At 40.7% G+C, this 144,179-nt stretch overlaps 1 protein-coding gene across 1 annotated transcript; it reads right to left on the reverse strand.

Moving 5' to 3' along the window:
- Positions 1-17,770: 17,770 nt before the first annotated feature.
- Positions 17,771-104,519, reverse strand: SPSB4 (splA/ryanodine receptor domain and SOCS box containing 4). Its single transcript, XM_065640215.1, has 3 exons — positions 104,223-104,519; positions 80,969-81,824; positions 17,771-19,050 (listed from the first exon to the last, which is right to left on the reverse strand). The coding sequence occupies exons 2-3, from the start codon at positions 81,660-81,662 to the stop codon at positions 18,923-18,925; spliced, it is 822 nt and encodes a 273-aa protein (XP_065496287.1). The 5' UTR covers positions 81,663-81,824; positions 104,223-104,519; the 3' UTR covers positions 17,771-18,922.
- Between the last annotated feature and the right edge of the window lie 39,660 nt (positions 104,520-144,179).

Raw genomic sequence — 144,179 nt, forward strand, 5'->3', positions numbered from 1 at the left:
GGCAGTTCTCAGCAGCGCTCGCTCCAAGTGCTGCTGCCTCCTCCGCTCTGTGCTCTGCATCTCTGCCAGTACAATTCAATGGCCCGTCCTTTCTTCTTCCTTTCATCCCCCTGTCTACTGATGACCCTGTATATAAGGCTAACAACATCAATTTTTTCTGTATTCTCTTCCAGGTCAGAGTCAATGGTCATTGTTGTTCTTCATGTCTATTGCTTTTACTATGTTTTTCCAAACATATCTCTCCTTTCAGAAGGGGGAGAAATTTACCTTAGTTTTGTGCTGCTTTCCTTGCTTCAGATGCTTCTAGATATCAGGACACAGGCAGAAAGTTACCTTCTGATTTCACCCCGAATATCTGTTTATTGAGTCTTTGACATCCCTACCCTGCAAACTCCATGAGGAAAATGCAGCTGGCAAAAGACATGTAGTGAGAAGGAAGCATTCAAACCGTCCCTTGAGCTCTGGAGAGAGCAGTTTTGACATTCCTGCACCTTTTATCATAAAAAGATTAAACTTTCTCATCTCCAAGCATCTATAAACTTTCCTAATTGAAAAAAATGCTGGCAAAATGTTGGTCCTGGCACAAGTCACTGGTGACTATGCATGCTGGATGCCTGTGCCTGTCTGATGAGTCTCCTGCACTTACAAGTGCTTATTTTCACAAGTATCCTTAATTGCAGGAACATTTGTTAACAACATATCTTTGATCTCCAAGTTAGCTACCTAATAATTTATCAGCTGGAAGATGTGCCCCCTATTATGCAGAGATCAGAAAATTATTCATGAGATGTAGCTAACCAAAGAACAGGAATTCAAGTGACAAAATGCAGCTGTCTCAATAAGCTTAGAGCTTGAAAAATAATCATAGAAAAGTACAAGAGAACACACAGGTATGTTCAGCTCAAAAACTGAGCACAGGCAGGTCCTGCTAATCTCTTCACCCATCCCCAGAAAAGGATGAACAATGCCTCCTCTGTGATTTTTCCCTTAGAACTGAATTGCTGTCTGTTTTGCAGCATCCTGTGAAAAAGACCCCTACATACCAACTGCACACAAAAGATGAAATGGTTTGGAAAACAAAGAGAAGCAAAATTTTCCAGATGGTTACTTGATCAAAACCATTCACCATTTTGCAATGGAATTAATAAAAAAATTAAAACAATTAAAAAAGCATTACGATTGAAATAATTAGATTATCTGTAAAAAATACTTCGCATTTAAATGTATTCAATTCTATAAATGTAATTAAAATACCTTTAAATTTTACAATATCACAGTCCTGAATTACATAACTATATTTTTGTACATGAAAAATGTTTTATTGCCCCTCCCAAACACCTTCTTTTTCATTTGACTGGAATGACTTCAGGTTAGGATGAGTTGCCCTCTAGATGTTCCCGTTTCTTTACTGACCTTTGGAGTGATGAATCTTCTAAGTTAGACAAGATCTCAAGACGCATATACAACATCAACAGGAAGAGAATTACAAAAAAAAAAAAAAAAAAAAAAGAAGCAAAACTTTTCTCTTACATGATTCTCATTTCTCTAAATGGAAATGCAGCCTTTTTTCTCTATGGTCAAATAGCAAATTCTTGGCAAAGGATCCAATTGTATTGCTTGAAAACTTTGTGGTTAAACAACATTTCATCTGGTGCTGTAGCAAGGCTCACTCTGGACGCTGAGACTTAGCTCTCATGTGATCCCACCGTGAACTAACAACTCCAAAATCAAAGAGGTGAACATTTGGAATAGCAACTTTTCAGCTATCAGAAGCTAGAGTCTCCAGACAACATGACCGACCACTGAGTGGCAGTGTAAGGAAAACAAAGCCAAAAATAAACAGTGAAAATCCATGTCGTCTTTCACTGAAGCTGTATCATCACAGAAACTACCTGGACATTCAAACAAAATATCCCCATTAGGAGAGAGACATTTTGTCAGAGAACACTCACTAATGAGCAATACTGCATCCTGTCAGCTGTTTACAGTATTTAATGTATGAAGCATTTAGTAAGGATTCTGCATCTGTATCTCAAATACACATCAAGTTTAAGAGAGGATTAGAAAATCCTTAGTCGTCTCTACGAAAATTCAGAGAAAGGTTCTGGTTTTTTGTTAGATCATATAGGACTTTGCCATAAAAGCAGAAGGACTATAAATCAATGTCAGTAAGATAGATACTGTTAAAACAAAAAACCACACCAGTGCATTCAATATCAAGTGCATATTCACAAAATAATGAAAATAGTCTTTCCTGAGGAAGGGTCTGGAACTGAAGAAAATGGACAAAATGTATTGTGACCTACACAGCTCCAATAAGAATAATGCCTAACTGATAACCTTGAGTTGCTTTCCAATAACATCGTAAAACAAACAAGCAAAACCAAACCAAAACAAACAACCAACAACAAAACAAACCAAAACAAACAAATAAAGCTTTCTGAAATAGAAAACTCTAGAAATACCTGAAACAGAGCAAACTTCAAGGAGAAATAAAAGGTCAAAAGAAAACGCCAACCAAGCTAATAGCTAAGTAAGTACTTGCAGTAATATTGATTTATGAAAGCCCCAAAAGACATAATAGGCTACTATTCATAATCTTGTAACAGCTGTCTACCTACCTTCTAAGATCAACTGAAGTCAGAAAGAAAACAAAACCACAGTGAGATGAAAAACTAGGATTTCATATAGTCTCCTGATTCCTCAGCTAGTGCACTTCCCTCTGCTCAGTAAATACTCCGCTGTTTTTAGGAATATGAGATAAACAGCAAAAGAGGAAGCTTTAAAAATTGCACATGAAAACAGAGAAAGTGTTTCTTACTTGCAAATAACGAATTTGGAAAAAAAAGTAAAATGGAAAAGTGAGGAGGAGAACCTGCACTGCATTGCACTGCATGCAGAAAGGTGATAACGGATGGCTGGGTGCAACAGTCCATAGACTAGAAAGATGAAAGCAACACAGAAATCTCTTTCAAGACACAGCACATCTGCACGAAAGATAAACGCTTCCTCCCTTATGCTGCTTCTTAAGATGTGGTTTCATCTTCGACTTAAATCCATCTGAATCCACACTCACATCTGTATTCTCCTGCCCTTTTTCTTGTCACCACCAGCAATCACTGGTACATGGCAAGTCAGATCAACTTGCTGATACAGCTGAAAATTAATTTGTTTTCTTCCTTTTCTGCTGCCTGTGGGGCCACACAACCATGAGTGCCAACACTTGGAAGGCAGTGCACAATCATCTCTGAGAGAAAAAGATTGCATTGCCCTTGTCAGCAGCACCTACAGGCCCTCAGGGTGATTTATGCCAGTAAACCTGGGAAAGATCACAGAAAAACCACATTTTTCTAGTCTCTTCTATTATTCCAAATTATAAGAAACCTGAAACACCCAGCTACAAGAGCTGTAATGAAGTACACCACAAGCCGCCCAGCATCGGGAGGCAGTCTTCCAAGACGGGCAGCTCAGTGCATTCACAAACTTTCTGTGCAAAAATGCTGAATATATGCTGTATTTCACTCTTTTGAGTTAATTAAGCAACAGACAGAACAGGACATGGATCATGATGTAATAATTTATGAACAGGGTGTTGTAAAACATGAACCTAAATAGAGAATATCGATGCAATTAGGCCAAAGTTAGTAACGCACAATTACCACAGCATAACCTTTTCAGTGAAATTGGAAAGAGACACCATAAGTGAAAAAGGAAACGAAGAAAAACTCAAATATTTGTCAGTCTGCCTGAATGGGCTGTGCTAGGTTATTAGAATCGCTGGCAGCTGACGCTGTGCACCAACACCAGGTTACCCCTCTCTAGTAATTGATGAGCTCTTGGACTGTCAAACCTAAACAGTTATCCAGGGAGGCCAAACATCACCAAGCACATCAGAGGGGCATCTGCGCACCCCCAACTCAGCCTTTTGGGTTTGAGGAGTGGCCTCTCACCTCACTGGCACCACCACCCCGAGGAGAAGCCCAGAGAAGCCCGGCCAATTCCACCTCAGGAATAGCTGGTGTGTTACTCCTCACTGGGAAAGCATTCCTTTCTCTTCTTCACCTTAAAATCTGCATTTCCCTCCCTGGCATGTGTGTTACACTCGCACTGCCCATCTGGTGCCGTTTCTGGTGCATTTCAGGGGAATTCCCCAAAATTGGGGGTTTGTGTTTCGTTGTTTTTAAGCCACTATCTGGGCTGCCTCCCTCTGTCCCCACACACACCTGAATCAAATCCTGCTCTTCCTTCTGCCTTTGCCTTTCATATCCACCAGCTTTCCCTCCTCTGGAAAAACAAAAACAAAAAACCAAATACCCCACACCCTTCAAGCACAGACAAAACGCATTTGAGCCCGGCCCATGGCCCTGCGGCCCACGAACGCGCTTCCCCTCCCAACGTCGCTGCTGCCGCGCGGGCTGCGAGGGGAAATGGCGGGTGCTCCCACAGCAGCAGGTGCAGCGCCAGGCGGGCTGTGCCGGCGGGTGGGAGCTGCTGAGCTGACGATCCATTAACTCCCCTTCCTAAATGTGAGTATCTACGCATTGAATCTATACCGCCTTGCTTTCACCTTGCTGCAGCATTAAACTCTATTGCGACGTGGTCAGCACCACAGAGCCGCCCCACGCTAATATCTCTGAAGATGAGTTGTCGGGAAGCTTCCAGCACGGCTTTCTTCAGTCACGGCCACACCAGAGATGGCTCCAGCGGGCAGGAGACAACACCGCTGCGGGTTTGGCTTCTCCAGGCCATGTTGCTCCACAGCACCGTCGCGGCATCTTTGGCCCTCTGGCGCCTTCAGGGGCCCCGATCTCCTCATCATTTCAGACATTTTGAACCAAAAGACACACAAATACATGGCTGCTGTGCAGTTTGACCTTGGCCAGTCTATGTCGCTCCACCTTAGAGCTACAGACTAGTCCTTGACTCTGTATTTTGTAGCCTAGAAATGCACCCAAAGGGAAAAGGGCGCAAGGGACAGCTCACGTTTGTGATCGTGAGTTGCCAACACAACAGATCTGTGAATAAGGCAAGTACAATCTAAAACCAGACTTATATATGGGGTTGCATGGAGCCATCACAGGCCTTCACTCAGAGCCCTGACAACAGCTGTGAGGGGGAACAGACCCCTCATGCAGAGAGGACGCCTGGACGACATTGCCGGGGAGCAGAACCGCGGAGGGGCGAAAGGATGCTGGTGCTCTCTGTAACCACACCACGCGAAAACGACAGAGAACAGCAACCACACTTCAGCCTAGAGACAAAGGGAGCATAGACTGAATATGAATGCATTTTGTAAGCTTTAAAACAGGTACAGTTTTTAGTTTTTATAGATCAGCATTTTGCTCTGTGATATGGAGGCAGAAACCAAAAATTCACCTGAGATGGTAAATTTATGGGGTGGTGTCGAGATAGCTGTGGGCTTTACCTAGTGACTTGCCACACTTCAACGATTTTTTTGCTATCATCAAGTGAAAGGAACGATATATAAAATGCAGAACTAAGCAGAAAGTTAACGGCAGCAAAGACAGACTTACTTTTTAAGTTTATCCCCAAAGAGCTGAAGAACAGTCTCTTTAAGAGGAAGTAAGTATAAAGACGTCTTGTGTTTGGTTTTGCATTTCCTGATCTATTTTAGATAGTGGTTCTATCTGACTGGAAAAGAATTAAATCATACCATGAGAGTGCTAATAGAGACCGTCAGGGAGCAACCAGGATCTTTCAGAGGCAAGCTTTCCTTGTAGCTGCTGTGGAGAAGTGTTCGATCACCAGCACACCTCGATCCCCTGCCTCCCACCGCAGTACGCAGCGATACCCAGAGCACTGCTCCTGAGCCCTCCCTCTGTGCCTGTGCTGAGCCAACCTTCCTCTGGCCAAGCATATTTTCAATTTGTGCTGCTAACAAAGCATTGGGTGACCCTGCCAAGGTGCTAAAACATGTAACCTTCCCTCCTGAACAGATACATGAGGCTGCCAAGCTGTAAGAACCAGGCATCTCTTGAGAACCTGTGTGCACAGAAGTCAGCCACAGCATTCTACCATTAACTCATATAGTATCTTGATACAGTGTCATGACTATAAATCCAGTAGTGTGGATAAGCCTCTGTAGGAACAAGAAACTGATGGTTAATGGAAGCTACCCCAGCAGTGCTCTGTAATCTCAAGCACCTCATTATCATGTTCACCAGCCATCCTTGTATTTCAAAGTGGGGTTTTTTGTGGCACCAAAGGTTGGTACACCTTTAAGAAAAAGCACTTTCACCTATTAATTCCTTGGAAATAGCGACTGAGTATAAACACCTCCAAATGCAGGAGTGGCCAAGGTACAGGTTTGAGCAGGTACAAAGTCTGTGGCAAAACTAGAAAAAGAACTTGCCTCATTATATTTTTAGCAAGTGACTATGTTTTCTATATGAAATGCATTACAGCAACCATTTGTAAAGCGTTAACTCTTTACAATCATCCAACCTGCAACACCCTCTACAGACTTGAAAATATGAGATACAAGAAAGATGTGACACAAGTAGAGTACTAATGTTAGCTTTCTGGTGTAGTGTTTGTAAACATAGTCACAAAATACAATGAAATATAAGTGAATTGACAATGCCTCAACATTTTGGGCAGAAAACACACAAATAGAAATAAATCAATGCAGTTGACAACTGGAGAGTGCACAGTAACAGCAAGATCATAATTGAAATAAAAACAAACTTTGTAAAAACCGAACTGTTAGGAGACCACTGCTTCAAATTTGCCATTTAGCCTTAAATAATCTGCACACTATTTTTGAGAGATTATCATAACGACTGCACTGAATCATTGGGCTAGCAGGAGACTTTACTATATTTCTAGTTAGTAAAAAAGCTCTTTTCTCCCCCATTACCTTCTCTCTTTTGGTTCCCTTCCTCAACTATGTACTTTTGTTTCCTAGTCTTCTCCACCACTCCCTCATATACTTCTTTTGAACTTCATTTTATGCTGCAAAAGAGAAAGAACTATTTTTACTTTGGTGAATAATTTGACCTAGTACCCAACGCTTTACTTCAGAAAATGACGGCACCCTCAGCAAATTGCACGTTGAGTGGATAGCGCTGGCTGGATGAAAGCCCTCAAAGAGGTTATCCACAGGCCATCGTTACCGAAAACTATTTCCAGTTGAGTTCAGTGCTGTTTGAAGTTTACTTGGTGATTTGGTTGCAACTATCAAATCATGGTTTATCAAATTTACAGACTACAGAAGAGCTGATGGGGTGATAGATAACGAGGGAAAACAAGACAGTTGTACAGAAAAATCTGGATCACTTGAAGAATTAGACCCATTCAAACACAATGCTGATGGAAAGCCAAGCAAAGTTAGGTATCAAAGAACAAGGCACCAGGTTTTAATTATGAGAGAAGGGACTATTCCAGGAAGCAGTAGCTCAAAAACGTAAGGGTCACAATAGTCATGCAGCTAAAATATGAGTTTTCAAAGCAGTGCCATAGCAAATGAAACAAAGAAGGAATGAAAGCGAGAAGGATAATCTGTTCCTCCTCTCAGTAATTAAGTGGGGGCCAGAGTCAGAAATTTTTTACCTGGCTATAGACCATAGACTGACAAAACCAGTTTTAAGAGAAGGTAGAACCTGGCACATAGGAAGAAACACGCCCTTCATCAAAAGTTACAAATGTTTCCTTACAATTTAAGATTTAACTGTATGGTTAGATTGCCAAAAGAGGATCAAGTTGTGGCTCATTTACAATGCATATGTATCAGCCTGGGAAGACAATACTAAGTGCTACATCCTTCTTTAATTTCATACACAAAGAACCACAAGTGGCTAGCAGCTCAATGTAGATAATTTTAGGTCAAGGAAAAAGCCTTAATTCTCAGCAGTAATTGTTGTTGTTATACACAAATGGAACAAGCTATATTAAATGGTGAATGAGAAACATATTTATTGTTATCTAGCTAAGCATCATAGTCCAAAAGAAGGGGTTTGACTTGCTTAAGTGAGATGTTGTGACCTTCTTTATGAAACTATTAGATTAAATGAGGTAACAGTTTCTTCTGGACTTAAAAAGCTGTAAAAACATCTGATTTCTCTCCTTCTTCTATTCCCATGTGGGTGCTATGCAAAAAACCTGTTCTCCAGAAAACCTTCCTTCATCATTTTCCCTCCCGCAAGCAGCACGACTTTTAACAGCTTGCCAAGGAAACACATATTCTCCTCTGCATTGCTTAATATGTATAGCAGATAATGATGTTCTGGGACCTCCTCGCTCTGCTTGTGTAGCAGAGACAGACCAAACATCTGGCATAGGGACCTTGGGAGAGCCACAGGTGGCCAAAAGCAGTTTCACTTGCCCAGAATTCCTTGAATTAGGAACCACTGACAGCTGAAAATCTGCTTTGAGTTTGACAGAAGAACTCAGAGACGCGTGCTGGAGCTGTGTTTCCCATGCATTGCTGAGCAGTTCCTATTAAGAGTGAAATTGGACTTTTGATCCAACTTAGCCTGCCAAGACATGTAGGTTTTGTGATTTGAAGAGCCCATCTCTGCAATTTATAAATTCTGGATTATTCGCATTCTCCTTACCATTCCACATCTCTCCTACTAACAGGAGTAGCACTTCCAGGGAAACCCGGAGGCAACACTTTTATACTGATTTCTTGCAAAGAGGATTAGAGCAAAGGAGTTTCTCCAGAACAAAAGAAAACAAATCATCATGAAATAACTTACAAATATCAGGAACTGACAGCATTAGAGAAGAACAAAGAGGACATACTTCTGTGCTAGGAGACACAGATTTTAACTAAAAGCTAAGGTGTTGGATAAAGTGAAAAAAATTCTGCAATTTGAAATAAAAGCTGTGATATGCAAATGTCAGGGCATCCTAAACACTCCAGCCTAAACTAATTTAAAAAAACCCAAAACACCTATTCATAGTTGACGATGGGAAGGAAAGTAAGGCCTGGAAAAACACCTAAGTTTTCATTTGTTTTGTCTGTCTCTATATTATTTTTGTGCTACCTAAAGTGAGGAGTAACTTTTTAGAAACCCTAGCTTAACTCACGGAAAGGCTGCTTTCAGTATTGCATGGTCTAATGGACAACCATAAATCTTGAAGTACCTACCAGGTGAACTTCTAGAACAGGTTCTGGCGACTTCATGGGGTTAGGAAACACCTCTAGTCACAAGGACCTGTAGGTAGAGGGTTCCCATTCCCAGTGTAGACCAAGAGAAAGAGCTTGCAGACAAAAACCACAGTCACAGGTCGATGGCGTTGGCCTACACAGGCCAAAGGAAGGCAAGGCCTCAGGCTGTGACTGCTATGGAGAAAAGTGCCTTTAACTGACTGGGTTTGAATCTGTGCACACCCCGGGGAGCTGTGTGACACGTAAACTGAAGTCTTTGGATAGGATGGCTGGCAGAACAGAAAATAAAACTATTGCATTCAAATTGTAAATTCACAATTAGCCTTCTAACTGGTAAAAACAGAAGGGGAGCAATTCTGCTTTGTCTGCTTTTTCCTCATCTCTACTGTATTTAAAAGTGAGTTTTAGAAGTCTCTTTACTTTTTAGTCTACTTGTAGAAATTCATAACAAGCTCCTATCATGTTTTCCCATGAGAGCAGAGCAGGTGTAGGCCTAGGAAAACCTTCAAAAGGAAGCTCTGTGCAAACAGCAGAGAACTGAAATTCTCAGAACTCATTTATCCTTGCTTTTTTAAACAGGAAAATCACAAAAGGGAAAGATCTTGATTATATATACGACGCCTGGTCTTTTTAGTTGCCTTCTCTGTAGAAGCAATGGTGTGAATGTAAGCATGATTACTGTAGGATATAAACAGGAGTGAATTTACAAAGATAATATCTTTAATGAGAGTAATGCTATACTCTAAAAACCAGACCGGCTTTCAGGATATGCAAGCTGAAGCTTTGATCCTCAAAGCAAAATACATCTTGAACTAGTGATACAAGTTTAACCTACCCAAGTCAATCAATTACCTCAAAGAAGTTTGTACCTGCAACTATGAAGCGGGCAGAATATTAAAAAGAAGAAACTCGGTAAGTCATTAGCTCCTCTTCGAAAGCGGAAAGGCGGGCTCATCAGAAACAGAGGAATTGCTGGTGGTTCAGGAATACGAAAAATTATAACAGGAGACAGAACTTACACATTTACTGACTCTAAAATTCCTGTGTAGCAGAATCAAGTTTAAGTAGTTCTTAATCTGAATTTAACTTTGAAAATTGGCATTTGTATTTCAGCGGAGAAGAAGAATTTATGTGCCTGACAGTGTCTCTTCTTTTGCATTTCCATGAATTGGTCTCATAAAAGACGTCATTTCTCCATCTGGATTCCTTCATTATAGCAAGACCACAAAAGCATATAGGTTCAGTAAGGAAACTCACAAAAGAAATAAGAGTTATTTTTATATTTATAAAAGCAAACTGCAAAACCAGAAAGCAAACAAAACTTTAAAACCTTAATTAAAAATCAAAGAAATAAAAAGAGAGCATGACCTAATGTGTCCTTCCTTTTTCCAAGTCAAAAAGTTCCCTGATCCAAAAGGCTCGTATTTCAAAATGATGAGCAGCATCTCCTCATGCTCAATGAGGTGCACACGTTTAGAAGATAAACGTTCAGGAAATCTTTCTGGAGAGATAAAGTTTTTGAAAAAAAAAAAACAAAAACATTTTAGCTTCAATGCAGAAGACACAACATCCTAGGACAGCTTTCTATCACTGCTGTCCATTTATCACCCGTTATTTGACAGCTAAAAAAACATTTGTTCCCACTTCTGTGGGGGATGGGAACACCAAGTAATGCAAGAAAAGAGACAAAAGAGAGGAAGCTGGAGGCCATGGATCTCAGACAGGAGGAAGTTTCTGAATGACAACTACAGATTTATTTATTTTTATATCAGAGTGATCATCGATAGTAAAGTTCTGTATAACATTCCTTAGTGAAGGTGGGTTAAAGATGTGAGAGAAACTGAAGTGTGGTGTTTTAAACCTCCACGATAAGCTGCGCTATTATTGAAAATTATATTTATTCCAGTCCTTGGCAATACTTCTGTGACAGCTCGAAGAACTTAGATCTAAAACCAATTCTTACTTGCAATACTGTTGATCTTTCTGAGAAGACAAATTAAACTAAGGTCACTGAAAGTTAAAGCACCCACTATGGTTTTTCCATAGTGAGGTCCCAGCAGAAGGGCCAAGAGAAGTTGCATGTAACAGGCAAACTAGATGCACATGATGAAATGAATGTTAGTTGCAAACTGTAAACTAGCAGCGGTCTCTTGTGTATTTGGGTATATGCGCAGAACGAGGCCATTTGGGGGCACTGGACTTAGTAACTAGACAGTTACTAAATTAAAAACAAATGAGGTCGGTTCAACAGAAAGCCACTAACATGGCGTGTGTTTCAAAATGCTTTTGCTTAGGCTCTTGGGGTCATGAACAGTTACATTCAAAAGTAAAGATACTCTCCCCAATGTGAATGGTGAGGAATGAAATTACAAGGTAGAGAAATCGAAACAAACAAAAAAGAAACACTTTCCTTCAGACATGGCATGGCACACACTTCCACTGGATATCAAACATTTTACAAGAAATTGTATTTTCATGAAGCTTGGCTTGGGAAACAGTCTGATTCCCAAACACCAGTGAGGTAAAAAATGCAGTAACATTAAAAAGAGTGAATAAATGAACTAGATGTATTTATCTGCATCATGAAAATTTAGTGACAAAGAAAAACTGGAAGAACTACGAAGCCATGTTTCAGGGCTTAGATCAGTACTTATCACAGACTAGGAGGCGGCTAGTGGATTAAATTGCATCTATCTGCAAGAGATCCAGCTCTTCTCCCTAAAGGCCAACGTACTGGCTGTCATCAGAGCTCCTGCATTAGACCCACAGGAACTAAACTGGATCATGGGCAACATTGTTTCTTGCAGACAAAGCCACTGCAAGTTTTCTGAAAGAGCCAAGTACGATGTTGTCCATAGTTCAGTTCTGCTACCCACAAGTCAGCCAAGACTGGCAATGAGGCTGCTTCTACACAACAACTGCCATGGGAAGAGAGTCCTTGCTCTGCTGTGCCAGCCACAAATAAACCAACAAGTTCACAGCTGTTTGGTACCAGTGAATATGCAACAGGAGATATTCTCCACAACATGTTTCTGCAGAAATAGAGCAGCACTGCAGAAGACTGCAGAAGTAATTAGAGCCCTACTTATAAAACAATAGTCCTATGAAGGAATTGGAACCCAGAGAGACACTAGCTATAAAGATGGAAGAAAAATGACTGCTGTTTTGGATGTACACAAGGAAACGATTAAAAAAACCCCAAACAACAAACAGAGAACAAACAAACAAACAAAAACCCCACATACGCAAAAAAGCCAACAACACAAAAACCAAACCAAACCACAAACAAACAAAAAAACCCCCACGAGCAAACCTCAAACCAACTAAACAGCAAATCTTCAAGGTGATATAGTTTCTGGCTGAACCTGGATTTCAACTTAGATCTTCTGGAGGCCAATTGAATACTCAAAACATCCTTTCTTTTTTTAGAAGGCTCTTTCCAATGGAGGTTTATTTATACAATTAGATGGTCAAATTTGGGAAACATTTTAATAGAAGCAGCACCTGATGCCAGGCTATGTTTACCCAGGTAGCTTAATTTGTGAGAGAGTTTGGGTTTGCTTTGTACCATCTCTAAACAAGTCCCGATAGAATACTTTGCTCAGGAGGATCCATATCCTATTAATTGCCAAGAATGATATGCAGTTAAAATTTATCTACAAATAAGGTAAAACTCCGGTCCTCAAAATAATGCCACAGGCACCTTTACTATGCTTGAGAAGTCACTTCCAAATGTGTGTATTGAAATTCTGGCCTCATGCCTTAAAGCTGTTCACATTTTGCTACATGAGAAGCAAGGCACTTGCCAAACTGATTTTCTTTGTGAAGAGAGAGAAAAAAGCTGAAGTATTTTGCCATTAAAAACATGCATTAGTTTCCCAGTTAGGTGTGCCAAACTCAACTTTGTCTCTCTTAATAAAGTCTTAAGTGTAATATGAATATTTTATTTGTTAAAAGACTGCATTTTCAAGAGAAGCTTGCAATTTGAATAACCTTATTTAATACCACCTGCTTGTAAAAAATAAATAAATGCAGAGGAAACTGATCCAGGTACACTGAACAGATAGCGACCTCAACTACGTACCTCTATAGTGATGGCTTAGGACTGGTATTTGAAACTGTCAGTACAATTTGTTGTACAGAAAGACTGTCAGAAATATCAGCTCATTTCTGTGTTTTGTTTGCTTTTCCTTAGAAGGCCGAAGACAGCTGTCTTTTGTGCTGCAGCTTTCAAAAGCCAGAGAAATAATCTATTAAAATCCAAGAACATAGCTGTCTCAACTGTAAGTAACCCCTACCATGCTGAAGTTATTACAAACATGAGCTCTACTTTTACACCTACAGTCACCTGGAGAGATTAGAGGCTATATAACTTAAACATTTTCACAGCTACACAATTGAAACTAGAAATATCTGATCCTGACACCTCTTTTAAGCAGGATTTGCAAAGACACCTCCAATTGAACCCTTTTAAGCTCAACCATTTATTAATCGCCTCAGAGACGCTGACACTGCTGTCTCACTGCTACTTGGCACAGTAAACTACCCCATCCTGAGCTCTGTTCTGCCAGTTCCTGGGCTCCCATTTGGCCGGTATTTAAGCTAGTTTGGGTACCCCTATATTACTACAGTCACAGCTGTAATGATAGAGCAGCTGTGCTCTTTGCCTAGAAGTTAATTCATTAAGGTTCTAACAGAACAATATGTGGAATAGGGCGATACTTGATATGACAGCAGAGCCCAGAGGCTGTTGAAGCACATGCAGCCAGTGGCAGCGCTTTGGGATGTTAAGGCTGTGCAACAAGAAGTTTAGCAGGGAAAAAGATGCTGTTGCTTAAACTTTAAACATTAACACTACACACACGGTCGTGGTGGAAGCAAGAACAACTTTTCTTTTTAATTTCCCTCCTTACTTGTACTCTACGGTGGGGCTAAAAAACCCTTAGGGAAATGCTATTCTCGAGAACTCATGCGTCCTTTGTTCTCTGCCCCCACCACATACATTCAAATTTGCTTCAGTATACCTTCAGTAGGGTGTTCTGTTTCAAAACATTTTTATTTTAGACACTGCCTGTAGAACACACTGCAGTTCTTCTCTGAAGGAACAGCTGACGTCTCAAGAGGAAAAAAAAAAAAAAAAAAAAAAGGAGGGAGGGCAGGCATTCAGGCTGATGGGGGTTGTGTATTTCCCATGGCTCTGTGTCTAGAGAGAGCATTTCCCAAGGAGGAAGGAGATTTTTTGGTGTCTTTCTGAATCAAACAAACAAAGGATTTCCACTTCATGATCACCAGACATTCTTTTCTGAGATAAACAGGAATGAATAAAGATCCTACATTCCTTTAAGTATACAGAATAAAAACCACTGTGAGATTTTAAAGGTTTATAAACTAAAAAGCTTTTGAAAATCACCATCAAGGAGCCAAAAAGTCTAGCTTCCACTTTGAATATTGCTTTCAGCCTCAACTAGTGCATTTTTTCGTTCAACTTTCTCACATTTACCTAGCTGCACTTGCCAGCATGTTTTGCCAAATTAGAAAAACTCCTGCAGAAACCATCTGCTTGACATTGCTTACATATAATAAAGTATCGCTCAATACAATGTATTGGAAATGTTTGGAGATCTTTACATGGGAACCAAGAGCAGCAGTGCTGACTCAGTCAGATCTCCCGCTGGTGTCAGTGGGAATTGTACCTGAGTGAGCACTGCTGGATCCAATACAAAGCTTGCTGTGCAGTGATCGCTTCTGACTGACGTGAGAACATATGGTTATAGTTTAACAATACCAACTGTAATGGAGATGAGAAGGAAATTTTATAGCAGTTCTGGCTTGTTGCTCTTATAACCATCAGAAACACTCAAATGATTCGTACATATCTGCTGCTGTAACAGTTTTTCCCAGCTTCAAGTGAACACTGAGAAACTTGCAGTTAGATCCTGCCTCAACAGGAAGAGTTTGAGTCAATCTGTTGAGATAGAAACTTGAACACCAGAAGATTACATACAAAGTCTAAAATAGGACTTCACAATTTCTCTGCAGATAGTATTATGTTACCTCTGGAGAAGAATGCAGCCATTTCAACACATTTCTCTTGGTCCAATCTGAAGCAGAATTAAAGCCTTCATAGTGCTGACTTTGTCAGCCTAGTAGCAGGGACACATGTGTGACAGCTGCTATACCAGAGGACAAAGGCTTCCTGAATTTGACTCCAAATTTAGGTGTTATAATATTACAGCTTTAGTAAGCCTAAAAGCTAAGAGTGGCCCAAAACATCACTGAGGTTATAGCACCTGTGAATTGTGGTCACAAAAGCAGGACTTCTAGGTGGATGAATCAAGCCCCCTCCCTCTCAAGGGTTGCAGAAGAATGGCAATACTGAGCCAACGATGAAGACAAGGTATGCTGCGTGCTTCCACAAGTCTTAACCACAGTTTGAACAGAAGGGATTCTGCACCTTCAATACTTCCTAGGAAGGGGCCATATTAGAGATCCAAATCCCGAAGAGTAGGTGAAATACTTCCTATGGGAACCCAGTAATCAGCACACATCCATCACAAAGTTTGCAGTTTGGCTGCAGCTCCCATGTGCCCTTTTCCTTGAAATACAACAGAGACTCGTGTTTTGCTCTCAAGAGTTTCCACTTGCCTTAGTTTACCAGCCACGGGAACACGTCCAGATCACGTCAAGAAAAGCTATACTCCTTTTGCTCAGACACAGGGACACAAAAGCCAAAACCCATCACATTTATTGTCTATGTGTCTTTGTGTGATGAAAGCCAAAAGTGGCTGGAATATAAAAAGAGAGATGCAAGAGAGATCTTACTGCAAATCTCAACATAGAACAGCTTTGAAGTAAGCAATCATCCTCTCTGTTAGATATGCCCAAGAGTGGACACTTGGGTAGGTATCTTGCTGCATTTAGGCTTCCAGGATAGAGCGCCTGAGAAGTTTCAACTGGATTGGTTGAAGAATGATCGTAACTTAGTGTTTGACCTCTGTTTTGGGCAAAAGCCAATGCATTGCCACCCTATAAATTATTGCTCAAGTCACCCCTAAAGTAGACAGTAAACAATGCATTCCAGTAAAGTTAGCCTTGAGAATCAATGTGAGGAACATACCACCCAGGCTGGAGTTCAGCAACAGAGACTTTTTTTGGTACATTCTATAAGGAGGCACTCAGACTACTTGCTTAGCCTCAATGCTTCACTCATACCTAGCAATACAGATGGGCACTCTGCTTGCCCTATAAGCTCTCTTGGAAGGGAATCTCTTTGCAAAGGGATGGTTAACAGTATCGTTAATATTCTCCATGGTACATCCTCCTTACGAGACTTCCATAGACCAAGACAACTGTATCAAAAAACTTTGACCCCTAAAACAGGCCCCTAATCCCACATGAAGGGGTGCATCTACCATCCACAGCATCACAATACATAACTAGTGAACAGTAAAAAAATAAAACTATCCTTCCTGTAAAACAAGCACTCCTGGAAGACAGCTAAGTGTTAGAAAAAACGTCTGGAAGTTAAAATATTTGGTCTAGAGGAATCATCACAGAAGGGGCACTAACTGAAATTCCAGTCCAACTGTAAAATAAGATAAACATACAGAAGCATGATTAATTTGTCTCATGATATCGGTTCCCACTTTACTGTCACATTAAAAAGCTGTCAGCCTGGCTCAAGTGAAAGAACAGAGAAGACAACACTTCACAGTTGTGTCACTACGGTTATTCAAAGGAACACAAAGCCTAGTTAAACACAGTAAAACACTAATTTTAGGAAATGCTTCCCTAAAATGGACTTCGGTGGTGTAAAAGTAAGGTCTACCAGGATTACTGTACCATTCGTACAGCTGCTTACCTTGCTTATGAAAGATCACTTGACACAGCTATATTTCTCCTTTTGAATGAGTTATTATACCTTTATATTTCCTTCTTCCTATGTACCTATTGAGACAAAAGATCGAAATTAGACAAAGCAAGTGGGAAAAGTAAGAAACACAGATCACAGCTGTAACTTCTTCCCTTTTTCAAGACTAAGGTAAGGAATACAGTGTGTGGCTCTCGCCTTAAGTGAAATCAAGTCCAAAAGCAGGTTGATGCAGAAGCAAGCATCAACTTATGCAGTTAAACAAACACTTGTTATCTCATTTTTGACATCCCTGTGTCATGTTGCCCCTGTTGCTTCCACTATTACTTGTGTTGTTTTATCTTATGTTTCTCTTTTCCGACTGAAACTGTAATTCTGTTCCTTGGGGTGTCTGAGAGAAGCACAACCATCTGCGGTTCGACGGTTTTGCCTGAATCATCAGTGCACCGCGGTTAAATTTCAACTACCTCAAAAGCACGGAGTTTTAAAGTGCAACTTTGCATAAACTGTTCAGAGGAATCTGGCCAGAATTGTGTTAAAAGCAAGAGCACAGCTGTATTCAGAGTGAGTGGACTAAATCAGGAACAGGACACGACACTGTCTGCGATGTCAGTCGCATGTGAACACAAAGCAGCAATTTCAAAGGAGTGATGAACAGAAACATTTGCAAAGCTGCAAGAGGAACTGAACTTCAACTCTGTACACACTGCTATGTTATTTAACACTTCATTGAATGAGACAGGAGTTTTATTTTGGACAGTAGACTTTATTAGAAATTTTCTCCTCGTTCATCAGTAAATTCACATTAAAATATGCTGAAGGCAGCTCAGTCTAAACATTTGACATCCTGCCATAACAACAACTTCCAGTTTAAAAACTAGATAACTGATCAGGCAGATAACTTGAAACGTGTAAGAAATGCAAATAGAAAGCAGCATCTTAAAAAATGGGATGAGCCTGAAAAATTAATACATTTCAGGTGGAGTTGGGGGAAAAAAAAACCAAAATCAGTCACCCCAAGATGGGAAACAGATGAGAACTCCACAGACTCTAAACAGATAAATAAACATTATAACCACACATACATTAAAAAGAGAACCAAGTACTTAGAGTTCATACCACATAAAAATTATAAATTTGTTCAAATAAAAAAGTGACAAGCTTTCTAAAATATGAATATCCTAAATTCTTGGGAAAGAAACTTTGTTATAAACTGCAGAACTTGGGAGGGACTAGATTTGGTCTTGAAAACAATGGATTGCATCTCACTGTTACCATGTCCAAAAATGGATCTTTCTGACACATATACCAGTTTTTTAACTCTTGTGTTTTTAGATCGCATACTTTTCTTCTAGACAATAATCTGGTTTTTTTAAATATTAGAACTTTTAGATATCATAGGCCTGATTATGTTGAGTGCTGAACACCCAAAGCTCTCAACAACTCTGGACACCAAAGGCAAGATTTAAATATTTTTCAAAAGTTACTGTCAAGATTTTTCCTTTTCATCTATTGGGGTGAGGTGTAGCAGAGAAAAAGAAAAAAAAAATAATATCACATTATTGAAGAAAGCTCTGTCCTGCATGACAGTAGATCTTGCAGGTCAGATTTTCTATTGGTATTTACCAGAGGCAACAAAGATAAACCAATATGTGAGAGATGAGATGAGATTAACGGCCTTCAGAACTGTAAACACAACAGGCAACAGATAATACACGAATCTCGATCAAATCAATGTTTTCACATTCTTTAGTAGTCCCCCACAGTGATCTGCTTCCACTGGTTCAGAAAAAAATATATATTAAAAATTAAATAACACTTAAGCGTCCATCACGAAGATTTCTATTTTGCTGTAAACAATTTTCTGCCATTTGCATTGATCTAGTCCAATGTGAGGCCAGAGGGTTCTAGACGACTTATTGGTACTGTAAATAATTTTTCAGAGACAGAGGCAAAGGTAGAACTTCTATGTCATGCAGGCGGTCTCTGCCAAGAGCGAAACGAATTGATCTTCGGCACAAGTCCATTAAAGGCAGGGGTTCCGCTGAAAAAATAGAAGAAAATAAAGAGTTAATTTTTCAGCAGCTCCATTAACAGGCGATGTTTTATTTATTAACATAGATTCTGTCTTGTATTAAACAGGCATAAAGATAGGAATGGTATTGTGAAAAACTGACAGCCATGAGACAATTAAGATAATCAACAGAAGCAAGACAGAATTCTACGCATTTCACCCATAAGTGACTGCAAAGTTTCAGACTGAGCTTCCTTATCTGAAAGGCTTAAAATAATAAGCCAAACCCCCTTGTCAGGCCTACCAAGTTGCAGCATAAGAAGTTATTACATTTCCAGATTTCTAACAAGACAAAGAGCTTCTACTCTGTTTGTAACACAACGTTTGTCATGTCATGTTAACACGAACTACACTGGCAACTTCTGACCTTTACATACCGGTTCCTTCTGTGTCTTAGGAACTGGAAATGGTACTTAGGGTAACCAAACTTCTCACCAAATACTGCTTTTCCTGCAACACTCTCTTAGTCTCTCTTTCTAGGAAGTTCACAGGAAGCAAGAAACTAAACAAAACACCCTCAAAAATCTAGACGAAATTTAACCTTTTCCTTCATGAATAAATTGGGGGAGGAGGATTCCGCTGACTAGAAGGCAGGGTGTGTGTTCTCATACGTATATACACAAACGTCCCCAAAATATACAAACAACGTCTGTAGATGCTCTTAGTTTAAATTAATAGAGGGAAACTAAGCATCAGTCAGAAACACCTGGCTGATAGCACTTAAGACTGGAGACACAAACACAGTGATCTGCAGCATCTCAAACCATTGCAGCCCCGTATCCCATCCTGGCCGGCGAGACTCACAAAGAATTGCAGGAACATCAAAAAATTTCCATCTGATAGTAGCATGAACGACCTCTGTGACTGCAGAGTCTGCGATGGAAATCTTTTTGCGGCAGGAACTGGAATAAAGCTGTAAAGACTTTAACCAGTTACAGCTATCTTCAACCAGATGGATTTGGTTGCACATGTTGGTTTAAAAGGGTAAGAGCCTAAAAGACCACAGGAAACTTTTCCTCTCTCTGTGATAAAACAGTGGTAGCCTTTAAAACCTCACTAGTACTTCCAAATGGAGAAAAAAAAAAAAGTGATATGCCTCTGTCGTAGTGATAACGTTTTATAAACTTGACAGATTACTTACAAGCGCTGAACCTCGTACAGCATTCAGTGGTTTTATCAAGAGCTCTTTTATGTGCCACATGCAGCATTATACAAACTACGCTAATCTACCAATCCTTTAGCTGATAGTATTTTAAAACCTACCTGGAAAAGAAATCATTACAAAGCACAAAATATCTGATTTAAGGATTGGTTTTATAGGCTATAATTGTCTGCTCTGGTGACACACCACTTACTTAATGGATTTTCCACCATTTATCCCGGCATCACATTTGATTTGTATAGACCACAGTACACTATGGTGTTTCCCAAAAGTGCCTGGGGAAAAAGCTTAGAAAGCATTCTGCTGTATTCTGAAAGACTAAAAAGCTTATTTAACTTTATAACCACTTCAGTGACTTGGATATGGAGCCTACTTCTACTTAAAAATTCCACTTCATCTAAAATTTTGGCTATTAAAAGATTAAAAAATAAGAGCCCTCACATTCCAGTAATAAAGTAACATTTTCTATACATCAGTGATCTCAGTTTTTATTTTTACATACCAGAACTATGAACATTAAATCTTAAGGGATGAAGCTGTAAAATTCATTAACCAGAATTAATAAGTAGGAGCAAAAATAGCTGAGGAGTTCCAGGACACAGAATACAGCACATCTTACAAGTCCTACACCATAAACAACAACTTTCTAAGTATCTTCCCAGAATCTCTAAAGTCCCATTAAGGAGATGTAAAATAAAAACTAAGAGTGTTTAAAGCCATTAACTGACCATGTGGTCTCTTTTTTTTCCTAGACAAAGGAATATGCAAAATGTAGCCATCTGTGCAGCCAAGCACAGAGCTAATCCTAAACTTCAAAACACAATTTAAGGAAAGGTTAAAATATTTTTCAAGCTCGAAATGCTAAATTGATGTCTCCTGTCTCACTTCTACAGGGAATTTTCAAATGCTACAGAAAATGCCCCCAGGTGTTTGCAACAGCTGCTAAATAACACATACTGAAGTGTGGTTTTGCAACTTAAAAATATAACTATATTCTTTTTATTCTCCTTTCTATCCAACAGCAGTTCAAACCTACAACAAAATTGGAATAGGTTTGTCCTACAATACTAAATAAAAGTTATATTTTCTGGGGTGTTGGCTGTTAAGAACTTGAGGAAAAATTGTAGCAACAGCATTTTAAGTAAAAAATTTTTGCGGCTGTGAATAGTCCTAAATGATGTAAAATTAAATTCAGAAGAACAAATAATCTTAGTTTTCAAAATAGTTTATAGTATAAATGTAAAGCTGCTTAAAATTACAGACCAACAATTTCTGGGCAGTCTAACTCAACAGAACCATTATTAAACATTTGGTATGTATCATAGTGCAAGCACCCTCCCATCCATCACATCTCACATTTTTACTACATATTTTACAAAGGAGGACCACTTGGAAAAAAGTGGTTTAACAACCACGAGTAAGTTTCTGAAAACCGTGCGAGTTCCAGCGGCAGGGAAGAGGCAGCAGAAATCCTGTGCAAGGGCTGCGCGGGGCTTTGGTCCAGGGCGGCTGGAGGGCTCAGCTCTGCGCGGGCACATCCCCAGCACCCTGCCCTCCGGCTGAGAACACCGACTCTGCCGGGCGCCCTGGCCAGCTCAACAGGCAGATGCGACTGGTCATTTCAGAGATGCTTTAACATTCCCCAGATGCCAATATCTGGTGTCCAGCCTGGCTGCCAACACGGGTGCCCAGGCTGAGCGCCAAGCCCAGGCTCTGCCGTGCCCCCGTGGCAGCTCCGGTGATTCGCCAGCTGCGAGGCTTTCCATGTGCTGGGGGAGAGAGTTAGGTGATGGTAGCACAGCACAGCAGCGAGGAAACGGGCCGCTGCAAACCGGTCGCTCATCATCTGCTGTAACAGCTGAACTGTCTCTTTCACACACATGCAAACACCAAAGCTCCTTCAGGTTTTCAGGGAAATTCGGGGAGAAATAAAAGTAACACAAGTAACACGGTCCTTTCAGAGAAAAGTTCAACCATCCTGAGAATATATTGCTATTGCACCCTACATAAAACACACATGCAGACTTAATGTATCCAAAACACTCAGTATTTCCAAAATGATATTTCCATTTGAGATCATACAAATAGTGCTGAGAAGAGAATATTGTAATAATGCAAGAGGTGGAAAGATGACTATTCTGAAGCCACACGGTTAGATGTAAGTTTGGCTACTGGAAAACTTTTTCTTTCACAATGTTAAATGTTTGTCTTTGAAAAATATTTAAATTCATGGATATTAACTGATCGTCAGAACATCTCACTACTTAATGTACCTGATATGCATTACAAGCGTTGTCTTTTTAGAATAACCCACAACAGAATGGAACTGGAACATTCAAGCCCTCCAGAAGAATATGAGCCAGCCCCTTTGCTGAAGTTCTGTGAAATCCAGTAATGCTCTTGCCATTAGAAAAAGAAGGAATGAATTGCTGAGCTGGAATGCAAAATTCTAAAGAAAACATGACTCACAAGAATGGTTCTTTGTATTAAATTCCCAACCAGGCTGAGACATTCAAAGCGAGACGCTCCTGGGTGAGGGCACGAGCCCCGCACAGGAAACCAGCGCTTCCTCCCGGCTCCGGCAGAGCTCGGAACGTGCAGCCGCGGCTGGTTGGGTAACACACGTACTGAGCCACGACACCTTCCTCAACGGACTTTAAGGAATCGTCTTCTCCCTTAAACTTTAGTACGAAACCTTGTCACATTACAGAAGGCTATTTTTCAGGAGAAAAAAAAAAAAACACCAACCCACAGTTAAAAAATAATACTGCTTAATTTATGTGTCAGAGTTTAATTTCCACGTCTCCCGATTTTGTACGAGTAGTTTAGAAAGCGGCCCATTAAAAACAAACAAACAAGCCACCACCAGCTACGAAACAGACTGTTGCTTTTTTGCTTCCACTCCTTGTCAGAAAGGGTCCCACGGGTCCCAGTACAGGCGCTGTCGCAAACCCGCCTTTCCCAGCGCTCCAGTTCCACACACAACACCTGAGCAGCCGGGAGCTGGGGTGAGGCCACCAGCAGCCGCTCCTCTTGCACAGAGCTGCATGTCACCAAGCGGAGTACAAAATAGCTTAAATAGCTATTTAACATCAGAGCTAATAGCTTAAAACCAGCTTAAATAGCTATTAATTAAACAAAAATAGCTATTAGTAGCTATTAATAAACACAAAATAGCTGTGTTTATATATCTAGATATGTTCATTCTAACGGTATCACTGATGGATTAAGGACAAAGGCAAAGAAATGTTTATAACCAGAAACAACTATGTGCTTGTTAGCATTTGTCCAATAAATATGTATCTGTGATAGCAATTTGCACATCATTACCAGCTTAAAAGTTCATTTAGTTTTGGCAACCTGTAGTTATTTAACAGTCTGGCACTCCAACAAGACTGCCTCAGCTTTGTAAACAGGCTTTTATAGTTAAGATACTGAAGTCATTTAGCAGCCAATAACACTACATGTTATTAACTGCAATGTTACATAAGGCTCATACAAAAGAGCAGCTTTTAGCACACAACGGCTATTTGCCAAATGACAATACTCATTTATTAAAGAAATTTTTAAAGCTCTAACAGCACATAATGGTCATGGCTTTCACTAATCTACGAAGAACATATTTTTATCACGTTTTATAAAACCAGAGTTCCATCGGGAAAAAAAATCAAAGCAAAGATTAAAGCTGGTTGAAAAGCAAAGGAAGTTTCTGTAAGAATCATCATCACCAATTTTTTTTTTCTAATTATTTTATAGGCACCAAGTTATCTTATATTTTTGGCCTTCAACCTACTAAAAAGCGCTTATATTCAGTGGTTCATGTTACTGCTTCCAACTGCTGTAATGCAGCTTTAAGCTCAGATTTAAAGAAAAAATACAGTTACAAGACAGAGATGCAATTGCACATCATTAAATAAGCGGATGACATCTCCACAGTCAGAACTTTGCTGCGTTGACAACGGTGCCACCAGGAGGGATGAGCCAGCAGCAGCGGAACCTTCCTTGTGGCAGAGGAGCGAGGAGAAGCAGGATCGCTTCAGGAACAGCAGGGAAAGGAACCTCTTGCACGAGTAACACACGCCTGGCGCAGAGAGGGGTCTGGGCAGCCAGGGCAATGCACGATGTCCCTGTTCACGTCCCCGTTGGGCATATGGTTTTCTATACATGTGATGTACTTGGTGGCTATTGCCTGGTTCCCCTCTCTACCCTCCCCTCCTTGCCACCAGTTAGTCAGCATCACACAGGTTCCTGCCCTGCACTTCTTTTCACCACTCAATTTTCATCTCATACTTTGCCCAGACCAGTGATGATGATCACCTTTAGAGGGCTGATGGCCCAAAAGGCCATGGCAAGGGGATCCAATACTGACAGGAGATGATGTTCTTACACTGTTCCTGTTCTGGAGGGACATCCATGACCCAGGCAGGAAGGGAAAGCTCTCCCCAGAACTTGTCACCACTCTGCTACCCAACCCCTGCCTGTTCTGATGGACAATCCTCTGTCCCCCCGCTCAGTGGGGGACACCTGAGCGCCCACCACTCTCCAAACTGCAGCACTCTCTTTTTTAATCCTTTCTCTTGAAATTTCCCTCTTCCTTCAGGTATTAAAACACCTGCTAAGGGGTAACGTCGCCTAAGAGTTTCCATTAGGTTGATTTAAGGTATACAGAAATTGTAACTACCATTTAATTATCACATACAATAAACATACAAATATATGTAAGCCAGGAGTTTTCCTTTCAACCTTTCTGCCAAAGCTTAATTATTGTTTTAACTTTACACAGTACAGGCCAAAGTCTTTCTCCCACATAATAAGGTACATAAGTACACCCCCTGTGACATATTTATGGCTTCCCTGATGCAACTGATGGAAAATTTGAGTCCTGTTCCTTAAATGGCACAATCTAGAGAAAGGAAATTGCAAATAATATATTAAAGAACACAGGCTATGACCAGTCATAAAAAATGCTAATAAATCTCTTAACAGCAATGAAAATTCAGTCAAAGGATAACGAGACAAAAGAAACCACTTATCTATTTTTCCCACAGATGTCTTTAAGCTCAGCAGCCTAGCCCAGCAAACCATACACATGAAGCAATTTAGAACACCACGTTTTAATTAAGGCTCAGGCAATCCAGAGGAATCGCCACTCTCACAAATGCCGCAATTCAAAAGGGGAACACGGTGGTTTCTCAGAAGAGCGTTACCGTTTTTCCTCTGACTCCCACGTTTATCTACCCAAGAGTGCCAGGCTCTGGCAGACTAGTACGTAGCTTAGGCCGGGGCTTTGCCGAAGGCTCAGGCTACAAAGCCCCGACCTTTGCAGGGGATGCTGTTAGGCAGGCACAGCACCCGCCCGCCCTCCTGCAGCCCCTCCGCCATCCCCTCCCACCCAGGCGGCTTCTTCACATGCAGCTGGAAGCCATCACGCTCACTGCTTCAAAAGCAGAGCGGGTAGCAGATGGGGAGATTCTTCGTTATCAGTCAAGGCTGATAAACAGCCGCTGTCTCCAGCAGTTGTCTACTAGGACAAATAAAGCTTTATGCAGCATCACGTCAGCACCTTGGTTTTAGCAGACAGGTTGAGGAAGAAAAACACAAAACCAACAAAAACACCTCTCTGTATCTGAACTGACCCACATCCCACCAAAATTTGATACTTGAAATTAAGTATGTTAAAGGGAAAAAGGAAGGCAGGGAAACTTGGACAGAGGGAAGGACTCAGGGGTGAACCTCCCTCCTCTGATTGTCTTGTGCTGGGGTCGGGGTGGGGGGGATTGTTTTACCAGTACCTTTGTTTTTAACTGTTAAAGGCAGTTAAGCACAGTTTAAAACTTCGATCAGGTATCATTTAGCAGAATTCAGCTGAAAAAGCAGCAATGAACAAGCAGATACTCTGCAGCATCATTCGTTTCCTGTTAATGCTCTCCAGCTGTGCTTTCTTGAGAGGAAAAGAGTTGAAAAGCAGAACAGCATGAAAACAAACCAAAACCAATCCCAAAAGCCAGTGGCCTCCTGTTAGAGGTTTGATAAAGAATCTGTCATTTGAACACAAGTACATATCTCCTTGCAATTCCTTTTTTTGGCATTTCAGTGTTTGCAATCTCCTATGAAGACGACACAAGACTTAGACAACTGGTCCTGACTCATGAGCACCAGAGCACATGCCTAAATCCAAAGAATTCAAGGCAGGCTTAAAATTCATTCCTAAAGGTTTCAATTTAGTAGACTTAAGCATATGCCTAAATGCTTTTTTGAGTCATACTGGTTATAGAACTATTTTCCTTGAAAAGTAATTTGTCTTCTGTACATTTCCAGGCAGGCTGTATATATAGAGTCATATACGTATATATCTATAGAAACCCTCTTTTGAGGGGCTGAATGTGCTCGACAGTTCAGGGCTCTAGATCAAGCCCATTTAATACGTAGAACAGACGCAATAGAAAGTCCAGCCCAGGCCAAAACTTCAAGCACACTTCACTGTAGCAACTTTCCTGAAAACCACCATTTTTCTGAATTACAAGAGCTATTTTAAATGCATACATGCATTATAACAATTCAATTTCCAGTAACAACAAAATCCCCCATATTTGAAAGCATTTTAAAACACTATTTCTCCTATCTACAGGTTACTAAAATGTACTGCTCTAATGATTCAGAATTTGCAAAACAGAGACAGATAATTGTGAGTTTTACCAGCAAACATGTGGCTTTTTAAAAAAGGCTCAAAGCCCTGTAATAAGGCAGGTTTGTTACAGCTCGATAGATTTTCATGCTGCCAGAGAGTGTGAGGGGGAACGGCGGCCACTTCCCTGCTGAAAGAGGAAGCGCACGTACCATTTCATTCCCTGTGTGCATCAGGAAAATGCAAATAGGAAGGATGAGCTGGAAAGATTTGCTTTCTGGTCTTGATTTGTTTGTTCATCTCCTCCTCTCAAATACTTCCACAAAACACCTCTTATCTCTGGTCTTAAACACAGTGTGAAGGTAAATGGAGACATTTATTTCAGTGATGACCTAATCTTCTGTAGTAGAAAACACATAAATACATACTGATAAATACACACTGGTTTAAATTTTTTTTTAAGTGCTTTATGTTAGAAGATGAACCTAAGCTACAACTATTGGCTCCTTAGCCCCTCCCAGCTCAAACCTCTGCAAATTTAACATTTTGGGAACGAGGACTTGGCTTAGATTAATCTCTAATGTACACTTTATAGCTTTTACTCTTAGAAACACATTTATCACCATTAAATTCAGCTTGTCTGCCAGGCCATAAAGAGAGAAGTTAAAATATATCAAGGTGAGAGAAGATTAAAGTTTGGATGAGAATTTCACTGAGTAGATGCACTGGAGTTCAAAGACAATGTTGTTCTGGGGTTATGTACAGATTTATAGGCAAAGTAATAACTGAGGAAGTTGAAGGCAAGTTCAGGTTTCAAGGACAAACCACTGCAGACAATTATTGCAACAGAAGTTCACACACTGCATGCAATATGCAACATGATGACTGAAATATGGTGAAACAGTTTCTTGTGTTTTATCACTTCATGTAATATGCTTCAGAAATGGGCAAATAAACCATCCATGCACAGGTACACACCTAATAACAATCTTTATGGCTGTGAACAAGTCTTTCTTGTTCTAGGGTGAGGGGAATCAGAAAGAGATTTTAGGTTAATCTTTTCCTATCCCTCACTTCACTGGCACACTTCTGCCTTAGTAGTATTACAGCAGATGATGAGATTTCTTGGTGGGAAACCTAACTGTACTGATTAAAATATTCTAAAATTCAAAATCGTTAAGTTTTCACAGCTGTTCTTGCACATTTTTTATTTTGGGTTAAGTTAATCAACTACACTTTTTTTTAGACAGACACAGAGAGAGAGAATGGATGAATGAGAGATGCATGCAAAAAGAGAAAATGTTGGAACTACATGCTGAACCGGGTGGGTACCTGGTTGCCCGACTGCCCCATCTGCCCTTCCCCCACTGGCCTATTTTATCTACCTGTTGTATTTTGTATGACATACTCATTGTGTGGGATGATTAATGCCCTGGCATCTTTTCTTGTACTGTGCCCAGCGTGCTGGAGCCTCACAAGAATTTCTAAATGCTACCATAAGACAATAACACATGCTCATGCAAGATTTCCATTGCTTACAATGGATGTATTCTCAGCTGGAACCTATCACAGTAGTTTTCTGTATGAGTGTTTATTATTATACTAAAGTTATTTACTCTAGTTAGCAATTAAATTGATTCAAAGCATCTTCTGCATCACATTGTGCCACACTGCAGCTTTCTCCAAAGTTTCACCATATTGATAGGGCAACAAAACTGATGACTTTCCCACTGAAATTAATACAAATTGTGCTGAGCTGTTTAAGACAATAAATACTTGACTAGATTCCTCATATCATTGTTAGATGACATTTTCTCAACTGCTTCAATTTCAATTACCCGGAGGCTGCAACATATGCAGATTTCCTCAAACCAAGCAAAAAATGGCAGCAGCATGTCATTTAAATTTTAATGCAATTGTATACAAGCTAATGATCTCTAGGGGAGATCCACAAACAACAAACATGACTCATCACTTTGTAACTCTAGTTTTGATATTAATAGAATTACACTAGAATAAATCTGCAGCAATGCAGTTGCAAATAGGCTCAATATAATGCATTTAATCTCATTAGTTTAGTATCATTTATATTTTCAATTTCTTGAAGGTGGTTTTTTTCTTAAGTACTGTAATATTTATCAGCAGAAAATGGGTACTGGAGACAATCGGAATTATTTTCATACTGAATTTCAGTTTCGTCATCATTCCTGGTATGCAAACATAGCAGATGCTCTCTGAAGACATTTCTAAAGCATTAATTTCAACACGAATGCACCCTTATGCCACAGGCAGAACACACGAGGCTGCCTTTACTCACCATTGTTCGGCTCTTCTCTTCACAGGCTCTTGTTACCATCTTTCAACTCTGGCAAAGCTCTGTCTGAAATTCCACACTGCTATGCCAGTGCCTACAACTGGCACTCGTGGCACGTTATCTCACAAATGGTCTGGTCATTTTGTGAGACATAAAGTGTAGAAAGATGATTTCCATGTTATGCATTCCTAGAGCCATTGCGTGTGATGTGTGATCGTACCCCGAGCCTCTGAAGCACCAGCATAAAACCCACCGACGGGAAGGTGGGTGGGCCAGGGAGAGTGGTTTGCCACCAAAAGTGACTTCTCCTGTTCCTGAGCGTGTGAGTGGGAACCAGCATGACAACAAACATTAAAACTCTCAAATAAAGTTCTGGAATTTCACATGGGATTACTAGAATCTAGTGGCTAACTCGAGTTTTGCTTACATTGACGTTCTTCACCTGCAGCACAGCATCACTGGGCAAAACCTTTCCGTGCTTGGTCCTGCTGGATACCCGGACGGCAGGAGCCCTCCCTGAGCTGTCTTCTCTGGCCTGAATGGCTGAAGTGGGAGGTGGCAGTTGTGGTGGGACGTGGTGCCATGTGCCATCCATCATCCTACTCCTCACCACACCGCTTAAAACACTTGGAGAACTAGGTCTGCAGCAGCACACCACTCATGGCTTCTGCCCTTCCTCCTCAAGCTCACCAGACCCGGCTCACACATTTTCTCTGCACCTCCCAAACCACACATGATGACTCTTTCCCTCGATGGCACTCGCTGTTACGATGGATTCAGACACAAAGGGGAGGACAGCAAGAAGTGACCGGGGGGGTTTTACCCCAGCCCTCTCCTCCTTGCACACCTCCCAGCCTCACGCTTGGTCCTTCTGTCCTCATGCTTCACGTTGTCCACTCGCAGGTGTGCGACCACCATCTGCATGGGACATCAGTGATGTGAAACAAGATGAGGAGAACACCAAGGACAGCTGAACCACCAAGCAGCGTGGCTGTGCTCTGGGAGGAACTATAAAACACCACGAAGGGTCTGGGTTTATTGCTTCTTACTGATTCATTATCAAATATGTTTTGTCCATAAACAGCCTTTTCCTGCTCCCCACCCCCAGCTGCCAGCTGGCTCATGCAGTTGCACAGGTGTAAATGAAAGCATCATTTGGCCTGCAAAAAAGCTATTATGAACAAAGATTTATCTAGATTTTCAAATCCCAAAGTCAATCTGTAAGGCTGGCAATTAAAAAATTGCCTCTGGGAACAAAGCAAAGCTGAGCAATTCACCCACCCCTTTAACGTACTTACACGCCTTATTTCCGTAGGAAAGGGAATCCCATCAACCCACCAATACAGCTGACTTCAAATAAACTAGAATGAAACAAACTCAATATGCACTAAAACCCCTATAACAATTTCTATGTGTTTATGTTTTCAGATTCCTGAGGAGATTCAGGTAGTAGCTTGAGGCATTCAGCACACTATGTAAGTGTGTGTATATACACGTATATTTATAAAACACATACACACACAGGCACAAGAACATAAAAAGGTATGAATATGAGGGAAACATGTGAACCACCTTCTCCTTACACACATACTTTACCTATTTAGTTTAGTGGTAGTAACGCACCATGGAGTTTAGTGATACAAAACAGTTATTACTATTTGATTTTAGATTTCAACAAAGGGAAATAGACAAAAAAGATGAAGCTATGGGATGGAATTAATATTATTTTACTTATATTAAGAAAAATACTCTCTTTCATAGCACAGAAAAAATACTTCTAGAGTTCTACAATTTGGGCAGATGTACAGTCATTTCTTAGTACAAAATATAAACTAATTTCAAAATGGTTTTAGCTACAAGAGGATACATTTTCTTATGTGGGCATTGGTAAATATGCAGGTTAAGGTTTTCGAGAATAAGTGAGTTTATGCAAGCCCGTATTTAGATACCACAATAAATGACTTGATTCATTACAGTGTCAAGCAGGCAGCAGAGCTTAGTGAAGACAATAAGGTCATTTCTAGCCCAAAACATTTTTTGTCGACTTTTTCTTTGATATTTTATTTACAGTTTGGGATATGACAATTTCAAAATTACATACTTACTTCTTTAATGGGAAGAATTGTGGGCCTTTTAAAAAAAAATAGTGGAATATCAGTTTGATGCTAAATTTCCATTATGTTTTAATAGATTCTGGACAGACTACTATCAGCTTCCTATATGTAACCCCAACTTTTATCTTTTTCTTAATGTGATGACAAAAATAAAACCAAAAAATTGTGAAGAGAAATATCAATCGCACTTTATGCTTGTGTGGCATGTATAAAAATATATTTATTCTTACTTACGTATATGTATAAAACTCTACCGTGACTGTTTTCAACCAAATCTTCTGACTTATTAAACCATTTAAGTCTGTCTTGTTTTCTCCTCTTATCAGTCACCTCTTTCCCTTTCTTCTGTGCTCCTGCTCTCAAAGCCAACAGTGTCTCTCGGTGACCCGGCGTTTAAAAATCTAAAGCCCTTCTACCTGCGGGTCTGTAAACATCGGGCACAGTATATTTTGCCTTTTTTAAAATGTAAAATCTAGGTGACATTGGTGCACCAGACAAAATGCTAAAATTTCAAAACAAATTCTTTACCTCAGTACTTAATCCAAAGTACAAAGCCCCAAAATATTAAAAGCACATTCAGAATTACACACAGCACAAAGAATGCTTCCCACTGAATTCCTTCTGGTCCCTGTCGACTCAGCCTTTTGCACTCCACCAGCATTGTCAGCAAAGCCAAAGGGAATTTTGCCAGGGTAAATACTGCTAAATGGGGTCTCCCATCCACAGATATTTCGCTTTTCCCCTGTTGCAAAGTCATTTCTGATGTCAATCTGACCTGTAAGATGAAATTGATTACTTTTTTTTTTCCAAGCACTCACAGTTTCGAGATAAACGCTGACTCCTCGAGCATAAGGATATGCTCACGTCATTTTGATGTCTCGGATATTTCTTAACTAATTAAGTTAATCAGGTAAACAATGACTGAGTATAAAGCTACACACAGCTTTCCAAAACCATCCTTCGTAGGGGTGGGAAGAGCCACCCAGACCAGACTTCCCAGGGAATGTTCAATTTAACCCATCCTCTAAACCCACCACATGAGTCAGTTCTTTACTTTGGTTATGCTTTTACTCCCCTGTCCAAGAGGAAAGATCAAGACCTTGTGCTTGTTTTAAATCTTATTCAGCCATTCATAGAATCAAAACCACAACCCCAAAGAAGCACTAAGAAGCCAAAGTCAAGCACTTGGGGGAAGAAAACTTATGAGTTTAGGGTAACCTGATCCACTCATGTATTCCATTTCCCAAAGTGATGATACTCATTTTGCATCTCTTGTCCTTTCAAAAAAATCAGAAAAACTTCTTCAAAAAAGCAGAGTTAATAAATCAAGGAATATGCTTTCCTTCAGACTTGTGAGCCAGAAGCAGTCAAACAATACCAAAGCAGAGACACAAACACCCAGGACATGGCAGCGAGAAGCAAAGTGGCTTTATCCTTCCAAGCATCTCCCGGCTCAGGAGATAAGGAGGAGAGAGGGGCAGGGACCATCCGCAGTACTTCCCCGGGAGCTTGCAAGTGCAGCTCTCGGGTGTGCTGCTCACCCGTACATCCGCGCTGCTGGCCATGGAGTGGAGACCTGGAGCCCTCATCACCTGCACCTCCTGGTTTCCTTCACAGACGCTCCCAGGACATTCCCAGGACATCCCAGGCCACACTCCCTCCTGCCGACCATCCGCCTGGGAGCACTGGCAGAGGAGGAGATGGAGGAAAAGCAGCTTGGGAGCGGTAAACACTACACCAAGATCAGCAGAAAAATGTCAATGAACAAAGGAGAAAGAAAAAGAAAGGCTTCTTTCCTTTCTCTGTGTTATGGCTTAGTGCGGGGGTGTCAAACTCATTTTCACCAGGGGCCACATCTGTTTGACACCCCTGACTTAGTGCATTGTTTTCAATACAAACCTTATACTTTACATCATCTCTGCTAGTAATGACATATTTGTCTGTTGACACCATGCATTTCTTATTCTGAATGAAATCTTTTTGTAACAGATACTTTTATTTACTGATGCAAATCAGAATTCTGGGGTTTGTATATTCAGGATCTAAGTACCAACTGAAAAAGGCATTTCACTGCCTCTAAGCTAACTTTCCAGCTTAGTAAAAATCATCAATCTTTTCATATTATTTGCTTTATTGAGATACCTATCAAAGACAAAAGCAGGACTATATATTATTCATCACTGCCTTTCCCTTGGTAGGTAATATCAATTAAAACCGACCTTTTAGGACATGCTTCCCTTTAAAATATCAAAGCCAGATGACAATTGTTCAAAACTTCTGCACCTCTCCCCCATAAAGCTTTGAACAGGAACTTCTGTGCTTGAACAAAAGCAAACTTCATGGAAAGCAACTTGTGTCTTTGCTTGAAAATCTCACAAAAAAGCAAAAGTCAGCCTGCGGCAAAAGCAGAACACAGCCCTTGTGTTCGGATTTCCAGCACGGACTCGGATGCAGCACATTGCGTTTGTAACCTACCAGAACAACGTGACGACATTCCCACTGAAAACGTTTCATCTAGTTGTTTCTTAGATGCATCACATTTTTTTAGAAGCCAGTTGTGCAGAATACTTCTCATTTCATCAAATTCATGCTTGCGATGATCCACATGGATTTAGCAACTACCACTGACGAAAAAGGTCACAAAATTTTGCCTGTTCCAAAGTCGTCTGTTCTTATTCTGTGCTCAGTAGTTACAGCAGGGCTGAGTCCTTGCTTTCAAATACGTAACACTCAATTTTATGTGCATTTTTCCTTATGGGCTTTTTGGCCAATTTTGATGAAAGATTCAGCTTGGTCTGTTCAAACATGGATGCCTCACAAAAACTTCCTTCCTTTGAGGCTATTTAGAATATCTGAATAAAATCTCTCTTGCTTTTGGGAAGTACTTATGGACGTCCTGGTTACCGAATTTTGTTAATGGAAAACCATTTTCAAGGAGTCCTGAAATGAGAACAGGATCCCAAATAATAATACACAGACTAAAAAAACCCCACAAATCTAGAAAGTTCAAAAGGTTGAGTTACCTGTTAATCATAAAACGAGAACATAGAACAGACCAAAGTTGTCTTCATATATAACTGCCACCCTTGGGCAACTACCACTTCTCTTTTAAAGGCCTGCTCTGAAATTTTGTCTCTGCAAATTGTTCCTAAAAGCTACGCACCTAACTTTTAAAAATAAGTTCTTGCTTCATAATAGCAAGGTATTTCCAATTGTTCACACTAAGATACAAATATGCAAGGACTTTTTCCTCTTTCCTGGTTTCACTGTGCTCTTGGCGGCAGTGACACAGTTCTTCCCAAGCCACTCCCCACTAGAATTTGGACCAAGCCTGGGACTTGCGGTTCCTCTTAGGACAAGTCACCAGAAGGGGAAAGAGAGACAGTAGGGGATTTATCAGCAGTAACAAAACATTCAGAGGAAATGACTTTAGAGCAAGCCTGCATGCATTTCTATCCTTGTAAGTTCCTAATGCCCAGTGACCCCTCGGCTGCTGACGGCTCCCAACAGACTTCTGTGTTTCAGTGATGTTCTTCCAAATAGCTACTGCCTGTCTTGCTCCTGAAAACCCATTTCAGAGTCAGAGTTCTGGTTTTCTGCATCTGTTTTCCATTGCCTATCCTGGCCAAAGCTGAGCTTCAGAAAAAAATGGAGGCGAACATCATCACATAGAAAGTCCTTAGAGGGCAATGCCAAATTTTGTTTTGGTTGAAAGATAGCCATGCTGACATCTGCCATGCTTTTAGCTTTCCTGTTTTTCAAAACACACCTCTTGTGCAACATGGTACATAAAGTATACAATAATTACAAGAATGAGGGCCACAAATACACTTCTACTATACAGCTAAACCCACTGCCACACCTATTAAACACATCCGCAATAAATTTACAGTCCATCACTGAAAACTTTAGTATTGATGTCCAATCCAATTATATTTGCATGCACAAAGTAATCTAGAGCTGACAAAGCAGGGAAGTTGAAGGAACAGCACAACACAAAAAGTAAAGCAAACCAGAAGCTCTCTGATGCCTCTGACTCCTTTTGGGATCCCTGAAAGCTGCCTCTCACTCTGTGCAATTGCACTCTGCAGATGTAACGCGGTGTGTGACCCAAATCCTGTAGAGCCTCAGTAAAGCTCCACCTACCATAGCATTAAAGTAGGACTTTGTGAAACTCTGCTCGAAAGAAGGTAAAACCAAGAGCTGTTATCAGAAATTCAAATAATAATGATTCCCCCAAGTGCCATAAACAACTTGTGATGCTGGAAATTCGATATATTTTGGAAAACATAACTATGATGCACCCTCTCCATCTACCATTTGCAAAAACTGAAAACATCTGAAGGTCATCTGATAAGAGCAAAATAGCACTGTTTGTGCAGCATCAGAACACTAAGTCTTACAGGAGTCTTTAACCTTGACTTTCAGAAAGAACACCAAGGTTCCAGTTGCACTTATATGATTCCATTCCCCCCAACAGCAAAAGGCTGCCAGCCGGGCAGCGGTGCCAGCGCCTTGCTCAGGCAGCTGTGGCTTCGTTCCCAGGAGCACCAGCCAAGCTCCGCAGGTTCAGAGCACAGGCTGCATTTTTCACCGGGATGTGCGATGCAAATGAGGTTGCTCCCTAAGCTTGCCTTCAGAAAGCACTCTTAGGAACCCACATCAGCCATTTCCTCCTTGAAATCTCTCACTCCCAGAAGGAAAGAGAAAAAAACCCTAAGCTTCCCTAGCAGCAAGCATCTGCCAAGAAATTTTAAGTATTCTCATCCAAATCCTCCTCCCTTTTCTTAAGCTTTCCATTTCTTGCTGTATTATTAATCACTCTGGGGCAATACTGTGGGCTCTGAAAATTTAAGTTACATTCTTAAGCGGTAAACTACCATGTTTTACTAGCCTCTTTAAAATAAAATAGTGTGGTCTATCTGCAGAAGCAAATTATATATTGCTTTTCCTATATCAATTTTATGTTATCATATCTCAATCTCACGGATTGAGACAGCAGATACACTTTATCCCCCAGAAGAGCTTCTCCTACACATACATCCTCCAGTTTTTGCCTGTGAGCATTCATACTTTAATTAACAATCTCCTAAACAAATCTTTTGTTCCAGGAAGGTCACTGTAGGTTAAGAATAATGCATTAAAATGCTTTCAAAGTATTTATAGAAAGATGTTGTAGAAAGGAAGGAATAGCTTAAGTACAACTGAGACTGTGCATCACTAATGGAAGGTTCTGCAGACGTTGAGCGTTTTGATAGGACACCAGCTTGGGAGCAGAGTTCCACACCAGCAGAGACACCAAGAGAAGTACTCACCAGCAGAGAATGCTTTTGCCTGGCACCAACTGATGGACTGGTTTTCTTTAACACTAAAGGATGATTTACATATCTAAGGAACATTTTAGTTTCCTGTAAGTGGTGACAGAAATTAGGAAAACAACAAGGCACAGTGCAGAGTGCACCATGTTCACTGAGGTCTAGTGATCGTTTTATTTGCACTTTTGGATATTAGATGCATAATGAAACAGCACTGAGATGTTATTGCTTACATCTGTAGGGAGAATAAAATACAGCGTCATAAACGTAAAACTATACCAACATCAGAGAAAGAAATTATCATCTTGCATCACTTTAAGATTGTGGGCATCTGGTGTAAATGCACATAGAACCATAGAATAGTTTGGGTTGGAAGGGACCTTTTTAAAGGTCATCTGGTCCAACCTCCTGCTATGAGCAGGGACATCTTCACGCAGATCAGGTTGCTCAGAGCCCTGTCCAGCCTGGCCTTGTCAGGGTTGGTCAGCCAGAGCCTACGAAACACTACAAAAACCATCATTTCAACACTGTAAAAAGAACCACAGTGTTGGGGAATCTGGATACTTTGTGAATACTAAACCACCGCACATGTGAAAACATGGCAGTCATAGAGGACTTATTCCTAGCTCTGACACATTTCCTACACGACTTTGGCCAAACCACTTAGGTTACTGTACCCGAGTCGTCCCTACTGCACGTTCGCAGAGCAACATCGAGCCATTTCTGAACTGACATGCTGGTGTTGCACTTAGACCTGACATGCCCCTGGGGGACCTTCTGCGAGGAGTGCTACATCGCTTTGCTGAGTCCTAAAAGCGTTTTGTAGGAGAACATTTACATGTAGGCTTCTGTCTATGTCCTTTGTTTCAGATCCAGCTTGAGAAGCTGAGCTAGGTTCAATGTTTGTCTTGCCACAGCTCACATTTGGAATGAGATGGACATGAGATGTATTAAAAACTGGCAGACGTCCCTGCCAAATCCTGTGTGTGCATAATACAGGCCTGAATCGCTGAGAAATCCCCCTGTGTGCCTGAAAGGCCACAAGTACTTATTACCACAATAACCTCAGCTGACATGAAACGGGTCCAGAGGCTTGTTCAGAGACAAACACTCTCACGGAACCATGCAAGGACTTCGGCGGATCTTTTGCCCAACACATGCACCAGAGAAGCCACTCCAGTCCAAAGGGAAAGGGGTATTTTGTATTTTTGCCTTTAGCGCTGGCAACCTGTGTGGTCCAGGCCACCCAACAGCCACATGCCCAGGAGGCAGAAGCCGGCGCTGCCCCCGGGCTCTGTGAGGCTCCTCCGACTGAGAAATGGCAACAGAGATGAAATGGACAGATGGCAACATGAGAGCTGCACTAGTCTTTACACACCTGATTCTTTTATTTTTTTAAACAAAATTTTTGCTTCGCAAAGCCACATTTTAATGAATGAAATCTTGTACTTTCAATTTTAGTGGGGTTTTTTTTGTTTTTTTGGTTTTTTTTAAGAAAATTCACACTGTGGTACAGTAACATAGAATGACAGATTCTGGGAGGAGACAAGCACAGCTTGGAGTGGACCTCTAGCAACATTTGACAACGCATCGCCATTATCTGCCTTCCTCACCCGAAAAAAAAAAAAAAATCCTTTCTAAAGCACATTTGGTAATGACCAATATCCAAAGACTTTCAGGTTCTCCTATTCCTATTACTGAGAAAGAAAAGTAAAAAATAAGTCATTTACAGGAGGTGACCTTTCTGCCAGACTGGCTTCCATTACAGCCGTTTTCACACCGTGAGGAAAATCTCTAAAGACATTAACAGAACGAGCACTTGCAGTGCCTCCTCCATGAAATGAAGTTTGCTCAGCTAAAAAAAATAGCAAGGAAAGAAATTCTAAAAAGGAACCAGCTGAGCCACTTGGGAGAAACAGGGAGGGAGGCACTTAATGCATTAAGTTGCATGCTTGTTTCTTTCCGTTTACCAATTAAAATGAGTGATTGAGACCCAAATACTTATTTATTTTTCAAGAATACAGAAGAGATGCTACAATATCTACGCCGGGCAAATGAACTGTAACATCTGATTGCCTCTTGAAGAGGTACCAAGTTTTGAGTTTACTGTGTTTATCCTGTGGGCCGTTCCTGTGGGTTACACACACACGTTACCGGGACAGAAGTGACATGCCCACAGTGAGCAGCTGCGGAACCACCTTGTTCTGCACCATGAAAGGGAGCGAGGGCTTTGGGAATGCCCAGGGGTGCGAACCCCAGGAACACCCCACTTCCCGTCTCCTGAGGTGACAGATGTGCCCTGCCAGCCATCCTGCTGGGAGCGGTGTGGGACAGCGGGAATGGCCACTGCCAACCACACAGCTTGACTCACTGCACACCCCTCTCATCTAAAATAAAGCTTTACCTTCACTTACACTCAGTTGCTGCTCATTAAAAGGTAAAATATGAAGGCAGTGTTCAACAAACCAGTGGCAATTACAGTCTAAATTATTTACCAACAGCGCTTCATTGCTCCGTCAGCATCCTTGCCTTTGAAGCATAACCACCAAGTTAAAAAAAAAAAGAAAAAAAAAGAAAAAAAAAAAAGGAGACTGCCTTTGGAGCACTCTTCTGTAGTAGATGAAAAGAAAAGGGCTCACCTAAGTGCCCACAGTTCCTGCGAATAAACGCAGAGACAACGTTACTCACTTGGCAGCATCAGGAGCTAGCCTGAATACTGCTGGCAAAGTTCTTAGTGCTAACTCAGTCGCAAAAATGGCTGTCAAATTAACTTTTGGTATAATGAATACAGTCTTCTTAGTTTGGTTTATCATGACAAGCTGGAAAGAATCACAGCGGCTGTTCACGCAGGCAGGAGCAACATCGGAGCGCTCCCGTTCGGATGTGCCCAGCCTAATTCCATTATTAAACAGTTCAGTCCTGAGCAAAGCTCGACATCACTCATTCCACTTAGTCAGAACTAAGTGCCTGAAAAAAATCTCTTCCTTCAGCAGCTTTCAGCATATTTGAAGAAAAGTGGCTGTGAAACATACTGAGAGCATAACAGATGGTTTGCTCTGAAAATGGACAGCAAAACTTGTCAAGGGGATGGACACAGAAAGCGTCTTTCAGCAGTGAATTATGGAGCATGAGTCAAAGGCAAAGCTCAGATATACCTGTAGCTCCTTCCAGTTTGTAACAAGAAGAAAAAATAGCCTTCAATTTATCAGATTTAGTGCAAAATGAAATCCTTAATCCAGTTTCCTAGTGCAGAACCATTGAACTGTGGTGTATAGCATAGGAATGGATTACATTAGTACACTTCTAATGCTCCAACATTTGTATGCAATAATTCAACATTTATGCCTGAATTAAGGTTGACTAAATTTAGTTTGGAAGGAGAGATTAAAAGAACTCACACTACAGAATTTGTTAAAATGAAAGCAGTAATGAGGAGATGATGGGACAGACTAAAATCAAAATTCACGGCTCTCAGCATGAAGAGCAATTACTGCCTAGGAAATCATACAACTTTGGAAACAAAATGGTCTAAGATGAATAACAGAAATGAATCGTAGAATAACCTCCCGAACCAGAGAATGGGAGTTTCGTCATTTCATGCTTGGAGAATAGGAAGGGTGTGGGGGGGAAAGATGCTAAAGCCATTCAGCCCAGAACTATTAAGTCTTCTGGCAGATGAACAAAACAAAAACCAACAAACAAAAAACTGGGTCCTTGAGTTTACTACCTTGTTAGTGTAAATAATATAATATAGACTATTTCTTTCACTGTTTGAGCCTTATCTTAGAGCAGCCTATGTTTCTTTCCCATGTAACAAGTATTAGAAAGAGTAGCAAAAGGTCAACCTTAACGTTTAAAATTACATTGGGTAAATTGGAAAACAGATAAGGAAAAGTTTTTATTTTCTATCTTCTTATTACTCAAACAGGCATCAGAAAGTTAAACACCAAATATACAGCTATCATCTAAAGAGAAATACTGTCTGACATACAGACATACAGTTACACTGCATTTCTTAAGTAAACTTCTGATTGGCTTCTATTCAAAGTCCATTTCGATTAACCTGTTTTTGAAAAGATTGCTGATGAACAGTGGAACCTAAGAAAACACACCTTTTTTTGTTTTCCTTTAAAATTTAGTCCCGCTATGAAGTGTACCCCCTTACCACAGACCAGTGCAAAACGTGCCTTTGAAACAGGTTTCCTGTTTTTGTCCTCCTGCGAGGCTTTCACGCAGCAAGAAAGCAAGAGGGAAAAGCCCCTGCCCTCCGTACACACACGTGGGCATCCTTAGAGTCATCTCAGGGGCCCAAGTAACTGGTACTTACAATGTTTCAGAAATGGCTTGATTTCAAGTTGATAATATGCTTATAGCTATTAGCTTCTTCCATTACCAGATGGGCTGTATAATGTGGGGAAAAAAAAATTACAAAACACTTCCCAGGGTTGCTTAAATGGCTGATTTGTAGCTGCGGGCATCCAGCAAGTTGTGAATGACTATTGATGTAAAAGAGCAACTCTAGTGGGGATGACAGTAATTAGCCTTTAAAAAATTCAGTGCAATATCGTCAGGGAGAAGAACAAGAAACACGAGCAATTTATGCACCACAATTAAACAATTGGTAGGACTTGCAAAAATTTAAACCAGACAAATATGGAATATAACATGCAGCACCTGTAGATTTATAGTCTTGTCTAACAATACCACTTTTCTTCTGTAAGAAAATACCAGTTAAGCACAGCAAATAACACAGAATTTTATCAGCCTAAATTATCTCTTCTACCACCATCAAATGACTTTCTCCCGTGTTTCTCCTGTGCTTTGAAATAATGTAAGTTGTCTCCCTTTCTCAATTTACCTATGACAATGCTTAATAAAGGGAGCCAGAAATCCAAGGAATAAACCAGGTATGAACTATTAAATTAGCTGGTGCCACAATTTCTTGCCATTTACATGCTTTTAGTATGATGGTGATGAATATTACAGTGTGACTGAATCATATGCCACATTTAGAAACTTAATTTGATAGCTATAACTGAAATTTTTATATATGCATGTATATAAATGCATATATAGAAAAACACACAAATGTCTGGATGATTCTCAGCTTCTGAGAAAGAGATAATAAGTATTTTTGAAGCTCTGGAAGAAGCATGACTGTGTCCAATCTGGAAAACAACGAACCAAGGAATCCACCAGAGCAGTCCCATTTCAGCTGGTTATTTTTCCTGCTTTCTGCAGGGCAGTTCAGGCAGCACAGCTCCCTCAACGCCAGTTCATCCCATCCAGTGCTCCTTACAAAAAAAAGAACTCCTGGTGTTACGTGGCGTTTCTGCACAGAGCAATGCCTATAAATACTTCTCAACTTGAGAGCAAACAGTGGAAACGAAGGATTTGATTTCGGAGGTAATAGAAACGCAGCAGTGGAAGGGAAGGCGGCAGCGATGCAGGTAGAACAATTTCTTAGCCAGAAAACTGTTCAGACTGACTGGATGCAACAGAGAGGCTCTGACTCCATAGCACAAACTCCTTAGTTTTACTGCCTAAGCATTTGCTGTAGCAATGGGATCAGGCCAAAGCTGGGCTCCTGCCCAACAGCAGAGAATCCAGCCCTCCACCTCCAGCCTGCCAATAACAGTAATAACAATTAATTGATGCAGTATAGTATACAATGAATAAAAACTAAGATCCAGCATGGAGCTGTTAGCATGTTACACCAAGAAATCTCACCTATTCTTGACTATTTCAGGGCTGTATGTAAATGTCTCTAAATACTACAGACGAATTTTAATGTTCCAGTCCAGCTACGGCTTTGCATGAATCAAAAATCATTTTGTTAGGGTTCAGTTATTCTTGATGGGGGTCAGCCAATCATGTTAACTAGCTGAAAAATTGTTGAGTATAGCACCTTAAGAAAAAGCATAATGCGTCACAACCTGGATCTACCTCCTGCTATCCAGATAGGCTTAGGCTTACTCAGCTACCATCACACACTTCATAGCCTGCCAACCAAAGTATTTTCTTTTAAAATAAACATTTGAATTACAGATTATAAAGGGCAGCCTGTTTTTGGCAGGGATTGACAGAGCACCTGCTTTCTCAAGTTTTGACTTACCTACTCCACATTGAGAGAAAATGTTGCTAAAGTTAACAGAGCATGCCAAAAATCTCTCCACAGCTGTGCTGGTTAAAACAGAGAAGAGCAGATTTAAGCTTTTATTAAGACATTCAAAAGGATATTCCATCCAGATAAAGAAAGGCGAGTCTCTATTCCCTAGCCATCCTAGGAAGGGTGCATCAGTGTTTCAACAGTCTTCTGACCTTCAGGAATTGTATCAAACATACAAAATGCAAATACAAAACCCACGGCAAACAGCAACCCTGCCCATACCTCCGTGCCGTGCTAACTCGCAGGGTCAGGCCCGAGTGGGAGCACATGGGGAACCACCTGCAGATGTTTCCCCAGATGTCAGCTGCCCCAAAACGTGCAGCTTCCAGGCTCTGCCCTGCCAACTGCACCAGGCTCTCCCCCCCCTCATACAGCAACGCCAGAGGATTTCACTGAGATCTAATAAAGCTCTACAGACAAAATTATTTGAATATTGATTCGCCAACGATGTCCATGGCACAAGAGAGATATTTAGTAAGTCTAAAGAGACAGACCTCTGCTGAAGACCTTGAACACTGGAGCTGCTTTATCCATATAATGTGATTGTCTCCTAAATTCACCAGCGTTTGTAGACCTGTGGTTAATTCATTCCCTTCAAACAGGATGGCAGCTAAGTAATAACAGGAGGAGAAAAACCCTTAAAGGCCAAGAGAATTAACTGTGTCTTACTAAAGCTAGCAAGGTCATGCATTATTCATGCATGGAGGACAGGAGAACACTCATCAGCTTAGAGAGCTTCAGATTCAGAGCTCCCTGTAGCCCTCATAATCTGTAGCCATTAACAAGACCAGCTGCATTATTTTATCTGAAAGCAAGCAATAGTTAACTGCTGCATTTCTCAGAGCGCCACACATAGCACAGGGATTGCTTCCAGTTCGCACAGGCACTGCTGGAGCTCCTGCAGCGGAGCCAACGGGAGAACTGGACGGTTCTCCCCTGGACGCAGCAAGCGAACATGCCGGAGTATTTAAGCTAACTGATATTCCTAAATGCAAGAAAGAATTCTTGTGTTACTAGAAGATGCCAGAGCATGTGGCTATTATACAGCATACTTTCTGGGGCCCTAATGAGACCATCAGCATTTAATGCCAGCCAATACACAATCTTTCAAATCAATAAAACCACAGAAAATAGCTACTTTGTACTAAAAGTAGCCCTTTTCACTTAAATTATTTACATCCACTATGTAGTGCGAGTCCAAACTAATACAGCATGTTTGCAACTTTTCTAAAAATATACCTTTATAGTAGCTATTATTTCTCTACAGCATAATCATGGAAACTGCATGACTGCATGACTTCTAGCTCATATGTGTTAAATAAGTGAGCTCATTTTGTAGAAAAGTTCACACTCAAGCCTGAAATCTGTCTGTTATAACACAGTATTTACTTTTCACCTGGGCTGTAAACTATTAAAACCACAACGCCTAATCTTGCAGACAAAACTCACATTCACTGAAATCCTAATTGAAAACTGCAGAATTTTGAGCAATGCTGTTACGGTGAAGACGGTGTTGGTAAAAGGAGAGCTGGAGAACCTCAAAGAATTGTTTCATATTTGTCAACAAGATCTCTTTAAGGGAGTGCCTTCCCCTAAACTAGGCTTTGCAAGCTGACTACCCTTCATTTCTACTTCTCCTTTATTCTTTCTCATATAATGATAGAAACTGTTACATGATGTGCACTAGTTAAAACATGGAACATGAACAATGACTCCACCAAAGCATTATTGTGTTAACCAACCACATCTCACAAGCCGAGACTCCAGATTTGATGAACTATTGATCCTTTTTCTCCTTCTGCTACTCTACAAATATAATGAACTATTGATTCTTTCCTCCTCCCCCCATCTTCTGCTTTGGCTATGCATGCCCCTCCTCCACTGTCTAAATCTCCTTTTCTGTACAGCCTTAGGCAGGGCACAAGCTCACCCAGAATTTTACAACATATAGCTTAAAATTTCAGCAAATTTAGCTTACTGATTAACTTGAAGCAGACACTATATTAAATATCACATGAACTTATAATTCCAACTGATTTATTCTATTTAATAGGCATTTACTTAAGCTAAGTGATTGTTTTCTTCATTTCAGCCATGCCTTTCTGTAGCTGAATGGCTGCTGGCCTGTCCCACAGTGGGCATCTGAGAGCAAAACCCTCAGCCAGAAATACAGAATTGCACATTGAGCTGTGCTCGGCAGAAGAGCATTGCAAAGGAGCTGATTCTCCACGCCACTGCCCGTTGTCCTCCGGAGCTGCCGCAACCCGTCCCTGTCACCTCCTGCCCTCCACAGGGCCCGGTCCTGCAGCCATGAAGCCACCGCGCTGCCCCGGGGGCGATGCTGCCAGTGAGGCGAGGTGGGAGAGCCACCTCTGCTCACTCCACCCTCCTCAACCCATCCTCTCAGTTCAACACGAGAGCACTCTCCCTGCTTTCAGAGGGGACTGGCACAATGCAGGTACCCCAGGGAAAGCCCAGCCGCCATGGAATATTTAGCCCAGGTCTTGCTTGTTTTGCAAGTCAATGGTCATATTTACTGCACTCTGTGAATAAACTCCAAGTGATATCTCCAGTTCCTTAAAAAGCAAAAACTATGAGCCCAATGCCTCTTCCCATGAGGAAAATATTTAATGCTCCTTGAGACTGTCCTAACTTCTTCGCTTGTTCATCCTTCCATCTGTAACAGCTCCCTCCACCTTGGCTACAAAGCCTGCCCAGGTGCTACAAGTTCCCCCCGCACCGTCCTGCCCGGGCAGAACTCGGCCACTCAGGCCGGGTAGAGCTCTAACCGCCAGAACCTCAGGACAACGACAGAGGTATTTGTAGTTGTTTCACTGTTTACAAGAGATTTAGCTGTACTTTCCCCCACTGAATCCTTTACTGTTGACAGTTCCTCCACAGGCAGGGCAAGTGAGGAGAGCGCTCCTCCAGCCCCATGGCGCTGAGGTGGGGCCAGAGGAGGGCAATGTCCCTGGCTGCTCCAGGCAGATTCGCCGTCATGAAAGTTTAACTAAGACTATAAAAGCAAAGAGTTATTTTTCAGGTAAAGTTTTTCTATTATTCTCTAAAGTTACAGAAAAGCTGCCCTTCTCATCTGTCAAACATCACTTCAGCCAAGAGTTTCCCCCCCACCATCTCTTTGCTGGCCACCAGGCTGATGAATTAGTACTTCATTACAGCACCACCACAGCCCGTTTCATCACCCAGTGGTGCAGCCGACTTTCTTTTCACAAATCCCTGCCCTCCTCTCTGGAGGATACAGACATTAAATCCCATGACAAAGCTCTGCTTTGAACTCATTAGTAAGTGTGACCTCAGTCAAAAACCTTACTTGCAGCATCTTCTGTAATATTCACCATAAAGCAGCTGAAGCCGACTGCTTCATCACATACACACACCAGCTCTGCAGATCTCAAATATTTGGAGTAAATCGTTTATCTTTGGCTTGTTATTCTGTTATGGAAATAATAGAGTTTAAAAATGAAACAAGAAGTTGCTAAGCTTGGTGATACTTACAAAAGCATTATTTTCCCAATTGCATTCTAGTTTTAAAAAAATTACTTTTTAAGGAAGGAATATATTCCACACAGATTCTGAGGAATACTTATATGCCCAAATATTGGCAAGGAAGTATGAAAAAAAAAAAACCCCACCTTTTCTTTTTGGAGGAATGAAAATACTAGCTGGTTCCTCACTAGAAGCTTTTCTTTCAAAAAAAAACCACCCCATTGTCAGAAGAACAGAGGTAGAAACACCAGTCATTCCTAAGTTTCATTTGTTACTTATTGTGAAATATTTTTAAAGTGTGTGTTTGTTGTTTGGGGGTTTTTTTGTTGTTTTGTTTGTTTGTTTGGGTTTTTTTAAAGCTCTGCTTTTAACACATAATAAATACTATGTTCTACCATGGTCCCACAGGAGCAGTAATGGAGCCCAATTGTAAAATGGAGTAAAATTAATTATGGGTACATTGCTGTCATCTTTACCTGCAGATAAAACTTAACACCCGCATACTCTATAGCTTGGAAGGCAGAATATCCTCATCCTTCCTTTAAGAGCAACAGAAATAGAACAACTCCCTCATCTCTTCCTTCTTGTATCTCGAGTTCTTCTCTTGGATGACTGTTCTAGTCTCAACTGATACAATGTTAAAAAGAGTGGAAAGGCGATACAGTATATTCTAAACCGAATGGTAATACCCGCAATTAGCTCACATGGAGATTTTATCTTCCACTGCTATTTAGGGAAAGAAAAAAGAAAAAAAAAAAATTATTCACTTTATCACAGGAAAAGCACTTGCACTACTGAAGTACTGCATTGTGTGAGAATGCAGTAAAATACGCAGCATTTGAAAGAAAAGAAAGTATTTTAATTTAAAAAAAAAAAAAAAAGGACAAATTATAGTCCCAAAATGACTCTCACAGAGCTTAACAGTAGGAGGACTTCACCAGGCACCTTCCAGATAGAACCTAGAAGTTCCCCCTCCACTAGGAACATTGTCAGAACTAAATGGACAAAACTCTTGGACAGGTACACTAGAATAGGTCTGGTCATCCACAGAAAAGGATGAGCAGGTCAGCAAATATTTTGGGAAAAATCTTCTCAAACCTTTACCTTTACCCTAAAGTGAGCACCCGAGAAACACCACAGCAAAGCCTCATTTCATCAGGAAGGAACCATCCCTCCTTCCACCCCGGGGTCCCGCGCGGTGGCAGGGCACAACCCCAGGATCAAACAGAACAGTCATCGCACTGCCTGCCCAGCCACTCCCTTTTTCAAATAAAACACAACATCTTTCAACAGTTAGTAAATAAGGAATAAATGCATTAAGCAGTTTCATCACTCATCGTACCTTCCTAGCTTTTGGTAGAATTTGCCCAGCCTTAACCACAATCCCAATATTCGTCTGTTCTGGCTTTGTTAAAAACATTTAAATGTAGAAATCACACTGACTTCTTCAAAGCTGAATTAAAGTAGAGTAAGATTTGACAAGCATGAAAAAATAAACCTGTAACTAAGCCCTGGACTAGGGGGAGACCAGGTAGGCACAGACTGCTCGCTCCTGTATCACATACAGGGACATGGAGGGAGGCTGGGGACAGCAGTGAGACCAGCACAAGGGCCCTCTTGGCAATCCAGTGACTGGAGTCCCTGCTCTCAGTCATAAGATACTTCCACTATAAGAAATAGAAAAAACAACAATAAAAACCCACCTAACCTGGCCCCTCCATCACAGCTTTGGGCCATTTCTGTAATAAAGAACAGGCTGAGAGCAAACACAAACACGGACTTTTAATGGTTTGCTTTTGTGCCCTGGTTTTTGTTACCTACAGATACTAAACCCTTTTGCTTAACCGGAAAAAAAAGAACTTGGCTTCTTAACACAGTTATGGGATACATTACTATCAATAATATATAACAACAAACAATAAACTTTACATGTCGAATTTGTTTCCAAACTACCTCCCCTTTCGCAATTCTCAGAAATCTTTAAGATCTCATGTTATTATGAATCATCTACTCAAAATATTATTTCCCACCTGGAACAGCATTTGATTTCTTTATTATTCTTGTAAATTTGCAGACGAGTGCTTCAGACCTATTACTACTAAATCATTTAATCATCATGTGTTTCCAAACCTGACTGCAGTAGGAGACCAAATAAGATAAGCGAATGCAAAACCCAGTAGTTGAATCATAACCTACGAGAGATGAGAGGCAGGAAGAGTTTCACTTCATCAGCCCTATTTCTATACTTTGCCCAAATCCAAACTCCTGCTCATTAAGGAGACCACATGCAGCTCCAGAGAATTATTTCCTCTACACAGTTTAATTTCTATTGTGAAAAAGTCTCTCACGTTTTCCTTACCAGGCAACATATCGCTGCATCAGCAGCAGCAACCAAAGGGTGACGGGAAACATGTTAACATTGATGAGCTAGTATCCAAAATTAACTTTCATACAGCCTCCTCCTCTCCCAAAATACTTGATGCAACAAAAGCCTCATTGTTGTGGCTCCAACCCAAAGAGTGCAGATGCTTACCAGATGCTGCCAGACTGAGAAGTGAAGTAGAAAACGGAGCTTCAGCTGTTACGAATGTGATGGGGCTTGATCTGCTGCTATTGAAGTCAGCGGAAGGACCGCACTGCATTTCATGACAGTAGGCACTTAGTGGCAAAGGCTTATCCTCTGCAGGCAAACATCCAGAATGCCCTAAAAAAAAACCTCTCTGAAAAGTGGCCTCCTCTTCTAATTGCTTCTCAGACTCAGGAGATGCACCATCCACCAGCTTACCTTGCTCTGTCCAACAAGAGATGTCCTCTCTGTCAAGGCTAGGTGTTCTTGTACTGGGCAATATGAGATACAGGTCACTCCTGAAAGGCTGTGTAATGGGTACTCCCTTTTCTGAACTACATGTCTTATTTTCTGCTGATATAATCTGAGCATCACTTGCAATTATCCATCTGTGCACATTCCAAAGCATATTGGTTCAATCACTGGGGATAATGATACTGTGATAAATGTTTTATCTTGAAAAACTAACAAATACATTATATCCCAAGTTACAGAAAGACTGCAGTTCACCAGAACTTCTGAAAGGAGGAATAATGGAAAATTTAGACAGAAGAAACAGTGTATTTATTTCTAACAGTACTTAGATACCTTCTGCTCATGCTTCAGAGTAATAACTGACCTTGGACAAAAGAAAAGCTCCGTGTAAAACACTCTTCTCCTCAAGACACATCAGCGGTAGAGATAATTCCAGAGTCTACAGCACTCAGCTGTGCTAGGACACATCCCATCCTTTGGGATAGACTTGGGCAGGCAACAGCTTTCAGCTCACGTTTTACAAAAAGAGGAGCCTTCCGAGTCAACATCACTGACGTGCTCCAGTGTGGAAGGAAACACTGCCGGGCACTCTGCAGGGAAGCCACAAACTGCTCTGGTTATTTTGAATGCTAACCCCTGTTCTTGCAGTGGAACAGTCACAATGTTCATTAAAAACCAAGGACTAAGAAGTGATCATCCTCTGATCCACACAAGGCCCACATGTCAGAAGCTCATCACATGAAACATACCAGACAAAAACTGACATTTGAAGCCACAAGTTATGTGCATTTATTTCTGGAACCGCTATGTATTCCTTAGCTATCTAAATAGCATTTACACAGTTTTATTTATGGTGCCTGATGCTTACTAACCAAATCACTGAGCAGATTCTTGATCACTCCATTTTCAAAGCAATATAAGGAATTCAGACACACATCAATTTTAAATTGTGCCCTGAAAGCCCTATTTACACTGCTGTGCAACGTAGCACAATTTCTTCTGACAGTTTGCAAATAAAACCCAAAACAAGTAAACGCAACATAACAAGAAAATCCGTACAACTGGTAATGCATGCCTAAAAATACTGTGATTACGTTATCTACCATAAACATATTTAATGCTTTGGCAAATACAGAAAGCTGACCCACTGTCCATTGCATTATCAAGATTTATCAGTTCGTGGGGGTTGGCCCCGTGCCCGGCCTGGCGCAGGGCTGGGCCCGGCGCAGGCACCGCACAGCGGCCCGGGAGCAACTCTGCCAACGGATCCACCGCGCTTCCTTCACCTTGACAAATGACACCTTCGCAATGACAACGGCAGCCAGAGCAAAAGGAATTAGAAAAAATGTCTTTTGTATTTTAAACAGAAAGAAGTTGAATAAATGTTTGGTTGTTTTCAGAGCTAGTTGTGTGCTATAGGCTGTAACCAGCTAACAGGCAACTCGTGTTCCTCTTGTCTTGTCCTTCTCCCAGCTTTCAAGGAACACTGCAATAAATGCAGATTAAAAAGTTGATTTCTAATACACTAAAGGAGTATCCTGACTGATTACAAAAACCCCAAACTTCCCCACCCCTCAATTTTCAATAGATGTTGGTTACATAGACACACACCAACACAGACAAAAAATAGAAGTAGAGATAATGGCAAGAGAAAGAGAAGGGGAAAGGGACTTTTAGTCTCTTCTTTCACGTGACTATGACATGCTTTGTGATGTTCAGATGACTGACCAAGCCACAGCTCTCTTACTAACAGGAACTGCTTCCTTGTGAGCTACACTAGGGCTGGGAAGACTTTTCTGAGAATCAAGTGTCTTTTCTGGGGGCACTGCAGGATATCTCTGCTCAACCTGTGCCTTAACAACAGTTTTATGATATTGATACTGAGGGGGTGTGCATATGCATACATACACACATATACTCTGTGTGTGTGTATTTGCTTATATACATACGTATATGGAGTTTTCTTCAAAAGGCATATTAAAAAAAGGCAGAGGTCAATTATTAAGTAGTAATCTTCTATTAAGTAGAAGTACTTCTGCTTATAAATACACATCTGCTTATGTAAGCCACACAATTTTAGACCACTGCACAGGTATAGGAATGGAAGAGAGACAGACCGTGTTGCTGTGCTTATAAGAACAGGAACCCGTAAGTACAGCTTCCCACAGGTGGCCAAGTTTCAGCTCCCTGGAAACCCAAGCAAACTGTGGCAGCAGAGACATTACTACCTGAGACTTCTTCCCCGCATTGCATTTTCTAAAGAGCAGTGACCACGAGAGGTTGAGCACAGTTGATCTTGGCTGGCAGACCCAACCTGGGACTTACCAGTCCAATTCTTTCAAATAAAATAACTGAAAGATAGCAGCCATGTGAGTTTATGCAAGTGACATTAACAAGAAGTTGCACCACCCTTGTAAGGATGATCGCACCTTCAGAACATCATCTTCAGGCACTAAAAAAGGAGGGGGGTGGGAAAAAAAAGATACAGGAAAAATCATGACTTGCTTCAGAAGCATGCTCCCCATGATTACGCAAAAATAACTCCATGCTTTTATTAGATTTTATACAAGCTTAAAATGTTGTGGGTTTGTTTTTTCCTCATTTTATGCTACCATTCTGCAAACAAAACAGCCACTGTGCTGGCTTAAAGAGAAAGATGGGAAAAGACTGACCCCAAAAGACTACAGTGTTGGTCTTTCCTCAGTATTTCTAGCCTAAAAATAGGTTTTAAAGGGCTTATCAGTGCCATGAGGCTTCCAAGCCCCTATTAAATCCAGACCTCCTGAAGTCCTCTCTTCCTGCCACTGCCAGTTCAGCCCATGGGAGAAGCAGCACAACCTGCAACATGAAGCCTTTCACAATTTGGCAATTTTCTATGCCGCGACATTTTAAAAATCAGATTCAAAAAACCAGAAATGTACATATTTATTCACTTTAAAACACTGCGGGGCTTTTTGTCCTCTGAAGAGGCTGGAAGGGACAGACAGAAGTAGGCAGCATTTAGGGCAGCAGGGGAGAGTTGCTGCATCCTGCAGCGTCAAGGAAAAGCCAGCACGGACCCATGGCATCTGACACTTGCGGGTGACTAATGCCGTCTCTTGAAGTGGGCAAAGAAACATAAGCCAAGCTGCAACAAGGAGCTCTCTGTAACTTTCCATTTGTCAGTCCTTGCAGTCCAAGTACCGCCTGTGTTTATCGTAAAGCAGATCAGTAAGTCTACACACGGGGTCTTAAACACGTTGTGCTAACAGTGGGGCCCGAGAGCTGATACTACCAGTTCTAACCAGCAGCTGCTCCAGGATTATCACTTCCACAAAAAGCAACAGGTGCTTGCTCACAAAAACCAGATTTATTCTCTGAGACTGTCTTCCTGAGGACCATTGTACACAGACACACGTGTGGCCTGGATTGGATTCCTTCTCCTCATACTCTCATTCCCAGGATTTTAAGTAAAATATCTGATAATCTGCAACCACATGCCAATGGGCTTTCATCATCTTGGATCACGGGTAGCCAGGGATGGATCTAGTCTCACAGAACAGCACTCTCCCTGGAAACCAGCACTTCTCTGCACGGGCTGTCCCTGCTTCTTCATCTGTTGCATTTTGCTGACTTTCCTCAAACTTGCTGCAAAAGTATCCTGAATCATTATTAGACTATGCTGATACAATAATAGAAATAAGCACAACACAAATTTTGCAAAACTTCTATCACTCTGTATCACATCTATACAAAAGCATTTTGTAAGACATAGAATCACAGACCTGTTTTGGTTGGAAAAGACCTTTAAGGTCACCAAGTCCAACCATTAACCTAGCACTGTCAAGTCCACCACTAAACCGTGTCCCTAAGCACCACATCTACACATCTTTTGAACACGTCCAGGGATAGTCATTCCACCACTGCCCCAGGCAGCCTGTTCCAATGCCTGTGAAGAAATTTTTCCTAATATCCAATCTAAACCTCCCCTGGCACAACTTGAAGCCATTTTGTCTTCTTCTATCACTTGTTACCTGGGAAAAGAGACCAACACCACTGTTGAAGCAAACATTATTTTGCAATACTAAAAATCCAAATCCAGTACTAAATATATACCACCTATATTGCATGCACACAATTGCACATTGACATCAAACTGAACACTAGATTTTTTACTGCAGTCTAACCATAAATTTCAAAACGTACAACAACTAAATGCAAAGTTATCAATAAAACCCAAGTTATCGCCATAAGATTTTTAATAAAGAAGAAAAAGCAGAAAGAAACATGTTTCAAAAAACATCCTTTAAATCCTAATCTGATAATTTATCTTTTTTTAAATTGCAGTGTGATATATTTCAAGTTTCAGAACTTGTTTCCTTGGTTATGAGAAGGATGAAAGTTACCCACAGCTAAGGCGACACACCCGGAGATGCTAGAATACAACCACTACCCCAAATACATGGAGCTACAACACATCAGCTGAATCTTAAAGGTTGAAGGGTTAGAAACATTACGAAAAAGGGCAATGTACACTCGAGGAAGAGGAGATGCCAGGCCCAGAGCCCGGGAAATAACTAATGGAAGTAGCTTTCAAACAAGTCCACAGCACCTATTGCAAATCCCACTGACACCGATGAGAGCAGAATTACCTCCCACATTACACCTCCAGGAATCAAAACCAGACAGGTTTTGCTGTGCTTTTGACTGAAACTCATATCCAGGTTTTTAAAACAATAAGTAGACCACAATACAGTAACACAGTCATCTCAGCCCCAAAAAAGAAATAAATAAATGTTTCGAATTGCATGCAATTGTTTCCTGTAACTTCTTGCATATTCTCCATTACATTCAATAAACTTAACGGCATTCAAGTCAAAGCTTTTTCCAAAATAAAATGAGACACCGATACAAGAATACTGATTCTATCAACAGCCCCAAGAGGCACATGCCACGACACCACTTGTTGATCTGACAGCTCAAGCTGATGTATGAATTACTAGAAAACGCACACAAATACTAAGATCTTAATCTCCACCCAGTTATGACCTTTCTTAGCATTAACGCTCACCACACACCCTACTGAAATTTCCTAATTCTAAGTATATTAAATATATTTCTATTTGGTTTGACTGATTTTACTTGAAAAGAGACAGCACTACTCTCTAACAAGTATTCCGCACGGGCTTCAGACTCTGTCCTATAAACATTGCATTGATTCATTCAGGCCAGTCACCAAAGACACAGCTATCTCTGCAGCAGAGTGAGAACACTATCAGCTTGTTCTGAATCAGCAGAGAAGCTGGCAGCCTTTCAAGTCATCTGAGAAAAATTAGGTAGATGCACAGAGAATAAACTTCAAAGTGATCGTCCAGAATTCCCCCTGGAAAAGAGCATGCATTTTTCACATCCTAATTCCAGCAATTAACTGGTAGATGCTGCTCATTTATAAACTTCTAAATATTTTTTTAAGCGAATAACAAAATTCATGTTAAATACTAAGCCCTTAGAGAAAGATACCCTGTCTATGCTACTGTGCACAGAAAAAGTATGTTCGCTTCTTTTCAGCCACATTAAAGTTCAAAGGATCACCAGAAGGATGATTCAGCAGTTAATGCACATCTTTCAATATTAAACTGGTGAATCTCTTTCCTCAGACCACACACAGTCACCACCCTCCTCTTATTTTTAAATTTTTAATGCATGAAAAATACTCAGTCATGAGTCAGAAGAGCAAACTTTTCATTATTTGTACTTTATGCAGGAGAGAGGACTGATGCTCTGGCCAGTTCGAGTCCTGCTCTTCATTAACAGCATCGTGTTGGCTGCGGTCACCTGTACCTCTACCCCAGCAACAGCAAGTACTGCAAAGCCCTGTCAGATCTGCTCTGCTGCAAGGAGGAATGCACACACTAAAGTATCTGAAATTACATTTTATAACATTATGTTCCAAAAGCTTGGAGAAAATCGAGGAAAAAAACCCCATAGTAGCGCTCATTAACTCAGAGATGCTCCCATAGAGACCCTAATTATTTCCAGGACATTAAGCATCTTAAAACTCCGGACTAGGAGCTCACTTTCCTGTTTGTCTGGAACCACACACAGCACTTGGGGCCCAGGCCTGGCAGTACTTGTACACTGACTTCAGGGGCTAGTGAAGGCACAGGGGCCTTGGGAGCCCCAAGCCAGGCAGGATTTTCAGGCTGCGCACTTCCAGACCCACGCGTGTGGATCCTACTGCGCATATGTTCGATGTGAACATTTTAAACATTTGTTTAACAGAATTACAGACTATGTTAATTTGAGAAGTTTCTGACAGAAGCAACAACTCTTTGAACATGGACTACATACAGCTAGGTTGAAAGGAAAAAAGAAGATTTAGTGGTTTTGTTATTTTAATGTCTTACACTTCATTCCTGCCTCCTGTAGCAGCACTAGCAAGACTATCAGAGACCCATACAAAAGCAACGTCTTTGTTTTGCAACCTATTTCCATTTCAAAGCAGCAAATCTAGACATCACCGAATGATTTCTTAAATCTCATTTCCATATGCCAAGCAGTGAAGTAACCTGCTTCTTCTGTACTGTGAAAGCTTCCAACCTACAGATCCATTTGATAAAGGCATGAAAACAAGTCTATGTACGCTCCCTGAGGCTTTCTGCTACAGAGTTGATTTGCATGAGGCATTACAAATTACTCTTTTTAAAAGAATGCAAAATCCCTAATTTACTCTGTGCACATACTTAACAGATTATGAAATTCATCATATTGGATAAAAGAAAATATATCAATTGTACCTGCTGCTTTGGACAGGGTTATTATGGAGTGATCCTAACCATACTAGTAGCTTCAGAAACAAAAAGGGGCTTTTACATTCATATTGCTAAAATACTATTCCTCAAGGAAAGCTACAGCTGGCCATAGGTACATTGAGAGAATGCAACCTCTTCCCCACTCTCTCCTGGATATTTGTTGTCTGTATGGCTGTTGTGCAGCCAGACAGAAAATAACGTCAAACCTTCAGGCTATTCCTCACTTTTGACCATATTTCTAATCTGCCTTTGGAAGCAGCTATAGTGCTTTAACGCCTCAGTAGATTTAAGCACTCCAAATAAACAAACACAAGGTACGCAGGGGAAACTGGTTCACTTCACACACTTCCACTTATTTCAAAGTTCAAATGGAGACCTGTAATTCATAAGCCTTTAACCACAGAAATACAAAAGCCATGCTCATAAAAATTAAACACACATCCTATTTCAGCCACATCCTTCTCAAACATTTCTGCAAGCTAAATTCAAGATTTCAACCCAAGTTGTCTACAATTCAGAAATGTACCCATTCCCTATGCCATGAGTTTAGCCCTTGGCACAGAAACTGTTGTACTCTCACATTTAGACTTTCATTATTTTTTAGATTAAAGCCATATTAAGATACTGGCCCAGAGTATCAGTTGTTTCCACGTAGTTTGCGATGGCAACAACCACCACAGGAACACAGGCAGCCTGCACAAGCAGGAATCTTAGCCTTTGCTATTTCAACACCATTAATCCCTTCCCTCTCCCCGCCCGCCAGCTTCTTTCCAGCAGGACGGGCCCAGAGTTACTCTGTGTGATGTCAACGGTTATTTTGTGCTGATTACTGGAATCAAATCTCCAGACAGGATATATTTACAGCTGTCTACACTGTCTTACAATAAGCTGATGGATGACTCATCCTTTTCCCCTTCAGCTGAAAGCACCAGAGGCAAGAGAGAGGCAGAGTAACAGGCAGGGGGGGGTGAGGATCACCCCCTGCCTGCCTGCCCCTGCTCCGGCCACAGGAGACTCCGGCATGAGGAGAGGTGAGCTGCAGAGACCTTGCTCTGTGTTTAAAGTACATTAGAATGTCAGTCTTTACTCGTGTATGCAATGACTAAAAATTATCCTGGAAAATGTGTCGTTTTTAATAATTCATTATAGGTAAACCCACCAATACACGGGCATTTATTTTGAAGTCCCAGTACTTGTGTGCTTGCAAAGGCTAATAGCCCAACGTCACGAGCACATGTCCCCTTGTCGTTCACATTAAACAGAACACAAGAAACTAAAAATCAATAATCATAGATGTAAACACATCAAAGGAAGATGAAGTGTCAGTAGGAACAAAAACTGGACTTTTGCCATCAACTATCTAGTTGGTGCAGATTTGCCAGCAGAATAAAAATATGACCAGATGATGGGCTGATAGCACAGAGTGAGCGACAGAGACTGTCAACTCAGCAAGTGTGCAGGCAGAAAGCACGTCTGCTCTTTGTGTCAATGGGGAAGGATGTGAGTTTTCGTTATCACAGACAAATTTAAAGGAGGTTAAGTGTATTCATAGCACGCCCACCTCTCATTTCTGTCAGCATCAGCAAAATCATACTTGATGAAAGACTGAAAAGAGTTCGTGGTTTGAGGATTTTTTGTTTGTGTTTTTGTTGTTGTTGTTGTTGTTTCTTTAAACTAGATAAGTCAGTTTATAATCATAGCTGATTATCTTAATATATGCTGTACCAACAGAAGAGTGCATCTTTCATAAGCTCCGTCAGTACTAATAAATTAGCTGGCTCAGTAGGACATGAACATAACCAAATTCTGCCACTGGCACGTTGGTCTCTTCCTCCAGACTCGGGCCAGGCACCGGGAAGCCTTCAGGTAGAGTTAGGCACGTGCCTACATGCCACTGACTTCACGTAAATTTAGGCAAACCGGTGAAGAATTTGCTAAACAGAGATGATACCCTGGACTGGAGCGGGTGCTCAGCACAGAGCCAGGCACTAGCGCTGGCATGGGGTGAATAGCTTCTGGGGAAACACACTAAGAGTTTCTGTGCAAACTTCTTGAGCAACACAAGGAAGCCCTCGAGTGGTTTGTAGCGTAACACGGAACTACAATCTTGAATACTGAATAAAATACAACATTGTGTGCTATGTAAAAGGCATCCAACACATTCGTATTGATTGCATGGTTCTTCAGTTACAAAGTTCGGTTTTTTATGGGTTAAGTCCTTATCTGAAGTCAAAATGGAGCTGCTAAACCTACTCCAGTTCTTGCACATCATCTCCCCAAATGCATGTTTGCTACAAATGTTTGAATATATATTTACAGTGTGCAAAAGAAAAAAATTAAATTCTAGAAATAAACGCATCAGTACTGGTTTTCAATGCTTAACGCCAAGGGTAAACCAAACCAAGCAGGTATATGTTAACTCATGCATACAAAATCCAGACTTCTGATATTACTAATTCTGGATTAAATGCTTACTGTCAGCCTTCAAGGGAAGTTTTGTCAACCAAAACTGCAGCTTATAAAGTCCACTGCTTGCTTATCTACAAATGGCAAACATTCCCAGTGCTTTCAACAGCACCATGGAATCACCATCTCCTTTTGAATATCCTCCTGACTTCGCTCATTTCTGCTAAATCACAGCATTTCCTTGCCATCTGAAAGGGCACAGGGAAGCTAAAGTTATTCCTCCTTTCTGAAGGCAGCTTAGAGGACTCCACTGATCCTCTCAATGGACACAGCAAACGTGGCACCAGCAAACACAAGTGCTGATTTTCTCTGAACGAAGGAGAACAGGTGTGGAAGTAGCACATAGAAGACTTAACAATTCTTCTCACAGGCTACCCCATGGAGAAACAAACAAACACCAAACAAACACACACCACACACACACACCAACAACCTAGTTTCTAGACACAATAAAATACTGATATTACAACCTATTTAGCATAGCAATATAAGCAGTGTAGTCCTAAGCACTAACCTGTTTGTGCAGTACAACTTGGTTTGCTCCAGGGGATATTGATTTTATTGCGTGACTATAATTTAGGGAGTCATCCAAAGTAATTACAAAATTTTACTAATTAGCCTCCCTGCTTCTAGATGTGACTTCAAGGTCATAACTAGAATCTACATCAAACTGGAACTACTAAAAGAAATCTCTACTGCCAAGCGCTAAATTATCCTTCCGTTTCCCTCCACAAACAAACAACAAAAAAAAAATCAATTCTTTATGTGGCTCATCTTGCATTATTGATGTAGAGATGACATAAAATACCCATAATTCCATTAGCTGCTGTCTAAAAGAAATGTTAGTAAGTACATGATATTTAATGAGAAAAGGACAAGAATGCTGTGGTGCCTCCGTCGGGGACAAGTCCGCTCACAAGAGCCAACCCCTGTTCGTATGAAACCAGCTGTTGGGCAGCCCCCGCCATGCATTATTCAAGGGTCTCAGAGGCTTTGCAGACTAAAAAACTGTCACATCTTTTGTGCCTTATCCAGCCAACCACGTAAAACACGCAGTATTAAAGGTTACTTTGCAACATATGTTCATGGAAACCTTTAACGTCCAGATCTCATGTGGAGGGAATGACTCGTGGCTGCCTCGCTGTGCCCAAGAGCCCAAGGAACATCAGCCTGCACTGGTTTCCATTTCTCAACTGGAGAATGCAATGGCCACATTACGTTACTTGTCACAGTTATAACCCTGCTCCGGGCAGCAACAGGCAAGTAACCTTGGCTGCCATAGCTACACACTACGCAAGTGACTACGGGTGGCATTTTCAGAGGTACTCAATTGTACTCCAGTGAAAAGCCAGGAGCGGAGCTGCCCTGGCTGTGGCAGAACAAAGCCAAATCAGCATCTGCTTCTGCTGAGACTGAATGAGTCTCGGCAGCTCTTGTTGAGACAGAAGAATGAAAATCACCCAACTTTAACCCAGCATAGTGACAGCCACAATCTCACCCTGTGACCCTCCTAGCAGATCCAACAAACGGAATACAGTTTTGTCAAGCTACCTGAACTTAAATTTAAAAAAAAAACCCCAGCAACTAGGGGAATTTACTGAATATCCCTTGATAAAGTGTTCCAAAGGACAATAAATTATCCTTGCTACTAAAACATGCGACTTACTTCCAGTTCATATTCTCCTGCTAACTAGCAGGTCTTACTGGGCCCTGCGCATGTTAACTGAAAGAGCTCTTTTCTCACAATTTTTCTCCTTCAATATGAACTCCTAAACCACGATGCTGTTTCTGGCTGAAGGAGCATTCAGCGAGAAGTGAACCATGCAGGGCAGGCAGCTGACAGCTGCGGTGCAGAGGGCAACCTCAGCTCTGATGGACCAAGACAGAAGATGGCTCTTTCAAGCTTTAAGAACGTTTTGTTTGGTTTGGGGGTGGTTTTTTTGTGTTGTTTGTTTTTTGTTGGGGAGGGGGTGTGTGTGTGTTTTGTTTGGTTTTGTGTTTGTTTTGGTGAGTTTCTTTTAAATTTATTTCTATCTATATAGATAAACAGAGGTATGGAGAAAGAAAAAAACGATACAGGAGTTGATGTGGAGTTTTCTAAGAAAGAAATGCTTCTGAACTTTTCTAAACAAAACCAAACAAGGCCTGAGTGTAATTTTAGGAAAAATGAGCATTTCAATAATTGCAGTAAGTTTTAAAGAGGATTTGTGTTTTGCTGGTTGGTCTACACATACTTCTAAAATCTAACATTGAAGGCACACGTTTAAACTGTAATGGAAAAACGTGTGGATTCACCCACACATTTTTCAACATTTCCCCTCACGGAAAACAGTAATCACTCACCTACAGGAACTGTTTCTCAAGGGAGATGCAGTAAAATTTCTCTCAAAAGAGTCAAAGAATAGAAATTTTGTTTCTCCCCAGATGCACTCCATGTATTTGTTCTATACGGTAATGGGATCCATAGAGCCTGCAGGCAGAGCCTGAGCAACAAGACAAATCCCACGGAACCCCAACAGCTGAAGAGAGATGCAAATCATAAACCCAGAAAGGTCCTGGTGTTTAGTTTGGCCTCATCCCAACACAAGCTTTTTAGCCAAAGAAGTGCCAAGCTTTTTTCCTCACCTTAGGAACTTTCCCGGAGCACATGGCCATGTTAACTCTACAGTAATCGTAGCACCTAAAGCAAGACTGACAGAACCATTTTCTCCACAAAACATTTCTTTGTAAGAAAGCAACATCAAGCAGGAAGTGAAAGAACAGAGTCTGTCTTCCTAATACAGTAGCGCTCTAATCAAAACATTTTTGTAATAAAACTTCATAGCAAAAATTTGCACTAAGAGCTTATGCAACAAACAATACTTCAAAAATAAAAAAGTACATGAATGCACACCAACAAGAATAAGCATCTGATAAAACTGACTCCTATATTAATACAAAAGCCTAGTGTCCATTTTCCCTGTCTCTTACAATATTATTTTTGAAATATGCCGATGGCAATTTGAATGGGAGTCAATCCCAATATGAAGCTCAAATAATTTTCTTAATGAAATCATCTTAATAAGCTTATCTCCAAAATCATCCTATACCCAAAAGCGACCATATTATCAAATTAGGCACCTCTCTTTTCAGCCCAGGATTCATTACAGTTTCAATAAAATATTATATATTACACTACTGAGGTACTTCCAAACAGGAGCTTTATAAATAAGGCAAAGAATTACGCTGTGCAATTTTACATGCTCTTCTTCCCCCTTGAAGCTTAACTTAGTACACTCAACACAGCAGCAGTACCTAAACTTAGCTCCTAAGCCCCATAAGCAATGTAGTCAAGTGTTAGATGTCATCGGACAATACTGACCCAGCAAGTCTCTTCTTATCTTACAACTGCAGTCAAAGTTTGCTTACTTTCAATATTTTCATTTTCCTAAGGGAAAGCAAATTCTGTGCTTGTGAAGGCTGAAAAACACGAACTATGGCTACAACACCACAACTGACCCCGAAGTACAAGTAGCACAGATGGGGCAAGGAGGGAAGAGGAAAAAAAGAGGAAGATGACAGTTTTCTTCAAATGCACCCCTCTTGGGCTTAGCAACCGAGACTACTAAAGACGATTACTAAGACAACTGATAATAAACCCAAACCACAACATTAAAAGGAAAGCAACATTTTCCATGGCCTAGTCCTTTGTGTGATGTGCACAATGTGTTATCAATTCCCTTCCTCGGTATTTTTGGCACTTTAATGGGACCTTAATATCAGTAAAGAACATGAAGCGTTTCAAAGCCCTAACATCATCACAGCACTGTTAAGTTATAATTTTCAAAGCGGTCAATTTTTCTCAATGAAACAGCAGCAGGGAACATATACGGAGGACACTATAGTCCATGTTGTCAAGTTACATTCCGTATTTAAAACAAATGCTCTTTTCTTCCAAGTGTTAAGAGACACAAAAATAATAGAATAGACAAACTACGGGGTTCAAGTAACTCCTTTACAAGAACACACACTTTGATCCAAAACAGATCTTAATGCTGAAATAATGCATTTAACTGAAGAGTGGAAAAGCCAGAAGGGTGAACCAGATACCAAGTAGAATTTGTCTTCATGTACTGGCCTGTACAATGCTCTGCAAACCTCAGCAAATAGAGAAACTAGTCAGATAGGACAGACAGGTGCTCAGATTCTTATCTAACACACAGGCTGGCCCAGTGCACTGGCTGCCTCAGCACTGCACTGATTTCCAGCAGCTGAGGGGGTGGCCCACTGCAACTACACCTCGGAAATAGAAAAATTAAGCGAAAGCAAAATCAGAGCCCTGAATTAAAAAAAACAAAACAAAACCAAAAAACGCACCACCACACACAACCACCACCACCACGACGCTTCTAGTATGGTTTTTAAACCATTGTGCAGAAACTACTACAAGTTTTCCTGCTCAATGAATTAAAAGCCATAGTTTGATTTTTTTTTTTTTTAATTAAGAACTTATCACTAGGTGCCATCAACAAAACAGCCCTGGTTCACTCGCTCTCTCACACAAAGTTAAAACATTAAAAATGCACATCTCTTTCATATGTCACTTAAGGCGTTTCATCTTCCTCCAAAATCAATTACTGACCTCCCCAACACTCTCTAGCACAACTGTCTGACAGTAAAGAGGCCCAGGAGGTTTCCTGAAAACATGAGCTTGTTGGCCATCTGGTGCTATTGAAGGATAAATGAGAAGAAGCAGGGCAGGGGGGGTGGTGGCACCGTTCTGGGCTGGGCCAAGACTTGGTTACCTAATATAAGACCTTGGCAAAGTTGGGCAATTTGGGATCTTAAGCTCCAATTCAGGGAATAATGAGAAAGTGACCTTTTTTAATGGACTGGATCAATGCATGTCAGATTAAGCTTGCTAGCAGATAAGTCAATTTGCAAATAAACTACTCCAAGGCTGTTCAACGATTCGAGGTCTCTGTAACTAGTTTTTCTTAAAACTCAGTATCTTTTAAAATAAACTTCTCAGGGTTAAAAAAAGAGAGAAGTTTAAAATGAATGCTTTTTTCTTCTTACATCCCATCTTTTTTTAGATAGCAAAGTGTTTCTAACAGACACCATTTCAGTGACATATTTGTTAGTGATGCTTTAGGGAGGTGAAGATTTGCAAAAGAGAGTCACATCAACCTCACCGACTGCCAAAAAGGTATCCTGACACTCTACTCCCTGCCTTCACATTCGGTAGCAATTATGTTCCATAACCAGCCCACTGAGACCAAACTTGCACCAACACTCATAGTAACAGCATGAAACAATGTGGGGCAAGAGGCAGTTTTTGTCACACGCTGCATAACACCTTAAGGATACATTATAGAGCATCAACTTCCAAATGTAAGCAGAAACAAGACCGAGATAAAACTGGTCAGGAGGCGGCATTTACTTCCTTTGCTATCCTGAAGCACTGGTGATGGGTTTGAACAACAGCTGGATTTTTAGATCAGACATAATAAGGTACTTCATTCTAAATAGAACATTTTCCTCCTTCACAAGTTGGGCGGCATCTACTTTCTATAGCGAGAGAGAAGGCAAAATAATTGCTGCTTTTCCTCAGCAGGGAAGGTTTTACATTTACAATGTGTTAGTGATGACCAGTCCTGAATGAACTATCAGTGAGTGGCTCTGAGGATACCTGCAAACAACATGTACAGCTTCCTTTAGGTTTAAAGGTTACTAAATATGAACAGATGCACATACTCAGCTCAAGAAAAAACATGGAATTAACTCCACTATCAAGCAACAGCAGGAATTCTGCCATGGTCTAATCTTTATTGCGAGCAGTTTTTAGGCTTACCTGTAATAATCCATTTTAAACTGTTTCCATTTTAAGTTGTTGAAACTATTTTATAAACTGTGTCTGACAAAAACTTGTTTTAGTCTCCTGGAACTATTTTAAGCATTTAGTTGGTAATGGAAAACACATGCAAGAAATAGAATATCAAATAATTCTAACGGTAGTATTTCCACAACTTATTTTAATCTTATTCATAGAGGTGAAGTGGAAATGAAATTCACCTTACATGACCAGACAAACCAGTCCTGTAATCCCTGCTGCAACTCATACAACAGCTTCAGTGCTCTTCAGATTTACTTGACATTTTACTAAAAATCAAGTTATGCTCTCTCTGCTATCATAGATCATTATATGTAGAACCACAAACTCACTTCTGTTACCTTTCAGCATTTTAGTTTTAATAAACATATAGCTAAATCTTTAATATACAAGGGAAGCATCATATGAAATTTCAACCTTTTTTATGAGCAGACAATTTTATTATAGTTCAGTAAAACTATTTTCTTTTCCATTTTCTGAAATTTCCTGTGTTGAAGGATGTAACTGAACTGCCACGTTCAACCAATATCAGTAGATCCTTTATGAAGATATTTAGTCCCTTTTCAAACCCATTCATACTTTTGATTTCCACATAATTTCACTGCAATGATTCATAGGACTGATTTTTCAATGCATGATATTTTTTTTTTTTTTTTTTTTTTTAAACAAGGCACCTGATATTTCACTGGAACACCTCAGTCATCAGATTTTGACACAAGACCTTCCACGGTCTTTTTTTTCTATGGCATTTATTAACGCACAGACTTTTTTTTAATATTCTCTGCGATTAATTCTTTTTCAGGCTGAAGAGTTACGCCAAAGCAAACCAAAGGAGGTGGTTTTCACATAACACATATGTAAGCTGCCACACCGTGCTCTGGATGCAAAAAGCTTACACAGCTCCACAAAAGGAGAATAGAGTTTAGGAAACTAACTATTAAGGATTACTTAACAAATATACATCTGGCTAAGTAAGTTACTGAAATGCAGATGATGAGAGGCTAAGGGATCACCCAAACAAAATAAGCTTCATAGGAATCAGGGAAAGAATAGAGATCACCCTGTAAGCTTTCCCAGTTCCCAAACTCCTCCTTGGCCAGCTATTAATCCTCACTGAGGACTGGATCCCGAGTTAGGTGGACCATCAGTCAGATCCAGGTTTATTTATTCTTTCCTTGTACAGAACCCACACTTTCCTGCTTCTCCAGCCTATGAGGTTTAGCACTTATTTACTTATTTTTACAGCTGGGGAGAAGGGGTAGAGGAGGACAGGTATGGACAACTATAGCACACAGTACTGAAGATACAAGCTGTCCACAATAACATAACCAGGTTCCTCTTCTGTTCCAGTTCACAACATCATATTCACCCTTTGGATCACTCATTTTTATTGGTATTTTCATAACATTATGCACATTGCCTCCAGGTTCTCTTTCCAGGTGGTGGCAGTTCATAGTGCACAGAACTCCTCACACACTATGCACAGCTAGATCTGCTCCCTGCACCCCATCCCTCACTGCGCATTACTGGGCCCATAACATCGCTGAATTTCACCTACTGCTTTATTATCCAGTTGTTATTGTAAGTACTGCAGGACTCTTCTACGACTCTCCTTGGAGTCTAATTTAGATTTATCCACCTTGGAAAACTTTGTGTAAATTACTTCACCTTCTTTTCCAGTTCATTGTTAACAAGCTGAGCAGAGTAGAACCCAGCAGAGATCCTACTAATAATCTCCTTCCAACTTAAAATCTGACCGTTTGTTTCTAACTTTTGTTGCCTTTTATCAAAGTCCCCTAAAGAACTGTCCAACGTCAACAATGTACAAGTTTCTTAGAAGGGATGCTTTTGTCAGGTTCTCTGAAGTATCTGGAATTTCAAAACCTAGTGGACTGTCCTTACTGCCACCTTCAGATTGTCCTTGTTACCACCTTCAGAGAACTCTGAATAGCATGAGACTAACTCCCTTCCACAAAATGATCACAATTATCATCATATTCACCTGCCTAATAATTCTATTCTTTATTACAGTTTGTAACAGCAGAAGTCAAATTTCTTCTTAATTTTTTTAATTTAATCTTCATCTGAACACTAGATCTCCAGCCTGGATCAATGAGAAGCAAAAACTCTGTGACCTTCCCTCTATAATGGAATCTACTGTACATAATGTTGACTAGATGATTCAAAATATACTTCTTTTCTCAAATGGAACATCTAGATAAATTGAAAAGCACTGCAGAAGTAGATCTGAGGCCTCAATGGGAGCAACATGAAAATTCTGGTAGTCTGAGCATAAAAATGGCTGTTAAAATGCTGCAGTCACCATTCCAGTGGTGGAAGTTCTAGTTTCATACACTTGTTATTAAAAAGGGACTGAACTCAAATTGCAATTGCTGAAAAGACACCTAAATCCCTCTGTATGCCTAAATAAGTATTCATCAAGACCACCACTGCTGCCAGTTGCTTTGTTCAAAACTATCATTTGAGTACAAATTTTAGCAGCAAATAGGCAATAAAACTGAATCCCTGGTTCTCTCAGCAGCCCAAAAGAGGTGAATTGAACGCTGCTTTCAGGACCAAGAGCACACTGCTGCTAATCCAGCCTGGCACCGTAGAGCCTGTCAGCGCCGCGCTGCACCCTCGCGGCTTTGCCGTCCCGGCCCCGGCGGCTCGGCTGCTGTGCCGGGAGGTTTGGCCACGGCAGCGGCAGCCAGCGCCTGGCCATACCGACTGCCAGAGACGGCAGTTCCGTGCAAGCTTGGGAAACAATTCAAAAGAGACACACACGTACCCTCACAGCCTGCTCAATGGCAAATCCCTGGACATGCAAGTGTAAGGGACATCCACAAAATGCCTATAGGGAAACTACACTTAATGACTACACCTGCTAATGTACTTAGGACATGTGTCTTTGTCAGCCTAATTAAAACCAGAAATCATTTACTGTTCACCGCTTTTCCTACGAGGCAGGAAACAACCAGAGACTGATGGCAGGAGAAGTGCCCCAGAGGGCATTGAATTCCCTGCTACAATTACCCAGCAGAAAGGGCAGTAACATCTTCAGAGACTCCTGTCTGCGCCAGACAATTATGTGCTTAATAAAGCAGTTGGTTTCATTTCTTCAATAATAGCTGAATGTTTTTAATGGATATTTCAAGACAGGCCCTAAAATGGATAAGAATAAATATATGCATTCATTCATCTTGGATGGCCAACATGGGGCATGGATACTTGCCTCTGTCTGCGGAAGCTTGTTTGTGAAGTTATAGTGCAGCCAAATGTGCAAATCATTACCTAAAAAAACGGATAAAGATCTGGAGAAGTTACAGGCCAAACCCTGCTTAATCCAGAACGCTTCATTCTTTGAAAGTGTCGTGTAATACTGAACATCAGCTCTTATGTGAAAAAGGCTCCCTTTGCTTACCAGTTTATTGCACCCTGGGTAAAATGGGAAAGCAAGCTCCGCAGGCCCTGCCAAACCAGGTCAAATAGCCCTTCAGAAACCCTGAGACTGAGACCAACTTTAACACAGAAACAGAAGCAAAAGGCCCTTTTCAGCATGAGCAGTAAGATCTAGAAGGGACTTTAGCCAACACCTCCACACCAACCAGCTGAAAATCCATCTCTTTGATGGCTTGTTATTCTACAAAGTTGAAGAAGGCTCTACAACTGCATCAGTTCTATTGTGATTTTTGACATTAAACAAAATTAACTTCTTGACAATCAAAGAAATTTTCTTCTAAAAACAAAGACACACTTTCCAGTTCATTCCGGGAACGAATTCCCATTTAGATGTGCTCAAGACACATACAGACAGCTTTGCACAACTACGTTTTTACGTCTCGCTCACTTGGCTTACCTCAATTTCTTCAAAGGGCATGTCTCACTTTTTACCTCAAAACACTATTTTAAAAAACTGTTTCTGCAAAACAACTGGCAGAATCAGCTGAACAGAGCCCATTTTTCAAATCTGTAGGAACCGAGACAGTATCATTTACAGCAGATTAAAGAAAAAAAAACAAAGAATGAGTAAAAGATGACTTGCAGTGCTCTACTCAAGAAAGGACAACATAGCATTCTTCTTCTCTTCCTCCAGAAAAAAACCCTAGTATTTTATAATATTCTCTGCAGATAAACTTGAGAAACAGCATTACCCATACCTGCCTGCTGGCAGGAGGCACTCCTCCATCCCCAGATAAACTACCAGAAAAGACTTCTTGCATGAGGAAATACCATTTACCAGCAGCCCGTGGATTTCAGGCAAGCACACAGCGTTACTGAGCTCCACAGAGGATCAGGACATTATTGTCAGATCAGCATTGGGAAATGGATTTACCATCTGCCTTTTTGGCTCAAAATCTTAATCCTAAAAGCTTGAAAAACAAGCTTTTTTTACACTTAGTGTGTGTTCTCATATAGGTTATATAAATGTGGTTTTCTTCATCAGCAGCTGCGTAATTTAGTACTGAGCAACCTCCCAAGTAGAAAGAACATTTGATTACCATTTTCACCTGCTCTAAGAGCAGATTAGTTCCTATAAAACACCTGCTTTCACATATTACTTCAAATACGGACCATGTTAAGTCAGTCAAAAGCTGGAGTTTTAAAGCCCAACCTCTTTTGTAAAAATTAACACTGCAAAAGCAGTTGTGCACTGCGGAGAGAACATACCTAGAAGACATTAACATTAATGGGGTTTGCATCTACAGCTTATCCTGTGTATAAGGCTGACTAACCATACAACAGGAAAAACAGCAAATAATGACATTTGTTATTGCGAGGAATTGTCAACAATGGAAAAACAAACAGTTGTACATCATGTTAATTAAGCTCCCTCCTGCCTAATGATTATTAGCATGCTTTTTTTATTTTCATATAGCAGTCTTTCTCAACCTTCCAGGACTTCATCTTCATGACACTGCCAAAAATCCTTAAAGCCAAAACACTATCTGTGGCTTAGTTAGGATCTGTGACTATAAAATGCACACATGTAAATATCACTTAATGGTAGAACTCATGCTGACTTATGAATATGTGCATTTGCAAGTAAGTTGTTCTCTTCAGAGTGTACGAAGGAAAATTGACATTTTCACCAGCTACAGTATTTTGCTTTTTCCTATTTAATGTATCATGCTTCCTATAACTGTTTATTAAGATGTCTTAATAAATTAATCAGGTACACTTAAAGTGAATTTCTGCTAAGCCAAAGTGCCAATCATTCAGAATAAAGGGAAATAAGTGATTCAGTATACTATGTTAAAAGTGATGTTAGGTGTTATGCTCACTCATGTTTCATACATGAAATGTTTCTTGACACTTGCATTTTAAGGAAGTTTCTATCAACACTGTCATCTGGGGAACAGAAAGCAGATGGTGGTTCCAGCCGACTAGTCAGACGAGAAGTAACTTGGAGCTCTGGGATTTGATGACCGGTGTGTTCAAGTGGGTTGCTGAGAAACCCTCCACCACAACAGCATAATGGGTTTTCTTGCTCTTAAAGTAGCACTATACACAGAAAGAAGGGCCACTTCCACAGTACTGTATTCCCCAACAACAAAATCTCTGACATATCGCAGGGGAGGTACCTCTAAGCATATAGACACTCCAAAAGGCAGGCTTTTTTTAGACATTTTTTGGAAATAGTCAATCTCTAGCCAATTTCTGCTGCAACTCCTTCTCGGCAGTGAGCTTTCACCCACTAAATACATATGCAGCATCTCACACCCACCAACCAGGTAGGTTCTCACACCTTGTAACTCAACACCTCACCAGATCCTGTGTGTCTAGAGAACCAGAGAAACAGTACGTGGATAAAAACCAGCACTACAGAACTGCTGCTGCTCCACAGCCAGAGATGCTGCTGAAGGCAGAACCCCTTTCGGTACAAAGTCCACACCATCATTCCATTTTGTTCCATCTCCATTCCGCTCTGAGGACTAACTTATTTTCATTAATAATTTACCATTATAGCATATATATGCATTATGTATTAAAGGTGTTTGGAAAAAATGGGCCAGAGAAAGCCTGGAAGTTCCTCTGTGCAAGTGATTTAAGAAAAAAAATATTGCATTCTCAGGAAGCTGTTGTTTGCATACAGATGCTAGCATTGTTCATGCTGCCAATTTATCTGACTTTCATTGTGGAAATGTTGCCCAGGATGATGATAAAACGCTATAACTCCAGTATTTTAAGTACATGAAGTTATATGCTCAATTTTGAAAATGTCTGCATCGTTGATGATTTAGCTTCTGCTTTATGCTTGGTCAATGAAATTACAAAATGCCTTAAACTTTAACTGGTGATCAGTTATACATGAAAGTTAATTTGTTATGTAGAAATGGCGCACAATTTTTTAGTAAGTCTTCAGAAAATTAGCAACATGAATTTTAGAAGCATAGAAGTCCTTCGGAAATCAATTACGAATATTTCAGTCAGAAAAACCTGCAGGGTTAATTCAGTCCCTTGGATCCAGAAATATTAATAGCTGAGTCATCTCTAATCAAATTGAAAAGTTCAGTTGTAAAGTCATTCATGACAAAAGACTCACCTGCGAGATACCAATGGCATCACAGTGATTCCTGAAATACTGGAAATACACAACAGATTTCTAAAGTTCTTTGACTTCCACAGGCTCTTAGTTTGACTTACAAAATCAAGCAGTTATCAGCGGTCAAGAAAGTCCAGCATGGCTGAGCTTAACACCAGGAGGAACCAGGCGAATTTTCACTCCCTACCATCCAGTTGGGGGCTGGAATCTGAGCTCCTCTGCTCCTGCCAGAAAAACTGCTGATGAAAGAAAGTAAAGTAGGGAGGTTTGGTCATTCAGGAGCTTGGAGAGTCCTGACCTTTTTTTTTTTCTCCCCCCTGTATGCTACTTTATTTACTGCATCAAGGCTTATTTGCTTCCATCAAACTCTCAGCATCTTTCCTTTTTTGACCCTCTTACCATACTTCCCTGCCTTCTCTTTTTCCTTTTAAGCACTAGTGCTCTTTCAAATATCTCTTCCTAGATCTCACTGGTACTTCTCACTTTACCTCTTTGTTTTCCTCCTCCCGTGACACACATTTCATTCTGTTGCGTATGGGTCATCTGTCTCTCATAATATCAGTCTTTGTACACTATAGCCTTTTTTCCAATGGCTTGTCCGACCAACTTTAACATTTAAATCTCAATCTAAATGAAAAAGAAAGCATGTGTTAGCATTACTTCCCTTCTTGATGCTACACAATACCATTGAAGCTGGTTTCTTAACACCAATGCAATTCTGTTCCCTGAAGCCTCCACGTACCAGGTGAAGCTTCTTATCCTCCTTTCCAAAGGCATCATGAACAAATTATTTGGAAGTACAAAAGGATTGGCTGTAACCAAATACTAACGTACACTTGATGGACTGCAGATTTTGCAGGATGTTTAAAGTTTACCCTCTGATCTCTCTGAACTTTGGCCTTCATTTGTTTATACAGGCAGAGGCCAGTAGGTCATACCACTAAAATAAGCAAATTGTTTACACATATGGCAAGCACGGATGGAGCAGAAGTGTAGTCATGGCTACAACCATCCACAGCATATTAAAGCAATTACTTTAGTTAAAATAACAAAGATACAGTGAGTCCGCATACGTGGTGAGACCTTCCAGTACAATGAAACACAGTATGAACCAAGAAATTCATTGGCATTTCTTCAGAAGCCAATACCTATGTTCCAGTGCAGCATAACGCAAGTCACTCACTGTAAGTCCTCGTTTCATAAGAAGTGGCAGTCTTTGATACCATCGGAGTCAAATTTAAGTGCAACTTCAGCCCTGTGGCACTTAATACAGCAAGGACTAGAGAAGTTTACAGAGCGAGGCTGGAGCAGAAGCTGCGGCTGCAGTTACAGACACGGCGAGCGCCGCTGGGCTGCCTTTGTTTGACCCCCAAACTCCAGTACGGTGCCTGTGTCTGGATGATGCATTTCACCAGAGGCCAGAGAGAAGTTCTTCGTTCAGTGAAAATACATTATTTTCATAATATTTATGCTAGCTTTAAAACTAAAATTTGCTATTTAAAAAAATCATTACGTGCTTTAAAAACCCTAATTCCTAAGCCTTTAAAAATTATTTTAACCTTCATAAAGACCTTTTAAAAAGCCTCTCCAAACAGCACATTTTACATAACACGAATGACTTGGAAACAAGGCTTTTTCAGAAGCAAAAAGCAATTCAATTTTGAAAGAGCGAATGGGGTACTAATATAACCCCACACTCCATTTTGTTTTGATGGACAGAGGAACGTATTTTTGAGAGCAGTTACAGGCTCTCTGCTTAAGAGAATGCCAAAAAATAAAAGGTAAATACTACAAGAAATGAGAAAAATCACCAGAATCTAAAAGAAACTAATCACTTTTTCTTGGTTAAATATACTGCAGCTGTCAAGCTTGCTGAAACCATTGTTTTAGCTTCAAGATGCTGTATCAAGGCTTTGTGGCCAGTTCAGTGCCATACTGCATAGGCATACAGATACAGGCACACATGAGAAGAGTATAAAACATTTATAGTTACTTTTTATTGAAAAGGAGAAGCACATCGTTAAAGTTCATGTCCAAACAATCCATGCAGACATCAATTCCTATTTGCACTGCAGATGCAGCATGCTGCGGAAATAAAACTGTCTGTTGTGACAAAATGCAACTGTGAATCTCAAATAAAAATTATCCTTTTTTCATGTTACCTACTTTCTTGCTCAAAATACATTTTGGTTTCATACAAATCACTTTTCTGAAATGAGATAATTTGTTTGGCCAACCAGTTCTAAGAAATTGGCAGAGACAGAACCAATAAATAATCTCTTAATAAAAACAAACAACAAAAACAACCTACAGCCCAAAGATATGCTAAGTCTGGAAGTTCATTACTTTCAGAAAGAAATGTTCACATAACAATGTAAGAGCATCTTCCTGCCTTATTGATCATCTGAGTTTGACACATCTACGAAATTTATGTTTTCTTAGGCACATCCACAGAAAACAGAGGTATAGCTTCGACCAGACACCTGCCTCACTCAGTGACTGCCTCCTCAGTCCACTCTGAACAAGCATTACCAAAAATGTTTTATCCAGCGCTCCTAGTGAATAATCTTCCCATTGCAGACACTCTTGGCACCAGTGCTGAAGATGTGCAGCTCCAAACCAGCCATGCAGAATCCCAGCCAACGCGCAGAGGGCTATACAAAACGCTCAGTTTGTTTCAAACGACAAACAGAAACCCTCTTAGAAGTGTCATCGTTTTATCTTCTCTATTTCACCACCAACTAACATTTAAAGATAATGTTTAAATAACTGAAATAATCCTTATAGTTCTTGTACATAGTTCTTGTTCAGTTGTGTCAATAATTTCTAACATCTCTGCCTCAACCCTGAGTTTCAGTGCTGAAGACTGAAATGCCCCAATCTCACACTTCCAGTGTCAGTGGTTTTTCAGCAAAAATCAGGTTTGATAATAGGCCTGAAGACAGATGTGATCATCAGTCCCACCCCAAAACAGTTTAAAGTTGAAGACTAAAGTTATTTAAATTCTCTGTATATGCACAAATCCAACAAGACGAGGGGGAGCTTTGATCCAGTCCTGTCCTTGCTAGCAGGACTTGTCATTTGTTATCTTCAAAGGGCAACACAAAGCTGAACCTGAGAACACAGGGACTGTCATGATCCGTCAGGTTTCCCCCACTGGCTATCCCAGGGAAACTACGAAATGTGCCAGCTCTCAGCCACCCAGGACTGGAGAGAAAAGATTCAAGGGAAAAAGGCAGCCAGAAAAGGAACACAAAAGGATGACTTGCAGCAAAACTTCCCACCTTTTACCAGAGTGAAACATTATCTGGGAGAAAGTGGGGCACAGTGCAGTTAAAGGCTGCTGAGCTCCCAATTACAGCTGCAAAAAGCAAAGCCTGTTCTGCCACTTGCCAGCTCCAGAGTGTTTGCCCTCACAGCCTCGGCACTGTTGTAACACGGCATTACGGCTGGGCAGCTTTCCTCTCGGGCACACAGGCACGCAGACGGCACCGTCACTGCTTTCAGTGGAACCATCTGCAGAACACTGCAGCATTTCTAGACGCGCTCATTTTGGGGCACATTACCTGTAGATTTACCATAAAAATACAGATTTTGCTATAATCTGAAGACTGGTATATAAATTGCCACTCACCACAACATACTCCAGGAAGATCAGAGTCTTCCCATGTTTATCTTTTTAAAATGGAATTTGCTCTGAGCCCAAACTAGAAATTACGTTGCTATCTGCCTCTCCTAATAGAGGAGCTACTGTCTTTAAAGGAAGAAAACGAGGCCATCTCCAGAAAGCTTGTGATTAGAGGAGAAACTTCAACAGCTAGACAGACAAAGTGATTATCTTAAGGAGAAATATAACTTATGAGGAAACTTGTATGAAATCATAGTCAAGATGGACAAAGCACACATATTTTTGGCAAGAAGTATATCACTGTATAATCTATTGCAGAAGCATAATTATTTGCACTGAAGCTTGGATTTATGCTGTACAATGCCCAACAGCAATATAGATAGAACAAATCTAAAAATAAATACCCATTACAAATTTCCACTTCTAATACAAACCTGTAAGAATTTGTTCATATTGCTCAGCAATTCCAGCATCGCAGCTCAAGCAAATTCATAAAAGGATTAAGCAAGGTTATCAAATTTCTAATTGCTATTTTAGAGTAATAAATACAATATTCAAAGTATAACTTCAGATTACAACTTTCACTTCAATTTTGGAGGACAGAGGTGTAGTCATTGCTCTTCAAGGTTCTTATTTCTTAAAACCAAGATACATGGGAAATTAGTGGAAACATGATCAGAACACAAACTTGAGTTTTTTTCCTTAAAACTGTTGGATTTGGCAGTTGCCATGGCACCTTTATGAACCAGAGAAGGAAGAAAAAGCACAGGTATGTCAGGATGCAAATAAATCATAACACAGCTGCAGAGACTACTGATGCTGCTTCTCAGCCTTAGGAGCTACTGAACTTAAAGTACGCCAGCACCTTCTTACATTTTAGGTCAATGACAACTGGATTTCCTGCTAAATAAACTAGACTAGGTTGTGAGAGAAAAAAAAAAGTTATCTGTAAAGCTAATGAGTGTCTTAGATTGCCTGAGGAGTCTATTGCTGGAGGTCTTAATAGGTCAAAGTTGTATAAAAAAAGACAAGGCTAATCTTACAAGCATAGGAGTTTGAGAAGCTCTTTCTAGCTACGTACTTTCATAAGCAATCACTTGCTACCAGCCTGAGGTAATCAGACGATTCTCTGCATGATTACAATTAATTTATACAAATGAAAAAATATGAATATTCAACATTTACCCCAAAAGACCATTACAAAGTCCATTCACCATTACAGCTGAAGTCATACCCTTAAATCTGAAATGTCCTTTCTCTGCAAGAGTGACACTGCACCTAATGTTCTGCTGTTATCAGTAACAAAAACTGCCCTATCTGAAGTTAGGAACGAGGCAAAAAAAGAAAAGTTAGGTAAGAATTTATTGTTAATAGGAGTGTGGTAACATAACAGAAGAGAAACTCAGCTGGGGAAGGAAGGAAAGAAGAGGGAGGATTGAAGAAAGAAGAGTTTCTTGGAGAGAGATGTAATGCAGAGACTACCAGGAAGGGGCAGGAGGTGGCTGGGGCAAAAAGCCAATTTAACAAGTACCATTTTCTAGTGACAATGTAGTGATTTCAATGCAATGAGGAAAGGCTGAGAATTAATTAGAAAGTGTCAACAAATTAGGATTAAAGGACATGAAACGCACTTAACCCAGGGAAGAGGGGTGCACATGGAAGACAACCAAAACACACCTAACAGTGAGCTATCAGATTCCTGAAGTAGGAACTGAAAATGCTGTTTCCTATTATCTCAAAAGCTAAAGATTGCTTCTTTACAGCATTAGCTGCTTCATTACCACCGCTTCATCCTCTGATTGCATGTCTGTAGGGAAAATTCTTCGTAAGGTTTAGCAATACTGGATTTTCAGATTACATTACTTCCATTGTAACATCCAGAATAATGTATTCTAGAAATATCATATAAAACAAACTGGCTTAGATAAACAAAAATCATATCCATTTAAAAATTTTAATTGAAAACCATTTGGAGGACAATCCACAGTCTGATGAGAGATTATATATTTGTCCTGGCAGTTAACAATTCTGCAGTTTTATTCATTATTCTCTTCGGAACTTAAAAAGGCAAAAGAAATCCTAAGAGTAAAACATGGCTGTGCTGGACAACAAACATTATGACCAAGAAGTTGGTTGGGCAGCATTACCCCAAAATCTTGCCAAACTTATTCATATCTAAGAAATAACTTCAGGATTTATAACCAGAAACATAAAAATTGGTGGTAGTGGGGTGCTATTTCTTCATCTTCAGTTATTGTAGTCTACTCAACATGTCATAATATAGAATTCAAAGTTCTTTCCTCTCACACGCAATGTCAAGACTTTTAAAGCTCATTTAAACATTTAGTTATCCTTCCTTCAAGCAACTGCCCAAGAGTCAAGAGTTTAGGCAATTGTTTGGCAAGTTGTAGCTTTCTTTAGAATTGTGACGATCACATGGAGACAGTGTCTTCAATTGGGATGCATCCCACAACATATCCCAACCAGATGTTCTACTCCAAGGCAGCAGCTGTAGCAGCCACTGCATGCTCTTCCAGTGAGAGTGCACGTTACAGGACGAAGAAATGTGAAAGCCCTACAGCAGGCATTTTTAGAGATGGCCAGAAGGCCTGTGCTGATGCAAACCTGCAAATGTTTCTTCAAGACCCTCATGAGAACCTGACGTGCTGACATACGCACGTGGGAGGGTTTCCAAGACCAGCAGAGCCCCTCCAACCCTCTTGCAAGCTCTCAGTATTTCGTTTCAACCAACTCTAAGCTATCACACAAGGATGGCTGGAAAAATATTTCTGCAGCCTCGTTCTGCCTTCTCCCTGCCTAGGAAGATATTAAAGTCTAAGTTTTGTACCTTTGAGTTGCATTATCCAATTCTATGTCTATAGATCACCTATTATAATTATATACAGAACACGGACCATCTGCTTGACTCTTCTACACCAATTCAGAACAGGACAGAGCTGGACCTGTAATGCACGCTTATAAAAGCATTTTGACTTCTGGAAGTCAAAATACCGACTGTTCTGCCAGGTATTTTCAAGGATCAAAATAAATCACTCTTGTTCAACTCACCTACTCAATGACAAAGTTTTCCACCATGGCACTGTTATATTGTCCTCCCACCACTTTTTTTTAAACACACAAGTACTAATGTATCAGTCATGATCCGCAATGTACATTTACACAAAAGTGTTTTCCTATTTCTCTGTTCCAGCCTATAAATAGTTTTCGGGACTCCTCATCAGAAAACAGATAAATAGCCTAGCTTTTTTTAAACATGCACGTACCCTGATGAAAAAAAGGCATCTGAAAAATAACATATACTGCATTTATGTTATTCGGGTTTTCTAATTCTTGTGATTGGCAATGAGTAAGAAGTCTGATGTAGAATTCTGTAAAACTTTGGCACTGGGCAAACATCACTGTGGTAAATACTGATAGCATTTGATCAAAGAAGTTTGTCCTGGGAAGAACTCAAAGTGCTTATGATGAGCACTCTCCACCCTGTGCCCCTGCCTTCACTCCCAAACCCTGACAAATACTTGCAACTCTGAGTCTCTCAAATGTGAGTGAAAAACTGTTTCGTGAAAGTTCAACACATCATCATGTGATGCTCAAAGCAGCTTCTGAAAGCAGAATACTCTCTGGGTATCAGATGCAGCTGGCATCTCTTTTAACTACAGCATTATTCTAGGAGCAATACCCAGAGACCAGAGGGCACTCAGGTTCTTGATCTTTGACCTGCAGGCTTATCTTGCTATGATTCTGCCATCTATGCAGTAATTAACATACTTCAAAGTCTGCATCGTCTCTATACCACTATGACATATGTTTAAGTTCATTGCAGCTGCACAAGCCCATCATTTGATCCTTTCACTCTTCCATTCCTGCAAGCCTTTCACTCTTTGCCAGGCAACTGACATACACGGGCCTTTAAAGTATTCAGAGGTCTTCTATTTAAACGGCATGTATTGAAAATGCTAGAAATCCCCACAGCCGAGCTCTCCATTTGCTCTGCAAGACAGCACATAAACAACCGTTGCAAGCTGTGGTATGCATTCTGAGCGTTAACAATCAATCACTAAATAGCAAGTTACAAGTCTCTGTTTGACAGCAGAGTTTCAAGAACAGCTAAGCTACTATTGCCAGCTCTACTAAAAGCTGCAATCAGCAGTATGAGATACTTCCAGGGAAGAAGAAGAAAAAAATTAAGACGAATTTGTAAGGTTAAAAGGCAGGCAAACAGCAACCCCCCACACCCACAGACATACGTATGTTCAAATGTATTGCAATTTGTGAATGCAACACGAGCATCTCTCTCTGATTTTCAAAAAACAATTATAAAAACTGTAATATTAAGTGTTATGAGAGTGAACATGAAGAATGCCATGACAAGCTTGCACAGGTTCACAAGGGCTACCTGGATTAGAAATGCTTTTAGCAGAGAAGAGCGGTTTTTGCTTTAAAGCACCAGCTAAACAAGCTACTTTGGTTTCTTGAATGCTGTTTTTGTTACAGGACAGTAATGGATCAGTGAGCATGTGATAACAAACGATGTGATCCCAGGATGTCAAACTGCCCCATGGCAAAGTGGCTTTTAACTTCCTCTTCACATGATCAGATTAACACTCAGGCCTAGTTTAGTTTACAAGTTTAATTTTAGCTATGGGTTCATGCTCGAAAAAAAACCAAGACTACTTTGACTTTCTCAGGGATAGTTTAGGAAGCTGTCCTGCCTCTTCCAGCAAAATTATCCCATGAGAAACCGGATGGGAATTTTTCTCTCTGTCATCTCACAGACCACAGCTATCCCTCCCTATTTAGTGCCTTTTATTTTATAATTTCTACCAAACCCATTCACGTCCTCCTCCTGTGTTTTCATCTTTCTAGAGCTCCATTGAGCAGCCCTGCGACGGCTACAAAAGGAGTGCAGAACAATTCCTTGTGTAGACGTGGTGGACCAAGCTGAGCTGTACTTTGCTTAGTTTGGCATATATTCCCAGTATTATAAAAACCGCTCTGGCACAGAAATTATTCAGTTTGCAAAAGTACCTCTCCTCCACCACCTTCCAAAAAAAAAAAAAAAAAACCAAACAAAAAAAAAAACACCACACAAAAAAACCCACAAAACACAGCAAAAAAACCCCACCAAACCTGTCTGCACACCACTCTTTACTATGACTAAGTAATCGCAAAATACTTAAGCTCCTCCGATATTCCTCTGAAAAGAGGGATATGAAAGCACTCAGGAAGCTGCCATTTAGCATCTGGCTGTAATAACCTGCAGAGCTTCTGTGGATAAAGATTCTTTCCCCCAGTGATTATTATAGATGTTTAAGAAAAGGTAATTTTAAGGTCAAATTATTTAATTATGTTTCTACTTTGTATGACAGATGTAAGGCTAAAGAGCAGATAATTAATTTTTGACAGAAAAAAAATTACACCACCCCAACCTAATTGAAAAGAATAGTAAATTCCTTTAGAAATTATTAATTCAAAGGCAGGTGTACGCTTGCTATTATTCTCTTTTTAGAAGACCAAGTTCCATTCATAAAGACCAAAAACCATGAACACTTTGTTCAGTCATCTATTTTTGTTAAATCCATGTATTTATATTCATGTTTCCTCCTATGGCTCAGATAATACAGTCCTAAACAAGAACAATGTTCCACTTGCTACCTCGATCAGCCTCCCGTTCCCCAATTCACACCAGCTGACAAGCTGACAGGAGATATCTGGGCATGAGAGAACGTCTGCGGTGCCGTGTATGGACCTGGCAGAGCTTCCCGAGCAGTGAGAGGAACTGGACAAGACCCAGTTCTGCAACTCATCTTTTGGTGGGCTACTGCTTCACAACCACGGCAGCAACATGCTGCTCCTTACTACACAACAATTTAATTTGATATTACCCCTTTAGATCAAAAATAGCTAATGCTTATCCAAAAATCTCTATTTCTGAAGAAAAAAAAGTACCCCAAGAGAGCACATTCTGAAACAAACTAAGGAACAGAGCTCTCTTTCATTGCTGAAAGCAATATTTGACCTGAGCTCCCAGATTTTCAGGGATCCACAGCTGCTTCTGAGGGTCCTGGAAAGGCAACTATGGAAAGAAGACTACTGGCCTGAATTCAAGTATGTTTATACACACCATGTAAGAGTTCCCACTACTACAGGAAATTTTTACAGGATCCACAAATCCTATTTGAAAACCACAGATTTAAAACATATCCTCCAGTAAACAAAAGTTTTACTCTTAAATATACCCAGAAGTTTCTCAAGATCTTTTTTCTCAGTCTGTTCACTTTCTTTGGACACAGATTTCTTGCTACTCCGCTTGCCAAAAGGGAAGACATTTTGATATAATCCATACCATCATTACATGACACACCTGACAGGTATTAGTTGTGGGCAGTAACTATGGGATGCAATCTACTCACAGTGGACAGTCCCCTCCCCGCCCTGGCACACTCTGTTCACAATGAAAGGATAAATCGAAAAAAAAAAGTCCTACATGAGAAAAGTCAAAAGACAGTGTAATGAAGAAACATGGTAACACTTACGGTCAAGTCCATTGACGTATCTCATTGTAATTTCACAGTGCCCCCAAACTGCACTGACTATGGGGTAAAGTTTTTTCCCTTTTAGTCCTCTGAAGGCCACTCCAAGATACTGTCCATCTACCATGAAGCTTAGCGTCCCTTCATCCATATCCAAAACCACCAGTAAGGAGTCTGGGAGTACAAAAGACTCATCCGGTTCCAAAAAGACAGGATATGTGACCCCAGGCTGGTTTTTACAATTGTGGTAGAGTTTGTTGCGTCCCAGATCCCAGCCCCATGATTCACTATTGCTACCAACCAACGACGTGTATCCCACCGAGTGCAGCGGAGCTTCGGCCGTGGAGACGCCCACCACAGCATGAGTTCCCCGTTGCCTCGTGGGCCAGTGGATTTGCCAGACGTGCAGGCCTCTCGTGTAGCCGACTTTGCCCCGGATGCAATCTGTGCTTTGGGCAACTGGGTGTCTATGAAAAGTCAGTTTGTCATCTTCCTTTACAAATATATTTAAGGAGCGATCTTCATTGTTCCAAGCATGTTTATACTGGACCTCCAGCTTGGCAGGGGGCATATCCAGCAGCATGTCCAGTCGTGCTGGCTTGCAAAAATCCGGGCCTCTCAGCTCTCGTTTAACAGGTCTGTAAGGGGGCTCCCTCACATCCACAGACTTTATGCTCCCTGAGATTTTCTGGCCCATTGCTTGGCTGCAGATTTACAAAGGAGAAAGAAAAGTTGACTTTGGCCCAATGTTACCTCATGAAAGCACTTTTACACTGAGCCAGTGACCTGACAAGCTGACTGGATTTACTTCTCCTGTTTGGAGCTTTTTAGCAGCAGTGTTTTCAGAGAATAAATGCTCCTGAAAGAAAGCAGAAAGTTTCCAGTTAGTTTAAGAAAGTCAACAGAAAACCCACAGCATATTTTTAAAGAACTTCTTCTAGTTATTTAAAACACCAAAGCTGACAATTCACCACTTTTTGTTCAGTATCCCACAGTGCTAAGCAGCCTGCCAGCAGGATGCTCTGAGCCCACCAGCGCACAGAGCGCAGACAGTCATTTCCTCCAATTCATAATAGGATGCAGACATTCCCCACCTTCTGCCCTTCCACCCATTCTGTCTGGCCAAGTTCACAGCAGTTCTGAAGAAGGCGTACGCTATTCCCCAGCAACAGCGATAAACTTTATGTTCAACAGTAGCTTCACTTTCACTTGTGCTTTTGTTTCATAGTCTTAGAAATATGCGGAATGCAGAATCTCCTTTTATTTCTAGCTGTTCTCTTCCCTGGGCCCTGGCAACACAGGGCTTCAGCTTCTGCAAATCTTAAATGTTTAAATGTCCTTAAATAAAAGAAAAACAATTCAGTAACCTTTAGTCTTTTTATAAGGAGACATAAAAAAGAAGAAAGAGGAGGCATGGAAGGACAAATGATGAATGGTAATTTCAGTTCTTCAGTAGACTTTTCTGTATGGGCAGCTACTACATCTTGGTATTTCTTCACACTACTGGACAGCAGGCTAATACACATTTTCTATATTGCAGTATTAGGCTGATGTGAGGGAGTGGAGCACAGTGAGACACATTACGGGGAATACATGATTTTGAAATGTATTCTTTCTGTGCTTCCATGGACAAACACAGTAATATAGCTGGAAGTGGTCAAAAGCACCCAGGAAAGATTCTTTGCAGCCCAGATAAGTTAGATTCATTCACCTTCTAGAGCTCTGGTAGGGTGCAAAGGGAAGCCAAGAACTTCTAAAAGTAGTAAAGGGATAAAATGAAGACAAAGTCCTATAAACTCAAGCAGATGATTGACATGGGATCAAATAAAGTATCTCCACCAGCAGACATACTTCTGTCTCCTACCAAATAAGTGCCAAGTCTGGGAATGCTCAAATATATGATAGCTGAGGAGACCCAGTCTGATTATTTACTGATGGAGTGACAGAATGCTTCAAGAAGCAGCAAAAATCACCAGACTCTCAAAAGCCTGAAGTGTCCAGGTGACAGCAGGTTTTCATAAAGCACCAAACAGGGCCATAGATTTGTTGCAAAAAACATCTTGCGAGATGTCACCGTCCTTCCTTTTAATGAACTTCTACCACAGATATACTGTCCCATTGCAAAGACCATTTCTGAAAGAAGAGTAAGAAATGTGCACTCACAATGAAAGAAAGTGAAAAGAGAAGTCTATGAAAACACCACCTGCAAAATTTACAATCCACCCATGTTTTAGAAGTTAATGAATTCCTTATATTATTTGTAGTGGCCAATATCATGTAAACTGTTCTCTGCATGTATCAAATACAGAAATGAAACAACAGCTGTGTTATGTGAATGCTTTAAAAAACAAAACAAAAACACACTAAAAAGTATATTTTCAAATCCATGTAACACTTCAGTTACTGTATAAAAACATCATTTCCTGGTGGCTGGTCCCACATGGTATATGTGCACACTTGAGCATAAAATAACCACCTCTTTGCACATAATTTTAATGTTTAAAATCAAAATTAAACATAAACCCCCAAGCCCCTCATATTATGCTTCTAGGAGGATACAGAGTGATTCACAGGAGCTTCTTCCCACTGAAACAGTACCCACAACTTGAAAATTAATCCACGTGAAATCAGCTGGAACAATCCCCCACTTACATCTTTTCAAACCATGTAAAAAGAATCTGAAAGTTTAAACAGAAATTACCTATAACTTGACGGTTGCCATTTCCACTATCGCAGCAGCACTCATAGGTTGTCTCAAAGGTACAATGGGAAATTTTGCCCATTGAAGAAAGTTCAATACCTGATTCTACACTAATAATCCTGGGAGATAGGAAATACTGACCCTAATAGACACACAGGGAAGCAACAGGGAGTAAATGTCACCAGGTGAGTAAGTTTTCCTAGGAGGACACATATTCAGGGATTTGGCAACTCCTTTAGAAAAGGTGTTTGATTATTTGAGCTAGAAAGGAGGATAGGAAAAGAGAAAGTGCCAGATGTTCAAAGGGAATCCCAGCGATTTCTGTGTGAGATTTAGCTCTAGATGCCTTTGAAAATTTCCTCTTTAAAACACAAGACAATTGCCACATTCCTGTCAGGGTGCAGAGGGGACACGGCCGGAGAAGTCCTCAGTGCATCCTCCTGTATCACTTCCTGATCACATGAGAAACTAAACTTGGCACAGAGGCTGAGCTGGCAAATCACCAAGAGATTATAAACACCAGAGTGACTCACTTGGCAAGCCACAGACAAACATTCTTCCTAATGCGCCCCAAACTGTAAAATAAATAGACTGCTAATAGATAGATCAGTAATTCAGAGGAGTAAAATGCATCATTTTAAGTAGTTTGATACGCGCACAACTCTGCCTTTATTCTGGGATGCACTTAGTAAGTACTTTGGTTTGAAACTGTATTCTTACAATATTAGGCCTTTCTTCATAGATGAACATTACCACATAATTTAATTATATAATGTAACATTTTGCCAAGTAGCTTTGTACGGACATAGGACTGAACAATAATGTAAAAGTCTTACAGTCACTAATGCATTCAAGATGCAGCCGTTCCTAAGCAGTGGCACAGCTCAAAAGCCACCTTTCTCCCACCCATTGTAACATATTATACTCTCTTGCATCCCAGTTCTGTGGAGCTGGTAGTTGTTCTCAACTTCTGCTAGAAGGCCAGCTATAGCCACACTTAATCTCATTCAAGTATCAGTGGACTTGAACAAGTAAATGCAAAAAAAGTCAACATTTAATTGTTTGTACCAGTACAGGAATAACAGTGTAACCCTGTGCTGGCTGTGATCTCACAGCTCTGATTGCTGGTGTTTAGTAGTAGCTGACACGAAAACTTCATACGAAGTGGCAGCGAGGGGTTGTAACGCATGCCTCCTGCTCACAATCCATGCAACATTAGTGTCAGCTCTACAGGGAGAGACTCATGCAGAAAGTCCTCCCAGCAGCTCACAACAGTCCTGCTGGCTGCTGGCAGGAGCAACCTGTCTCAAAGCCAAGCCCATCTTTTCCCTTGTCTTGTCTGCATCCTGTCCATTTACACCAAGCAGATGGCAGAGACCCACACAGAGGCATCACCTTGTCCTCCACCCCACCAGAAGCTGCTGTTGGAGGAGCACGGCTTACCGGGGCCCAGCCCGTCTCCACTGGCAAACATCCCTTCCCTGTTTCCAACGCAGAAGCATCGGAAGCATCAGACTCGCACCGTTACTGTTCTCCCAGAGCTGCGCAATTATCGCACAGCAGCGGCTGTTGGGAAAGCCGCGCACAAGGCTCACACAGGGAAGCAGAGCCACTATCAGCTCGTCTGGCACAGGCTCCCCAACCCAGCTCCCTGCCTACACCACACAGGATTAGTAACAGCTGCGGGCCTACCTGCAAGGACAGAAGATTATTCCTTTCAGATTATGTACTGTTCAATCCATTTACAGAAATATTTGGTTGTAAAACCTTCCCATCATCTCCTTAATTAAAAAAACACTTGGTGAAGCACAGCACCGTCATTTAACTCCTGTCACTTGTTGAAATCTGATACTACTCAGAGGACCTTAGATTTCCTTGCCTGTATCTTCTCACTAGAAACATAAATATTCTGAAATTAAAAGAATGTGCATTTTTACTGTATAGTTTTGCTTTGAATATTTTCCCCAATTTTGCTCTTGCAGTCATTTCAAACCGCTACAGGAGTTAGGAAATAAGAAAATATTTCAGTCTGTCTTAATATACATATCACCTCTCTCTATTACACCTGTTTAGTGACTACCACTGAAACACTAAATTTCAACAGTTACCCCTGTGATAAAAGGTATTTTGTGGAAAAGAAGGTAGAGCTTTCATGGGAAGAGAAGAACCACACATTATTACACTCCTGTAGCAACTGGAAATCTCTGGTTGAGAAGACTGTTAGCTTTTGTAACCTAAATTACTTCTGTCTCACAGTTGCACATTCATGCCACACTTTGTCAGGATATTATGATTAAGCATACTGTACAAGAACAAGCCAACTCCAAACAGGAAAAGCGTGTCAACATTGCTTAGCAGTGTCCTCATGCAGATTGCCAAAATATTTAGGGAATTTTTTCACAATAAAAACACAAATTATACTTACTCCTTACCGGAGAAAGGCTTGCTGGGACATCACTTTGCTGTAATTAAATAGGGTGCATTTTTAACAATCCAATTTGTTGGCATCAGTAGACCATAACTGCTGTTAAAAGAAACATGCTTTCTGCAAAGTCAGCTTTCAGCATTCATCGTTATATTTCCCGCTGGATTATGATGTACGAGATGTGCAGACAGCTTGAAAAACATGCATAAGAAATGACACTACATAAATGTAATTCAAAACTATGGCAAGAACGTGCTACGACTTAGGTTAAAGTGAAAAACGAGGTGAGTCCCAGCAATGGTACTGATCAGCAAAATTGTTTATCAGAAAAAGCAGAGCAGGTGATCCCTCTGTCTACCAGCATTTCCAACTGTTACACAGCATTTCCCACTCTTTTTGCTATTGACCCTTGATGGGTTTTCTCCTTCCTGCAGCCAGACTTCACTGCCACCTCCCCTGCCAACCTGGGCTTGGTCACCAGCAAGCCAGGGGACCTCTGAACGCTGGGAATTCAACAGAACGCTCTGAACCAAGGCCCCTTCTCCGCGGGCACCCAAATTGCCCAGATGCCTGAATAGAACTGATGCCTTAAGTGTTGGAGCACTCTGAACCTAACCCTGGTCCTAACGGCCCTACAGGAAGACAAAAAACATCAGCTTTGCTGTGCTGGGCAAGTTGATGAAGAAGGGTTTGCAAGTTTAAGATCAAGGACTTCTACCTCCACCCAGACAATGTAGAGGCACGAGGCCCACTGTCTACCATGTTCCCAGTGTGCAAACAGCTACATAACCATGACAACACTGTTTTGAGGGTGACAATGAATTAAGCACATTTTTGGCGCCCTAAGAAGTTTGGCCAGCTTGGATTCAGCTATAGATCCTGGTATTCAACACTGTTGATTTATTGCCCATTTTGAACAATGTTGGCTTTCTCTGTCAAACTGGGAATATACAGTAACAATGAAACCAGCCAGAAATGCTTGGATACTCTAAACTATCCTTTGCTACAGATAAAATTTTATGCTGCATGAACACTTAGCAAATGACATTTAACATGTGGGATGAACAATGCAGCAGTAAGTCATGACTTCTTCAATTCCTGAAAGGAATGCAAATCCTGAAAATCCAAGGACATTACTCCCTAAAGGGTAACTTGTTTCGTACTGTTACAAATATGTAACTGTTTCAAAATTCAAGATAAGCTTGTTATTAAAATAGACTGTGCATTTAGCCACTTGGAATTAGAATAATCTGAAATACCACACCATCTGTACCACCAGAGTTAGAAGCAGTGTAGTCATATGATGAAGAATTCAGAAAGAATCTTGAGTAGCTCTGAATACAGCTGAATGTATATTTTTAAATACTTCCATCAACTGTACTTTGGAAGTGAGCTGGTTTGAGGTTTTGGGTTGTTTTTATGCCTTCTACCTCTCTGCATATATTTCTGGAATTTGCCTCTCTGCTACTGAAAGTTGGTTTTAAATGCAAACATATTCTGAAGAAACATGAAAGGTGACAAAAAACCCACTTCTGTTAACAGGGTTTTTTTGCATGATGACTTCTCAGTTAGAATACAGCAATGTAATTTGAAAAACAAGTATAGTAACATAATTACTTTTTTTTTTTTACTATGCAAGTACTTCTTAAAACAGCAACATTCCAGTTCTGAAGTTACTGACAGGAAACATCTACTTTCTTTTCAGGGTATTTAACAGGAATACTCTTGTGATTCCACAATTAACACAAGCTTACAGATGTTCAAGCTGCTACATCCCTTCTACCACCCCTTCCTGTTTATTCTTCCCTTTTGTCTTGCAGCCCCCTGCATTCTAATAGCCTGGAGATGGGTCTGCCTCAGAAAACTAAAGTAGGTAAAAACTAGTATTTTATTTTGTCAGGTTATTTTCAGGCGAATAAGCCCTCTGATCTGGCACATCAGACAATCATGGAAACACTTGCTCTAGCATAAGGAAAGAGAGAGAGAAAAATGAAAAGCTGAAAGGCAGAACCATCTATTTAAGAAGCAGCCCGAGAATTGTGGAGCGAATTTCCAATCACTTTAAGCTGTCCTAAGGGGCAAAGCTGAACTTCATGTCTAAATTCAGTACAGTCATGAGCTCTGCTTGCATCTTCCTCACCCTTCTGCCATGAAAAGAATGCATCTTTCATCCTCCAGCCACCCCTCTGGTACAGTAAATACCTTCCCGTCTTTCCTGAATGCCTGATGCAGCCATTTTGAATATTCAAGTGTCAGGGTTATATTAAAAGAGCAAATTAGCACATGAGAAAGTCTTAATACTAAATTGAGAATTATGTTTTCAGCTCTGCTTTGCTTTATGCAGGATCATTTGCCATTTTACATTTCTAGTCAGCCATGCTTCACTAAATAAGTAGTATCAATAGGTGTCAGACCACATGAGATTTAAAGCCCAAAGAATAATTAAGTTTTAATATTGTGATTTCTCTCCAGTCACTACTACTTGTCACCAGCTTAACACTTCTTAGACTATTTATTTTACTCTTACCTCTACAGCTTTGTAGAGGATCAATACCCCTACAGCCTCAATTTCAAAACCAGAACAGTCATTAAACAATGCCCACAATGGCTGACTATCTTCCCACCACCTTTCTTTTGCTGTAATGTACAGTGGAGCCAGTTGTCTTTCGAAAGGAAAGTTAGGAAGTCATAGATGAGAAAAAGACTCCTGGAAAGCATCATTCCTTATTCTAGCCAGCAGCAAATCCCAGAGGATGCGCCAGAGCAGGCTGACAGGTGGTCCAAAGATGTAAAAAAGTGACAATCAGACAGATGAGAGCTCCTGTAGCTTAACACGATTTTTCACCAGCACTTCATTGCAACTGCAGAAACTGTAATAACATGCTCTGGTGAAAAAGTGTCACCTTAGCTCAAGTATTATATGTGTCAATGTATTCCAAGCCTGGTGAGTCTTCATAATTCAAGATGGAAGCTAGGTCTGCAAGTGGTCTTCTAGCAGCAGGATCACAATGAGGATGGCGGTAAGGAGGAACAACCACTAATAGTAGCTCCTCTTCTTTAATCACAAGGTTGCTGTAGACTTACTAGACTCTACAAGAGATGGCTCCACTCTCACAGTGCCTGTCTATACTTTTTGCAGTTAGTGGATGAGTCGAGTTCTTAGCCTCTCTACCCTTTTATCTACAAAAAGACATTCACTAACAGCTTAAAATTTGCAATGCTCTTGGAATGGCCAAGATAGTTTTGTCATCTTCTTTTGGTTCTAAGCATTGCTTTATTTAATTCTCAGTTGAACAGAAGCAGCAGCATACAAACGATACCTGTTAGATGCTCTCACCATTGGTGGGCCAGAAGCAAACCCATCAGATGCTCCAGCTGAAGTAGCCCATTAGAGGCAGTTCCCAATCTGACCTGGATGGCTTTAATACTTCCAACAGCGCTGCCAAACTCCAGTGACAAAAAAATATGGTGCCTTTGGCCAAACATAATAGACAAGAGTTGAAGATAGATATTCTCTTTCCTGCAGCAAGTTGAACAGACTCGGAAGAAGATGATGCTCAAAAAAGGCTGTTTCGGGCGAACCGCGGGTGATCAGTTATAAGGGAGCCACAAAAGCAGGCAGGGCTGGGGCCCATTCCCGCTGCTCAGGATTGTGTGGGGCGAGGGGAAGGACAGGGTTGGAGGGAACCCAGCCATTGTACTTGCACAAACATGTAGAAGATGAATACACCAGAACAAGTTTGATCCTGAACAAAAGCGTATTCTTTTGTTTAATAGGAAAATAAGCTTACACAATCATACCATCTGCATCCCTCCTAACCCTCCCCCCCTAACCATTTCAGTCAATAGCCTCCGTCAGCCAAATCTGACACTACAGCAGCAGGCTCAAAGATAACCTTGTTCCTACAGGAAGGACAGCTGGAGAGAGGACAGGCATCTTGGAAGTGACCTGATGGAAGGTCAGGCTGGGCTGCAAGTTCACATCTTGCCAAGGAACCCAGAAGAGAATGAGCTCACTTCAAAGCTGTAACCACAGAAGTGTCCTAAAGAGTTCAAGTGAAGTCAGCCACAGTTTCTGAAGTGACTTTTAAAAGAACAGAAATTAAGTAAACGGACTTTATATACCTTAAGGAAGCAGCATCACAAATTCAGATTATGTGGCTGGCTTTGTATTTCCCAGATGAGGTGACAAATGAACTCGCATACAGCTTTTGAGCACTTTTTGTTAAAAAGAGAAACCACCTTCATGTTAAATAAGTGCTTTCTCAAAAAGAACTCAACACATTTTTAAGCAACAGCAATGAATTTAATCTGTCTTAAACACACACTTCTGCTAAAACAAACTGTCAGTAGAGAACAATTGCACAGACAAATGAGGATGATGGAGAAAGTAATATCATAGAAACAAACTGCCTGAGCTCCAAGCAACAAAATCTAGTTTCCTTGTGAACATAAACTTTCCCATTTTAGAGAGCAGTATTTTCCTTTGTGTTTGCTAGCAATTTAGGAAATAGGGCACTTGGTTATGCAGGAGAGGCTGGGAAAGGCCACAGGGGTTTAACAAGTTAAAGATTTACAGACAGGTATGTCCCATGTCAAGAGTCTGTGACTCATCCTGAAGACACGGAGGACACCTTGGTGAGAACCCAGGCTGGGTCTCACAGTGGTGAAGGCTACATGGAATGTTATTTTCCTTCTGGATCTTTCATTGTCCTAGAGGGCCTCTAACTAGGAAGAGCCGTGGTGAAAGAAGTTGCTACTCCAAGTAGCATTTACATGTCTCTACTATTGACCTGATAGTGTGCATCCTAAAGAATTTCATGCTACAAGTGCCAACAATTCCAGGTATTTTTGACCACAGAAAAGAACTTTAAAAAAATCCACACTAGACTTCCTAACAGAGGTACAACAGCTTTGTGCCTGCCTACAGGAGTCTCAACACACATTATGATCTGCAAGCTCAAACACAAGGTCTGTATTTCTCAAAATAACTTCACGCTGAAGTTCCCACTGCTAAGCAGTCTTCCACAAAGAATTTTCTTTCAAGAGGTGTTTTATTTGTAACAGTTAATTACTAGCCATATTTCATTCTTTAATGCATTAGGGGGAAAAGAAAAAAAAGAAATATTGAAAATTATTTGGAAAAAAATTGTATCAGGATGCAAATTTTGATGGGAATAAAAATATATTAATACTCAATCTCTAGGTGTGCTGTCACTTAAATAAAATGACTACCTGGAAGTCTTGCAAAAGTTATATAAAAATGAGCACGCTCCAATTAATCTTTGCACAACAAAAAAAGTATTTGATATTATTGCAAAGAATCTTCAAGACGCCCTCTCAATCTGCCAGATACCAATTCTCCCATAACTCAGGCAGGCCCCTGCTTTGCCCTGAAGAAAAATATGCGCAGTCTATATTTGGATCAGCAGCACTATACACAAAGAGAAAGCACATCAGTAAATACAAGCTGAGCTCCATCAACAGGTATAATATATAATAATATACAGACTTGGTTTTGTTTATCACATCCTCAAGAACAGCACAAGCAGGAGGGAAGTGAGTTGATTAATACAAACATTCTTCCAGAATCATCCGACATTAAACCAAGATATTCGCATCAGCATAAATGCAAATTTGTATTTATCAAGCAAACGATGATTTACTATTGCAAAAGACTTGGAAGTCACATACAAACCGCCCTAGTCTTTCGAATGTAAAACCACGCTGGATACTGCACAAACACTATAAATTGCTTCAGCGAAGGAAAGCAAGGCCTTTGGCCAATCGGTTATGACAAAAGAGAGTATATAAAGACACTAGAAATCGGAGGGTTTTAAAGTTTCAATCAGTTTTTCGAAAGACGCACTGACATATACTTTTCCCAGAAGCATTGTGCAAACATGGAAATTGCTACTAGAATCACAGGATCAAGAGCAGTTGTGCATTTTTAGATTTACCATTAACTCTGTTACAGTTTACAGTGAAAACAGATCAAAACCAGAGCCAAGTTAGAAGACAGTCATTTACGCAGTACAGAAGTTAAATACAGTGTTAAAGTCCAGAAGTTTATGAATGCTTTGAACTACCTGAAGAATCTCTGTCACGAGCAGCGATCTTTCCCCACAGCGAGGGAAGGAATGAAAAACAGGTTTTCTGAATTCCCCTGCACATGATCTTCATCACAGATTTATGGCAAAGGGCTTTCTCTTACAATCTTTCCAGTCTCACTCTCCTTTCCACCCCTTCCCCTGCACATCCCATCATCAGCTTCTTCAATACCAGGAAGCCACATGTGGCTTGCTTAATCATGCAGCCTTCCTGATGGACTCAGTTCTGTTCATATTAGGACTCAATTCTGGGACCAATTTAGAGCTCAATTATTCACAAAAAGCTTCAATATCCCCAAAATATTTAGGCAAGGCTGATTTGTAAAAGCTAATTGGCTTGCATTAGTCATCGAGATACAAGATTCTACACCAAACTCATCTCATTGCATAAGAGTAAAAAAGACTTTATTTATGTGTCCCTGTTGGGTTTTTTCTTCTTAAGAATTAAGGCTTTGACTCTCCCTCAACTTCAGAGCTCTTTGCCACGTGAGTCTTCTTGACCTCACGCCAGAGGCTTCATCATCACAACTCATCACTAGTGGATGCTGATCCTTCTCCACATGCACCGGCCCACTCCAATTCCTGAAAGATCACTTGTTTCCAAATCCGAAAAATCAGCTGCAAATATTAACCATACCCCACAGGTGGGACTCACCTAACTAAATTTAGATTCTATGATGTGGATGAGCTCACCACTGGGATAAAATTACAACCTCTACATGCCCATTTTGCAAGAGAGATAAAAGTAAATCTTCTCCAAAATGAGAGGAGAAAGAAGAGGAAGAAATTCATCTCATACACCTCCAGAGCCAACATAATAACTCGTTTAATGTTCCCTTCATAATCAACATTGAGAAAGCGGGAGAAACCAGTACATACGTAAGACCACCAAAAACCACTCAGATGTTCTTCTCATATTTTAGTACCTTTTTAAGACATTTACCTCCAAATCCACAGCAAAGATTCTTAAGGCTAGTAAATCCCATCTGGCACTGCTGGAAAGTGAAAGACCACACAAACACACCATTCAACCAACATCTTTCATTAGGTAGCAGATAACTGTTCAATCCAAATCTACAGACTTACCAGTAATTATCAAGATGTTTTTGTCATGATTTTTGTTAGCACGTTATAATCAATGGGAGGAGAAAAGGTAAAAGTGTCAGGGTCTTCTCTGAAATTCTTGCGAGGAAAAAAACAGTTATAAAAACAGATCCCCATTTCCAAAGCTGCTGCATGGATTTAAAGACAATCTATGAGACACATCACTACTTCTAATACTGAAAAAAATACTTGTATTTGTTCAGAGAACTGGTCAAAATAGTCTGTAGCCATGTAAGAGTGGAGTTCAGGGCATATTCCTGCTGAAGGACAAGACAGAGCCAGATGGAGACATCTATAATCTGGAAATCAATAATTTGTCGGACCAGCAACTGAAAACATAGATGATGAGCCACACAGAGCTCCAGGCTACCACAATACCCAAAAGTCAACCCTAGGTTTGTGCTGCAGTAGTTCCTAATGGGTAAGTTCTCTAGTACCACCAGGTTTCATCTTTGGCCACTTTCCTGTGCTCTGAAAATGAGAAGACACTATAACATAATGACCATTCTTACCAGAAACAGAGAGAGATGGACAGGAATCCTGTGCTACAGCTGCAGCCAACACAGACACCCAAGAGCAATGAGAAAACACACATTCGAATGCTGTAACTGGAACATGGTACGCAGCGTTCTTGAACAAAGAATCCCATGTATAAAATCTTCTCAGGCACTGCCTTGGCCAGGCTCTGCCACACACATACCCGGTATCCAGTGCAGGTATCGGAGGACGGCATTCAGAGCCAACCTTGCACCACGGAACAGCTCTGGAGTAGAGCAAAAGGCAAAGGGAAAAACAGGGACGTTCTTCTCTGTGCAGGAAGGATTCACAGTGATCTACGCAGGAGGGAACTTTCAATACTAATAAAATATAAGGCAGCCAGTCTCCATTCAATTGCACTGTGCAGAAATCACTATGATCTATGACTTCTGCCCAGATGCAATTGCAGAGGGGAAAAAATCCACCCTGTGTGTGCCTCTCGTACTAAGCATATACCATCTCATGTCTGTGCAAGATGCGGGAGCAACCAAGGCTGCCTGCTTTACACAGGCAAAATATCAAAGGAATTAATTCCTAAGGCAACAGGAAAATACTACACGGGACAAATTCCAAGTCACATATTCTGCTTATTTAAGCTAAGCTGCTTAATCAAGGTAATTGAAGGAATTAAGAAAGCATCTGGAGAACACGTTCACCAACCAGTCTCCATCCACTCCTGCTCTGTGTTACTGTTTCTGGGTGCAAGTTCCCCTGCTGGCGCAGCACAATCTATCATCAGCCATTATGCTGATTACCATCCATTAGTTTTGCTAAGTACAGGCATGAAATTTAAACCTATTTTTGTTATTTATTTACAAGCTCTTCACGTACTGGATATGAAGCAACTATATAATGCTTCATGTTAACAAGAGAAGCGTAGCTGGATATTAGAGTTATACATTAAAAATGACCAATAGAAGTAATAATTCTCTTCACAGAGAATTGTTTACTGAATTTTTGTTTGGTAAGATAAGCAAGACAGAAGCTTACGCTCTTTAAAAATACAACTGATTAATATACAGTGAGGGAACACATATGAACCCAAGAGAATGGCAAGTTTTAAGTATCAGTCCCATAAATAGAAAATTCAATTAAAACGTCATTCTAGAAAACACTGAGAACAGAGTTGGGAATCTTACAAAAGAATGATTTTTCTTTCCTGCTATTAAGGCAGAGAGATTAAAATGAAAGATAATCCCCTTTATTTCAAAAGCTAATTATTGCATGTAATAAAAATTTCTTCTTACACCATAAGAGACCTAAATGCAACAACTGAATTCTACCAAGACCATCAACTCACACATCTTTGCTGCAATAGAGTAACTACTTGAATTTTCCCTTACAATTATACAATAGGCTACCACAGTCAGCTTTGATTTCAGCATACTCCATTTCTTACCACTTAGGAAACCAAACACAGAACAGCTGTGGAAGCAGAAACCACTGTATGCAAATATTCAGATTAAAAAAAAAGTCCAAGCAGAAAATCCATTGTGAAGATCACTTCAGTGGGAACTCTGACGAATGTTGTATTAAAATGCCAGTGATGCCTTGGTGTAAGGATATCCAGAGGAAGCATCCCACACCCATTTTTCAGAACGGGTGCAGAGATGCCTGCTCGGCACAGTGGAGGTGCCTGAATGAGTTATGTGCCCAAGCTGTCCATACTGTCAGCATCGCTCCGGAGGAACGGAGCTGCCCTCTACGCTCACTACTACATTTCCTGCACTGCTAATTCAGGCATCTAAATTTAGATGACAGATTAAGGCAGTGATTTTACCACTCTTTCCAACACTCAAAATTAAAAGAAAAACACTTCTGCATTAATTCACTATCTTCATTCATTTGCAGAAGCACACAGGATGTCAGGCCTTCACACACTGGAACTACATTACACCAATAATCAATCTCAGCAACCTCCAGCTACAGGGAAAGAGAAACAGCCTACTCTCATCTCCTAAATAGTTGCACACCAGGCAACATTCACTACTAAGTCACATTTCTGCCCAACCTTGGGCATAGGTTCCCCAAGTTCCAAACTATTTTAACACAGGGAAAACAAAGTCTAAAAATAAAGAGAGTAAAGAGTTGGCTTCTGTATTCATTAAGACGTTCTGCTCCAATATCCTCTATTAGCAGGCTGTGGATGGAGTACAGCAGTAAGAGCGAGTTCATCAGTCAGCTTTGTGTCCCTGGAGCGCTGAAACACTTCAGCTTGAATTTCCCTTTAGTGTTTTCTTCCAGCAGTCAAACTGAGATGGCCTGGCACATATGGATTTTTTCTCCTCTTGCATTATCATTCAACATTGCTAGAAAGAGGTGCATATGAGTAAAAATAAACTGTTGATTCGTGTTACAGGGTCTAAGAGTAGGAAACACAAACCAATTATCAATGCTGTAGGTGGCTCACTGAGAGAGAGAAAAAAAAAAAAAAAGGACCACAGTATCTCTAGACATGAATTCAAGGCAGCAGCCTCATGCACTTTCTCCCACCCCACTGCAGGTTCCTGAGGTGAGGTACGTTACCACGTCAGTGCTGAGTGCTCACAGGGGTTTGAGCATCACGGAAGCATCCTGCAACAACTCTGACAGGTTCACCTGTGCACCTTGCCTATGAAATCTATTTTCACTCTCCATTTTATTTTTAAATCCTGAGGAATACTTAAGCTTAGTCCCTTTGACAAATTAAACACCTTTTCTCCAGGTGCACCTCCAAGAACCTGTGCTGCTGAATGTTCCTCTCCTCCTGCTGTGTCTGTGCTTCAGTACACGGCTGCTGGGAAGGTTATTGTACAGGCGAGCCTCTCTTCCCTTCCTCCTCTCCACCCACACATTTTGCTCCACATACCATTAATATGAACGTTAAGAAACTTAAGAACAACCAGTACATTTTCCACATCTCATGCTCATGCTTGTTTAATATATCTTGTTATATTTAAACCTCAAAGGATCAGATACCATACGTGTTGTAACAAATCCTTCCTGAGCGCATTCTCACATCTTTGGTAAATGATTATTGCACTTACAACACTGCATCTTAGTCTAAACAAGCCATCAATGAACTACATGGAAGATTTTCTAGACTACTGGAAACTCTTACATCAGCACTGACCAAAGCACAAAGGAACGTCTTTATGTTTTAATAATTTTAAATAATCAGCAGCCTCGACACCTTATGTGCCTTTGAATACCAAAGATGATGGAAAAAACATCCTTTTTATCTTGCAACATCACAATGAAGGACTATATAAATATTTAGTGAATGATCTGTACACTCTAAATTAGAAAGGGGAATATCACAGTAAGTATTACCCAGATGTTAACAGCATCAGAGACTGATAATACCATAAAGTAGCGACACAGTCAACAGCTGGCACAAACCAGGTGTAACACTAATACGCAGCAATGTAGTCAAAATGAGGTTGGCATCACAGCGTTTGCTGTCTTTTATACACTTCCATGTGTCACCATCTTTAGTTCAAACAACTCCTGTCATCTCTGATGTGCTCAACAACAGTTTTCAACAACAACAGGGAAGACAGTATTTTGGCTTCTTTATGCTGCATCTTAATTTATTAAAGCAAGTTCACACAATGCACCTAAACCTCCTTGGTGGGGTCACACACCCAAAATAACCTCCGAGCTGCTGTGTTCCACAGACAGGGACTCTGTTAAATCACGGGATGAAACCACCAAAGCTCAGAAATTCATTTATCAACAGTCTCAGGTTTAATACATGCCCAGGGCATCTGTTGCTTCTTTCCTCTACAAAGGATAAAAAAACGATGCTGCTCAAGTGAACTAGCTGGAGCCCCAAAATATTCCTAGGTCCTTGAAAAGTTCAGCAGGTGCCAGTATCACACACCGAGGTCCTCAATTTAAGTCCAAGTAGACCAGTGATAAACCATGCAGAACAGATACTCAGTTCCCCATGCAAATTTGTCACACAAATCTGAAAAAATATCTACAAGTCAATCTTCTTACAGGTTAAATAAGGATAAACTTTGAAGACAACCAAACAAAAGGAGTAGTTAAATTTTAATTTTACTGAGCCTTTCTTAAGCTCAACTAGTGTCTCTTTCAGCCAGAAAAGCAAATAAAACAACACAAACAATGCCACAAAGACCAGATTTCAATTTTAACTCTTAAAACCCCAGATTCACTACACTGAATTATGGGATCGTTTTTAACTTGAGCCAATAATTCACGTAAATGAAGTCAAATACAGGATACACTACAAAATTATATGTAATAACATCACTGAGCAAGGAATACTAGTATTGACAAATTAACATTTGAACTTTATTTTAAAGCAACTATTCGCTTCAAAATACTACAACGATTCTGCTGCCAAAAGCACATGACAACCTTCAGCAAGTAACACAGCAGAGCTTATTCTGGAAATGGAGTCCAAAATATTTAGCTTGGAAAACAAAGGTTCAAAAGTACCACTACTGGACCCGAGATTGGTTTATATGTCCAAGCTATCCTTAAAATAATTCTCAAAACAAGAAACCTTTTATAATTTAGCTAGTAACGTACAAAATAATTTAAGCTCTGAATCAAAAGTTCCCTTTACCCAACACTTAATCCAACTATTTCCTTGGCTACACATAGGTTTGACTGTCACAGCGTTTTCTCACCTGTGAAGTAAGACAGTCACCATTGACAAATTTGTGCATTGCATAGCTTCTATCAAAAATAGTTTAATTATAAAATAAGCTTGAGATTTTGGGGAATAAGTCAGTGTTCAAAGATAACAACAGCCAACTGTCTTGCAAGCCACTTCTGGCCCTCCCTAGTAAAACTGTTTTTCAGAACATTTTTAAAAGAAAAAAAACCAAAAAAATAAATTCATAGATCATGACCATGCCTATAATCACCACTTAGGGAGTTTTGTGGACAGCACATGCTCAGTATGAAATGTACCGCTGACGTAAATACTTTGTGCAACAAGGCTTTCTTTTAAAATTATGGCCTCCGATATCTAACGAAAAATGTAGGGAATTTATTTTTGCATTCATTGAAGACGAGATGGATGAGAAACACTAAAAATTAAATGACAACTGAGTACCTGAACCTTCTGGCAGTTTTGAAAAATCCTGCCTTCATCCATGCCTAAGACTATGCGAGTGCTCTCACATGATTAATGCCCCCTTGAAAGAGCAATTCTAAATAAGGTAATTTTTTTAATATTCAAGAAACACCACTTTTAACAAAGGCTACCGAGTTTAAAAAGAAACGGACACAGCACTGCTCAGACTACTGAATATTGCAGTCTAATCATGAGAAAAACTGCAAGCCAGGCAAGGTAGCTGCTGCTGCCAGGTGTAGAAGGAGCCTGAATGGTCCCTAGTTACTGACCTCACACTCCCTCCTCACACCGAGCTTTGCTCCCCTCAGGTACCGAGCACGAGAACTACTCAAGATACACAACAGCAAAGCGCAGGGCAGCGCAGTCCTCACCGCAGCCCTCACTGGCAGCCGTGGGCCAGAGCTGCTGCAGAAGCCCAGCAGCCGTCCCACCAAGTGCAGGCGTGGGGAGAGGGAGCTCCTGCAGGTCAGACCCTGCTGAGGTGCCAGGGCATGGACCTGTTTGTGCAGGAAGCAAATAAATCCTCATTCTTCTGACAAGACGGCACCAACACAGGCAATCTTTTCTCTCTCTCAAAAGGCCTTTGCGAGATCTTTGGGAGTGGTCAACATAGAAAGGAACAGCCCAGTCTAACAGAAGACAAGTGCATGCCAGACTTTGGTGATAAGGTAAAACAAGAAAGGCAGTATTAGAACGAGCTTTGGGAAATGCACATATTTAAATCAAGAAAGCAAACTCAACTAAAGAGTCTGCTGTATAGTTCTGAAAGGATTAGTTTGCAATCAGCTCAAAGATGGATTTCATACATTGCCATGCTTTGTGCCGCACACCAAAGCATACCTGTCGCTTCAGCCTTTGACAAATCCTCAAAGATAAAGTTGCTAAGTCACCCACACTCTGCAGTGCAACACAACAAAGCCTGTCACCTGACAGCAGTCAGGAGCAGCATTACTCTCTCATGTTCAACCCAAAGATACACCAAAGAGAAGCAAAAGTTATACCAAATACTGCTTAGCATCCATCTAAGTTCAAGTGACTTCAGTATGAACAGACTTAGGTCACAGCTGAGCACCCATGTTTAACCTAGGCACCTCACCTCTTACTAAGACAGAAAACAGATACAAACTCTCCCTCATATGTTTCTTTGCTATGACCAAAACACAGTGAATTATATTAAAATTCTGCATTTCAATTGCTACACAGATTCGAAGCTGCACAGCATTAGCCTTTGAGTCAGAGACAACATCCATTTTAAAAAGATACCTTCCAAAAAAATATATAAATATACAGGCAGGTAAATTTAAATAAGCTAGTACCTGTCACTACTCCACTACTGGTCAAAAAGGAGCCAAAGGAAGGAAAGTAGTCAGCTCTACCCAGCACTCCTGATGGGCAGGCTCAGTCTTTAATAGAGCAGAGGTAGCCAAAATATAGCCATCGGGTTTTAATCAAATATTGCCAGTCAAATTGCAACTGCAGTTCTTAACTCAGACCCATGGCACCCTGCAAGCACCGCTCTCGGTTACGCAGCACTGCTCCCAAAACATAAACTCTGTTTCTTGCTCTCTTCTTTGATACATTTTTCCATGCTGCCAGCAAGGCTATTGGGGCATACTGCTTTCTTTAAGCCTTGCTTTAGAATGAAATCTCTTCAGGGCAAGGATTTTTCCTTGATCAGTCATGGATGTTATTGATTATACTGTCGGCTTTCCAAACACACACACACAAAATTATCATCATACAATCTAAAGGGCTGTGGGCTGTAAAGCACTGCAAACAGCCGAGGCAAGGCAAAGGCATTTCCTGACATCACACCGGACATCATCTTACAGTGCGATTCAGACAGCACCCACCACTTCAAATACTCTTACCCTGGAAAGAGCACACAGTACACAGCTGTCTTCAAGCAACAGTAGCTTAGACAGTGTAACAAAATATCAGAGGACAACAGTCGATTTTTCATTATTAGTGAACTCTGGATTCAGCCCTTTCAGAGTGGCACACTAGACATTTGTAGGATATGGTCTATCAACCCTGTGAGCGAGTCACACACACCTTTTCAAAGCAAAAAACAAATAAGCAAGATGCCCCAAACATGCCAAAGTTGAGCAAAGTTAAAGTCTGAAGACGTAAACTACTCTTCCCAGAAGCACACGATGCATTAACATCTTATCCTACAGCACAACCATACATCAGCTACAGAGTTCTCAGCTGCCCAAATTGCATGTTACAGAGACAGCTTAAAGCCACCCCTGAAGGACATGTGTGTTGCAGGGAGTGACACAGATTCACTAGCATGTACACAACCCCACAAAAAAATACGTGTGGGTGAGGTAGCTATCTGGTCTGGCAAGTTTCAATCCACAGCGCATGTTTATTTTCAAACAGTAAGTCCAACAACACTAACTTCCAGAATTATTAGCAAACATTTAGATACACATAGCAACCTTACACTGCATTTTGACTTCAAAAAAATTGGTTAACTGTTCAAGGGGCAGCCTTAAATATTGCCTTCATCACAGAAAATTGATCTATAATGGGTTAATAAATACTGTAAGTCCCCAGGACAATATGTGTGGCTCACATCTCCATTAGCCTCAAGTTGTGTACTCTACTAACATAGCTCAGCAAGCCTACACTAAATTAGCTGCATCCATCTAAACAGTTTTGCCAGCGTGAAGCTCTTCACCACTTGAGCCATGAGCCCAGGTTTGCTTCCTGGCTGGCGTCAGGAAGGCAGGCACCCCCCACGACACCAGCCTCCGCTCCTCTCTACCTTCAGTCTTGCCTTGGCCTTAAGCCAGGATTTATGAACTCCAGCAACATTTATGTCAAACCTCTATCCTGGGAAACCTGCTAAAATGAAAATACGTCTAGATTTCCTTTACGTTAACATGCTATTAAGAAGAGTGCATTTATTCTCACTAACTGAGGGAGGAAATCGGAGTGAGTATCAAGGACACTCTGCGTTATCATTACTCAAGCTGGGATTTACTGTGCCCAGCAGCACTCTGAAAGCCTCACCACTGAAGTGGTGTTGCCCCAGCACGAAAAGAGGTGCGTCAAGGATGTCAGCACAGTAGCAGTGAGCAGTCAAGCAGGTTAAAGAGAGAAGACAGCTAAAATGCTGTGTGACTTACAGAACTTGAATTTGGTAAAGGCATCCCTCCTTCCACCCCCCTCTTCTTGGCCAACACGAGTCATGGGGATAGGACAGTTGGGTCTCTAACGTGATGTTGCTAAACACTTTAACCAAGCATTTTTAACAACTGACATCTCAGAAAACCATGCTTTGCTCTCTTCCTCAGTTGCTGTCACTGTGCCTCAGGTATATAAGCAAAACAGCTCCTCAAAGTCTCCAGCTGTCCGAATTACAAAAGACAACTCAAAGAAACCATCACAGAGTTCTGCGACACAGCATCAAGTTCCACTGTGAAAATTATTTTCCTTTCCCACAAAAAAAAAAAAGAGGACGGTGACCTACACGCAGAAGAGGGGCAAACAGGCATTGCGAAGGAAAACGACAAAAATAGCTTACTCGATTTTTCTTGGTACATGGAAAATCCATTACAGAAGTTTACACAGCAACAATGAGGACTGACAAGTTAATGAACTGCTACTTGCGGAGTCACAGGAAAGAAGGCCCATTCCTATGCTGCACAAAATTCGAGTAAAAACTGACTGTAATTTGGTCAAATCAAAAATCAGAAGTTCTAGTTATTTCAGAAAACAAGATATTCAATTAGTACTTCAGTAGGGGAGGGTTGTGCCTCTATGAAAAAACGCCAAAAAACTCACAACTCTTAATTACTCCCAAGCCCCAAAGCCTGTTGAACAGGAAGCCTGGTGTTTCAAAGCTGCCTGAAGTGACATTTGCAAAGACAAACACAAGTGCAGAGAGCACACTGGTAGGAGGGGATCAGTGAGCACAGGGCTTTCCAAGCCCAACAGCACCAGCATGTACTTCCAGAGCAACACCCACATGAGGGCCTCAGCAAGGCACGGAGCTGTGAAGTTTTATCATCCCTGTGACGCAGGGAAGTACCGGGTCTCCCTGCAGCCCTGGCAGGGACACTGAGGCACAGGACGGTCATCCAAGGACATCCACAGTCAGCAGCAAGACACTGAAGCATATTAGCTACCAAGAAAACCAGACTTCCATTAACGAGGCCAGTAATAAAACTTCCGCTTGTTGTTAAGATAACTCACGGGATCTGGCATCACTCTGTCAGCAGCGCCAAACAGCCTAACGGCTATTTGATATTCACGTCCCTTACAGGCTGCTTTAGTTACAGAAACAACATTAAAAATGTAGCATCCTTTGAGATATGCTGCACGAGCCAGGCCAGTTTCAGCCACAAGCATCAGGAGTAACTCTTTGGGGCTGTTTCTTCCCCAGAGGATAACCTCTTTAGCAACGTGGAGATATCTTATCAGGGATCGCTTCTGTCACCAAAGGCAAGCACAGCACTGTGAAAATATCAGTTATGACTTCAGCACCAAAGGGCTGGAGCAAACATCAAACCAGCGACTGAAATAGCTGGCTACCTCTCCACACAGGATGCTCTCCCCCCTATAGCAGTCCATACTCCGAGTCCTAAACACAAAGAAATACAAATGAATTGCAGCCAGCACAGACGCTGCCACATCAGCTCCTTGGCTGCCCTCATGCCAAAGCCTCTTCAGGAGCGATCCAGGCAGGAGGGCAGCGATCGGTCCCCAGCCCTGGGCCCTGCTGCAGGGGCAGCACCTATCCCAGCCGGCAGCTTTGGAAGTAATGTGAGGGAAAATTCAGTCAATACCGGTCTTTGTTGAAACCCAAGTGTTGCATACAAATTCGGACTTGACTTGACAAAGCTTCAGCTTGCCTCCTAGCCTTGCTGCGAGGATAGTTTAGTATTTCAGATCCGTCTAAACTGTTGAACTGAGGTCTGGCTTTTACTGCCGGAAAAAGCAGCAAGTAACCACTGTAAAAAATTGGCTTGTGGCAATCATCAGGCAAGGGGTTTTGCTTTCTTCAGTGCAAAGTCAAACAAACTCAGTTTATAAGAAATGTAAGTCCTTAGCTACCTAACAGGTAAAAATAATTCTCTTTTATAGCTCAGAAAACTATTTTCTGTTATAAAATACTTCAGTGTAAACCAGAAAGCGCTTCAGAAGAGTATTTCTTTAAACACCAGCTTGAAAAGAGCACTGTTTAAAAAAAAAAAAAAATCTCGTCTCTACACACTGCAACAAAAGACAGAATTCCCACGAACAGAAGAGCCCACCCATCGCAAACTTACCATAAACCCCCTCCGAGCACCTCTATCGATCCGCTATGCGAGCAGAGAATCCCGGGGAAGAGACGCCCGTCGCAAGCAAACAAACTCAAGCCCCAGCCGCTGTGATTCGCAGGAGCGTCCCCTCCGCGGTGCTCTCTCCGGGAGGAGACTGATCCCAACCGCCTGCCAGCAACCGCCGCCGCGCCAGGGCGAGCCGCGGCCCCGGGGAGGCGGGAGGAGCCGGGAGGCGCCGCGCCCGGGGGGCTGCGGAGGGCTCCGGGGCTCGGGGCGGCGCAGCCCCGCTCTGCTCGGCTCTGCTCGGCTCCGCTCGGCTGGGCCGGGCCGCCCGGGAGCCCCGCCCGGTGCCCGGTGCCGGGGGCGGCGGCGAGGCGGGAGGCGGCCTGTGGCGGCTCCCGGGCTTTGTGCGCGCTGCCTCCGCGGGGCCGCCCGCCGCCGCCTCATGCGAGAGCCGGCGCAGCTGGGGAGCGCGGCGAGCGCCGAGCCCCCTGCGAAAGCCGATCCCGCTGATCTCATCCCCGGGGGCACTAATCCAATGACCGGCAATTCGCAGCAGATGGCGACGCCCCTTCCCCCCGCCCCGCGCGCGCGCAGCGCCGCGCACGAGCCGCCGCCCGCCGAGCCGGGCAGCGCGCGCCGCGGGGGTCCCCGCTGCCCGCGCGGGGAACGCGCCCCCGCGCACCTGCAAACTTTCTGGCAAGATACGCGGTGCTGCCCCTGCCGCCGCCCTTCGGGCCGGAGCGAGCGGGCGGTGCGCGGCGCTGGGCAGCCCCAGGAGCGGCGGCCCCGCAGCCCGGCTCGGTCGGCCCTTCGCGGCCCCGCAGCGCAGCCCGGCTCAGCATCGCGCCGCGGGGGGAGCAACAGGACAAGGGCAAACCCCACCCGTGGCTCCCGCCCGCACCTGGGGGGCTGCGAGGGGGAGCCGGAGCTGGGGACGGGGCAGAGCTTGCACACGGGCTTACTATAAACACACCATATCTGGGGCGGGGGGGGGAGGTGTTTTTGGTTTTTCTTCATTATTTGATCGCTCTAAGCCATATACCTGCAAGTGAAGCTCGCATTAAACTTTTGGATGCCAAAACTCAACGCACACTTCTAGGTAAGCTCCAAGACTTCTACAAAGCTACAGGCAAGGCAAGGTACAGGCGCAGGTTACAAAACAGTCAAAAGGCAAGCCCTTCCATTGCTACTCATTGATATCAGTAAACAACCTGAAAATCAGTGTTTTCCAATCTTAATACTCTGTGTCTTGAAATCCCCGAGCACCAGGAACACCAGCATAGAGGTTGCACAGATGTTGCATTTTCTCTCTCACATCCACAGCACTTGGGTCAGAGCTCAAGGCAAGAAACATCAGATGCTGTCTATGCACCTCCCACCCCAAAACTAGATTAACCTCTCTCAGAGAGTTTAGAGCAGTCCATAAAGGTGATATATCTCTTGCAGGACAAAACAGTAAAAACTTACAAAGGTGAAGAACTTACATTAGGAAGTACATTTCCTTGAATTCTGCTGTTCTACTTATCCTTTGTACTTCTGGAGATGGGGAGGGCAAGATTTTTTCCCCCTGCTCTTTCATGGTGATATTTCTACATTATTTCTACATGTTTTACTAAAATCCTCAGACAGGCTTTTAGCAAAGAACCGAGCCAGACAAGAGAAATACCCGTGCTTAGACCATCAAAAAAAATGGAGAGGAAATTCTGCAAATTCTTTTGAGAGTATTCAGTCAAGAAGTCCTTAGTACAAGCTGCAGTAAAACTGGCCGTGTGTTTCACACGTGCCATGCGGGCAGAAAAAGTGCCAGATACGGGCAGCACCTCTGCTGTGGGGACCCAGAGGTGCCTCCAGGACCCGGGCACTCCAGAACCCTACCAAAATATTTCAGAAAAGAGCACTAAACGCAAGCTCCTCTCCAGGCCCTGCACATACGCACATCTCCCCAGCCTTTCGGATAACCGGTATAAGTACAGTAAATAGAAAACAAAGGATGAATGGGAGTTTTCTATATGCTCCACAGTTTTTGAGCCTAGAAGAGGCTTTCTACTGCGTCCCATTCCCTCAGGCGCTCTTTATCTGGTTTGTATATACACACGTGGAAGTCTTGAAATGAGTAGTTGACTGTGTTTTTTACTAGCAGACACATTACTGAATTTAACTCCTCCTCTTGGATGTGAGCACCAGCTAATATCTGTTCCATGGCATTCCTTTGGGAGAGGAGCCCTAGAATGCACAATGTTTTAACAGAGTAAGCAGGGCAAGCCTGTGCCTTGAGGATGTTTTCCTTTCTTTTCCTCAGTTTTTAACAGACACATTTCTCTGACACACTTTCCAAAAGCAGCAGTGTCTCCTAACGCTTTTTTTGGCAGTAAGCAGTGTGTTTTCCAGTGTAAGATGGGATGTGGTCCTTCCTGCCTGTGCCAAGCTTGATGCAAAAAGAGAGCCTGGAAAGACTTTCTACATGGCTTGTAATACTAATTCTACAAATGAAGATTAAAGAAATCACATTAGAAGTCAACTTTTGTATCTTTTCAGCCAGCTTTAGACACATAGGTCTGAAAATTGAACAATGCAGAGATCAGTCAGTCAGCACAGAGTTTTGGGAACACAATTCATGTGCAAATGTGAAAATACTTGGGGGTGTAGAAAGTGTCATTTTGATTAATGGGGTCTAGAACATGCTCTTTGTATATAGATGAGGATGTATATACACCTCTCCACAGGGCTCATTAAAAGAATAGGAAACAATCACATTTTAAAATATTAACATGATTTTGAAATAGACTTTGAGCATGGTATAGATACAGCTGGCTCTCCTGAGCTGATCTCATACAATACCTGGGGAGGTGAGGAAGAGGTGCACGTTTGTATAACATTAGGAGCCTTTCAGGATAAACTCTGTGACACAAAAGCAACAAACCCAACCATTTGGTACAGTTCCTGGAGCTGCCCACCACAAAGGGCAGAAGCCAGGCTGTATCATAAAGCATTGTGCATTACTCAGATTCCCCAAGTCTTCCACTAGTTTGATTTACCTCATGAAAGAAAAATCACAGTCAGGAAGGAACTCTTAAGGATAACATGCATTTCTCTACGTGCTAGGTGGTGAGGAGCAGGTGAGAAATCTTCTGCCTCTCCTATCTGCTTGGAATTGCTGGTCCGACAGTTGAGAGTAAAAGCTGCTCACTGCTGCCCATGAAAGAGTAAGGACAGCTAAGGAAAAAAAGGAGGAAAAGGAAAGTTGAATTAGATGAAAAGAGAGAAGGCAATAATCTGCTTTCTACTTGTATCACACATGAGAATCACAGTTTGAAGTTGCATCTTGACATCTGAGCTTGACAAACAGACGGAGAAGAATTAATGGCCCGGGTTTTTTCTTCCCTTACACATTCACTTTCAAGGTAAGTTCCACGTTTACCTCATGGTGAACCTTCATCCACCCTCAACTCTGCTTGAAAGTAATTAGGAAACATTTCCTACACACATGCAATAAGTACTGAGCCTTGACCCTACAATTCATCTAAATAACAAATAAATTACTATTATTTTATCCTCTTGGTTTCGGGATACTGCTGTATTCAAGGTGTCAACATCTACTCTGGTTTTCAGAACCAGGCTGAGCTGCTCTGTGACAGTGCAGGCCACCTGCCCTGCGGCCACCCGGCTTTCCCCGCACAGGCCAAAGGAGCTCGCAATGTGACACCATTGAGGTACTGCTTCCACATCCCGTCGTTCTACATCCCTGGAATTCTTCCTGTTTGGATGCAAGTCTCAGTGCAGGTCTGAGTTTTGGGCGAGATCCAGATAAGAGCAGAGGAGGGAGTTGAGAGAGGCTGCAAACAAAAGGTTATCAGCAGAATGGACAGTGAGGACAAAGCCCACCTTGAAGTCCACAAGGCAGTACAAATACACAACTGAGATTTATGGACTATAAAAACTATGTTTCATTGCATCATATTTTCCATTTAAGGTGCTTAAGCAACCCATATTATTTCTAACAGCCCTCTTAGGTACGGCAATACTACAATCATCATTCTTACAGAGGAACCAAAGTTGAGAATTATGACAAAAACTTGGTTTTGTGCATTTCAGATATTCACACAAAGGACATGATGTTAGCTGTAGTTGTCTAAAATTCACAAAGCACCTACAAAAGATGTTTAAATCTTAAGAGTTGTCCACTCTCAAAGCTCTGCTTTCATGAATGCTGGACGTCTGTATCAAAGGATCCAGAGAAACACAGAAGCATACACCTTCCTCTGACCACTCTGTCTTGTGGTAGAGCTACTTGACGTGGAGGTTTTCATTCTGACCTGGCCATGGACTTGTAACAGTGAATTCAGACTTCACCACTGCTACTTGGAGTCTACCAAAACTATTAAGCAGGAAGCTAGGATATGTGTATCTCTTAATGAATTGACAAATTGCCGCTGAGACTGAGATCTGCTCCCATTGGGCAGAAGTTAGAATTTACCTTCTTAGAGTACATCCCCCTACAAGCACAACGAGGAAAGCCCACAGAGATTAGGAAATCGGCACTTGCATAAATGTTTAATTAGTTCAAAGATTCTAAACAGAGGATAACGATTCTGCATGCCCCGTTTTAGAAATAAGGGTGACATTCAGAAATACTTAACATTGCAAGAATAGCTTATTTAAAATGTCAAAAGTCTGTCTATCCAAAAAGCAGAGCTACCCACACTCTCAGATATATATACTTCCTATCCTACAACATAGCCAAGTCTTTTCCCCAAACACATCCGATAAGGAAAAAAAGATACTCAGACTATACACACACAATACTCTCAGGTAAGAAAAATGCAGCTCAAGTCCCCTTTTGTTTTGCTCAGGTATTATCTTCACCAGACCTCACAGTCTCAAGGACTGTCTGAAGTAACTGACTGCTCTGTGGTATTCAAGTCTTTCACTCATGCAAAATTCAGTTGGACATGGACAGACATAAGTTTCCACCAACAAAGAAACAAGACAGCCCATGGTTTTTAGGGAAGGTTTTTTTTTTTCTTGAACACTGTAATGACTACTTGGCCTGTGCCAGCAGTAAACTAGGTAGGGACATGTCAGAGGATGCAACAGAATCAACTGATACACAATGGCAATAGTTATTACAGTACTGAAACCAATCCAAAATTCATTCTACTTACTTATTTTGGGTTCAGCACAACCTGAAGGGCAAATTCCAGTGGTTAAATTCCAACACAGAAACCTCTGTCTGAGAATGATCTCTGAGGATGTAGTTAATGCTTAGGGAGCCCAGCAAGCCCGTACCTCCCCTGGCTGCTGCAGCCCAGCACAAAGAGGGGTTTTCTTAGAACTTGCTTTAAAACCACATTAGATCCTTTTAAGTCATTACAATGCACAAACCTCATCAGAACCTGACTGGCAGCTAGTTCACATCACAAGACTCTGGCATTGTGGTCTCCTCTTGAAAACCTAATAATGCACATGATCATATTTTGCATTAACTTTAATTTTCATGTGGTATTACTACATAGCACTTCCCAGAGTATATTATAGCAATCAAATGCAACTATAGGAAGGTCCATTTTAAGAAGGAAATCGAACACAAAATTTTCAGTAGGAAGGGACGGATATAGAGTCTGGGAGGACAGTGGTAACAGGAACACTCCAAACCCAGTCAGTGTACCAGCCTGCTGGTGCTGCAGTGCATCGTGAGCTTGTTTTGCAAAAGGACAGTGACACTGATGAGTTTGGGGTGCAAGTGGGTCCTCATTAGCTCACTTGAGTCTCCTCAATGCATCAACACCATCTTAGCTTGATTTAGACTGAATCACGAGTGATCCAACCCCCAGGATCATTAGGTCACCGTGTATTCATCCTGTTAGATCAGCCACTACACACGTGAAAGAAGCTCAGATTAGATATTCTTGATGCTTTTGATAATATTGGTACTCGTCCATTGAGCCAGTCAAGTGAGATAAAAGGTCTGCATGGCCCCCCACAGGAAAAGCTTTTACTTTATTGTTAGCAAGAAGTGCCTACGATGATCTTTCTCTCCTATCTTTTTCTTTTAATGTGAATACAACATCCCAAAATAATTACTTGAGGAAAGCCACAAGACGCATACTTTGGATCACGGGCAACTTGAGCAAGCAAAACCATAGCACACTAGCTGTTCTTTCAAAACCTGAGGAGCTAATGTGGGTAGACCTGTCACCCACATTTCCCCACAATGTATTTCTAGAAATATAAGCAATAATGTATCTCTCATTCACAGTGCCCAGAAATTCTTTAACTGAAATAGACTGTTTTTTGTTTCCAAACTGTTTTCCTAAACTACTTAGTCGATAATTTCCATGAGTTTTCAAAATATAACTATCAGAAAAATGAAGAGGTAGGTCCAAAAAAAGATCCTTCTCTTCAAAAAGGCAGAATTTACCCTGTATTCTGCCTTGCTTCTGGAAGAAAAATCCTGCATTTTCCAAAACTTGAGGAAACTCTGTCAAAGATAGATTTATTCACATCCTCCCTATAAAAATACACTATTGCTGTTACCCAGCATATTCCAGACATTCACCTTATTTATATATATATATATATGTATTTTTTTTTTTCCCCAGGAATATTAGATATATTTAAGAGTTTTACTGCTTCATTATCTTACCTTGTATGTTTGGAAAAAAAAAATCCAGTGCTAATTACTACTTTTTAAAAGACTGAAAAAATATATATATTTAATTTTTAGAAAAACACATTTTAGCAACATGCCTCAGAGAGCTAAAAACCAATTTTCATTAATACATTCTTCATCATATTAAAAAACCAATCAATCAAAAAAACCCCACAACTTTCCCAGCCCTGGAATACTTACTCAAAGATCCCACTTAAGCCCGATTAATATCTGTGTGGACTCTTTTTTTGCTCAGACTGATTACCAACATCTGAAACTCCAGGAAACTCCATGTGAAACTCTCAGGATGCATCACATTTTTCTGTTCCCAGATTTGAAGGTCAGAGAGGAGGGGACAGAGCCTCAAAGGTTTTCTGTTATTGTCATTGCAAATTTCTGGGAATATTCTAGCAACTGTAAAGTCTTCTTGAAAACATTTTGTTTCGGTAAAATTAAACTGCTAAATACGCCAGGTATCAAATATGGCCTGTGTGAATTCAGAACAAACGAAAAAAAAAAACCTGTGTTAGTTGCTCAGCTGCAATAATCCGGGCAACAGGATTGAAGAGGTATTCTACTAATTCTACCATATTTTCTGGATTTTAATGTTCAACTTCTGCAGCGCTTGTTTCCTGAGCAAACCCAACAAGTAGCTGTAATTTATTCAGCTTGCCCCAACTCTTCAAGATTTACAATGATACATATCTCCGGCAATTTTCCCCAAGAGATCTTTTGTTTCTTCAACTTGAAAACATCCATTCACATCAAAAGCCAAGTCAGTACAGTTTATTATCCATTAGACAATTTGAATATGATTCTTCTACTAAAGGCTGTGACTGCAGGCAACCATCTGGGGTCTGGACACACAAAGGGCTGTTCCTAAGGGTGCGCGCACAAAAGCGCCGTGGGGCTATGGAAGTGTGTGCCATACAAAGACACACGATTGTCTTTGGTTTTCTGGGGCTTTTTTTGAGGGTGCCATAAGCACCTAATCAGAGAATTAAGCATCAGGGAGGCAGCCCTCAGATGGCAGCCGTCAGCTCCAGCACGGACAGATGGCGAACAAAGGTGAAAAGCACACAATACGCGTGGGCCAGCTTCTGAAAGAAAACAGTTCCAGCCCTCAATTAAGATGTGTTGCAACTCCTGTGACAACCTATGTTGTGAAGTGAAAATGTATCATTTTCTTTATGGGACTCTGACACCCACAGGGCCACTTTCCAGCAACTTAGAGCATATGCAGGGTCTCTGTTAATATTTTCTCTGCAGTATGACCTGCCCTACCTGGGACAATGCACAGGGCTCACAAGGCAGATCCAACCTCTATGAAGGAAAACAATAGAGATACTGGTCTCGCATAGTTGTTTGTTAGGCAGAACGTGTCTCACTGACTGTCTTTTAGAACAGAAACTCAAGGTCTGAGGACACAAAGAAAAAAAAATCTCGTTATTTAACTCACCCCCAAAAAATACACCTGAAAATCATTTTCCACTTATTTTTCAATCTGTTATGATTGATTTTAAAATAGGATTCATAAAGTAACAAGTTGCCTCCCAACAGAGGTTTTTTCTAATGGTAATGTATCCACCATTTGTGTGCTGTCAGATATACTGTGGCGCACATCCCCCTGCTAACTAAACTCTGGAAGACTAAGTGTACTTCTAGCCTATCTTGTACTTTTTCAAAATTTCCAAAACCAGAGGATAAATAGTTTGACATCATATTTAAACAGCAAGGATAAAGTGACTCTCCAGGCAACAAAGCCCAAATATTTAAATAAAGAGCAAGATGCCAGTAGGAAAACTAAAAAAATTTAAGAGATCATAGGTCAAAGGAGCATTAGTCTTTTGATGTAACACACTCCTTGCTGAATTTGTAAAATTCTTTAACTATTGCAGTTGCTCTTATCTGGGAGAGGAGAATAAGTCCTTCCCTTTTCCTTTTGTAATATCTTCTCTCTTAAAAAATAGAAAGAATTTTTTAAAAAATGGAGAGGCACTTGCATAAGGGGGTGCTCAAAATAATCTTCTAATTTAAAAACAATTACCATGGTCTGTCTTTCTTCCTATTCCTATACACAAAGGAATACATAAAAGTCTTGAAAGACTCTGCTTGTTTTGTGGAACATTGCCCAGGCATGGGCATGTTCAGCATCTTTGGGAAGATTGTCATTTGTTCACTTTAGACTCTCTGAAAATTGATCCATGAACAAATAGTGGCTCTTTGTGGATTAGCCCATCTGCCTTCCAGATGGGGAAAAGGTAGTATCGGAGTAGCAGCTGCTCCGACAAGTATAGCAGGTCACAGAAGAATAAGGATGAGGCGTAAAGCAAGGAGAGCTAATATTCAGGAAGCATGTGAATTTTGAATGAGATCAAGATGAGCAAATATAGAAACGTTTCACTGCCATATCAGCACAGAGGAAACACAATGCAAGTTTAAAGGCGTAAAAATTAAATCAAACAAGACTATGTGAATTTATTTAGGAAAAGAAGGAAAAGCTATTCAGGAGTAACACGCAGTCCCCTTCGTTACCTGCAATTTTGATGTAAAAGTCTCTAAACCTTGAGAACCGGGATTTCTTTGTTATTTTTATCACAGCAGAGCTCCAGCCCTCAAAAATGAAAATGAAAGTGTGTGCGCAGTTGCAGATGTGCTTTTTTGGGTTTTCCACCTTTGGAGTTCTACATGAAGTCATAAACCAAATGGTACTGGTCAAACCAATGTAGCCGAGAGCTAGGCAGGATTTCCATCCTATCAACCTATTTTTCTTGGGAGTTAACACTACTGTGGATTTCACCTCTGAGGTAGAGTCTGCTGCTCAAATTCTAGCCTGCATTTAGCTTGAGACAAACACCAACATGCTACAAACACCATCCTACAAGCCAGCTAACAGCCCAGGTTCCCCTGAATTCACTGGGAGGTAAGGACATTTAATGGAAACTGGCAAGTGAGAGGGGAAAAAACATTTTTCTCTGCTGGAAGCTAAACAAGGACTTCATAAACTCTAATTTTTTTCTTTTATATTTTTTTTCCAGTTAATTGGATCAACGCATGGTCTGCAACACAGCATTCCTACCTCCAAGCTATTCACCTCTAATTGATTTCTTCTTGGATGCTCTGACCCAAACACTTTAACAGGAGAACTGCTTGTTTGGAAAAAGCATTGTCACCCACCTCGCTCCGTGACACCAGGAAGCGCAGCCAGTATGTCAAATTACGTACGCCAAGAACTCTCTTCCTTTGAAGGAGTAACTATGTTATATGTAAAATTATAATTGCATGGTATTACATATTTCAGAGTGCTGAATTGCATGCATTTCAGCTGGTTTTCACTTTTTTGGAGAAAGCTGCCTTTTTTTTTTTTTAACTCAGAAAGTCACCAAAAGACATCCTTAACGGAAATACATTGGTCATTGTTTAACTCTGTTAATAAACTACATCCTCAGGATATACTCCAAAATATAAAATATCTTATGTATTCTGTATATACATCATGAGATGCAACATTTAGTATCTACGTTTGCAGATAGCTCTGTCAAGAAAAATGGATATGTATGAACAGAAGCTTCTTTCCAATTCTGTCATATGACAGAAGAACAATTTGGCCAAGAAAGAAAAAGAAATTGTAACAGCAATCTCGTGTTGTTCATTGTCCGAGTTCAGAAAGTTAACTGACAATAATAGCATATTCAAGCAATCAGACACACCAGTAGTTTGCCAGAACAATAAAACTGGTCTTGAAGACACGCAGAATACTAAAACTCATCAGAATCACCTTCCAAAAAAAGGAAATTCACTCCCTCTGCAACATTTGGGGATAATTGATACTACTTACAGCTCCCTTTCTATTTTATTAGAAGCCTAAGAAGTACCATGTAGGAAAAAAACCTCATCACCAAAACCACTAATACGTTCCCATTCGTTTGCTGAGTTTCAATCTAAACAGAGCAAGTTACATTTCGGTGCCACTGCTGGTGCTGACATCCCTGGCTCTGCCCTGTCCCACCAGCGTCCCACACCCCGCTTCAGCTCCCACATCTGCTACCCACCGTGTCCTACACTTGCAGAACAAAACAGCAGACCTTTCACAGCATATATATACATCACTGATGATGCCTAAACATATATATCTATATACAGACATATAAAACTGCATCATCCTGTTTTAAGCCCAATTTGTAGGACAGTTCTGTCAGAAGAACATTTTCTTACCTCTTCTGTAGAGTCAGTTGCATTCCTTATAAAACAAAAGACACAATCTATTTCAGATGTACAAAAAAAGCAGGACTGAATGTTTGATGAGAGGAGATGTGGGACCTAAAACATTTAGGATGAAACACATATGGAAAAATTATCTTCTCTGTTCAGAAACAGAGAAGGAAAGATTGTCATCTTGTCACCTCCCCTTGTTTTCACACAGAAGATAGACAGAGCACCACCAGCATGAGTCAGATCAAAATTATATATACCGTATGTTACTGGAGATCATATGCTTAACTACTTTTGCCATAGATTTTTCATGAGGAGAGAGCATTAAAGACAGGTTTTTCAATCATGGGTTGGGAAACTAAAGTTTAATATTGGACCTTCTGCAACAAGGGTTCAAATGAATTTTTTTCCCCTCTCCTACCCTGTAGCAATCAGTCCAATCCCAAACACAAGATTATAGAATTTCTGTGACTTCTGAATTCCAAGTGATGCTGCTCAGAGGTCTATTACATAGGAACTTTATCACAAAATCAGCTCATGTTGAAATAATCATGTTCAGCAGCATAACATCAGACATCGGAGACAGTTTGAGACATTGTCCTAGCAGCATATCTTCAAAAATTTTGGTACTGGCTGAGCATGAGCTCCCTGGAACATCCGGGGATGCAGGAGCAGCCACAACTGGACACTTGCTTCTGATGACACATTAACCTCCAGTGGGCTTTGGCAAGTCAGTGCAGCTCCTCCGTTCCACCAGCCCAGAGAAAGCAAACAAGGAAGGAAACCAACCTCCTCATCCTCACTGCAATGTATTACCTTGTGGGGTGGCTGGTTTTAAACTTCGGTGTTCCCTGCTAAACCCTGATGCAACAGAGTAGGAGTGGGATATCTAATCTTTCCCTCCAGAAATAATTCAGGAACACAGGCCTCTCTCCCCCAAATATCTTGCCGTGGGTTGCTGAAGTGACCCATGAGCACAGTGTGAGTCAGGTCTGGGGCAGCCACCCCTGGCAGGCGCTGGCAGCAGAGCTGGGGCTGAGCACAGGCTGCTCAAGGAGCTGGGTCATCGCCTGCTGCTTCCCTTGGAAAGTCGGCAGCTCTGTCATTGAACTGTAATAAAATTAGTACGATGCCGAAAGCTCAATTCAGAGATGGAGTTAAATAGTATGTTGCCAAACTGTGTTCACGTTGGCAAATAAATGAATTCTAGATCAAATTAAACTTCCATTAATCGTACCACAATATTACCACATGGTTAAGTAGAGGCTTTTTTTAATCAAAAAAAGTTATTTAACAGACAAGATAGCAGGCTTTTAGAAGTTATATACATGCAGCTAGCTATTTAGTATATGGCTCTGATCTCCCATCCATATAAATTGCTACTGCAGCTACTACACACTTCAAAAAGCTTTTAACTCGAGTTCTTTAGATCAACACAAAGAAATCAACTTTGACAAGTTCCTTTACAATTTTCTTAGGTTAAGAAAAAAGTCCCACATACAAGATGCGTAAAGCTTTTTTCTTTTCTTTTTTACTTTTTTTTTTTAAATAAATCACACTTTGTCAAAAATGTATTCAAAATCTAGAAGATCAAAGGAAGAGGATGCTACAGAACAACTAAAATCAACAAAAAGCATGTTCAGTAAAGGAGGCCCTCACCAGAGAAGGTTTATTTAAAGCAAACGCTAAAAACATGACTATTGTTCAGCTGGTGAGCTTAGAATCATCTTTCACTTCAGCAAACTCCTAAGGCACTAAGTCTTTTTCTTCCAAAGAGTACGCTTGTGCATTTGGGCTTTTGCAGGGGGGTGGATTTTCTTTGCTTTTGGCTTTTAAGGAGCAGGTGTTTGTTTTATTATTTAAATAATTGCTTTTGAAACATTTGAAATCTTGCTATTGAGACATGGTTCCATGTGAATGGATTTCTGTCTCTGAACTGCTAGGTAGTCACACTTGACTTTGAATAAGGAACTTTTGAGAATGTTCTCAGTTTTTTTTCCTGAAAGGGGATCCAGACAGTTGATAAAATTTAATACAATTCAACCAACATTTCAAAATGTTAGTTCAACTGTATATATTTAAAGATTTTCACTACAGAAAAAAGTTTGTTCACTACACAAAAGTGCTGATATCTTTCCTCATTAAAAAAATTATCCTAAGAATAAAAAAATGACAACCTCCAAAATTCCAGTTAAGAAAAAGCCCAATTCAAATCCACAGACTTTTACCGACAAAATAACAGAAACATTTTTGATTCCTCAGTAAAATATTGTCTTTATGAGATTACCAAAATGAGGATGCTAAACATAAAATTATTTAATTTTTAATATGTAAGATCCCATTTATTATTAAGATTTTATTTAATTATATAACTTTGAGACCATGATACATGTAGTTTAAAATGTTGATGGAAAAAAAAATATATATATTAAGTGTAGAACCCATCATAACCAATTTGAACCACAAGAAATAAAAACATAGCCAAACCATAAATATAACAAAATCTCAACCATCATTTAGCCAAATAAGGCATCAATTTCACTTTCATTACAACATAGCAAAATGGGGGTTCTAGAAAATTAATATCTGGAGGAAGGAAGATCGATTGATAACAATAATTCATGCTGCTGACAACTGAACTTGTAATTTGAAGTAGTGTTGCTTTGAGAATGTGGAAATTTAAAAAGCAAAATTAAAAAAAAAAAATCAATATTTGGTACAGATACCTGAAATATGTTATGAAGCTGACTATAACACAAATGTATTTTTAAGGCCCCTTAAGCCATTTCAAATTAAATGATGGACTTTTTAAACCTTGTAGAACTGCAGAGAGCTACATGTAGTGCCATCTTGCCATAAAGGTATAGTATAGCTCAGGAAAGATGCTTGCGAAAAGCAAGCTGATTTGAAAATTCTATTATTGTTCATTTCTTAAAAAGCATAGACATTAATACCTGTTAATTGCATTAGTAAGCAGCACTAAAGCAATGACAGGATTAACTAATCTCCAAGACAATGTACTGAAGTCTTAATTAACATGAAACTCCAGTGGAATGACACTTGGTCAGTACTGAAGAGCAGCTGGAACAGTTGCGTGGTTCAGGTGGGGACCTGCCCTCTCCTATCTCTGTTCAGCCAGCATCCCTGCAGCCCCTGGAGCCCCAGCCAGCCCCACTGCAGCCCCTGCAGCCCCTGGAGCCCCAGCCAGCCCCACTGCAGCCCCTGCAGCCCCAGCCAGCCCCACTGCAGCCCCTGCAGCCCCTGGAGCCCCAGCCAGCCCCACTGCAGCCCCTGCAGCCCCAGCCAGCACCACTGCAGCCCCTGCAGCCCCTGGAGCCCCAGCCAGCCCCACTGCAGCCCCTGCAGCCCCACTGCAGCCCCAGCCAGCCCCACTGCAGCCCCTGCAGCCCCACTGCAGCCCCTGCAGCCCCAGCCTGCACCACTGCAGCCCCACTGCAGCCCCAGCCAGCCCCACTGCAGCCCCTGCAGCCCCACTGCAGCCCCAGCCAGCCCCACTGCAGCCCCTGCAGCCCCAGCCAGCCCCACTGCAGCCCCTGCAGCCCCACTGCAGCCCCAGCCAGCCCCGCTGCAGCCCTGGCCACACACCCGCCAGGGAGGGACCTGCAGGGACCACAAGTAACAGAGGTGGTCTCCATCCTACACACCATGGATCGAACAGAAAGTAACTTAGCTAAGGCTGAATGTTGCTCCTCCAGACTTTTAAGGACAAAACCTTTTTTAAGGACTAGTTCCAAGGGCAACAGACAACAAGGACATTTCCAGAAGTGTGTTCTCATTACTGCTGTGCTTCCAGCCAGCCAGGAAAGTCACTGCTGACCCCGAGCCAACAGAGCGAAGAAAGTCGTGTAAGGGAAAAACCATCTTAACAAAACAACCCGGAGGAAGCTCTCCCCATTTCCTTTGTAGTCTGTTCCACCAGACTTCTTCTGCAAAAGTAAAATTCTGCTCTAAATAAGGAAATCGTCCTGAAATGCACAATTAGGTTCTCTGCAGAAGAAAGTAATACTCAATGTGTTAGTTAACTACAATTCTCTAAGCAACTCACCATGTAGATTTTCTTACAGCAGAGCAAAAAGGGTCAATCTACAAAAACTATTCCGTGTTCTAGTGAACCTACTCTGAAATAGATTAATTTAGTAATATGCAGGAAAAACTTCTTCTTAAATTAGGCTCTGTTCTTTTAAGTTTTAATGAGATTAACATGCACTTTTGCACATCTATCACACAATCATACATCCGGATTAAATGCTCTACTGATGCCGTAATAGTTTACAAAACTATTAAGAACTGTCAGGATAGGTGTTTTTTAAACTATTTCCTTAACTACATCTAGACTTGTTCTATAAGTAGGCACACTGAAATGAGTGGCAGATTTGCCATGAATTTGAGGAACATTTGTTTGCACAAGTATTGTTCTTCAAATATTTAATGCAAATTCTGCTATGCAGAAGACAGAAGTTAACCATAACTCACCACACAGGAGGCAACCAACAACCACTGAATAAACAAAATCTACATTAAAGCGTGTAATTGAGATTAAAATCTTGTATGGAGCAACATTTCCCCATCAACAGGCTCTCAGATTTTTGCGATTCAGAGGTGTGAACAAGTTTGTTTATAAAATGAGATCATCCAAAGCTCTGAAAGCCTGAAGAAGTGTAACTGCCCAGGTGTGGCTGAAAGGGCAGAGCCCACAATGTTGGAGTGTGCTCAAAAGCAGGACAGGCAGCACTCCTCTCCTTTTTGCAGAGCACCAGCCTGTGGAAGAGAGAGCCCAACAGGCAACAGTGTGAATTTAGTGTGCGGCTCCATTTGCGTGCCCTGGACAGTCACTCCCACTGCCACACGGGGGGACAGTCACAGTGTTTGCGTCAGACATTTAACTTTATGGACCGCAGTCAGGAGTCTCCTCTCCTCGCATCCCCACAGCGAGACACAATCACAGACTGGTTGGGGTTGGAAGGGACCTCTGGAGATCATCCAGTCCAACCCACCTGCTAAAGCAGGTTCACCTGGAGCAGGTTGCACAGGAATGTGCCCAGGCGGTTTGAGTGTCTCCAGAGAAGGACACTCCACAACCTCTCTGGGCAGCCTATTCCATAGGATGTCACCTATACGGATATGAGCAGAGTCCTCTAGAGAACAATTAGCGTTACAATTATAGTTATAAATCACCTGTTGGGGGTACCTATGTTTTACTTTTAGCTATATATGAATCTTCTGCACCTCAATGAGGAGTCTAAAGGTGGCAGCTCTGTACAACAGCATGAATACGCTGTAATGTCACACTCAATCTGCAGGACACTCATTTCCCCAAATAAATCAGAAAATGTCCCAAATTGTACTACCAACTTTGCAGATACTAAGGAACCAAAACACATAATCCAGAGGGCTTTTTGCTTTAGTAATTCTTATTGCTTTTCACAGATACCGAGTGAACTGGAATACTCAAAAATAGAACTATATCCTGAGAGGCTGAAAAGACTGAAGTCACTACACGAAACCTTTCAAGTACTTACATAGTTTCCCAAAATATGGTAAAATCATCCAGCTACTGTATTACATGACATTGCACAACTGAGCAAAAGATGCCAAATGGCTGTACTCCATGCTTAACAATTTGGGAAGTTCTTGTCCGAATTGCTGCCAGTTTTAGATTATTTACACATGATCAGGAATGTGGTTTGATTTGTGCTCCCTCCTGGTTAAAAAAAGGCTACATTTCTTATTTTTAAAGCATCACTACAGCAGCTGCAAAGGTGCCACCTTATATTTTTTAAGTAGCCACTAACAAGAAATTTGTGAATCAAAAGGTCATTATGACAATGGTTCATGAAAAATCTTGATGTTTAAAAAAAGAAAGTAAAAAGAAAACAAGCTACATAAGTATAATGCTCTTTAGCTAAGCATTTTTAATCTTGTTCTTGTAAAAATATGCAAATATAAAGACAGAAACCAGCCAAGAAAGATATATTGATCTTTAGCATAACTTGGTGGTAAACGGACATCTATAGTAAATACTCGTTTATGAACATGCTTTTCCAGAATGTCTGCATTTGTTTCACCTCATTTGAACTAGCAGAGCAATGCTTATACTTAGTTGCATCCAAGTAAATGACACAATTCTGTCCTGGTCCTTGTTACTTCACACAGATTACGATCTTCATCACCTCTTAGCACTTCACCATTAATTCTTAGAACTGCAAATTAGACTGCAACACTCATCGTACTGTGAAGATAACAAATTGCAACATCTGCCCTTCCCTTCATGCACAGGAGCAGTGGAAGGACCAGCCATCTGCACAGGTCTTCAAACAATGAAGTATATGGAGACATATTCTTTACCACAACAAGTTCAACATTAAAAAACTTTCAGCCTTGTTTTTGAAAAGTTCAGAAATGTATTTTACTATGTCAAGGATTATTTCAATAGCAAAAAGTGTTTCTAATTATGCAGTAACACGTAACCTGCAAATTCAGTTTGAGGACTGATCTGAACATTTTACTGATAAAAAAGTTTTTACTGATCAAAGAAATGCTCCCTGACATTGTGGTGAAATCCTCAAGATCCAGCAGGCCAGATTGTCTGCAGATATCCCAGTCTACGCCAAATATTTCACTGATATGAGGCAGTACCAGAGCGAGAAGCAGCGCGTTCATCGCTTGGAGCAACTCGGACCTGTCCTGCTACCCAGCCCTGAGCACGAGTGTTCGCGCACACCGGGCTCTGCATCTCCACCATACATCTCTCAAGAGCAAGAAAAACAAAACTTTTTCGTTTTCCTGGCAGCACACAGAATTTGGCTTCTCTATGATGAAAACATAAGCCTTTTATCTATACCTTCTTGTTAGACCAAATTCTACAGATGAGTGAAATCAAAACTCTCCCATCACAATGAAAACAAAACAAAATGATGAAAAATCCCAAAGTCTCTGCTGTTTGCCTGCTACCAATGCCTTCTCTCTCCATCACCGATGCTTTTGGTACCTGGAGAAAAGCCAAAACTTATAGAAAAGAAATTTTAAAGGATATGCCCCCTCCCTCCTTTTTTTTAAAAAGGTTATATTGCTGCCAAAAATATGACAAAAAGGTTTTGCTTGTCCACTACCACTCATAGAGGGGGAGGGGACAAAAAAAAAAAAAGTGCCTGACCTACAGTTTAACAGACTTTCCAAATATTATGCCTTAGGAGGTTTCCAATTCTTCTAAGATCTTTCCGAAAATCAGATTAATATAATCTTGGAACATATTTGAATGCCTTACTCATCAACATGTAGTTACGGCATGTCTGCTCTGCAGAAGGGCTGGAGATTTGTCGGGCAACTCCTTCATGTGTTACCACAACACTCATGACAGTGGGACATCCTTTTAAACTCCTTTAACTCTGTGTTCACTACGCCGAGAAAAGCAGACAGCTAATGTTAATGGTAATAGTCTACCGCATAAACTAATGAAACACATGCTCTACTATGGTTTCATTGGGGAGACCAGGTGGAGGGCATAAAAAAATCTGAAACAAGCCTAGGGAATTTGCATCCAAAATCTGTTTGATTTAACACAGCATCTCAAATCTGTGTTTCTTTTTTACTTCAAAAATAGTCTTCATATTTATTTATTTTAGGAGGAGCACTCAATTTACTTAGAACAAAGACATCTGTGTTGCTGTGCTTCTAAAACAAAGATTGACTTATAAAATGCGATTAAAATTTCCGTAGTGCTAAGAACTACCCTTTGACTTTAAACTTTCTCATGCCTTTTAAGATAGTCTGACACAAAGACTAGATTGTTATAACACTTCCTTTTGAAACCCGCTTATGTGTAAAGCACCATGGAGATTTTTCTTTTTGGAGTGATGACAAGAATTGAAATTGTAAAAGAAAAAGAAAGAATTTTAAGATAAAAAAGGCCAAAAAAAAAATTTCACAAAATTATTTGGTTTGGAGGTTTTGTTTTTTTTTTTTGTGGATTTTGTTTTGGGTTTGTATCGACTAAGTGAAAATGGAAGTAACTTTCAGCAAGTCTACAGTTTTATCTGACACCCACTTCAACTGTCCTAATCACACAGATCTCAAGATCTAGACCAATTGAAGACCATGCACTGTTATTTGGGGGTAAACCATTATCATGCCTCACAAGCATGAGGAAGGCCAAAACCAACCACCCTCAGCACCAGCATGTGCCAACATGCACACAAACAGGATTATCACATCAGAAAAAAGTGAAAAAAACCCCATGATTCGGAAGTGACCTCCAAATATTTCCAATTGGAATTGCCTGGAAATGATACTGTTCTGCCACAGTATTTGCAGTTCTGTTCTGCAGTGGTCACTTCTACTTTTATACTTTAGTATATTCCATGTATACAGATTTCCCACCTCATATCCACACAGTGCCAGGTAATCTTTCCTACTTCTTCACTTGTTGTTGGAAATCAGGTTTTGTATCAGTAAACTGCTGTAATCAAGAATCCCCTCCTATAGATCCCAGGAATGCCATGTAACTGGAGAAACGAACCCTCCCAAACTCACTGAACTTTTAGCGCGCTGTTGTTCCTTCTGCATTCTTTCTCACTCCAATTCTGCTCTCTTGATGGCTTTGTAAATCGACCAGTTTCCAAACGTGTCTTCACAGAATGTGTCTCAGATGTGTGAAGCTGTGAAGTGTTTGCCCATCCCATAGAGTATGAAATCAGTGAAAAAGTATAGCTGTGCAAGTTTTAACTCACATGCTCTAGACAGAATTGACCTTGGGAAAATATGCGGTCAGCTGTGCTCAACATTCTCTGTTCCCCCTCTTCCCATGGTAAAACCAAAACAAACATACTAACATATTCCTACCAAAGCCATCTGACACGTTAAGAGTAGCCCAATATCGAGTACCTTACTGCTGTTCTTTTGAAGCCTGGTTTTTCATCTGCAGAAATAATTTAAGAATGGAAAATTTCTCCCATGAACTTATCTTGGACCAGCAAGATCCATCTCTCCCCTTCCCCTTCTGAGAGAGGTGGTTCAATACAAGCCCCACCCTGGCAGCCAGACAATAACGCTGCAAATAACTTATTCTGATCAAAGTCCCATCTGCTTGGCAGCAGCAATTCAACTGCACTTGTGGTTTTTGTATGGCTGCAGCTTCTGAATTGAATGATCCTTTCATTTAGATGGAAGTTTAAACAAAATATGGTAATTAGCATCAACCACTGTGGCTTTCATGGCTACTGTCTACAAAGACATCTCTAATAAAAGGACTTCCCTGCTTTCCCATCTAATTACACAACATTGTTGAACAATACAATTTAAATTTAAATCAGGCAGCTCTTTTTCTTTAAGTCAGTTAACAGACTTCCTGCCTTACACTACCTCTCTGATGGCAGAGACTTCGATTAAAAAGAATTTCACCTCAAAACCATGTCACTGAATTTTGTTTTATCATCCCCTGAGGAACATGGCTGCGGTTGGTAACATTTAGCACGAACTTTGCTAGTACAAAGCTACCTGTCTACTTTTCGAAAGGAAAGCGGGATTTAGCTCTACACCACGGTAGGGTGAAAAATCAGACATTGTGTAGCATTGCAGTTTTATGACATAATAAAAGATGCCAGAGTGCAATGATTAATGTTTTTAATGAGGCATCCACAATGCTGTAGTCAATGAAAATCTTTACAGGCACAATCATCAGCGATATAAACAAGATGAAAATTAGTTTATTTTAACCACTGCCGGTTTTTGTTTGGGTACTATAATCCCTCATTGCAATAAAAATCAATAGTGGAAAATTCAATCTTAGCAAAAAATATTTTTGGCAAATGAGACACACAATGGGACAGGGGTCTGGACCTACCTGATCTCCCAGCGAAGCCAACGTGGGCCTGAGCAGGGCTGGGCGTGAAAGGGAAACCCCTGGGGTGGAACAGCAGGTGCTGTACAAAATAGCCAGTGACTCAGTGTGAACCACTTAGTACACATTAGCCCACAAAAACTGATTGAATGGAAAGACTTAATCTGGCCCCATCACTGCTGATGAGCTGATAGGCAGGAATAAAATACCGTTTTAAAGCCTCTGGCTGGGGCAGGGATTTGGACATCTGAATTCCCTTAGGCTGCTCTGACAACTCCAATCTAAAGATTTATCCCAGAGACTTTTCTTACCACCTTCTATCTGCCAAGTGAAACAAAAAGGGCAGGCAGACGAAATATATCTGAAGGAGACACTTATTTTAGTAGCATGAGTTATAATTTGAGGGAACAGCTTTACTGTGTGTATAGTAAGTCTGACATGTTTGTGAAACTCATTTTTAGAAATATAATTGGAAGGGAAAGCTCCAGATGGGTAAGCAGCACCCTCCGTTAATTCCAAAACAACGACAGTAACACAAGGCGCCAAAAGAGGAAACTTTTCTATTTAAATAACATCATCTACTGTACGTCCCCCAAACAGCTAAATCCTGAACAGATTGGGAACTGGAATACAGAGAGCCAGCATTCCTCACTGACATCCTGCGAGAGAGCTGAGTAGTAAAACAGAGAAAGCTGAAATAGAAACTCTATGTTACATCCAGCTCAGCAGTCCCAGCTTTTAATAACCATTCCAAGGAAGCGGTCTCCCACCCAAACACCTTGGGCAGACCAACTTGGAAGCCCTTTGTCCCACCCTGCACTACAGCTGCTCTCACCAGGCAATTATTTCCTTCACTTCTCACCTCAGCTACTGGTACCCCCAGCTCCCCAGAGCAGGAGGCTCCTCATCCAGGTTTGTCACCCGGGAACATGGCATGTGGACTTCTCTCACCTGCCACAGAACATGCAACTCATCTACCAACCCACCTGACCTAGCAATGAAACACAAGCATTCTCCTGCTTTCCACTGAAGGAAAAAACAAACAAACATCAAAAAAACCCCCACACCAAACTCACACCATTTTGACAAAAAGTGGCCAAAAGAACGGAAACTGAAAATGCTGGTCATCAGGAAACTGCCTGAGAGGTATCCAGCTGTCCCCTCAGCAAGGGGAGCTTCCAGCAGTCTTAAAACCTGCAGCAGGCAAAAATAGGAATTCTCTCCATAAATTATTGTCATCTTCAGAATTATTTTGCCTGTGTCTTCCTGGTAATAAATTAAGGTACATTTAGAAATAGTCAATACAAGATTCATGAATGATTAATAAGGTTTCGTATTATGTAATACAGATGGTTATCTCCATGTTAGGGGAAAACATTTTAAACAAGATACGACACCCTGTACTCATAAGGCTCTAAAACAGCAGAGACTTCTCAATTCTCCTTTAAACATGTGAGAATTCTGTAACTTCTTTGTATCTACTTCCCTCACATACCAGAACCTCTTGCGTGGCACCTTTGTGTTTCACAGGATGAAACGAGAAGTTCGTGTCTGGGTAGAGTTTCCAAAGGTATGTTACAAAGATAACATTTTGTCTAACTTGTGATTCAAACACATCTTCAAATTAAAAAAAAAAAAAAATTAAAAGCAATCTTCTAAAGTTGTATGTCTTAGCAGGAATGCTGCCAAATATTGTGCCTTTAATTGTTGCACATAGAAAACTACATTAACTTGAAAATTGTGTGTCGTGCACATTGCTGAAAAACGACCTTCTGCACAGGGGAAAGTATTTGCCGATTGCACAGCTACTGTTACGCCAGGATAAAGCACAGGGGATTTCATTATGATACAGCAATTTTGTTTGGAATTTAACTTGAACCTTTCAGCCATCTGCTAAACTGAAAATATTACTTCTTTGCAAACTGAAACATCACCAAAAAAATGGAAAAATGCTTCCAAGGCTACAGCCACATAGGCTCCGGCACTCGCAAAAATGCACATACGTGCTATATAACGGCTGCCACACACACACAGAGGGAGCCCGACGCATCCCCAGGGAGAGATGCTGGGAAGGGGCTGGTACCACAGGTGCGTTTCAGCACAAGCGACTCAAGCTGTGGCCGAGCAGCAGGACCTGCCCACGCATCCCAGCTGCTGCTCCAGGTCACCGGCACCGATGCTCTGGCTGAACTGTGATGTTTGGGACACCAACAACCTGTTTTTCCCAGAGAGCTCTGGCATTATCAGAGACAGAGATTAAATTTAATATTAATTTGCTAGTCATGTTCCTGTATAACCTCTTTTCTAGTTTTTCTTTATATCAGAACAAAATGCCAAGCAAGGAAAACATTCACCTACTCAGAACTTAGTAGGCTGCTTCAACAAGCGCTGACAATAACTCCACAGGTATCTGTAAAAATTGGCAATGATGCAGCATGGAAGGGGGCAGCCAGTCTTCATCATAGTAAAAGCACTATGATTAGATGCCTCCAGTTCCAGCAAGGACCACCTTAATCATCGAATGGTTTGGGTTGGAAGGGACCTTGAAGATCACCTAGTTCCAACCCTTCGCCACAGGCAGGGACACCTTCCACTAGACCAGGTTGCTAAAAGCCCCATCCAACCTGGCCTTGAACACTTCCAGGGATGGGGCAGCCACTGCCTGTTCCTGTACCTCACCTCATTAATAAATGTTGTTTGATGTTCCTATCATTTTCAATGCAGAGAAATTATCTGTAGTTCTAATGGTAAAATTTTAAACCCTAAAAAGGCATCAGATGAGGACTGAATGGCAACATGTTGAAATTAAATATTTTCCTTACATTAAAAAAAAAATCCTTTTTGTACTTTAGAAGGTACTAAAAAAAATTGAGATAGTAAAATGAAGGCATGGAATGCTCTTTTTCTAATGGAAAGTGATCCACAAGACCAAGACACATATTGAGCCCAAAAGCTCACATTAACAGGCCTGGGACTACACAACGAGTCCTGAAGACCTACAGGTAGTGATTTTGTACTATTGATCTTCTTGAAAGAGACTTCTGAAACCTATCATCCGGAAAAAAGCTTCTGATCCTTAGGAGATTCTCATGAAATCAAGTTTCTGCTGACAAGCAGCCAGGCATATGTACCTATTCAAGGTTCCTTCAGACAGAGGAAGATTTACTTTACAATTGCTATTTCTGAAATGTTTCCCCTCTCCCCAGATTAAGGTAACACCCTATCTAATGCCAGTCTCCTACTCACAGAGCAACTACTACCAGCTATTAATACACTCCCATCTACAACGGTCTCTGAGAGGACTCAATAGAAATGATAAGCAACAGTTCTCAAGGGAAAGGATGAATACACACACTGTAATAAGACTGCACAGAAGATATTTGTCTAGGGCACCATGTTTACATGAAATGTACTTGCAATTATGCAAAGCCACTATTATGATTATTTTGTTTCCAATAAACGACATTACTTGCAGAACTGTATATCTTATTGCAGTATATACAGGGAGCATCTGGCTTTTAAAGCACAGAAACCCTTTAATAGAATGTGAATTTAATTTTATAAAATGGCAGTTAGCTTTTGTTTGTTTGTTTTGATTTTTACAGTGGAGAGTAGGAAAAGGCCTACGTTTCCCTCCTCTTCTCCAACGGTGCCATTCATCAGTGCACCTACCGATCAAGCTGCCCCTCAAAGGACTTGTCAAAACTCACCATTACTTGTTAATACACAGACAACTGCTTCCACCTGCTCATACGCAGTGACTAGACCTATTTGGACCTAGATGAGAGTTGTACACTTTTGTATTTATATTGGTTATTCCGTCCTTGCCTCCTGTTTGTCTCTTGTTACATTTCATCTTGGGAAACTACACCAGATGACCTGCAGAAGTTCCTTCTAACAGAAACTATTCTATGATTCCATGAACTTTTGTACAGCAGGTTCTCTGGGGAAAAAGCACTTTGTACAGAGACCAAACCAAAAACTATATTTCACACTATAAAAATAACAATTCTGGGTATGGTTATGAATAGGTAGAATTATTTGTGGAAGTATTAACAGTTTTCTGAATACATTGATACACACATGAAAAGCCAGCTGTCACTTTCTATGCAGAAAGGCACTCTCAGACTCAGTTTGCCTTCGTTTGCATTAGTGTATAACTGGTTACAGTCCACCCGGTCCCCTCTGTTTGTTCTAACGTTTGTATTAAACTCAGTAGGCCAAAATGGATCAGCACAGGTAGCAGGAATAGGCAGTACTTCGATTTGATCTAGGGATAATAAATTTGTTTCTTGTAAAACATCATTAAAACATCTTACAGGAAGATCTATAATCCATCCTAATCTATCCGAAACATAAACATCACATTCACAGCCATGTCACATCATCATATATACAACTCATCTGAAAATGCATTATTGTGTGGTCTTCTCACCTTTGAAATGTCTACTTGATATTGGCAGAAAGATATTCCAGCAGTGAATTTAAAGGATTACTTCAGTTTTTCTGCAACTGAAGTCACTTGCCTTTGGCCTGATGCCTTATGACACAGCATAGGCATACAATAATCCTGCAGAAAAGCACTGCCTGTCTTGTCTTATTACTTAAATATTAAAAGGCAGACGAGTATCCCACTTAAGAGACAGGGCATAATCTGTAAACACTTCAAAGGGATCTCTAATGACTTAGCTTTAACTCATCTTTCTTCATTTTAACTGCAGCTTTGATGTTCTCCCTAATCTTCATCTAACCCTCCCTTCAAGAACACGTCATCACACAAGAGTTTTTGAGAATATAACATGTCTAACTGACATATCGAATAAAAGCCACAAGTAGGTTAGACCTGGCCATCTAGTTTACTTGAGAAGTGAATGAGGCCTCTGTGTGCCACACTAACTGCTGACAGATACTCCTCAGACAGGGGACCGATAGGGATCAGCACCACCAGAGGAGTAAACAAAGAAATTTCACACTTTTTGGCCACACCTGGTGATGGTAACATAACCTGCAGGCGGGGAAGCATTTGCAGATATTATTGACACAGGTTTCACCTTCCCCTTTGTGACTTTGTGAAATTGTCCCATACTGTTATTTGTGTTTCCTCAAGAATCCATCCATGTTGCTACACTGAGATATTTTAAATTAATAATGTATGTAAATAATAGCCATTTCTAGTGGAGAAAAGTTGGGGTTTTTTCTAAATGCAAAGCAAACCCCAAGTAAGCTAATCTTTGTGATATTGAGACAGACATAGAAAGAGAATTACTTTTACTCGAAAGATATTCCTTATGATCTGATACTACTGCAGTTCTATGTGGAATGGAAAATTAGTGACTGGTTTTGCTCTCCACGGAAGCAAAGCACCAGTGTAAATACACTTAATAAATGTTATTTCTGGATCACGTATTAAATATCCACACTATAAAAACCAGCACAAATACACTAAGACTATAAGACTACATACTACTAAGTAGTAGTACTAACTATTAACTGCTGACAACTAAGACTCCACATAACAGGATAATATTCTAAAACATTACCATGAAGTTTCTTCTTAAGGAAATAACTTTCAGATTTGTAAGCAAGTGTGAGTTTCAGAGGTGAGGGATTCCACGGCTGCCCTGTCCAAAGAGATGAGTCTCAAGGGCAGAAGAGCAGCAGAACAACGGAGATCCGGCTTTGCCTGCGACAGTGATCTGCCAGTGAATCTTACATGTAATTTAACATCTGTGCCAGTGCTGACAATTCTCATTTCTCCAGTGTTTAGAAAGCCTAGGACTCTTTGCAGAGGCACTAGCCCATTTATTTTTATGTGGCTTAGTCTTAAGCATTTTTTTCAGTCCTCAGAAATGTAAACATTTTCATATTTTGCATGCAAACTCTGCTACCAGTTACAGCCCAGATAAGAGCGTGAAACCTAGAGTAGCCACGCAGGAGATACTGCTGGTTAGTTCAGGAAGACAAACATGGAATTTACCTCTATGACAGCTCAGGCAGTAAAACAAATAGCATGCCAGCTCTGCACAGCATACGCAGAGTACAATTAAAATCAAGTTCCGCAACCGCCTACACACTGAAAACATGCTGTCAGCAAAATGCTCTATATTGGCATCTCCGAGTATAGCATGGAAAAGTCTAAAATAGTTTCAAAGCAGTGAGACATGCAAGCCATTGCAAGACTCCTGTAATCCTTGTTTTCTTTTGATGTCTCCTGTATAACCAAGAAGCCCTGTGTCAAGTCCCCGGGCAGCGTAACGCTGGTGTTTTCCTACCGTCTCCAGTGGATGGGTTATAATGCCTGTACTGGCTTAAGAGACTTTGTCTAAGCACTAAAGTGAGGTCACTGTTTTATTCCCTGGGAATTCAGATGGCTTTTGAAAGAGGTGGCAATAAGTTGGCAAAAACCTTCAACAAAAAAACCCAACCCAGTATTTGAGTAGTATTTTTCTACCTGGAAAGTGAAGGAAATAAATTCCTCTGCTTCAGGCAAGCAGAATGCAAATCAAAATATAAAATACAAATTCCTGAAAGAGGTAAAGACCATTGATCATGTGCCCTGTCTGCTATAGAAAAAAATAAATCTATTGATTATAAGTAGGGTACCAAACATAGACTGTAATGCTTATTAAGGTTCCATCCTGTTGTACAAAGTCTTTCCGTCTCCCTTCAAATCCCTGAATGCGCAGCAGGAACTATGCACTGTGTGCATTATGTTACAGCACCTGTGGTACCAACTGCCTCATGCTTTGCTGACACGCTGGGAAAAATCTGTGCCACAGCAATGCAAAAGATTCCCCTGCTATTTCTAAATAGAAAATCATCAGAAAAGAGTTAGGTGACAAGACTTCTGCATTTTCTCTTGTATAGTTTATTTCTGCAGTTTAAAAATAACCTATGATTCCACAGGAGTTCAGACTAGAAGTGAATAAAAATAATATATAGAAAAATTTATTGCATCCTTTCTGTTTCTCTAAGAATTTCTGTCTCTGATTTTGTACAGGCGACATGAACTACAGTTCTTTCAAACAGATGCAAGTTATATAAGGTCCCTGTAACATGTTAAAATATACTTTGATTCTGACAGTTTGAGATGGTAATTTCTGATTCTACTCTCACTTCATCGTATGAGTCTTCCTAAATTTTCGCATGAGAGCGTCATACTAAAGACCACCCTATGCGTGTGAAACATGTTGTGGAACAGAATTCCAAGCTGTCATAAAATGAATAGCAAATTTTCACAGCAACGGACTCAAATGATTTGTCTGCCAGAAATGACTTGGTGAAATAACTTGTGAATATCAAACAAACAATACCCAAACCAAACCAAGTTCTCCACAATCTGCTTGAGAACAGTTGTTAAAAAATACAAAAAGGCACAACTCATTCACTAATTCACAACTACTAATTTATTCACTGAGTTACAATGGCATTTTACTCTGAAAAGCAAATACTGGTGGTTCCCAGCACAGAAATTTCAAGTGTAGTATTCCAAGCTGTAGGAGTTTCGATCATTTTCTTGTTTACTTATTCTACTTGCTTGTTTTTAAATTTGGACCAATTCTTACCCGAGCACAAAAGTACAACTAGATAAGGAGTTTTCGGTTGTGTGTTTGCAGTCTATGCTGATAACAGTGCATATATTGATGACATCTAGTAATTGCCATAAGTTTCAAAATAAATATTGAAAGTTGGGTTGTGTTTGTTTGTGGTTTTGTTTTGGTTTGAGTTGGGGTTTTTTTGTTTGTCTGTTTTTTTAAGTTACGTTTATGTTATACCATATTTGGTATTTCTTTGAATTACAAGTTTCTGCAAAATCAAATACAGAAAGAAAAATAAGGGGAAAAAAACTCAGTCAATAAATTTTGGAAATGAGTTAGTGCCTTGAAGGGCAGTTAATAAGATGGTCTAAGCACAGAGCTAAACTGGTGGCAAAACCTTACTATAACATAAAATTAGGAACCAGTTTAAGGGTGTTATTTTGGACAAAAGAAGCAGAGAGAGACAAGGGAAAATTGGGTTCAACTGACACTAAGCAAAATGTGATTGGCTGTTTATATTCATTTTGTATCTTAATAAAAGAAGAGATCCTATTCTATGGACTTTGAACCATGGCCCAGAGAGAGCTTTAGATTGCGAACCTCAGAGAACTTAATTTCTACATGTTTGACTACCTATGAATAACTACAAAGTATGGGTGAAAAAAGCATTTATTTTTAATTATAATTTAAGACTCTGCTTTGAGATTTTTAAATCATCAATTTTTCATATGACTGAATGTGGCTGTGGATATCGGAGTCACCTTGTGGAAATTCTGAAGGTAGAAAAACCACAAAGGGAAGAAAAACAGTTCTGTCAGCATCAGGGTACAATCAATAGCATCCCAGATTAGACAATGAGTGCCACAGTATATCATGCACATATTAAAAAAAAATTAAATTGAATTCTTAAATAATTTAAAGATATCTCCTTCATAAAAAAAGAGGCCATTAAGAAAGTGATTTACAAGAGACCCACAACTTTCATCACCTTCAGCTGAACTGAGTTGAACTGAGCCTAAACTTTCAACATTTGTGCAAACAAATTAAAATGTCCATAGCATAAAAACAAAGATTTACAAGATTCCTTCAAAAATAGATTTAAATAAATAAATGATGACATGTAACTACATACCCACAATTATTATGTTTACCATGCACTGTTAAAAAAAAGAGCTGTTGGCACAATTGCTGACTGGAGTTAATTTGTTCTCCCCTCCCACTGCATTTTTCATACAGTAACATTACCTAAGGAATTCTACACAAATGAATTTCCAGTGAGACTCAAGTGCATAGATATTTACAGAACCCTTCCTTTCTGTTAATATCAAAATTAAGGCTAAAGCAGCATGCTCTTGTACTGCTCCTTTTACTAAAAGGTAAGAAAATCGTCAGATACTAAATTGTATTCAAAAGACAAGCAGATCATCAATTACACACATGGCTAATTCTGAGTTTTCTTAATTTTTCAGTGGAAAACCTCAGAGAGTTGTATGCTATCAAATCTTAATAAAAATAGTGTAATAAAAATAGAGTAGTGTTTATGCATTACTTCAAAACTATCCTATAGAATGGAATAGGATTCTGTTGCATTAATGCGTTTGCTTCAGAAAAGTTTAAAACTGCTAGGACAGAACAACACTTCTAAATTCATAACACATTCCTACTAATTGTCAACCCCATTATAATGATTTAATTAAAAAAAAAATATATAGGACTTCTCTGAAAGAAACCTGTGTTAAGAATTAGTTTCCTATGACACAACTCATAATCTGACACACAATCAACCAACCTGTGAAGATAAAAGGATTTAGAAAGACACTGAGAACGCGCGTTAACACCTAAGTACAAACAGTAGTATAAAAATTTGCATTGAAGGACACACACATTAGTAGTTTTAATATTTCAAACATTACTTGTGGTATTTTCTGTTAACAATTACTAGAAAAATTCATAGTAGCATCATATGTTTAACATAAAATATATTCTCAAGTCCACTCAGAAAGCAAACCCAGTGTTTGCACTACCTGTTCATAATTATACACCTCTTTTACATGGATAAAGAAGCGCATGTGGCCATTACCAGTTTTAGAGTCCCTGTAAGGGCACTGTCAATCAGCTGCAGATTGCACAGCCAACTGCAATTATGCATTCATAGCAATTCCATTTCCCAAGTCATTTGATGTGAAGAGTTAAAACTCAGGGAGAACTGGTATTCATTCTTGGTTTCTTCAAAAGTGCTATTGAAAACAATCTTCAAGTTAGACTTGTCCCTAGCACTTATTTCCAACTTAATGTGTGGTTCCTAAGCATAAAAGGCTATTAAGAGAGGTGTTAGAAAGGAAAAAAAAAAAAAAGAAAGAAAAAAAACCCCACAGAAGTATTGCTTCCTTTGAGTTCCTTCTGCATGGAAGATTCTGCAAGCAGTCCAATGCTGAGTAAACCAAGGGCACAGCTGGAAACAGTCCATGCTCTGCTGTAGTAACAGAAAAAATACTAAAGTGTTGGCCTTTTTTTCAGATAAACATGTGGACAAACTGGTCAGTGAGATTACTTGGGAAGTCTTTCTTCACCACCACAGACACTATTTTGATGGAGAAAAGCATTATACAGAAGCACCCAGCTATGTGGCACATCCCACCCGAGGGCAAGACTGGTGTCAACAGCCACCAAACATCCACCTGTCCGGCCCAGGAAAAGTGTCTGAACAGCAACTCACAGCTCTGTTTTCCACCTGGCCAGTGAGGTCCCAGCCACAGGGCTGTGCTCTGCTTCGTTTCTCACTAACATTGATTCCTACAGCACAACTTGTCTCTGGGGAGCTTTTCATAAAACTACTTGTCACAAAAACTCCTAGCCGTATAACAAAATAGTTTGTACACAAAAAGGAACATTTTTTCCCTTTCTTTAAGAATCCCTACCTTTCCCTCATCTATTTCTGTATTTTCTTTCCTTGGTTTATTTATATCATGACTTGAACTGCAACTAAAACTTTCCAGGAAGAAACCGTTACAAACCCTGTAAGAGATTCAAAATCTCCTTACATGTCATTAAGACAAAATTCTGCAACTCCGAAAACTTTCCACTAAACATCTGTATTTTCCTATGGCACATCAGCAGTGCATTGCACATGGTAGTATTCATTCAGTGACCAGGACGGAGCCAAATGTAACAGCATATGAACGGCCAATTTGCGAACTAATCACACAGCAGCCATCACTTGCAGGAACGTGCAGGTGTGTCGTGCTGAAACAGGGATGAGTAATTAAGATTATTTGCTTTAACTCAGGCGGTTACATTTTTGCTACTTCACTTTATCACCTTGCAATATTAGAACCATCAAAAGACAGCATAAAGAAATACCAACTAACAAGCTCTGCCTCAGTACACCCAAAGAAATCATCTTACTCTGCTTCACAGGTCTTAATCTAACTAAACCTAGTCTCAGCTGCTGCTTGAACTCCCTCCAGCTCGCCCAGTCTGGCTCTGCAGGTTGTCCCTCCTCTGTCTTTTGGCTGGGCTGTCTCAGGCACCTTTGAAGCCTGTCACCAGGAGCTGGGAGGATTTGGTCTCACGGGGCGGGAGGCTGACACCTTGCCCTGGCTCTCCACTATCTGGCCCAGCCTGACAAGGAGGTGTGAATGCTACAGCTTGTGTGTGGCCTGGTTAAAACTCATTCCTTAACCTTTTCCTCCTCTGCTGCACTTGCCAGTTCAGAGAGCAGACCCTTCACTCTGCTAAATATATATGTTAAAAAAAAACATATATAGAGAGAGGGCAAACAAAGCCAGAAGTGCCGCTGCTGCAGCTGGTGAGGAGCATTGTGATTGTTTCCAGCCACAGGATAAAATGACTTCTCCCCGAAGGTGAAGATGTACATGGACGTAACTGTCTGTAGGATAAGGCTGCTCGCAGTTCCTTAGGGGTTCTCAAACTAGAGCAATCAGTGAGAATTAATCTGTTGTCTATGGACATTTGTTCCTCTTGATTGTATCTCAGTCCACTGAAAGTTCACACAAAGGGTAGCTAATGTGATTTAACCTATAGTAAACTGCACATCAAGATGTTTAGGGTGGAAATCTGTGGGAAGAAAAGTCTCTATATTTGTTCTCCTTTAAAAAAAAAATCTTTAAAGTAAGTGAAAGAATGTCAGAAGCTGTACAGGAAAAACCATACATGAAAAAGAACAGCACATGGAAAAAAAACCACAACATTTTTTGTACCTGCTCCACATGTTTGCATGAATTTACATTTTTAAAGTATTTGCTATCAGTAAAATTTCTACCGCTAACACATTTCCTTCTAGAAAGGAAAGCTCATCCCTTATTAAACTCTTTTCTAATCTGAGTATTGCTGAAGGATTTCCAGGGAGTAGCAATACACACTCTGATAATAAATGTTGCAAGGGAAGCAAGAACACTGCTCACAGGCCAAAACTGCTGCCACTGGTTTTAGCCTTTTTTGGAATCAATGTATATTACAAAGAGAGAGCAGTTCTTTTTTCACCATGACTCACTATGCTCTCAAGAGTTTCCTGACCACTTTCTTTGCCACTACGAAAGTGAATTTTAAAATTTAAACATGGAGTGCAAAATAAATGAACAGCTTATGGGGGTTTGTCTCCTTGTTCTTTGCTTCACTGACAAGTTCTGGATGAGGCAGCACTACTAAATCCAAGCACTCAAAGTCAGGCCACAAATTCCATGAGACCTTATAGACGAACAGCCAAGTTGGACTTTTTATTTTACTTTTATTTTCCATCATCTGTTTTTAAATTAATGTTAAGGTCCAGAAACTCTTATTAGCCTGGAGGAGTTTTTTTGTTTGTTTGTTTTCTAGAAAACTATGTAAATTCGTGAGACTTGCAAGCAAATGAGATATTTATTTCCGAGACTGAGTTAAGAGGATATTTAAGAAATAAAGATATTGTAAGCATAGAAAAAAGTAAACCTTTGTCTATTATAAACTAGTCTTGAAGTCTCACTCATCAATTAAAAAAAAAAGAAAACAAAACCAGGTTTAATATTGTACATCTCATTCAGACACATGGAGAGCTAGGATTTGCGCAGTGCTCTCTACAGGTTTCCCTACTTTATTCCAGTTAGTTTAAATCCCGAAAGGTAATGAAAACCAGTAGGAATTCTTTCTTTGATTTCATGTTTCAAGATTCGCTTTTGGTGTATAGCTAAAAAATGGAAGTGCTACTATCATCCCAGTTTTCAGACAGATTAAAACAAAAAAACCACACACAACACAACAACAAACACACACAAAGCGAGTAATTTACTAATGGACTTTTAAGGCCTATTTAAAAAGGATGAAAGGAGAAAAGACACAAGAACCTAGCTAAATTCAACTGGAGAGAAAAGATTCGGCACTAGTGAATAACACAGAGTTTCTGTAGTGACTAGACTGGCAAGCTCCAATATCATTAGAATGAGGAATAACTGCAGCAAACTGCTGGCATATGCTGAATTTACTGGTGTCCATATTGCTTAATGGGCCATCACCAACACTGGTGAAGTTTTTCTGTTTGTTTTTAAGACTGAAAACAAGGCTGGAAAATGAAAAACCTCTAAAGGACGAACATTACATAAGCATGAAACAGAAGAGGAGCTCTTCCATGAGGGTACCCTGACTTAAGAAGAAAGGATAAAGAACAACACAGGCAGATTTCTAGACGAATGGTGACACTAAGCTGACCATCTGCCAGAACCCTTGACAGCTGATTAAGAAGAAAAGGGAAAAATGTGATTAAGCCATAATATAGGTAACAGTTTCATACTGTACCATCATCTTTGAAACACTCTAAAGGGAGCTTTTTATAGAGTCTGACATAGCAGATATATAAACGTGCTTTAACAGCAAGAAACTAAAACAAGTGAATACAGGACAAATAAAATGTATTCATTAAAAGTAACTTGAATTAGTGCAGAAGAGCCTCAGATTCAGGTCAAACTGAGCAGACTTCAATAAAAGGAGTCAAAGGTACTTAGTAGTTTAAGTACCCTGGTCGATAGTTCAATATCATTTTATGTTCTTTGCTGAAAAAGCAACATAAAGCAGCTAAACCAGGCTAGTATGTGAAGAGAATTCAAACCAATTCAAACTAAAACAAACCACCCCAAACCACCCAAATCTCAAGCACAGCTCTTCACATTTATCCTTAGAAATGCAAATGAGCATTGTCCTTGTTAACAGGTGCTAACTAGCAAGGCACCATGCTGCCTTCAGATGCGTTATGGATGAGCAGATGCCTTTATGTATTTCTGGTGACAGCCTTAGGAAAAGTGGCACACACTGAAAAAACAAAGATCAAACGTTCCTCAAAGCTGACGGTGAGATTTCAAAATGCAGAACCAGTGACGGAGTTTAGAAGTAACACCATCATCAGCGAAACAGGACACTGCCATTGTGCATAATTCGTGTTGCTACGCCTGTGATTTAACTGTGTGAGAGTTTGTGTACATATGCTAATTTTCAAGACTCTCCTTTCAGCAATGCTAGATTCACCTGTTATTTTCAGTCAAGACTTGATTACTCTACCATGTTGATATAAATTGGGAATAACTTCATAGAAGCAAAGGGGAAAGTAACCCAAGAGGCTTCTTATACTGGTATAGATGTTTTCAACTTTCATCTGCTGTGGGTATTTTACACTCCTGTCACCATGTGTCTCACAATTACCACGGTGAGACAAGACAAAGCTATTTTTACTTCACAGATGGGACACCTATTGGCATAAAATACAAAAACCCAGCAGATCAGGTCCGAACGCTCTGGTAAATGTGCACGTTCAGGCAGGCAGGGACACACCTAAGCATCTGTGGGCTTTAGGTACCTACAAGATGAGCAAGTAGTTGTGCATGTAGGTGCCTACATGTATAAGTTGACCTAAGATCCTTTATAAACCTTGTCCTACTGAGTTTCCCAATAGCACATACAACTAAAGTGTACTGAAGAATAGCAAAAAGACACTTAAGGTCCAAGTAAATGTAAAACAAAGTAATGCAGTCACAGCAGAGCTGACTAAGTCAGCTATCTTGTCATTGAAGCAATGGTGTCTTTCAAAGAATGAAAGCCAGGATCTTTGTATGGCCCCATTGATCTGTGTGGGCCTAAGGGCTGCTCAAAGCTAGCTCGGTCCTTTGTGTCATCCTGCATGCAGTACAATAGAGAAAGAATGACCAAAAGTATTTGATGGATCATGGAATTAGGTTTGCCCAATTCCAGCCTAGTACTCTGAGCAGAGGTTCCTCCATTCCTTCAGGCTATATTCACCAGCTCGTTTGGTAGTCTGGGCAAGGGAAGATTCTGCCCGGCAATGTAAATGAAGGTTTTGTATACCATTTTGTTTGAAAATCCACAAATTAATCCTGCCCTGGGGCAGGGAAGTAGATTAGATGACCTAACAAATCCTGTACAGCCCTGTTTCCCATGATTCTACCCTTGCTCAGGATTGCTGTCTACTCTGTTCCCAACTTGCCCCAGTGCCACTCAGACGACATCCTGATCTTTGTGCATAAACCACCTTTAAACATTTTAAATGGTTCAATTCTTTACTCTTTTTTATTTTTTTTTTCCTAAAACAGTCGGTTACCAATATGGAATATACCAATTATTGACATGGTGATAAAACACCCATGTTCACGTAAAAAATGTTTTAACTTAGTTTCATCCACACTATCACTTGCAAAATCTTCTGGAGAGGAAATACACTTAAGTGGAACCCTTGTCACAGGTTAGTCTGCAATCGTTCCCCATCTCAGCTTAGTTAAGAGGGCCCAGCTCACAAAATCTGCTTGCATTGCTGTAAACAGCCTCAACTGGATGGTGCTTGGCAGAGAAACAGATGTTTTTAAATGATATTGAAATAGAAGCCCAAGCCAGACATCTCTGACTCAGATTTGAGAGACTGGGCCTTACAGCAGATCTTTCTCATTTGTTTTGCTCTCTCCTATATCAGCCATTGGAAAGTATGGAGTCATTCTCTGCTCTGGAAATTCATTATCTGCAACTTGGTTCTGACAGGGCTCATAGATAATTCATCTCTTGACAGTGAAATAGATATTGCAAGAGAAGGAAAGATACCCCAAGGTCAAATATTGCTTGGTGTTCATCATTCACACAGCTCCATGCGATGCTGCTGCTTTCTGCTTTCCTTGGTTAGATTCAAGAGAGATGACTAAGTCAAGGGAAAAATTTTCAAATTAATGGGACAACAATATAGCTTCTAAATGATCTAAGAACTGTGCAGCTGGGGAATTGACATTTTAAAAGGTTATTGATTGTGTAATTAACATAGATAATCAATAAAATGTAGTTAACGTTTATGTAGACGTTAATAGAGTACGGAAGCTGACTGTGAACATCTGACAAATATTTCCACTAGGAATCTAATGACACATTTGAAGAGAGATGCTTTCCTACAATCCAAAAATGTGTAATAAAATTGAAGAAAAACCTCTGCTAGACCCATTTAGTAAACTGATCTTTCTGCAAACTGTTTTTACCCGCTAATAAATTCCTTAGACACTACCCAAAGCAAGTACCAAGTCGGCATCACAGCATGGATTTGTCATTAATCAAGTTCATAAGTCGCTGCATTTTCTCTAGAAAGGCCAGGTCCCATCCTGCTCAGAGCATGTTACTTCACTTCTCATCAGTGTAGCAAAACCAGCATAAAAAGCACTCGGCAGGCATTAGCTACAGGTGTCAGGGATATTAAAAAAATGTCTTTTAGTCAGAATATGTCCATTTGAGGGGTGAGGGGAAGAGAAAGGGGAAAAATAACCTTTTTCTTGGAACATACCCATCTCAAAGAGGTTTTGTGGGAGAGATTTGTCATGACTGGGCTCTATTTTCCTGTCAGAGGAGCCAACAGGCAAGTGGTTGGAGATTGCAGATGTGAATTGAGCAGAAAATCCAACCAGTGGTTATGGACTATTTTGGACTCTGTCATTTCTTTGCTGGTAAGTTTGTTTTTAAGTGCTTGAAAGGTCTGTTTCATTTCCATGGCAGAAAAGGAAACTTAACATTTGGCAGAAGAGAATCTGGATTTCTAATTAGGCGGTAATTGCATTCTTTCCTTTCCTACCTCACCCCAGCTCTAGGTGGGCTGTTTTGCAGACCACCCAACTGTGGAACCTTGCAGGCTCCAGTCCTTCCAACACCTCTCCAGAGGCTTTCTGTGAAATAGCTGAGTTAATGCTCAAAGCATCAAAGTGTTCATACCCTCAGCTTCCTCTCCTTTTAAAGAAAGGTAAATGTGTTCAGCTCTTCCCTGTAATGAATGAGCTGAGGCACAAGCTGAAAGGCAGAAAATGAGCTTGGGTAAAACAGCAACAGGCAGCCCAAACATTCTGTGAGCACTAAGGAACTGAGAGTTAATCAAAAAGATTCATTTTTGTATATGTTATCTGTAGATCTAATTCAACTTAAGCAACAGTGGAAACACCACATGAGCGCTAGCAGGGAAGTTACAAAGTAATTTTTTCTTTCAGTATAACCCCAATTTTTTCCCAAAACAAATTAAAAACTGCAAACTTGTTCTGTGTTATTTATAAATCATTCATTCGAATAAGGCAATCTCAGCAGAACCAAAATAGCCACACTGAATAGCAGGGATGATTTTCAGTGAGAAGTAGATGGATAGAGAATGTGCCCTGCCAAGGTATCAGGAGAAGCGAGCATACTTATATTTTTCTTCAGTGACACATTGTTTCTTTAATAAAACCAAAACTTTAAAGATGCAAAACCTATTTCAGCCATAACAAACATATAGATAAATGTATACATACACAGAAGTAAAACACAGAGAAATCGCTAACCTTCAGGTAGTTACTTTGCCACAACATGTCTGGACTGCCCAAAATTAAACACCCGTCATAAAAACTAGAGATTTAAAAAACAAACAAAGCAACCTATATGAATTCTCCATATAAATGTTACATTTTTGCTTTGAGCAAAGCAGTTTGTGAAGGGTTTACTGCTATCACAGTAATGAACTATCCAAGCACGATGATTCTGAAGAAGTTTAAAGAGATCTCATCCACGCCGTAAAAAATGAGTTATGACGCTGAGATAAATGAAGGCAGGAAGATGAAAAAAAGCTTGTCAGCAGTGAAGTGATTCTTCAGAGTTACTAATGCTCCTTCGTTCCTCTGGCAGTTCCAGCCCTGGAAGCTGACTGCTAAAGGGGAAAAGGGACACCCAGGACTTCAGGGCCGCATTTACCCAAATCATTACAACAAGAGTTTGCAAAAAGTTTCCCCAAAGTTACCAATACTAATAACAAATAAAATTTTGTTAACAGGTACTAACAACATGGGTCATGCCAAAGAGGTAAACGCCTTCTTAAGCTAACACTCCAACCAATTCACTCTTAATAATTTGCCCACTTTCAGTGACTGCATCTGCGATGAAAATGGTAATTTTATCACAGAAAGCAAAAAATAGCACCAATGAGCAACAAACACTAATGTAAAGATCTGCAATGGAGACATTAAGATCGATTGTAATGAAGCACGGAAACATCTGTGTGTAAAAGCACCAGAAGAAACAAAAGGACTTGGGACATGTGATGATGACCTGACTGGCAGCAACCAAACTGGTAAGCACCAGAGCATGCTGTTTCCATCAAGGTCAGGCAGATTATGTAATTTCTCTTCCTTTTAGCCCAACAGAAGGTCATATTGCAGCCATGAAGTTACCACAAACCAGAGAAACAAAGCAAATGGGCAGCATAAGATGCATGCAGGATAAATAAGAAAGATTGAGGCAAGTCTCATGCCATAACTGCTGACACCTAAAGGACATGAAAGACCTGTCCAAAACTCAGCTCATCACCACAATCCAAGTGAAACCCAAAAGATACAGTGAGGATTCAACACCCAGTAACCTTGTCCTGTGGGCTGCATACAAGGATCCCTGGCCAGACCCCTTGGACACATGTGGTTTGGTGCCGGTGTTCTCTCCATACTCTAAGAGGCTGAAAACAGACCCGTTTTCCCACACATCATGAGATATATTGTGTGGTTATTTCCAGAGCCCATGAGCTAGCTTTTCTCTGGGCATATGTCATCACATGAGCTGAATTTCCTTTGCTTCCACCCTCCTTACAAAGTCCTCCTAAAAGTATCAGCAGATCATCACAAAGAAGTATTTGGTTCCTGAGGGGTGTGTTTACCTTCTCTTGGTTCAAGCCCTGTGGCTGATGACCGGCACACACCAGTGGGTTGTATGAAGGAAGTGAACACAGCTTAGTTTATCTGTAGTTGCACTTCTGCTTGCTTTCCAATAGATAGGAACAAAGAGGTTTTTATGTCCTAGGAATTCAGATCACAAATGCAAACTAATGTCAGTCATACAAATAAAAACAAACAAAAATCCCTTCCCTATAGAGGAAGAAAACAGGAAAATACAAGAAATAACAGTAATGCCATAAAATAAAAATGCAGCTTAATAGTTCTGAACTCTTCTGACTTATTCAGTCCTAGTTACTGGGTCACCATTCTCACTGAAGAGAATCAATAATATAAGCTACAATCTGATGCAGGCAAAAGACGACACAGTCTTCACTTATCTGGAGCCAATGCAAAAACATTTCTCTCCTCTCTGTTAATACCAGGCTTTATGCTATACCAGTTAAAGATTGGGGACATTTTCTCTAATTATTCACCCAAAGTGGTCCTTTATATTTCAGCCAG

Source organism: Caloenas nicobarica, chromosome 8 (assembly GCF_036013445.1).
Source record: "Caloenas nicobarica isolate bCalNic1 chromosome 8, bCalNic1.hap1, whole genome shotgun sequence".
Lineage (NCBI taxonomy): Eukaryota > Metazoa > Chordata > Aves > Columbiformes > Columbidae > Caloenas > Caloenas nicobarica.

Excerpts from the sequence above, each read along its gene's own strand:
- SPSB4 (XM_065640215.1), bottom strand. The coding sequence starts at position 81,662 with ATGGGCCAGAAAATCTCAGGGAGCATAAAGTCTGTGGATGTGAGGGAG. Across the intron at positions 19,051-80,968 it reads ATACGTCAATGGACTTGACC|CGGAACCCCTGCCTTTAATG; the intron begins GTAAGTGTTACC and ends CTATTTTTTCAG.